This window comes from Salvia splendens, chromosome 20, assembly GCF_004379255.2.
Source record: "Salvia splendens isolate huo1 chromosome 20, SspV2, whole genome shotgun sequence".
NCBI lineage: Eukaryota > Viridiplantae > Streptophyta > Magnoliopsida > Lamiales > Lamiaceae > Salvia > Salvia splendens.
The window spans coordinates 1,090,218-1,217,343 of record NC_056051.1 but is presented as its reverse complement, the minus strand read 5'-3'; the positions used below and the strand labels follow the sequence as shown (position 1 = coordinate 1,217,343).

The 127,126-nt window shown below is 35.0% G+C and overlaps 12 protein-coding genes, 1 long non-coding RNA gene, 1 other non-coding gene and 2 pseudogenes across 31 annotated transcripts in view; 5 read left to right on the top strand and 11 right to left on the bottom strand.

Annotated features, from left to right (window-relative positions):
• The first annotated feature begins 6,344 nt into the window (after positions 1–6,344).
• LOC121780626 (ACT domain-containing protein ACR11-like) lies at positions 6,345–10,790 on the top strand. The gene is made up of 10 exons (XM_042178239.1): positions 6,345–6,853; positions 7,495–7,555; positions 7,647–7,772; positions 7,909–8,003; positions 8,439–8,523; positions 8,606–8,662; positions 10,003–10,058; positions 10,172–10,277; positions 10,376–10,444; positions 10,540–10,790. The coding sequence occupies exons 1-10, from the start codon at positions 6,714–6,716 to the stop codon at positions 10,600–10,602; spliced, it is 858 nt and encodes a 285-aa protein (XP_042034173.1). The 5' UTR covers positions 6,345–6,713; the 3' UTR covers positions 10,603–10,790.
• A 762-nt stretch (positions 10,791–11,552) lies between these two features.
• Positions 11,553–15,655, bottom strand: LOC121782710 (annotated as a pseudogene).
• Positions 15,656–17,481: 1,826 nt separating this feature from the next.
• LOC121781246 (serine/threonine-protein kinase BLUS1-like) lies at positions 17,482–24,961 on the bottom strand. Of its 3 annotated transcripts, XM_042178973.1 has the most exons (21): positions 24,832–24,961; positions 24,397–24,594; positions 23,569–23,823; positions 22,900–23,024; positions 22,615–22,659; positions 22,447–22,528; positions 22,295–22,363; positions 22,036–22,206; positions 21,877–21,942; positions 21,056–21,124; positions 20,823–20,966; positions 20,708–20,757; positions 20,199–20,375; positions 19,050–19,156; positions 18,871–18,965; positions 18,759–18,800; positions 18,326–18,451; positions 18,195–18,243; positions 18,059–18,105; positions 17,873–17,934; positions 17,482–17,786 (listed from the first exon to the last, which is right to left on the bottom strand). In XM_042178973.1, the coding sequence occupies exons 2-21, from the start codon at positions 24,559–24,561 to the stop codon at positions 17,732–17,734; spliced, it is 2,001 nt and encodes a 666-aa protein (XP_042034907.1). In that variant the 5' UTR covers positions 24,562–24,594; positions 24,832–24,961; the 3' UTR covers positions 17,482–17,731. The 3 variants fall into 3 exon arrangements, with proteins under 3 accessions (XP_042034907.1, XP_042034906.1, XP_042034908.1); XM_042178972.1 differs by lacking the exon at positions 24,832–24,961 and having other exon boundaries at positions 24,397–24,764; XM_042178974.1 differs by lacking the exon at positions 24,832–24,961 and having other exon boundaries at positions 20,199–20,345; positions 24,397–24,763.
• Positions 24,962–34,088: 9,127 nt separating this feature from the next.
• Positions 34,089–36,887, bottom strand: LOC121783025. Its single transcript, XM_042181060.1, has 4 exons — positions 36,507–36,887; positions 35,899–36,137; positions 35,520–35,668; positions 34,089–34,544 (listed from the first exon to the last, which is right to left on the bottom strand). Exons 1-4 carry the CDS (start codon positions 36,683–36,685, stop codon positions 34,266–34,268), a joined length of 846 nt encoding a protein of 281 aa, XP_042036994.1. The 5' UTR covers positions 36,686–36,887; the 3' UTR covers positions 34,089–34,265.
• A 2,967-nt stretch (positions 36,888–39,854) lies between these two features.
• Positions 39,855–40,380, bottom strand: LOC121782192 (zinc-finger homeodomain protein 9-like). The gene has a single exon (XM_042179929.1). The coding sequence runs from the start codon at positions 40,348–40,350 to the stop codon at positions 39,913–39,915; it is 438 nt and encodes a 145-aa protein (XP_042035863.1). The 5' UTR covers positions 40,351–40,380; the 3' UTR covers positions 39,855–39,912.
• A 4,681-nt stretch (positions 40,381–45,061) lies between these two features.
• On the bottom strand, positions 45,062–58,228 carry LOC121781903. 15 transcript variants are annotated; one of them, XM_042179608.1, is made up of 16 exons: positions 58,130–58,228; positions 57,353–57,493; positions 55,040–55,169; positions 54,589–54,792; positions 54,291–54,472; positions 54,041–54,176; positions 53,782–53,949; positions 51,577–52,324; positions 51,389–51,490; positions 51,184–51,287; positions 46,901–47,063; positions 46,088–46,239; positions 45,705–45,776; positions 45,575–45,619; positions 45,344–45,409; positions 45,062–45,250 (listed from the first exon to the last, which is right to left on the bottom strand). In XM_042179608.1, the coding sequence occupies exons 2-8, from the start codon at positions 57,379–57,381 to the stop codon at positions 51,956–51,958; spliced, it is 1,218 nt and encodes a 405-aa protein (XP_042035542.1). In that variant the 5' UTR covers positions 57,382–57,493; positions 58,130–58,228; the 3' UTR covers positions 45,062–45,250; positions 45,344–45,409; positions 45,575–45,619; positions 45,705–45,776; positions 46,088–46,239; positions 46,901–47,063; positions 51,184–51,287; positions 51,389–51,490; positions 51,577–51,955. The 15 variants fall into 15 exon arrangements, with proteins under 15 accessions (XP_042035542.1, XP_042035544.1, XP_042035540.1 ...); XM_042179610.1 differs by having other exon boundaries at positions 51,577–51,678; positions 52,011–52,324; positions 57,353–58,177; XM_042179606.1 differs by having other exon boundaries at positions 57,749–58,177.
• A 2,009-nt stretch (positions 58,229–60,237) lies between these two features.
• Positions 60,238–60,309, bottom strand: TRNAD-GUC. Its single transcript has one exon. It is a non-coding gene; the product is annotated as a tRNA-Asp (tRNA).
• Positions 60,310–66,157: 5,848 nt separating this feature from the next.
• On the top strand, positions 66,158–69,123 carry LOC121780568 (transcription factor ICE1-like). Its single transcript, XM_042178163.1, has 4 exons — positions 66,158–67,285; positions 68,223–68,459; positions 68,541–68,711; positions 68,873–69,123. The coding sequence occupies exons 1-4, from the start codon at positions 66,389–66,391 to the stop codon at positions 68,954–68,956; spliced, it is 1,389 nt and encodes a 462-aa protein (XP_042034097.1). The 5' UTR covers positions 66,158–66,388; the 3' UTR covers positions 68,957–69,123.
• A 1,164-nt stretch (positions 69,124–70,287) lies between these two features.
• Positions 70,288–74,270, top strand: LOC121780793 (ERAD-associated E3 ubiquitin-protein ligase component HRD3A-like). Its single transcript, XM_042178422.1, has 6 exons — positions 70,288–70,912; positions 71,202–71,693; positions 71,831–72,046; positions 72,298–72,621; positions 72,780–73,022; positions 73,714–74,270. The coding sequence occupies exons 1-6, from the start codon at positions 70,376–70,378 to the stop codon at positions 73,918–73,920; spliced, it is 2,019 nt and encodes a 672-aa protein (XP_042034356.1). The 5' UTR covers positions 70,288–70,375; the 3' UTR covers positions 73,921–74,270.
• A 2,885-nt stretch (positions 74,271–77,155) lies between these two features.
• LOC121780767 (calcium-binding allergen Ole e 8-like) lies at positions 77,156–77,805 on the top strand. The gene has a single exon (XM_042178393.1). The coding sequence runs from the start codon at positions 77,205–77,207 to the stop codon at positions 77,655–77,657; it is 453 nt and encodes a 150-aa protein (XP_042034327.1). The 5' UTR covers positions 77,156–77,204; the 3' UTR covers positions 77,658–77,805.
• A 278-nt stretch (positions 77,806–78,083) lies between these two features.
• Positions 78,084–80,985, bottom strand: LOC121780728 (transcription factor ICE1-like). The gene is made up of 4 exons (XM_042178358.1): positions 79,929–80,985; positions 78,767–79,003; positions 78,515–78,685; positions 78,084–78,331 (listed from the first exon to the last, which is right to left on the bottom strand). Exons 1-4 carry the CDS (start codon positions 80,829–80,831, stop codon positions 78,248–78,250), a joined length of 1,395 nt encoding a protein of 464 aa, XP_042034292.1. The 5' UTR covers positions 80,832–80,985; the 3' UTR covers positions 78,084–78,247.
• Positions 80,986–90,574: 9,589 nt separating this feature from the next.
• LOC121782156 lies at positions 90,575–91,604 on the bottom strand. The gene is made up of 3 exons (XR_006046257.1): positions 91,504–91,604; positions 91,244–91,306; positions 90,575–90,829 (listed from the first exon to the last, which is right to left on the bottom strand). It is a non-coding gene; the product is annotated as an uncharacterized LOC121782156 (long non-coding RNA).
• Positions 91,605–92,130: 526 nt separating this feature from the next.
• On the top strand, positions 92,131–93,840 carry LOC121781860 (peptidyl-prolyl cis-trans isomerase FKBP17-2, chloroplastic-like). The gene is made up of 3 exons (XM_042179562.1): positions 92,131–92,465; positions 92,952–92,996; positions 93,417–93,840. The coding sequence occupies exons 1-3, from the start codon at positions 92,155–92,157 to the stop codon at positions 93,763–93,765; spliced, it is 705 nt and encodes a 234-aa protein (XP_042035496.1). The 5' UTR covers positions 92,131–92,154; the 3' UTR covers positions 93,766–93,840.
• Positions 93,841–97,034: 3,194 nt separating this feature from the next.
• LOC121780585 lies at positions 97,035–100,641 on the bottom strand. 2 transcript variants are annotated; one of them, XM_042178189.1, is made up of 4 exons: positions 100,512–100,641; positions 99,002–99,372; positions 98,465–98,578; positions 97,035–98,363 (listed from the first exon to the last, which is right to left on the bottom strand). In XM_042178189.1, the coding sequence occupies exons 2-4, from the start codon at positions 99,344–99,346 to the stop codon at positions 97,272–97,274; spliced, it is 1,551 nt and encodes a 516-aa protein (XP_042034123.1). In that variant the 5' UTR covers positions 99,347–99,372; positions 100,512–100,641; the 3' UTR covers positions 97,035–97,271. The 2 variants fall into 2 exon arrangements, with proteins under 2 accessions (XP_042034123.1, XP_042034122.1); XM_042178188.1 differs by having other exon boundaries at positions 100,467–100,611.
• Positions 100,642–104,815: 4,174 nt separating this feature from the next.
• Positions 104,816–109,674, bottom strand: LOC121780556 (annotated as a pseudogene).
• Positions 109,675–126,885: 17,211 nt separating this feature from the next.
• The window catches only part of LOC121781822 (stemmadenine O-acetyltransferase-like), a 1,433-nt gene continuing 1,192 nt past the window's right edge, over positions 126,886–127,126 (bottom strand). Inside the window, exon 1 of the mRNA XM_042179524.1 lies at positions 126,886–127,126. This exon is cut by the window's right edge and continues 1,192 nt beyond it. Within this exon, the coding sequence (XP_042035458.1) occupies positions 127,006–127,126 (121 nt within the window). The 3' untranslated portion in view covers positions 126,886–127,005.

Genomic DNA, 127,126 nt, shown 5'->3' with positions numbered 1-127,126 from the left:
GAAAAAGAAAGACAAAACTATTCGACAAAATGGCTAGACAAAACCTGCAAAAAAGAGGAAAACTATCGGATAAAATAGTTGTCCAATACAAATACTGCAGTGAAAAAAGAGCAAAACTATTAGATGAAATGGTTGTCCAACACAACAATGGCTTCCCAGATCGTCGACAAGATGGCCATTTTTTATGCCGGCGATTCGATCTTCTTCCATCTCTTTCCTATATTCGGCGGCGACGTCAATGTCGAAGTCAATGTCGAACTCCCGTTTAGCCTGTTTCAGAAAGCTCCGTTTCAGGGCCTCAATCTCCGACAGTGAATGAAGGTCTGATTCGAGCACAACCGAAGGCCTGCCACTCCCCTCAGCTACAACACTCCCACCCTTCACCTCCGACTCTGAAACTGAAACCAAAGTTGTTGCTTCACTCCAAACAGATGTAGACTCCTCATCCATTCCATGAACCTGCTCCGAATCATTCTCTTCAAGATTCTGCGACCACGAACATGGCCTCGGCGGCGGGTCCGCCATTGGAGCGGACCTCTGAGTTTTTCTGACGACCGCCTAAACCCACCAGCGGAGCGTACAAACTCACAGAAACCTACCAGAAAACAAAAGCAACGACACAACCTACCTAGACACGACGAAAGGCGGCCAAAACCGCTGGAAAATCAAGGAAGAAGACGACCGGAAAAAGAAAAACGACGGACAGAAACAAGAAACGGCCAAAAACTGGCCAAAAACCGGCCAAAAACTTGAAATCGACGAAAACCCAATCGGACAAATTGGTGAAACAACGACGACGAACAGATTTGACGTAAAAAAAAACTAACAAAAAAAACGTAAAAAACGGTGAAATCAAATTTAGGAACTTTGAAAAGCTAGAGAGAGGGGGGGCGTGAGAGAGAGATATATAATGTGAGAGAGAGTGTGAGATACTAATGGTTGAGATTTGTTCTCTAGTTATCCACTTAATATTAGTTATACTTTGATCACCTCTCTACATGGTCCTCTTATATTATTTATAGCATCATAATCCAAAATCAAAACCAAATCTCCTCCCTTAGATTTTAAAATGAATGGATGAGATTAAATCTTACGAATTTCAACAAAAGGGTAAGATCGTCATTCTGTTATCATATCATAAATTTCGTATTTTTTTATATCAACATAGTGTATTACAAATATCAATACAATGACATGAGTATTTCAACACAAGTACACGAAAATATCAACACAGTTTTATTGAGCAAAAGGGTAAGATCGTCATTCTATTATCATATCATAAATTTCGTGTTTTTTATATCAACATAGTGTATTACAAATATCAACACAATGACATGAATATTTCAACACAAGTACACGAAAATATCAACACAGTTTTATTGAGATTTTACATGCATTATATTGAGATTTTTTTGATGTATTTGTTGATAAAAAAATCTGCTTATCAACATATACGAAAACTGGAATAAAAATCATCAAATTTCATCATTCGAACGTCGTCAGAACATATACAATTGAGATCTCATTAGAATCCTTATAAAATTACCTTTAATTTGATATATTTTTTGCGAAAAAATAATTTAAATCGATAGAGTTACGTAAATTTAAAGTTTTAGAATAATTTTAATAAGAGAGAATTGACATTAATACCATTTAATTTTATTTAATAATTATTTAAATTTAAAATATAATCCACTTTGCATTATATTAACCACTAGATCGCATAATCTAATGGTTAAAAATTGATCTTAATTTTGGATTGTTAGCTAGTTAGCAATTGATCACATCTCATACCCTATGGCCATATACCTATCTTTAATTTCTAATTTCTATATCAGTAATTATTTCTATCTTGTTACACATCTCCCCAGCATAGCAATAATGTCGCAACTTTCGGCTACGTCGACATTAAAAATATATCTTCAAATTGTTATAAGGAGATTGGACTCCCAGCATCCAAATCCTACTTCCGTCACTAATTGACAGTGCATCCAGTCAATGCTACCAAGCATCCAGGAAGTCATGGTATCTTTCATTATGATGAAGCAACTGTTCGGAATCGCAAGCGGTGGTCTTTCGAAGATATTCCACACCGAAGGCTTCGTGAATGCTTCTGCAAGCAACTTGTGGTTTTTGCAACGTGCAAGTACTCGTCCAACAGATCCGATCCGATGTTCACCTAGTAGCAAGCTGTCAGATGTCGGACGTACACTTTTGCAAAGTTGTAAGACTCTGCCGACTGGTCCAGTCGACTCGTTCTTGGAAGAAATCTCCACGAGTCGCCAAAGTATTTGTGATGCGCAAAAATAAGTGTCGCGCATGCGGAAATGATGGCCGAAGTAATCATTTGGATACCATGGTTGCTTGCAAAAATAATCCTGAACAAACCTTTGGACGGCTTCCTCAAGATCACGACGGATGTAGCGCCGAGGTTTGGATGGTACTTTGGCATAATACTTGATAATACTCTTGTTGTTCTCGCTCCACTTGCACAATCAACCGTGCAACTTCCTTCAAATCCATTTCTTGAATTGAGAATAAAAATGAATATTTTTAGAGAAGAATGAGAGTGTGGTTTGTTTGATGTGAAAAAAGAGTGATGAAAGAGGTATTTACTCCCCCCGTCTCATAAAAATATGGACATTTGAGATGACACGAAAATCAATACACAATTGGTAAAGTAAGTAGCAAAAAAAATAATTATAGTATTTTATAGTGGAGAATGAGATCCACCTTATTAAATAGAAAGAAGTTGCCAAAAATAGAAGATGATATTTTGTTGGGACATCCCAAAATGGAAAATGTTCTTATTTTTATGAGATGAATGGAGTAATAAATTTGTGGATGAATTGGAGGTTAAAAAAATGAAAAAATAAATAAATAAGGGAAAAACAATAATAAAACCACAATATTTGGGGAAGTGGTTTTTTTTTTGCCCTTGATTTTTCCACTTTTTTAAAGCCAAATTTTCCAATGAACAAAAGGACGCCCACTGGGGGGACTGGGCGTCACTACGCAGCTGAGAGCGCGCCACATCGTCATGCACTTTAAACATGTCAGATGGGGAGGAGCCCCTCAGCTCGGGCGGGCCCTTGGGATGAGACCACCCACCGCAACGACAACCTGTCGATGGTCCATTCCGGCGGGACAGGTTGGCATCCCAGTATGCTAACAGTTGCGAATGCTCTATTCTCTATTTGAGATTAATAAATTTCAATGGCAATTATCATTAAACCTAATCCCTCTATTCTCTATTTGAGATTAATAAATGTCAATGGCAATTATCATTAATCCCAAATTAAAAGTTTCTCTCTCAATATGCAGTATGCTATTAGAAGTCCCGATTTACCATTTTAGTCTATCCGTCAATAGGAGTACCAGTTCACTTTTACTATAAATGGTAGGTGGACCTCACTTTCCACTAACTCATTCCACTCATATTCTATTATAAAACTAATACTCATTCCGTTCCAACTAAGTTGAATCGTACTCCCTCCTTTCTATAGTAGTGAAGGCATTTCTTTCCGGCACGAAGATTAAGAAAAATTGTGTTAAGTGATTCATTTAAGTAAAAGAAGAATAAAGTAGGAAATGAAAAAGGTAGAGAGATGGAGAGAGAATAAAGTGAGAAGAAATAAGTTGACTTTTAGTAAAAAAGGAAATGACTCCACTATTATGAAACGTACCAAAATGTCAAAATGACAATACTATTATAGAACGGAGGGAGTAGTAATTAGCAAACCTAGAATCATTTTTACTATTGTTTTAAGTTTTATTTTGTTTTAATATGTATTTTGGTTTATCTCGTTGCCTCAATCCTCGTTCTATCAGAGTTTGTTTCCGAAAACTTTTTGGCCAAATTAGCTCAACGGGTTAGGGTTGAAATTTGATACGTATTTTCTAACTAATGAAACTGAAATTATGTCCCAACAAAACATTTCATCAATTTAAACTTGCAAGAAGCAAGGTTTAAGATTCAAATTTTATAATCCACAAAAAGGAAATTGCCACTTTATCTTTATCATACATTAATGAATCCAATAATCAACCTGCATGGCTGCATGTAGATTCTGCTGAAAAAAATACACCATGCTAAAGTACATAATGTGATGCATGCGGATTGAATACTAGTAAAATAAAGTAGTACACAAAATCTATGAAAGTAAAAAAAGTTGTTGCTAATGGAAACTTTAATGGTTGAACAAACTACAAAATCTTTAAATATACAAAAATATTCCTAAGGATAACGGAATGACTGAACATTGTAAAGCCCAAATGTTTTCAGCGAAAAAAAACTTGGGGTGTAAATAGTAATGCTAGGAAAATAATAAAAGATATTGTAAAAGAAAATAACGTAGCTACATAAACTTCAATGTTTTTGGAGTAGTCATAGAAGAACAAGTCGTCATTTGTCAAAATTTTGAGCTGAAAGATCTGTACCAGAGTGACACGTGATGGTGATTTGAAGGAATATTTCATTATCCAAGAATGCCAATAGCAACTATTAAAACATCGACTGAAAAATTAGTTGGAAATAACCATTTCCATAAGATAATAAAAACCTCTTTCAACCAAAAATCAAAGAAGAGATTGTCTAACTTATTTAAGACATGTAAAGCAGTATATACACACACAGAGTAATATACTAAACTAAAATCGCATTACTAATATTAGTCCCCCAGTTCCAGGTTAATTGAGTCATTATTCTATTTGAAACTCCAACATAATTCAATCAGTTCTAATTTTAGCAAAAAATAACTATCTCTCTTACTTTATTCTTGATCTCCGTGCCAAAAAGAAGTGTCGCAATGAACAAGGAACGAATGGAGTAATACATAGTAATATACTCTCCCCCGTCCCAAAAAATAACGATATTTGGGATGACACGAAAATTAATGCATAATTGGTAAAGTAAGAGATATTAGGAGAATGGTAGTTAAAATTATGTTAGTGGTAATGGAACCCATATTATTATTAATGTTTAATGATGGACCATAGTGGGAAGATGAATTCTTGTTTTGAGAAACCGAATGGAAAACTCTTATTGATCGATTAGTGAATGTATACAGCTGATTTTTACACACACTACAATGAGTAAACAAACTAACTACTTATACTAGAACTTAAGTGAAAGAGATCTTCACGAAAGTTTGTTGAGCTAGTTCATAACCGCCTCTAACGGCTATCTTCATGTCTCCTTGATCAAGCTGCAGCTCCATCGTATGCACACATGCACCCATGCTAATGCCTTGATCAGCCAATAATGTTAACAAAATCTTTACCAAGGTTGGGGCTAACAAATAAAGTTATTCATTTACATTTGAATGACTAAATTAGTTCTCCCTCCGTTCTATAGTAGTGAACGTGGAGGCATTTCCTTCTGATCGGAGATTAAGAAAAATATGTAATGTACTCCCTCCGTCCGCGAATAGGAGTCCATTTTTTTCATTTTAGTCCGTCCGCGAGTAAGAGTCCCGGTTCACTTTTACCATAACTGGTAATATGGTCCCACATTCCGCTAACTCATTCCACACACATTTCATTTTAAACTAATATACACAAGTGTCACCCATATTCCATTAACTTTTTTCCACCCATTTTTCTTAACCTTTCTTAAAACCCGTGCCGCCAAGAAATAGAACTCCTAATGACAGACGGATGGAGCATTAAATAAAAAGATAATAAGTATGAGAGGAGAAAAAGTAGAAAGAAGAAAGTAAGAGATGAAAAAATAAGTAAGAAGAAATGTGTTGACTTTTACTAAAAAGGGGAAATGACTCCGTTACAATGGAACGTACCAAAATGACAAAATGACTCTACTACTATGAAACGGATGGAGTATTACTTTTTGAGATATCCCAACTAAGTTGAGTCATTTCCTTTTTATCTTTCCTATTTTATTCATTTCTCCTATTTTTCAACATAATTTCAATCTTTGTGCCCAAAAACTTTGACTCAGCTTAGTTGGGACTGGTGGAGTATATAAAAATGAGTTTCATGTTCAACTGTGTTTTCCGACTATTTTGTTTTAAAATTTGTGTTGAACTCAAATTAGACGACGAGGAGGGTATTTCATGCGGACAACCTAAATTCTTATGTCTTATTTAATTTTTTTGTAATGATGCTATCTTGATATTTTTTGTCTTTAATTTCTTTCAAGATAAATAAGAACCGTGGATGGTATGGTATTATTCAATCATTAAAATAAATTATACTCCTACACACTACATACAAGCTTTCCTAACCACTGATGTCTATAAAATATCTGAGATTAAAAAAAAAGAAAAAAGATCATCTCCTCGTTTACCTTGTTTTATCCATCCTGCAATTTCACATACGAATGGACAAATTTATTTCCCACCCGATCCGAATGGATAGATTCATTTTCTGAGGCCAAGCTTTGAGCCAGAAAAGAAATGGAAATTGGAAAGCAAACAAAGACGCCCATAAATTCGTTATCTTTTGCAAAATTCAAAAAATAAAAAGAAAATTAAAGTATGACGCTGACAAAAATCGCTCTGTATAAAGACAGGTTGAGTGTTGGTTTGGTGAGTGATGGCGGATGCTACTAGAGAACTCCTACATTAGCCACACACCTGCTTTCTTCCCTCTCCAGAAATCCATCTTTTTTTTATCTTCAGCCTCTCACTCTAGCATTGGGAAGAGTTAGGATTCAATCAAGATTGAATCTTTTCTTTTGCTGGGCATTCAGAATGGCTGTATCTATGGCTTCTAGTTGCAGTAATTTTGGGCTCTACACCAATTTGAAGCAACCTAGTTCAAGGGCATCTTCATTTTTTTGCTCTTTTGGGTTGGATCCACTTCAGGTGCCATGCATTCATCCCAAGAAAAGGTATTTCCTTGTTTGCATTTGAAGTGTTTTTTCATGTGAATTTTTGGAAATATTTGAGTTTGCTTATCCCAAAAGAAATTGGTTTGACTATCTACATATAATGAGCTTATGCTGTTGAAATTATTAGCAACCTTTTTTTGTGTATTTTGTACTTGCTTTTAAGTCATTCTCAAGATTTTATGGTGTTTCTCTAGTGAACTAATCTAATTTTTATTGGAGTTCATCTTTATAGAAATGGTGACTATCAAAGAAATTGGTTTGACTGTCTTCAGTTATTACTACCAGCTGAAACTAATGAGCTTATAGCAGCTATGTTTGCCCTATAAAAATGATTTTGAGCAATAATTTGTTATATAGTACTCCCCCTAAAAGGCCTTATAAGAGGAGATGCAGGAGAATTATTCCGAATATTGGAGTTAAGATTTTTACCAAGTCTATGTGGTATAGAAATGTTAGCTTCAACATAGTTGGATCGTCTCAGGTTATGCTGCTCAGACCTGTTTTGCCTATTACTTTTTCTGTTTGGAAGAGAATGCTGGAGTCGTCTCATGTTATGCTGCTCAGATTTGTTAGGTGTATTTTAGTTTGAGTATTCAATGCTCGGCTGTATATGTTATTTTGCACTTGTGCTTTTGTGTCAGCCTATCGTCTTCCATGAGTAGTGCATTTATACCAAAAGCGTCACCACCTACTGCTGTGGAGGTATCGAATGTTGGCTGGTGCCGTTATACATAGTTCAAATCTGTTTCTTACTTATTTAAATGACAACTTGATGGTTGGATTTTGGAATCAGGGTGGAAGTTCTAAGGATACGGATGTAGTTCCCACCCCCATCGTAATAATAGATCAAGATTCTGACGAAGATGCTACTATTGTTGAAATCACCTTTGGGGATCGTCTTGGAGCTCTCCTCGATACAGTATGACATGTGCACCTTATATATTCGAATAATGAAGTTTTGAAACATTTTATAGTATTTGACAACCAAGATTAAACACAGTGATTTCTATTGAATTTTTGCCATTTATTAATTCTGGTAACTGCATACGTTTCAGATGAATTCTCTCACGAGTCTTGGACTGAACGTTGTCAAGGCTAATGTATACCTAGATGATACGGGCAAACACAACAAGTTTGCTATTACTAAAGCGTAAGTCACATAAAATTCATTGTCCTCTTCCTTTTCCAAGTAGTTGCTATTATTATAGGCTAAATAAATCAGAGTTTCAATTTATTAAACCTTTGAAAATGGTAGTCAATCTTTTGGGATGCACAAGTAAATAAATTTTGCATATTTTGGCTCTTTTGATGACTTTTACTTTGTTAAACGTAATCATAACTAGGCTGCAAAATTACGTGACATCATATTTGTTGATTTCTTTTTCTAAGCATTTTCTTGCATCTCATCTGAAGCACTATAATTTGTGAACTAATATTCATGTGGATCATTCTGTATATTTGTAAGACAAATAACTAATTTATAGTATATGTTTTAATGTTCAAACACGAGAGGGATTTTGATAGAACCATATCCTTACATTATTAGGCTGATTCTGTTATTCATATTTTATTTCATGTATTTCAGTTCGACTGGAAGAAAGGTTGACGATCCGGAGCTTCTTGAGGCAATCCGTTTGACAATTATCAACAATCTGCTTGAGTTTCACCCGGTATTGACTCGTAAAATTTTTTACAAGCCACCTTCTTCCGCAATTTTAATTTTGTCTTAAAGCACTTGAGCTAGTTTTCCAGGAGTCGAGTGTTCAGTTGGCGATGGGGGCTGCATTTGGCATCACTCCACCAAAATCGGTATTAACTCTCTCTCTCTCCCTCTCTCTCTCTCTCTCTTATGCATGTACGATTAAAGAGGCGTGGAATAGTGTGAATAAATTTATAATCTTAACATCTAAAGATCAGATTTAATCTAGATTATGTAGAAAACTGCCATAGTACTACTGAAGCTCTGAAGATACTATATGGGGATAAGGAGTTAATAGATCGTATGCTTCACATGAGTTTCTATGATGGAATTTGTCATTCTTTGAAACGATATAGTTTCATCTATTAGAACTATATCTCTCGGTTTCCAAGATTGTGACTTACTTGGAGTTCACATAAGTAAAAGACTGCTTCTGCTCATCTAGTGTGACTCAATAAAACAAAAGAACCAATCTCAAGTTAACTAACTCATAAAATGCAGATATAGATGAGAAGAAAATCACAAGTTTTAGCATATTGTACTGTTTACTTTTTGAGAATTTATATTAAATGACGGATATTTTAATGTAGTTACATTCATAAAGCTTGTTCAAGCATAATTATACTCAAATAAGATTGTAAACTCTAAATATATTCGTAATTTAGCTTGAACTCTAATTAGCTTGTAAGGAACAAGCATGCTGCCAAGTATTTAGCTCAGCTCAATTTGATTACACCTCTATATACACAATATGTAAAACTACTCTAAATGCATGAAAAAGCTAGAGATTATTACGAGAACTAGCATAATGTTATGTGCGATATGCAAAACATGTTAAAGTTATAAATTTTAGATAATGTATATAAATTTACTAAATATTATTACCTCCGCCCACAAAAATAGTCCTGTATTTTCACTTTGGACCGTTCACCAAAATAAGTCTATATTTATAGTAAGTTTTTTTTTTCCTCTCAGTCTCATTTTCTATTAACAAACCTTCAACTACCTTTTGTCTCTATTTCTCTCTACCAATTTTCATTAAAATCCGTGTGTCCACAACCAATACCATTTTTTGTGGACGGATGTAGTATTATAATTTCAAAGAATTTTAGATGGAAAAGGAATCATATCATCTTATAATTTTATACTTAGTACTTTATAGAGTACTACTTACTAAACTATCTTCAGAAATTATACTAAGGCCGTAAGTCATGAATTTTCAAGGTTCAATTGTTTGGAATTGGCTGCCATTGGCGAAGTTGAATCCTTTTTGATAGCTTTACGCAACATGTGCTATATTGCGTTCGCTGATGATTATCATGTCTTAAGAACTACAATGACCATTTTTTAAATTTTCATAAACAAGTTTATAAATGACGATGAGCCTGGAAAGATCAAAAGAACTCCCTATTTGTTATGTACTCATTCTTTATGAACACAATAAATGCAGGTCGATGTGAATATTGCAACGCATATCCATGTCTATGATGATGGTCCTGAGCAAAGGTAACACACGTTGCCCGGCTCTCTCCATTCTCACATGTTGCCATTGCTCACCCATTTGGAATGATAATGTGTTAGAAGTTCGAACCTTGAAACACCACTACACATGTTTGCAGCTTGCTCTCTATAGAAACAGCCGATCGTCCGGGATTGCTGGTGGATCTCGTAAAGATCATCACTGATATAAATATCACTGTTAAATCTGGAGAGTTCGACACTGAGGTAAAACATCTTACATGCTATTTCACAGGGGTTGTTCTAGTATTTACAGCTTCGTAGCTTGCATTGGTTTGCGCATAAACGTGACTTCCCCCTTGTAGGGCTTGCTGGCAAAGGCCAAATTTCATGTAAGCTACAATGGCAAAGCCCTTATTAAGCCTCTTCAGCAGGTATGTTAGCACAGAAGTGACAATGTGCATCGATGTTTTGTTGAGTCAGTCGAGTGTGATATTGATGTGTCGTTTTGATCCCAAAAATTGTGCAGGTTCTTGCAAACAGTCTGAGATATTACTTGAGGAGTCCGAGCACAGAGGAATCGAGTTTTTGATACGTGGGAGAAGATGCATTCCTTTAAAAATCATCACTAATTTTACAAAGCATCTGTTTTTACCCTATATTCATAATCTGTTAACACCAATAATTGTTGCTTTGTTGTATTCTACTGTTGCTATCATTTTAAACACAATTGGTTGCAATTCTTTCCAGAAATATAATTTTGATAGCAAATAGTGTTAATATTTTGTGACTGGATTTGATTGAGGCTATACTGGGAAATCATATAACCATGGAGATACTGTGAAGAGGGAAAATTATAACCAAAATGAAACCGGGCATGTTTTGTTTGTCCCTATTCCATTCATTTTATGGTGTAAATGTCTAAATTATTCTTTTACTATCAATTAAGTCAGAAAAACATTACTCACTCCGTCCGCAAAATGTTGTCCATGTTTGACTCGGTACGAGTTTTAGGAAATGTGAAGAAAAGTGAGTGGAAAAAGTTAAGAATGTGAAGGAAAGTGAGTGAAAAAAGTTAAGAAAGTGAAGAGAAGTTAGTGGAGTGTAGTCCTACATTTATATATTCGTTTTATAATAGAATGTGATTGTAATAGTTAGTGGAATGTGGGGAACATCTACCAAAACTGAAAAAAGCAAGGTGGATAACATTTTGCAGACGGACTGAAATAGAAAAATTGGATAACATTTCAGGACGGGGGAGTAGTATTTACATATGGTGCTGAAAATAAGAAGAAAACATGGGAAGAAAGAGAAGAAAACAAGACACAGTCACACAGTTGCAATTGTATATCTTGTCGTTAAACATTAAATCCCAACCAATATTGGTGGTGAAGAAGCTACATTTACTTGCCTATTGCATTACATAATCCCACCCTTTGTGTTGACAATAACTAAACAAATTATTCCTGCAAAACTGTTCTACTGTAAATTACAGGATAAAGGACAAAAAAAAAGTAAAAGAATATGCTAATCATACAACAGAGCTACCTAATTCAAGAAAGCCCATTATCTTGGAATTGAACTTTAAGATATCTATGCATCCCTTTCCATGACCAATTCACTCAAGCAACAACTTTATCATTCTTCAAATTCATGTGTACATATTTTCTCTAGTAACAATGGCCAGTCCTCGCCAAGTTGCCGCGGGTTCAGCTCCATAGCAACGAAAGGACTTTCTGTTTCGGGCGTGCGCTACTATTTGGCAAATGATATTCATGGTCTGGTTTGACACCATTAACTAGCTTCATGGGAGTGAGGCCACTGTTCTTTGTGGATTCATGCCCCGAGCTCGTTGCTCCCACAAGTTCGATACAAGACCTAAGCAAATGTAAGAATCTAAACCCTGGTTCAGTGCGTTGGCACACTCCACAGACACTCCTTTTAGAGCATCTCCAATGGTCGGCGTCACCACCGGAGCGCCGATTTTTCGCCCACGCCGGTTTGACGCCGAACCATTGGAACCGGCGTGGGCGAAATCGGCGTCAAAATCGGCGTCGCCATGCCGATTCCCGCGCTGACGCCGGTTCCCACGCCGATCCTCACGGGCGCCATTGTGGCTCCCGGATCGGCGCCAAACCGGCGTCGGATTTAAATATTTTTTTTTTTTTTCGCAAAACACAATATATACGCGCGTTGAACCTCATTTTCATTCGCACCACTTGTTTTAACGAGTACTCTCTCTCTACCTTACTTTCTGTACAAGATCAATAACGAGCAATGGAGAACAACTACGAAGGTACTCCAGTTAATCCCGGGGGATGGTCTCAGACTCCCCCGGCTCCCGGTGTAGGGTCTCAGACGCCCCCGACTCCCGGGGCAGGGTCCCATACTTCCCCAGCTCCTGGGGGAGGTGGTTGGCCTCCAATGAGCGGGTACTACAACGTGTACCCGTGGCAGCAGATGATTCCGGGGTGGGCACCCGGCATGCAGCCCCCTATGCAGATGATGCCGGGGTGGGCACCCGGCATGCAGCCACCGGCGCAGCAGATGATGCCACCGGCGCAACATATGATTCCACAGTCGCAGGCGACGCACGGGGGGGACAACGCCTATCGGCCGACTTTTGATTTTTCCACCGGTTCTTCGCACACATCGACCCCAACGGATGCACAGTATTCGGAGACCTTCTCCTTAGCGGACTTGGGTTTTGATATTAACGACGTTTCTGAAACTCTCATTCAAAGCCAGGGAGTAGGGCGGGGTAAGAAGAAGGGCAAGGCGAAGAAGGTCGGCGAGTCGTCGCAGCCCCGCGCCGAAATCCGGGGCCGGAGGAAGTGGACGGACGCGGAGAACGTTGCGGTTGCCAAGGCGTGGGTGAGTGTTTGCGACGATCCTCTCGTTTCAAACAACCAGAGGATCGTCAACTTGTGGGCGAAGATAGCTGCAGCCTACAGGGCATTTTGCCCTGAAGGGAGACCGTGCACCGGGGAGGAGGTCCGGAAGTGCTGGGACCGAATCAGGGCTGGCGTCTCTCGATTTTCGGGTTTGTACGCCAACGCCCTCCGCATGCAGACCAGTGGCCAAACAGAGGAAGACTGCAGGAGGATTGCGGAAAGAGCCTACCCCGATCCGGATAAGAAGTACTATGAGTTCACCTACTGGAACTGCTACGTTGTGCTCAACGAGTCGGAGAAATTCCGGGCAGGCGTCGACGCTGGCTGGCCGAAGAGGCAGAGACTGAACTATACCGGAGATTATAGCGGCAGCAGCGGTGGTTCGTCAGACCTCCCCGAGACGGCCCAGGAGGTCCCGACTCCTCGGTCGTTCGGTCGCCGACCTCGCCCGGTTGGGCAAAGGCGGGCGCAGCAGGTTGCGAGGGGGGGCACACCGAGTTCCCAGGATGTCCATTCGGCATCCCCCCTCGGCAGGTCTACCGAGGAGCTCAAATTCTTCGCGCGCCAACAAACGCGCGCTCAAATGGTGAAGACCTTAGCCGACTTCCAAGCGGCGGTGGACCCCGAGGTGAAGGATTTTCTTCGCGTATTGCTCCAGAGCCAGCGTGAAGAACTGGAGGCGATGAGGAGGGACACCGGCGGGAATAGCCGCGGCGTAGGTGGCGACGGAGGCGGCGGCGACGGCAGTGAAGAAGCGTTGGGCGACGACGGAGACGAGGACGGCGGCGATGAGTGATTTTGTTTTACTTTTTTAAATTAATGTACTTTTTACTTTTTGTAATTTTTTTAAATTGTTGTACTTTTTTTTAAAAGTAATGTACTTTTTAAATTTTAATATTATTATTCGAATTTTCCGTATTTGTCTCGTAAATTAAATTATGTATGTTGATACAATTGTAAATTAAATTATATAATTGTTATTAGTGATGTGGATAGGTAGTGTGAAGGCTATTTGATGGCTATTTGATGTCCAGTTGATGTGGCAAGCTGATGTGGCAGGAGAATTGTAGTGCTGATGATGTGGCAGTGTGAAGGCTATTTGACGGCTATTTGACGTCCGCCAGCATTGGAGATGCTCTTAGACCCTGCGTTAAAGCAATTTGCTCCACTCGGTCCCTTAATACGTGACTGTCCAGCAGAGTGCCATCATTAAACGATCTACAGCAACTTGCATCAGGCAGAGCTCTGCAAGCCCCACCGAAAGGAACCCCGAGGGGTGCTTGAAGTGTACTCCTGGAAGAAGCCTCTTCCCTGTCATGTCTACCTACCAATTCCATCCGCTCCTTGCTGTACACACCTGCCAAGTTCTCTCATTCATCCTCTGCTTGTTGCACCGGTATCCCACAGTCAGGTGGATTCAAGTCCCCATTCTCCACAATAGGAGACCCAAGAGGAGGAAAACTAGACTTTCCATTTGGTCTAAGGGCACTTAGTCGGTCCCCACCTCTCCTATCGCGGAAACCAGATCTAGTTTTCTTGGGTGAAACCGGTAGCATGCCAACCCCATTCGATAAACTAGAAGCCTGAGGCAAGCAATTGTGAGACCCTTTTGGTGGTAACCATCAAAACGGATCTCCTGACTACTGGCATGTTTCGAAGAATCATCCCTGTGACAAGCCGGAGGTGGGGACTTAGCACAAGAAGCATTTCTAAGTATTGAACGAATGAGCTGATTGTGGAGAGGAATGTTCTCCCGCTCTAAACCTCTCAGACATAGTTTGTTGAACTCAACCTTACCAGGTTTCAAATTCAAGAATCTATCTAAGCAATAAAAGTAGTGCTTGGAGTTTCTTTACTATCTGAGCCTTCAACTCATCGAGATTGATCATTGAATGCTGATGAGGCGGTTGCATCTCTATGTAGCTCTCCCCCTCTCCTCTTTCACCACACTAAAAATCCATAAACCCGAAAACACAAACTCCAAAAAAACCAGTGTATAAACACCAAACTCTCTAATGGCTCCAAAAATGTCAAACCCAAACCCATCTCCAAAACCTCAACATTTACATACATAGACAATTGGGGGGTGAGTTCATACCATGAGCTCTCAATTTTCAATTCAAACCGACTCTCCCTCCAAAACCCCCAAATTTTAGATATTTCAAATTCCTCAACGTCGACCCAAATTCTATGCTACTTTATTGACCTAAATCTCAAAATCAAAATTAAGATACCTCCCTGAATCTATAACTACACAACCACAATTCAACAATCACCAAAATGCCACTCTCTCAATTGAAGATTCAAGCTTGAATTTCCAACTTCAAGTTGAGAATTTTATGCTCAAAATTGGACTTAAAGAATAATGATGAATCAAAAGAACGTAAAGATTCAAACTTGAAAAATGAATGAGGTCACACAGACCAGAATATCAATGAGCTGACCTTATTGGAGCTCCCACAATTTAGATTCAAGGAAAATAAATTATCATCACAACAATAACACTCTCAGCTTTATTTTTTCTCTCTTCCTCTTCTTCAGTTTCTCCTGCCATGGCTTCTTATTCCTTCAAATATCTTTGCTTCACATTTATCTATAATTTACTATCTTTGATTTCCCAACCGAAAATTTCCTTAATCAAAAGTTTGAAGAGCCCTTTCTTCGTTTTCTCTCTGATCGCGCTCCGCTTCGGTGCTCGCCCTCTCTCTTTCTCGAATCCAATTTGATTGGAAAGTATAATCTTGTCTAATTTTCTTCAATTGTACAACACTTTATGCACATAGCACACTCTCTTCTACTATTATATTATCCTATAACCTATTTATTATTAAATTATTTATCCAGTTCACTATTTTAGTCCAATAAAATACGTCAATACTAATAAGATAAGTTGTCTATAATATGTAGACTCCACACGCTCTATCAGTATATTTACATAGATTACCAAGTGGTGAATTCATTTTAAATACGGTTTGCATTCTATGCTCTTTGATATTATTATCTCCATTACTTTACCATTTCTTCACTTCAACTATTTATTATCATTTTTATAAAACGAGTGCTCAAAAGCAACTGAGACTGCTAAAGCGGGACGGAGGGAGTACATGATTGACTTTCAAAACGAGTCAAATCTGAACTTTAAAAACATGCAAAATCCGTATTTATCAACTCTTTTGTTTTGAAAGGCTCCATCAGCTACGCTATCAAACATGCTCTTGATATGTTTGCCGCTTCCATTATAAAAGGTGCGGACTTGATTTGCAATGGTAAATAGTTTTGGCACCTCCTTAACATGTACTATTTGAATTTCTCCATGGCCTCATCGAGTGGTTCATCCTCTTTGTTTGAATTGAAATATTTTTACTGGAGCTTCAGAATATTATCTAGTAGAAAAAATTTAAATAAAAAGGCATTGCATACTTCACTTAATGAGGTGAGTGCGCAGCTGAAAATATCCAATAAAACATAGTTTAGAAATATCCTATAAACATAGTAAGTTAGTTTATGATAATATTCTCAAACTCCACTTTTATTATTTTAAATATTTTATGCTTTAAATAAAAATAGACTAATACGACATGATTCGAGATTTCAGGAGAGAGAAAAAGAGTTTGCATAGTGATAAGCAATGGTGAATCTGAGATTTTCAGTTTGGGGTATAATAAATAATTATAGCGATTTGAAATTTTATAATTTGATCGATCTTTTTTTCTCTTTAATTTGTTCTCTCAATCAATTTTTTTAATTAAGATGATTCATTGTATATAAATGTGAATTATTTTTAATTTAGTTTTACTACTTAAAAATGCTTTCATTATTCAAAATAAAGTTTAAATTTGTATATTATAGATAAATTGTTTTAGTATTTGTAGAGTGTGCTATCTTTACCAATGACTTATTTTTGTGTGTTATTTTTACTAATAAATCATCCTTTTTAGCTTATTTGATGAATGCTTCAATTTTTTTAAAAACTAGAAGATAACAAAGTAAAATATAATAGGAGAATTTAAACAAAAAATACTAAAATACAATAGAAAATAACTAAAATGCATAATGCTTTATAAGATAAGGAATTGTATTAAAACTAAAATGCATAAATATGAAATGAATTTGAAATAGAAATACACTAGTTTTTTTTTATGAATAAATAAATAGAATATCATCAGAACTTATCATTTACATCATACTCTCGGACATACCTGAGGAGAAACATGAAACATCAAAAGCTAGCCAACAAGTAGACTAGGCATACGAAAATATGGGCAAGCCCATGGAAGATACAAAAGATCAACAAAACGAAGCACCCAGAGCACCATCTTGAGGCACTCATCGTACCCCAACGTGGGTAGGCGTAGTTAAAACCCCTAATAAAATATACTAGTACTACAAAATAAGACGCTTAGAAAGTGAGTGGATGGAAATAGTATCTCACGATAAACCTAATCTATCCCATCAGAGTATTGTGTGGTACAAATAATATGAAATTACATAGGTAATTAATTAACAGTAGTCTGTAAAAATACTGTAGCATATAAATCCAACCAGACCCAGTAAAATGACAGTTTAGGAAAACGATATTTTAAAACTTACCACTACTCCACTATTTTGTTTCATATATATACCAACAAGAAAGAAATTAAACGGTTGGTACGAATGAAATAATTTCTGAATGTTTATCTAAACTTTACAACTTCAGATTTTCGAGCCTGCTAATAAAAAATAAGCAAGAGTAAAGGAAACCTGAATGTAGCTAAACCTTCCGTCACATTCAAATAAATGTATCAAACTTGGGTAATAATAATATCATCAAATGCATCTGTGGTCTTTTCACCCGTGATTCTCCGTTTTATGTTTTTGGATCTCTTCTTGACAACGTACGAGCCTACATAATATAGCTAAGTTTGTTACAAACTAGTTTAAGTTGATTATGGGTTGAAGATACATTGGTCATGGATGAGAAAACAATACCTCCACTGCAACTCGGTTATCTCGCGGATCAAGTCCTTTTCTCTCTCATGAGCAGCCTCCAGCTACAAAAGCAAAAGTGTGCAACAAATATTTTTAGTATGCATTAAATCTGGACAAGTAAACGTGTGAGTTGTAACTCGATCATCAATCACATTTACGTGCTTCGTGCCCCTAAGCTAATCATACCATGGATTTCTCTGCCAATTGTATGTTCATCGGCATGGTCCCTGCATCTGCATATATTTATTGATAGGCACCTCAAGTGAGAAGAAATTTATATGCTACGTTGGGTGTGTATCAATATTGCAGTAATGACTGATACCTGGAAAGTCGCCAACGGAGATTTGCTTCATTGCACTAAGTATATTATCCTGTTAGGAGAAAATGCAATATACACCAGACCTTAATCGAATAGTCGGAAGAGTAATAATGTAGTACTTCAAGAGATCATACCCTTTGAAGAGTGTTTGTAAGTAGAACATTCTGAAGATGAGCGAAAAGTGTATGACTATAAGGGTGTTGTGACGGACTAGCTTCAGAAGGCAATGGTGAAGAACTTGCTGGAAGCTGTGCAATCACCTAGAATATCCAAAATGCTAATTAAGGTAATCCTGATAGTAGCGAAATATGGGAGTGCTGGCATAGATGATACATAATTTATTTGTTGATAATTATATAGCATTTAGAGAGGTATCCATGCAAAAGAAAGGTCATGCTTGATTGGTTCATCCATCCATAGTGCATACAATCAGCGAATCAAAGATCATGAATAATTTTATAACAAGTCTCATACAATCATCCAACAAACTAACAATGCTTTAGTCAGTTTCAAGGAAAAGTTAAGCATGTGAACGGAATAAATTATGTTTCAAGTTTCAAAATAAACCTGCATGCTGTGGCTCTTCTGCAGTAAAGGGGCTGCAGCCACCTACATTTAGGAAAAATCAAATTGAATTAATAGTTAAGAAGATTAATCAAAATGATATCTGGATATAAACCTTATCCGTCTCAACACTTTCTGATGTAACTTTAAATCGTCCTTTTTGCTGAATAACAGGGTTTTTGGCTTTCTCATCCATATCATCTCCATTAACTGCATCAGAAAATTCACAAACATGTTAACACTCAAGAACACAGGTACGAAAATTGGAAGAACTTCCATTTCCAGATGAGTTACCTGCTGTTTTTGAACCTTTGGATAATGTGTCATGTTGTGCTTCTGAAGGTTGGAGATTGGTGTGTGCTCCACGTGACAAGTTCTGACATTGATTTTGGACTTTGTCGCTAAGAAACACAGATATTAGAAAAAATAATGTCAATCTGATTGGATTTGAACTGTTAAAAAATTTCTATAAGAAGAGCCCTGGATAGAGTAACTTATATCATTGCTAAACATTTACATTCTAGATGCATAAGGTTGGAACTTGGAATATAGAGTGTGGGCCATGTTCTAAAGAGATATCAGCTTAGTTCAAGGAGACAGTGAGTGTATAAGCAGCATAATTGGTATGAGATGAGGCAAATGCCTGTGATTTGCACAAGAGACTGATACATTGGAATTTCACTATGCCAAGGAGAATGAACTTTAAGCCTTTTCCTGATAAGCAGAAATGTTCTCATTCTCGACAGTCTAAAAGTAGAGTACTCCCTCTGTCAGTTCCTTCATAGTTGAGTCGTTTTTCTATTTCTGGAAGTTCCATTATAATTGAGTCATTTCCATATATGGTCATAATTAACTCACTTTTTCTTTCCTACTTCATTCTCTCATTTACTTTATTCCCTCTACTTTATTCATGTTTCTACTTTTTTCACCCTCTTACTTTATCTACTAACACACTAAACATCCATTTCTTAAACTCCATGCCAAAAAGAAGTGCCTCAACTATGAAGGAATGGAGGGAGTAATATCACTATCATACACCATCCTAGAGCAGAAGAAGCCTTTTACCTCTAAAGAAAAAAAGAAAAGAAAAGAAAAGAAGAATAAAAGAAACCAGATAAGACAATTTTCTTTGGATGACATCAACATACAATAGGAAGGTGTGTTGTAAGGGGATAAAAGTATTTTAGCCAGAAGGTGAGGGAAATATCACAACTTTGGAGAGGCTTTGTGTACATGACAGTCAGCAGTAACTTTCATACAACTTCATACAGTTATAACTTGATGTGAAGCATCATAAACTCTGTAATATATGAGATGCCCATTATGATGGCTGGCAGGTGAACCAGTATATTAATAGAGTTTACTACTCATTCAAAAGCAGCATACAGAACATCATTTGGCATGAAGAACTGAAAGAAGAGAGAACAAAGTATAGAGATATACCTTTGATTAGTACTTGCTGAGACCCCGTCTAATGGTCTTCTGTTCACATTTGTGACAAGTTTTTCTGTTAAGTTGCTTTCCGTGTGATTCTCATTGCTAGGGGAAGCATTCATTGTTGCCTGCTCCGGAGTTGAGCCAGGAGCACAACTATCATCATTGGATTTTTCACATTTAGCACTAAGAAGGGGATGTGATCAAACTTAGCCAGGGCATAGTACCGAAGATCAGAAAAATGGGCAGAATTAAAACTAACAAGCATAAGAGAACCAGTTGAAACAGAATAATATTTTTTGGTTGTGAAAGTGAGAAACTTAAGGTGTGTGATTATGTTTGTCAACCAAAAGAGATAGTAAGCAAATTTGCAATGTCTATAGATAAAATGGGGCAGGATTATGACATTAATTAAATGCATCAGCGAGAAAAGATACGAGCAGAGCCAAAAAATTATACAGGAAGTAGATGTTACAAGAACTAAAGAGCTAAGAGATTGTCAAGTCGTGATAGCGTACTTGTAAGTTGTAGAGTCCACGGATGAGAGGGAAGCAGGGGTACAATCATCCTGTGAAGAAATCAGATGTTAAAATGAACCAAAAGTTGCATCCTAGGAGAAAACATTAAACTTACAGAATCTGCAGCATCAGAATATTGACTAGCAAAGGAAGACTGGTGTTGAAGTACTAATGAACTTTTAGACGAGGATGGCTGGCACTGATTGTGTTTAACTTGTATTTCATCATCTTTGTCAGGAATAACATCGTCATCCTGTATCTATAACAAGCCAAAAAGGTATTATATACTTCACATGAATGTCCTGCAGTAAATAAATCAATCAAATGAGAATCAGGAAGCATAGATACCAGTGAAGCTTGAGCCTTCATATCGTCAAGGTTGAAGTTCCAACCACTAATGCCACGTTTGTATTCATTCTGTTCATAAACACAAAACATGTTACCTATTCCATGATCATAGCATTTCAGTCATGATCCTACTGGCTGCATATGACACATAATTACTATATGACTAGGATGCAAGGTTTTAAGGAGCTCTTAGGCTGTACCCTAATATATGAAAGTATGAAGTAAGTGTAGTATTTATTACAGTAAGTCTCTTCAACATCTAAAGTTTCATTTCAGATTACACATTACATACACATACAACCTAGAGTTTACAAATCTAATGTAATACCCCGTACAATACATAACCAAAAAACTGCCTCCTTCCATAAAAATATTGCATACCAAGAAAGTGGGTAATTTTACTCTGTTTACCTTTATTATTGCATGTGAAACTGAACACCTAAAGGATTTTCAATTGAGTTCAATTACATAAAAATATCATTGAGATTTAATCATATAACAAAATACTTAACTAAATGTGTTAATTACAAGACTACAAGTACCGTCTTAACATATGTCCCTATATTTTAGAATTACACATCTTGGAGGGGACATATATAACAGAGTTATCAATCCCACTGGGATATTTGTAGTACATGTCAAGGGCATATTTCTTTTAAATTTTGAGAAACCAAGGGCTAAAGAACATATTTCTAATTCACACATAATTTGGTTATTAATTTCAAATACAGTAGCCCCAGGAGTAATCTTGTAAGCAGCTAAGTGATATGAAAATAAAATTCATCTAAATATGTGTTTCTCCAGTGATGTAAAAATCAAACCTGGGATATCTCCTCCTTTTGTCCATCTGGCATTTTCTTTTGTGCAAGCATATCTTCCTCCTTTCTCTAAAGTGAGTGCATATATTTTAATTAGAACATAACCTAAAAGAAAGAAGACACTTCAGCTAGGCGATGCTTGTATCAACGCAGAGGACGAACCTTTAAAGCCTGAAGCCGAGCGCCAAGATCTGGGAGACCATCCAGAAGAGTTCTACAAATATAATCATTAGATCTTGCTTGCTTGAAAAAAGAATGCTTTAACAACTTCTTCGCAGAAGGCCTTTTTATTGGATCTTTCACCAAACAACTCGCAATCATCTGCTTAAAGGACTAGCAAACACACAGAAGATGTTTATTGATAGCATCTTAATTTAACAAGAAAGTTGTTATTGGGCTTTACATGCATGAGAAAGCAAACCTTAGAAAACTTTTTGTCTCTCTCATAATCTAGACCAGGTGGTGCATTTTGCAATGTCATGAGCAAAACCTACATAATATGAACATTTATAACATTTGAATTACTGTCCATATAAGAGGGGGATACAGGAAAGTCACTATATCTGAATAAACCTTCATTGGAGGATACTTTGAGAAAGGGGCATGACCGTGCGCAAGCTCCAAAGCAGTTATGCCAAAAGACCAAATATCAGCTCTGCAGAAATTGTCCAACAGGTAAGAAAGCAATAAGAAAATTCAGATTAAACAGAAACACGAAACTTGGAAAAAAGATGAACAGACTTGAAGTCATAACCATGTAATTGCTCCATAACCTCTGGTGCCATCCTACAAAACACAAACAACTCTCATCATAGAGAAGCCAAAAGAAATTTGGAAAAATTATCATAGCACCATCATATCAGAACAATTCACACTTGCATATCTGGGTATGTTACATGTCTACATCGTACACTCAGCAATCTTTTCCACGAACCTTTGTACAATATATTAACTTTTGAACATAAAGGAAATCAAAATTCTAAGCGATAATGCCATGCAAAAACCACACCAAATTTCAAAGCATACCAGCATGGAGTACCCACAAAAGTATTCCTCATGCGTTGTCTGTCACCAGCATCAAACAAGTAAGCAGAGACACCAAAATCTCCCAGTTTGATTCCACCACGAGAATCGATAAGAACATTGCCAGCCTGAAAGCCAAGCCCAAATTTAAATAACAGATGAGGAATATTGGCAAGCTAATTATGTTTAAAATTGAAATAACAAGCAATTGATATGAGTACTGGTGGTCCTTAAGAAGGATGACCATTCTTCTGTTAATTTAAGATTAAGGAACAGAAACATGAAGGCGAAAGGTTCATGATATTACTAGTGATAGTGTGGGTTACTTTCAATTAATTTTTCATCAATTTTCAGTAAAACATGGTTATTTTGATTTTTGATAGATAATGACTTTGTGCAATCTTTTCTCATTTTTTGCTGATTACTAAAAAAATGCAGACTTTATCATCCGTATCTGTATAGAGCATTCTGGGCGATGATTTTGATGTCTCCAAATTCTCATTTTAAGACATGTTAGTTTCAAAAGCTTGACAAGTAGATTTCTACTAAATCCCATATAAATAAGATGACAAAGATATTGATTTTTTTTGAGAAACCTGTTTGAATAGGCATGAGAAGCTTGAATTACAAAATTATTGGATATTACCCAGTTGCCTAACTGTTTCTACTCACTTTGACATCCCGATGAATGTGTCCATGTTGATGAAGATATTCCAAGCCTCTCAACACCTCTCGTAAAATTGTAGCAATGACAACCTCCTCCAAACCATCAGGGTGTACAGCCTTTAAGATGTGCAGGCAAGAGCCTCCAGCCATAAAAGGCATTATGACCCACAAATTGTGATCACTGACAAAGGAGCAGTGCGATTTTAAAACATTGGCATGGTCAACAAGGACCATTGTCTGTGCTTCGCGTGACACGTTGTTCTGGGTTAAAATGCAACAATAGAATCATAAAGTTAAGTTGACAAATCTATCATGAAAAGAGACAAATAAAAGAAAACAAAAAGCAACTGATAAACAGAAACGCAAGCTTCTAGGATCAATATATAGTTGTAGCTAAATAAGATTATAAGGCACCATATGAAACATATATAAGAAATCCAATATAATCAAATTAGTTGATAACCGCAGGATCTAAGCTAAACTAACGATACCTGACAGGATGATGCTCGAGCAATTTTGAGCAAATACGTACTAATATCAAATTATCACTACAGTCATATTTTATTAAGATACTATCAATCTAATCCGTCCATTCAGACTAATAATATACCAATATCCAGAAATAGAGCAGAGAAGAGCATCAAGACTCTCTTACTTTACCAGTGAATCAGTGATATACTAGCTCACTCTTTCAAATGTAGTCCAAATGTATCAAAATCCAAAAAACAAATATGAACAAGTTTATTAAAAGAGATGTGCTTTAATGCAGATTCTAAACTTATAAGCTGGGGCTTTCTAAGCGACTCAATCAAAAAAATCAAGCAGAGAGATTACCAGATCGCAATTAGTACGCTCAAAGTCGAGAATTTTGATGGCGACAACCTGATCGAGCGATTTACACCGAGCGCGATGAACCGAAGCACTTACTCCCGTCCCTACCTCCTCAATCAGTTCGTAATGCTCCGCTCCAATCGGATACTTAATCCTCTCCTTCTCCATCGCACTAACGCCTAAATCTACTCCAAAACACCACTGAATACAGACGCAGAAATCTCAGCAAAGGCGCTTACACACAGAAATTCAACAGATCATCCATAAATATCAGCGGAAAAAGTAAGAGAATAGATAATTCGGAAACTGGAGAGGCATCGCTGCATGTGATGTCAATGGTGTGAACAAAAAGGGAACTCACGGGAAACGAGCTTGCGTCAATTGAAATTAAAAATATATATACGAAAAGGAAACGTGGAAACAGTAAATAGAAGCAACCTGAAATCAAGGCGGGTAAATGTAGATTCAGATTGAATGAAAAAAGCTTCTGACGATGACAGAGGGTTTGAGAGAGAGTATGGTATGGAGAGAGAAGAGAGGGAGAAAGCGCGGTAGAAACGGATCGCCGCTTTAGATTGGAAGGGAACCATAATTTGTACGAAAATCCCGCCACCTGTTTATATGTGAGCCAATCAGCTTTCTACACGTCTCTTCTTTTATTTGGGGTTTATGCTGATAAATATCTTTACCAAATAAGCACCGAAATTTACTGTATTCACTTAAATACTGTTATAAAAGGTTTTGATTTTAATCAAAACTATATTTAAATACAAAAATCAGAATAAAGCATTTTTAGGTTATTGTTAGTGTACTTTAGGTTATTTTAATAAAGAATGACCCAAAATAATCTAAAAATGAAATCAAACCGAAATTTTATAATATGACCTAAAACGACCTTTCGTGTTTTTGGTCAATTATTGACCATTAGATCATCTAATCTAGGGGTGGGTCGATACGGGATATCGTATCGAAAACGTTGTATCGTATATCGTATAGAAAATATCGATACGAAAGAATTTCATATCGTTATCGTATCGAAAGTTCCGATATATCGAATTTCGATATATCGGAACTTTCGATATGGATAATATCAATATCGTTATCGTATCGATATTTCGATATATCGTACCGAAATTTGATATATCGATATATCGAATTTCGGTACGATATATCAAAATATCGATATCGTATCGAATACCGTATATCAAAAAATATAATTTCAAAACTTAAAATTCATACAAAAATTAATAAAACATCAACACAATAAAATTAATAGTGTTCTTATCTCCATAATCAAAATACAACACAACCAAGTACAATTAAATGGATTTATATATATTTATAATTTTAAATTTTAATATGTATTGAATTTCTATATCTTTCGATATATACGATATATATCGTATATTCGATATAAAACGATATATCGAAAATATCGATATATATCGTATATTCGATATAAAACGATATAAGGAAATTCATATCGTTATCGTATCGAAAACTTACGATACGGTATCGTATCGTATCGAAAATTACGATATATCAAAAATTCGATAATTTTTCGATATTTTTCAATACGATACGAGCGATATATCATTTTTTCGATATTTTTCCCCAGCCCTAATCTAATCATAGGGCCAAGATTTGGGTTGTCTTTCTAGATTTAAACACATACTTGTTTGGATCATCTCCCCTATTTGAAATAGGTAAGTACATCGTACATTCGATTAAAAATAAATAATACTCTATTAATCAGTTAAAAGTGTGAACTATTTTCTTATTCATTTACCCCTGAAAAGTACGAACTTTCGAATTCTAGAATAGTTAAACAACACATTATTTTTACACGTTATTTCTTTTACAACTTATATCATTATCCTCAAATTTTTTTAATATTAATACTATATTCAGTGTACATTCACATAATCGTTAGGTTGTACAGTGGAAATTCACTTCTATATTATGTATGTTACGCCTGGTTTGATTCTCATGGGGTGCATATTATTGAATTTTGGCTCTCTTTTTTAATGTTTTTAGTATTGCACTCATATATATTTACTCTCCTTTTTAATTGTTTTATTATGTTTGAACTCTTTTTTCAGTTATTAAGTAATATATGCCCTCTTATTTTCTATTTCTGCACTCATATTTTAGTTTTATGCAATTAGTTTATTTAGTTATGTAATTATTTGTTTTCCTATTTTCTTTTCTAGATATAAGATTGTGTACTATGCTTTAATTTGCTCTATTATTTTTTTAATTGCTTTGATTTTTATAGTATACTCTATTATATTTTTTTATCATTTTTTAATATTTCATTCGTCCCATTATATGTGACACATTTCTTTTGAGCACAAATTTTTAGGTAATAATGTTCAGTGATTAAATAAAGAGAACAAAGTAGGAGTGGAAAAAAATTAGAGAGAAAAAGTAATACAGAGGATAACGTAAGAGAGATATAATGTTGTATTTTTTCCATAAAAGAAAATATGTCACTTATAATAGGATGGCCCAAAGGATTACGCATCACTTATAGTGGGATAGTGAGAGTATTATTTGCAGTAAAACTAGTAAAAATTCTAGATCTTCCATTGTGTGCAGTCCATTCTCCACTAACACTACTTATATTACTCTTTTCGTTCTATGTTAATAGAGTCATTTTTCTATTTTGGGAAGTTTCAAGTTAATTGAAGTAGTGGAGTAGTGGAGAAAAGGTTATGTAGTAGTGGAAAAGCTTTTCCAATGATATAACATCAATGTCAAAGCTGTATGGAGATATTTTTAAAGAACAAGGGTTGTGTTTGATAGTAGTGCATAGTTCATGTGGTTGTGGAGTACTAAATTTACATTTCTCTCAATTGCAAAAGTATAAAAACACCTTATGGATAAAAAAATTACCAAAAGGGACAAAAAAAGATGTAGAAAATGACTTCTTTAGAGCTATCTGAGGTTAATTTTAAAGAATGAAAGCCGGATTTGATATCACCGCATAATTGAATGACTAAATTGCTTTCACTTTTACAAATAGCCCATTAATAATTTTCTTAAAATGATCATACGCTTAGAAAAAAAAAAATTAGTCTTTCTTCTAATGCAATCTTGGTTTCTCTCAATGTCTCATAGTTGCACTATATCCTTGATAATGTGGTATTTCCTTTATAGGAAGTGGACTACATATTCTACTAAATAAAATTAATATTCATTACTAAATTTTTTCCATTTTTCTATGTCCGTCAATAAAAGTAATATTCATATTTCAATAACTTTTTTTACTCACTTTTATTTACAAAGAAACAATTTCTTAAAACTCGAGCATGTAAAAGTTAGATATTAGCAGACGAGGAAGTATTAGAAATGAGTCATTCTTCCCTTAAAAGACCTCATAAATAAGAGGGTTATTTACATTTACATTTACATACATGGGGCATGATCATTATCAAATCGACGTGTGACAATATTCAAGAGATAATTAACAAGAATCAAGGTGGATCGATCAGTTTGATAAGTTCTCGCAACTCTTAAATTGATAATGTTTTACTAATTTTAAAATTTGAGCAAAATAACAAATTTGACCCTAAATTCATGATTTTTTCGACAAATGTCCCCATCATATACTCCGTCCGTTTCATAGTCATTCATTTTTTACTAAAAGTTAACATATTTCTTTTATCTTACTTTACTTATCTTACTTTATTTTCTCTTTATCTCTCTATATTTTCATTTCTACTTTATTCTTCATTTACTTAACTCACTAAACACATTATTTCTTAAATCACATGCCGAAAAGAAACACTTCCACTATTGCGGAACGAAGGGAATGTATCTATTTAGTCTAATTTGTTATAGTGTTATACTATGACTAAAAAAATTTGCATTTTCAAAAATAGCGTGTAAAAAATAATGGTATTGTGTTACGGACTCAATTCTCACATTGGTTCAGATAACAACTAGTATGAGGTATATAGATTAAATGTGCTCTCTCTCCTAACAGGCTAGTCTTTTGGGATGAATTATCATGTTTGGTCTGTATCAATTGGTGATTTCATTGAGAGTCCAAATGGCTCAGAGTGGTGGCCGGGCAACGAGTACGTTTGGGGCCAACTCGCAGTGGTGAGCCACGGAGTGGTGGCCGGGCAAAGAATCTGTCGTGAGTCCGTGACTAACATGGCTGTGACCAACGAGAACTCGGAGTGGTGGCCTGGCAAAGAACTAGCCGTAACCAACGTGACCGTGACCGATGAGGACGTTGACCCTTAAAGGAGGGTGGGATGTTACAGACTCAATTTCCAAATCGATTGTGAGAACAACTGGTGTGGGATATATAGACTAAATGAGCTCTCTATCCTAACAGGCTAGTCTTTTGGGACAGACTAGTCTTTTGAGATGAGTTTTCGTGTTTGATATGTATCATATTGAGTGTATTAGATTTTCATAAAACTTCAAGGGATGTTTTCGCCCTTCGTTATAAACATGTTTGGAGCATAAATGACCTCAAAAGTTAATTACCACAACACATTTTCCCACAGTTTTATAAATCATAAATACACAAGCCGATTACGTTTCTTATTTTAGAATGATATAATTCCAAAATTAAACCATAACACTAGTCGAATCCATGCACATGATCATCCACAATATATATTTAATTTTTTTAAATAAAACTCCCAGCCATTTGCATATAATTAAGAAAATGAAGTACTATTCTTTTCTTCCACAACAAAATGAAGTACAATTCTTTTCCACTAGCATTGGACATTTCAATAAAAACTTTGGTATCCACATTCCTCTTATGCAATTCATTCAATTTATTGCCCAACGCAGTCTCACATTGAGTCACATACCTTTTAATGTCACCTATTTCAGACAACATTGACTTGTAATCCCCCTTTGCAAATTTAAAAGCTGCATTTTCAAATTGAGTCAAGCAAAAAGTACATATCGAATTGTGATCCATTCATACTTATACTATTCTCAAGTGTCTCATCGAAGTTAATAAGTGACTTTGGATCAAACCTAGCAACCTTTCGCTTTATATTATCCACATCTCTCTAACAATGTAACAACTGAAAGATCTTCAGTAACCATGAGTCCACCGATCAGTCTATAATATAGAAGTAGGCTTGTTTGCTCCATCGTAATTTTTTTTCAATAAATTTAATCAACAAATAATCTAAAATTACATACCGTATGATAAATAAATTTCTTTTCATAAACTTGGAAATTTAGGTTTTCCAATATAAACCAAGTTTTCCATTATATATGTTTACAATAAAAGCTTCCCAATTGCATGACGAGAAAAGCATAAAAGGAAAATGAATTGAACTATCTTCTCATACTAAAAACATCACTCAAATCTATAAGAATGAGAAGTTTATCAAATATAGGAGCCAATAAGGTTGCCACTAGCATTGGACATTTGAATAAGAACTTTTGTATGCATATTCTTCTCATGCAATTCATCCAACATGCTGCCCAACACCTTCTCACAATCATTCACAAATCTCTCTGATTTTTCTATGTCAAACAACATAGACTTGTAATCTTCCTTTCCAAATTCAAAAGTGGCATCTGTAAATTGATTCAACAATATTCCATACCCAGAGTCACAAATCTGGAAAAGATCTCTTTGAGTTTTGCTCTTCTCCTCTCTCTCTGATTTTTTTATGAATTTAATGGTGTCTGTTGTGTATATAATTGTTTGAGCAAGGCATATTTGGGTTAGAAGTTTGAAATCTGCAATAGGTGTGTATAAGTTTTTGTTGAGAATGATTTGGCAGAGATTGTAATCACTGGTTTTTGAGCAAATATGGTTGATTCTCACTTGAGTGGTGGGATCCTTCCTATCAACAACCTTGCATGACACTGAAACAAACATGACTAATATTGTTGCCAAGAAACATTGTCTAAATCCCATCTTTCTTAACAAATTAATTTTAAACTTGAATTAAATTAAACGAAAAGAGGCTAAAATTTATAGATGCATGTTTGGTTTGTCATTTAAGAGTATTAAATGGTTTGTCATTTATCGTTTCTGCATGGCCTGCCTAATTAATGGTCATAACTTTATCGGTCTGTTACAAATCTGGAGTCTATAGTTTAAAAAATGATAACTAAAAGCCAAGCAACAACTGTTACGTATCATGAATGCCATGAAAAGAGAAACCTTAACACCAGTAATTACTATTCTAAAGAAACCATAAAATCCTAACCAAACACCTCGTTATCTTTTTAGTTTTGTTAGAAAAATGGTTAACCAATTTTCAGATATTATGCGATAAATTTTATGCATGTGTGCCATTATACTATAATAATAATTATTATTTTACTATAAATTTTCAGATTATATGTGATACATTTCATGCATGGGTGATATCTCTTTTGCATGCTATAAAGTTTCAGATTTTATGTGATAGTAAATTTTATGCATGCTTGATATCAGATTTTAGGTGATAAATAAAGGATGTGAATTAGTACATTTATATTCTTTGCTATATGAGTTTAATTTCTCCTAAAATAATTCAGAATTTTAAATTGTACATATTTATTTTTAATTTAAATCATTTTTCAAATATATATTAAATATAATTTAATTTTGTGAAGATCTAACGGTATACAAATTGTATAGTTTTATATGAATAAATTTGCATGATCGTCGCAAGATCATTTTCATTAACATAATATCATCGAACTTCTAGCACAATATCATCAAACAATGAATAATATTGTTTATTATGTTGATTAATTGCAATGGTGCGTTGATGATAGTATATGTTGATGATACTGCAATGATGTGTTAACATTTTGGTTATATTTTTATGATATTATCAAATAAGGTAGAGAGAATTGCATTTTTGTGTTGATGATTTTGTGTTGCCGTGTTGGCATTTATAGATCAACATTCAATATATGATCTTTTTTGGATAATTTGAACTATAATATTCATCTTCGTCCCTGAAACATATGCAACAATTGTTATATTTGACATCCACAAACAGTATATTGTTATGACTTATGATATTATCACATAAGTTAGAGAGTATTTCAATTTTGTGTTGATGATATTGTGTTTTTCTATTGGCATTTAGTGTTCAACGTTCAATATATGATTATTTTGGATAATTTGAACTTTAATATCTTCTCTTTTTTACCACATGTCTTGTGATTTACTTTCACAAATATTATTTGTTTTAACAAAAAAATATATTCATCCTGCACCATTTTAACTCTTGATTTGTTCTTTGATGTGAAACTTTCTCCACTAACCAAATATCTACCTAAGAGCACCCGCAATAATGGATGATAGAAGAATCGCCGATTGATCGGCGGTTCTATGTCCATTGTTGCGGGCCAGCCACCGATCTCACAGTCCTCGCCAACAACCCAATAATAGGGGCGCTCGATTGGCTAGGGCGTGCCGATCGGCGCCCTATTGGTGTTGTTGCACTCCCACAACCCATAAATCTGCCGGCTTCCGATTTAAAAAAAATTCCACTTTTTTTAATCCTATTTCTTCTTCCAGTTTATACTATAAATACCCTCATATTTTACATTTATTCTACTAGATTTTTTTAAAATTTTCTATATTGTTTTGGCGTTGTAACTTAATTTTTTAAATTAAGTATATTTTGTTTTGCCTTTCATTTATGTTATGTTGGTATTTTGTTTTAATTGATAACACAATAATCAAAAAACATAAAATTAGTGTTGATGTGGAAAACTTGGAGGGAGGATTTATAGAGCAGAAGTTAGGGCGCCATTGCAAGTGTTGGGATTGGAAGATATAATGCTTACATGACAGAAGGAAAATGGAGATAAGCGAATTTATAAGGCGGATTGATAGTCCAATATTATGAATGCTCTAATACTTTATTAACTTTACCTAACATTTTATTAAAATATGTATCTTCGCCAAAATCGTGCACCTTTGATGGACTAGTACATGGTTTACGAATTAATTTTTTACGAAATATTTATTAATCCTTAGAATTAAGGATTAGAAATAATATAATTGTCATGGGTTGGTTAGTATAAACATTGAACAAAGATGAGTTTAATTCTACGAAAGAGAAAATATCACAGCTTGAGAAGTTTGGAACTCTTCGATGAATGTGTTGTTGGATTTTTTTCAACGGTTGATGCTGTGTTGAAATTGTGTTGACACTGTATTGACTTTTTTCTACTATTATTTGGTAATCTGTTAACATTTTCTAACGGTCCAAATCATAGTTTCGAGTTTGTACAATATATAGAGTTTGTATTTTATCATTACCCTTACCATTCATATATATAATTAAGTAATTCATCAATATTTATTTATTTAATAATTAATTAAAATAAATTTATTATATTTATTACTCCATTGGTGTAATGTGATAAAAAAAACGCACCAAAAATAATAATTCAATAATAATATGAAATAAATTTATTTTTACAAATATCAAAAACTTATTAGAATTTTTTCAAATAAAGTTATCTTAATAAAGTATGTTTTAGCTTTATAAATTATTCTTAATTAGTAGTATGTTTGTCGTTTCTTTCTATTCATTTATTTACTGCTATATTTTTTTTAGATTTTGGATTTTGTACATTTCCCATGTACTATTTTATTTAAAATTTTGCATGAAGTAGTATTATTTATCTCACATTTCAAAGCGGAGTATTTATATAACTAGTAATTCAAACAACTTTAAGACTTAAATTATCAATAAGTTATAGTATGAGTAGTATGCAAAACCTTCACACTATGGTGAGTTATATAGTGATAACTAAGCTTTTCATATGAAACAATATTTATATTTATTATTATCGTATTATTTTTTGTTAATATTTAAACTTATATATTGCCTGGTTCATCATTTTTTTATTGTTCACAACTTTAACATTTTGAACATTATAAAGTTTGAGACTAATTATTTCGTATGTATGGTATTTTAGTATTGAACGATAGATATTGTTAAGGTATGGTGGCTCCCTTTAATAAATCCAATAATAATCTAATTAATATATGTGCTTTTATTATTTTTATTGTAAACTCATTTAATTTTATTTTTTTAGTGTTATAAAATATTTTTTTATTTTTAAAGTTCATATAACTATATCGTTTCTTATATTTGTTGATTAATAAAAAATATAACATTAACTCTATCCAATAAAAATAAAATGGATCGTGCAACACACGGGTGTGATACTAGTTGGAATAAATCCCAACTAGCTAGTTTATGCACAACATAAACTTGATCAGAACATCACACTGGGGACAACATGTACTCCGAAAAAGCCAAGACACGATTATATATTAACAATACTAGGTTGATGTTCTCGTTGACTAATCACCAATGCCCAAGATGACATGGTACTAGGTTGCAAAAACCCGCACATATTTATAACTAAATAGTATATGACCAACACCATGATTAATATTACTTTAAGTGATTAAGATATAAATAACTACCGAGATCTCATACTTTGAATAATCAAGCAAAAAGTACATATCAAAATGTGATCCATTCATAATTTCGAACTTATACCACTCTGAAGTGTCTCATCGAAGTTAGTAAGTGACTTTGGATCAACACTAGTACCTTTCGCTTTAGATTATCCACATCTCACTATGTTGAGAATATCATTTACTTTTTTCTACAATTAACAACTAAAAGATTTTCAGTAACCATGAGTCCACCTATAAGTCTATAATATAGAAGTAGGCTTGTTTGCTCCATTGTATTTTATTTTCTATAAATTTAATCAACAATAACTTTAAATGATTTTCTACACTACCAAACATGCGCTTAGAGTCTAATATATTTGTTTGCCAATACAAAACACCTATCTATTTAGCATAATAAAAGATAGATGATATTTGAGTAATAGACCTAGGCAATATTGCTTGTTGGACAAGTGGAAGATATGGCTGCCATGTATGAGATCTGAGACACAGTACCTAAGAGCTCCATAGAGGATTCTTCTCCAAGTTCCTGCCTAGTCAATATCCGACTGGACGGCTCAAATTGAGAGGACGAATTCTGGATATCGTCTGCATCGGGTGATCTCAATGCAAAATAGGAAGCAACTGCATCCATGGTTCCATCAATGAAATCTGACCTTGACATATATTCCTTCAAGCGGCATATAAACTCCGAGTGATTCCTAGCCTTTACACAAAGAACAATACAAATTTACTCAAAATTTTCTTTACAGCAAAGCATTTGTAGATAAGTTGCAAACTAAGACAGCGGCAGAATTACACTATTCCTACATCAGTGTAGTTAGCAAATGATATAGAAACAGAGGCAAAAAGGAAAACTGCATAATCAATCTTTCATTCAACATCATTAATAACTTCACAGTTATTGGAAAAATGCCTCAACTTAATAGATTGGGTGTGGCCCCAAACATTGATCTCGTAGATATGCCCAAAAACACATTTTGGTCCTTTACATTAAGTTTGTTAGCTTTTGGTCCCAAACACAATGTTTCTGTCCACATTAACGGTTCGCCAATACTTAACAGTTAACTAAATTTTGACTTGATTGATGAGTTAAAATATGGACCAAAACATATTGTCGATGACCAAAAGCTAACCCACTTAAAATGTGTAGGACCAAATAGGTTTCTTGTGCAATGTACGTGACCAATTTTGGACTTTACGGAACCGTTAAATATGGACTAAATATTGTTTACGACCAAAAGCTAACACACTTACTATGTCGGACCAAAAAGTTTTTTTGGAGCAATTTTGAACTTTAGGTTTTAAAAGTATATGCAACCACCTTTACTCTTAGATCCCTTAGCAAAAGACAATGCATAGCTAGAAGCCTAGTGGTGGGTCAATGTAACCTCCTTTACTCTTGTAGCCTGCTAGAACTACTAACCAGTAACCACTAAATAAAGTCATAAATTTCTAAGGGACAATACATAAACTACAGTTGTTTCTGAAAATCTAACAGGAAACATACTCATTTCTACAGTTCTACATAGTATGCAAAAATAGCCAAGGGAATTATGAGTGGCATAAATCATTAAAAAAGATCTACAGAGATTACAGTGATTCGAAGATTCCAAGAAAGTCTAAAATGGATCAGCTTTGTTAGGGGATAAATGGAAAATGTTGTAAAGTATAACCCCACCTGTCGATATTCAGGAACTCGCGTTGGCATTTTGAGATAACCCATGTTACTGACTTCATAATCCCATAAAAAAGAAGTATGGTGAACCCACCTATTTTTGGTAATAGACTGAGCATTTCCACCAAACTTGTGGTTGCCAATCACGTAATCTGTTCAAAAGGAGCATATCAAATTCATATCTAAGTTAACGCTGCTAAGAGATATATTGATGTAAACAAAAAGACCACCAGCTTGAACCCGTCTAATATTAAAATATAATGTACAGTTTATAAATCGAACTGAATAAATCCACCTAGTAACTCATTCGAGATAAATAACATCTAGTTATAGAGGACTGCAGGGACAATGATACGATAGAGGCAGTATACACTATACATACCGTTCTCTCGAAGGCTAAACTCCCCAATTCCTTGAAACATGTTCTTATATATTAGGCTGCTCCATGACATGATCGGTCGAGGATATGATTGTAAACCTGAAATAGCATCCTTGTTGCATATAAACGTTACGAAAATAGTGCCCTGATCAACAATAACAGTACCGCCTCCTGTAAACCTTCGGATGACTGGAATTTCATCTCTTAGAACAGCATCAGTTTCAAGAAGTTCCTTAGCTTTCCTATCAAAATATTTTTTCCACACATCAATTTGATTGCACAGATTCTTACTCCACCATGATTTGACAAAACTTAAAACTTCAACACCCCAATACACAATCAAGCCACAGAGGAGCTCAATAATGAAAGACAATCATCAGCAGTTAGCTATTATCATAATTTTTAAAATCCTCTCCCTAAATAAATACAAGCCCTAAGAACTATCATACAAAAGGCAATTATAATTAAATGAAATCGAGACGGAATTAATTGGGGGATATACAGTTCTGATTGAGCTCAAACCTAAAATTTCAACAATCTATTTGAGATTTGAGTCGATCTAAAAAGTAAGAAAAAAGTGAATTGAAGCATAAGGTTTTGTGATTTCTGACCCTGAAACACCCATGACGATGGTGGGGCGGGTGGTTCCGTCGTTGATGATGCACCAGTTTTGAGAGGAAGTCCGAAGCAGCCTCTCTTCCAAGTGTAGCTGCTGCAAAATCGGCATTCCTTTTACCCGGAGAAGATTGATTATCGGCAGCCCAGCGTTTCTTGCCTGAGATGCAGCCATCGCTAAAATTAAACAGTGTTTGCGCTCGGAAAAGCCGACGCCGGGGTCAAATTCAAAGGCGTGACATTGTTGGGGGTGGGAGTGTCACTAGGTGGGGCATAGGGCGGCGCCGTCGAGCAGGAATCGGCGGTGAAATTGGACGGAGGAAGATCTCGAATCAATAGGCAGTAGTGGAATATGTTAATGTGACTGAGAAGCAGGATTCTATTGGGCCCGGTTCTGGACCATATCCCTTATTTTCATTGGATCAATAAAATGACATGTAATTTTAGAAATTTTAAATTAATAATTAAGTTATTTTTTACAAATTAAAAAAATTACAAGATATATGAAAATAGAAAATTGGATAGTATGATAATTTAAAACGATTTAAAATAAAAAAGTATTATGATTTTGGATATGGATTGTATCATTGTATGTGTTGTATTATGATTTGAGCTTTGAGTGAAATGCTAACGTGATAGACTGTCACCAAAAAGTGAACTTGGTACTGTACGATGTATTCTTTTTGTTTCACTTAAGATGTACATATTCTTAAGTGACATGAAATTTTAAGAGGAATTGTTAGTTAGAATAAGTAGAGGTGAGAGAGATTTATTTCAAAATATAGAAAGTGGATATTTTGAGTGGGACAAACTATAAACGAAAGGTGAATATATTGACGAGGGGAGTATATGGGTTAGAAATAGAGCTGTATTGTGGATGACATATGATTCGTCATGAATTTGGATCCAAATAATGTATTTTCAAATTCAAAAATAAATTTTAAATAAACTATAAATTCAGTCCAATGAGTCCAATTTTATAAATATTTTTACGAAACTCGAGAGAACTATTATTAGCGCTAATAAAAGATGCATTAATATTCATACATAGAATTTATTTTTTGTGGGTTATTCATAGTATCTTTGAGAGTTGGGGATACTCTTCAATGTGTAGATGAAAAAGTAGTCTCCATCCTTCTCATACTACTATACATCACGTGTTGAAATAATTAGTCAATTCACACACCAACAACATGCGGATCATATGGATGTAGCTTTGAGGATCATACAATATCTAAGGGCACAATTAAATATGGAATGTTATTTAAGGAGTATAAACATTTCGAAGTTCACGCATATACCGATGAATATTGAGCAAATAAGCCACCTTAATGCTATTTTGACTTCAAGTTTTAATTTTTAGAAGAATTTTTACAGATCATTTGCATATACTATTAGCCAGTTTGAGCAGTGTACATCTTGTTATTCACATTATTGTGGAGTGTAAAAAAACAGGAAAATGAAATATATAAGCGGTGGAGATCAGACAATATGTGTAAACTATAAACAAAAAGAAATTAAGTGACTTTCCTAAATTTGATGCATTACAAACTTCATACTAAGAGCATTCACAATGAGAGCTTATCTTCGGAGCTCATCTCAGAGTCTATCTCCATTTTTTCCTGTCACGTCAGCATGCCCATCCCAGAGTCTATCTCCCTGCAATGAGAGTCCACCCAGAGTCTATCTCAGAGTCCATCTCATTTCCACATCATCACTATTTTTATATATTTCACTTTAATTGTTGATGTAAATTAAAGACAACATAATATGCGGCAAAAAACAAATTTTATTAAAAATAAAATAAAACATCCTACGTTAAAAAACAAAAAAAAAACAAGATAAAGATAGATAAAATGTGAATTGATGTAAAATTGTTGAAGTTCATATCACCGTGGAGAGAAGTAAAATTGAAATAGATAATGGAAATGGATGAATGTGAGAATTGATTGGAAATAAGGTATATATAGTGGATTAAAAATTGAATTAAATTTTAAAAAGAAAAAGAAAAAGAAAAAAGGGTTATCAGTTGGGCCGATCTATCGGCGCAGGGGCGGAGGCGGTGGGGGTGGAGATGGCCTACGAGAGCCGATGGGGAGGCCGATCGCTCGGCCCTTGCGATCGGCCCCCATTGTGGGTGCCCTAAAGAAAAGTATAAAAACACTAAATCAATATTAGGTCTGGAAAATTGTGTGGATTGGGTTGTTATTGGGTCAACTCGACATCGACCCAATCCAATAAGGTCAAACTCTAACTCAATTCGAAATCATTGGATTCTTGTTGGGTCCCAATTCGAAATCATTGTGCTCCGTGCCATGTTAAAAATTGTAAGCCCTGCCATTAATGTTAGTAAGTTACTCCCTCCGTTCCATAGTAATAGAGTCATTTTGTCATTTTGGCACGTTCCATAATAATAGAGTCATTTCTTTTTTTAGTAAAAATCAACACATTTTTTGACACCTACTTTACTCTCTCTTACTTTTTTCTCTCTTCATCTCTCTACCTTTTTCATTTTCAACTTTATTCTCCATTTACTTAACTCACCTAACACAATTTTTCTTAATCTCCGTGCCGAAAAGAAACGTCTCCATTACTATGGAACGAAGGGAGTATAATTTAGCTTGACACAACTTGATAATGACCTGAACATGATATTACACTATAAATTCTGATATCACACAATTAAAACATTGATTATAACATGATTAAAACTTTATTATTATTTAAATCTACATAATAAAATTATCACATAATAAATTTTTAAATAATTAAAATATACTCCCTTCTTCCCAAGGAAGATGATCCCTTTCTTGGGCGACACGAGATTTTTATGCAGCTTTATTATCTGGAGAGAGTAAAGTAAGAAAGTGAAATAAAGTAGAGATAAATGTTATTCCATTTTAAGTAATGAGTTATCTTGATTAGGATAAACCAAAAAGAAAAGTGGATCATCTTCAGTGAGATGGAGGGAGTACTACTTTGATTTCTTAACAAGTAATCCCAAGCCAACCCAAAATCATTGGATTCTTATAGGGTCTCCCGGAAAGGATCCAAATCTATTAAGACGTGATTCAAATTCATGTCAGGTTTTTGTGTCATTAAAAATTGAACGTCCTAATCAATATGCAAATGATTCTCCCAAATCTCTTCTACTGGCCTCTTTACTATTCAATGCTAAGTGCATTCATGGTTCATTTTGAAGGTTCTATAATTGGGTTTTCGGTTGATGAGCTAGAATGCCAACACATAAATGGAAATTGACATTGTTTCCCATTACAAATGTATACATCTAGAACATTACATTCCCATGATACATACACAAAAGAAAGAAAAAGGGTTTTGTTTTAAAAAAAATGTTATTACAAGAGAAGAATTAGAAAAGAAGGTTATTATTATATATGTCTAGTGATGATGATCATCACTGAGAGAAGAAGCATTTCCAGTTGAAGCAGAAAGAGTGGGAGAGTTTTTATGATTGTGCATCCAAACTTTGAAGACTTTCCTCGTAATCCCAATTCCTCTGCAAAACCTCTCGATCTCGTCTTCTTCCTCTTTCCTCTGCAGTTTCCATCCCAACTTGTCTGCGAAGCTCATCATCTTCTCCTTCTGCTCCTCCGTGAACTTGGTCCGGAACCGCTTCTTCCCCGCAGATCCGCCGCAGTCTATCATCTCCGCGGAGACTTTGCGGTGGAAGTTGCGGTGGCAGCCGCACGCGCCGCAGTTGAGGGAAGTGTGTTGTGATGTGAACTCGCCGCAGCCGTCGGTGGCGTAGCTGCCGAGGCTGGCTGCATGGTTCCTCAGGCATTCTTTGTACATGTCGTTGCTGTTTTCGCCTTCCATCTCTAACTCTTTCTTGGTTGAGATATATGATTTGGAAGAGTGAATGGAGAACAACGTGGTAGCAATGAATTATACTGTGCTTTGTTGACCTTAGTATTTACCAAGATAGATTGGTGAGGGGATGTTTGTGTTTCATTTTCTATTTTAATAGCCATAGATGTTGTTCGGTTTGAAAGATTGTATCTCGAAATTAAATATGTAGTGTGTTTGGTTCATGAGATTGAATCTCATAATTCAATCCTAGATGGATAATCATAAGATAATTAGTCATAGCCAACTCCTCTAACTAAAATTGTTTCACAACTCAATCCTAGATTATATCTCGGTACTACTACCTCCGTCTCACAATAAGAGTCACATTTTGCTATTTCGGTTTGTCCCACAATAAGAGTCACATTTCATTTTAACCATAAATGGTAAATAAGCCACGCATTCCACCAACTTATTTCACTCACATTTTATTATAAAACTAATATATATAAGTGGATCCATAGTTTACTAACTTATTCAACTCACGTTTCTTTACATTTCTTAAAACCCGTGCCCACACCAAATATGACTCCTAATGTAAGAAGGGGGTAGTATTTTAGATCGTTTTATGTTACTTCTGTATTTTTAAAATTCAAATTTCTAAAATAAATTGAAAACAATATATCCGTGTTATCTGAAAACAATTTTCATATATTTAATTCTGTATAAAGATTGAGTTTTGCATATATCACAATGTTATAGTAGAATTTTCCAGTAAAATTATTAATTGTCTCCTAAAACAGAAATACCAAGTATTTAAATGCGGTTAATTTATATTAATCTGAAATAAAAATAAATACAAAAATTATATAAACTTAAATGAATTGTAAAAGGCCATAACTGAGAAATTATTCATATGTTTTGCAAAGCAAAGTGTCTTCCTCATCTCACTGTTAATATCCGTTTCTGTAAACACTTTACATTAATTAACCACTTTTTTCAATGAGTTTATATGTAGTATATGATATCATTTAAAATACATGTATGTGAAGGATAATAGAATCCAAACAGATGTTATTTATATCCTTTTTTCCCTCTTGTTTTGTTATTTCAGTAAACTTTAGATTGACCCCTATGTAAAATGAACACTTCTCATGTGGTAAATTATTTATTACTACACCTGCCACGACAAACGGACGATTGACAGCAAGCTTTTGCATTTCCTATTTTATTGAAAATTTATGTTTTTAAATATAATATCTTATTTATTATCAATATGTGAATGTACACAAGAGGAGGGTACATTACAGCCAGCATTTTCATACCTGTCTCTATTGAAAGTTTCAATGTCATTTTTAGTTACTACTGATATGGAAACATTAATTAAAAAACAAACTAGCCAGTTTTCTTCTTTAATTCAACTTGTTAAAAAATTGTGACGGTTTCCTCATATAGAACAACAATAATTTTCCTTTGAACCGAGATAGATTTAATCGAATGTAGAATAAAACTTCTCTTTAGTTACAAAACAGAATGTTGAACCATTCTTCAATGTTTTTTGAGCATGAGTAAACGGCGTTGTTTTGTGTGCAGATATGATAATTGAGAAAAACTAAAAATTAATAATTTAATATTTTATTTTAAAACTTAACGGGACATACCAAAATTTGACCATATTTCATAAATTAAATGACTGTTAGTAATACACATATATGCAACATTATTTAAATCAAGACATGTGTGTGCCATGTCATTAAAATTTGTACACATAGGCCAAATATGGACCCAATCATAATTGCAAAGTTTTTAAACCTGGTGATTTATTATTCTGCTTTTATAAAATATGGTACATAGAATTTGATCAAATTTTATAATTTATTTACAATTTGTCCTATTTGTTTGGCTTCCGAAGATAAAATTATTATTTTATAAAATTTTACACCCAGATTATTATAACTTCCTATAATTGATGTTGGAGGTACAAATGGTATTACTAAATCACAATTATAGCCGTAATATGCAACCAATCTATTTACATTGTGAGTCTAAGTTCATAAGTTGAGTTTAGATATATTAAACAAATAACTATCAAACTCTACTTGAAACCATATGCATTGCTGTAAGTTAATATAAAATCATCGATGTACATTTCAGAAAAACTAAGTCCTTCCTAAGAAAATTTTGTCGCAAGGTACCAATTATAAAATGGCAATTATAATAATAATTTCTCCCTCTCTTTTGGACATGACACATGAACAGATGATTGAGAATTGGTTCAAAACCAATGTATCTATGGTAATTGCCATTAATTATTAGTAGGAATCACATTAATTGTCCCAGTTCATGAACACAAATATTCTCCACTATTTAATTTTACTTCTCTGCCTCATTACATATGGATTAGGATTACCATGCACACATAAATTAATAAATCACATTCAAAACGAAAATAGACATGATTAATTTATGCATCATTCAAATTATGGTATGATAATCATGCACAGATACGATGGCCCATAAACAGTATGGGCATAACTAATGATGAAATTAGATCACATGCAAAAACTATTATACAATAATATCCACACCCACTCTTCCTTGTCTTAGATCAAATGTGTCTGTTAAAATTGGTTACAATCCTCAAACAAAGAGAAGGGTTTCTATAATGTGTTTCACACATTAATTATTGACAAATGGAGTAATTGATAATGGTGTGGTATAGTGGAGATGTCGCTGTATTGGAGAATTGTTGTAAGAACATTTTTTGTCTCCTTTTGTTGGCTCATTTACTATTTCAGTGCACTACAATAAAAAAATATTGTTAAGGACACTTTTTAACGTAAATAAGGATGCTAATTTGAGTTTCTAAATATACCACCAACACTCCAAAAAGCATCATTATTATTGGCGTCCCTACTAAAATTAAAGGACGCTAATGGAAGCATCATAAAAAATAAAAAGATTAAGTTAATTTATTCTTAATTTAGGAACACTTTCTATTGCGTGCTAAATGTTGTTATTTTTAAAAAATTTCCACTAATTAAATCTCATTTTCTACGTCCTTAAAAGATAAGTTTTTTAATCTGCAGTGGTGAACAGATAATTCATAAGGTCTTAGATTCAAGTATTAATGATTACCATAAAGCCTCCAGGTTGAACTAGATTGATTGAAACGTAGGCGGATGTATACTTGAATTCATAGTGTTTATAAATTTCAAAGTGAAGTGTATAGTCTTACAAGGTGCCGGTTCGGTTGTCATAACTAATTATTATATTATAATCCATCTAAGATTGAGTTGTGAGATTCTTCTAGTTGGAGGGGTGGTTATGACTAATTATCACATGATTATCTATCTAGGATTAAATTGTGAAATTGAATATCATGAACTAAACACAACACATATTTGATCCTGATCTGGCAAACCGAGCAGCCCCCAAGTGTTCTGATATCTAAGTATGCAACACTTCTATTGCCCATGCTTGTATATGCATAGGCTTTGTGATCGGAAACCTTGAGTTCTCTGTATAGTTTTCATTTTTACAACCCATTTGAAGTCAGGAGTGCCATTCACTATGCAACAATAGCAACTGCTTTCACCTAAAATTTCTTTGGCATGCTTCAACGTAACAATAAGAGCAGATCTTCACTAAAACTAAAATGATTATTTAAATTTAAAATAATTTTCGCTAGATATGAATATAAAATGAATCAATACAGGTAAGGTTTAATTATTAAGCATCAAACCATTGTTTGTTTGCAAAACAAATAAAAAAGCATTTGTATCATTACATGATGGATACATAAAAGCATATTTTTTTAAGCCGTTGAAACACTCTAAAGATATATACATATGCTTTAAACGCCTTAAAAAATTTATTTGGTAAATTGGAATTGGATTCTTCAATTCCAACACCAATATTTGGTACCGCAAAATACTTTGAGTTACAGTACTACCAATTCCGCAACATGAATTCCATTCCATATCAAAAGTAGATAATTGGATATCTAAATAGTTACTATAAAATTTGGCACCTTCACAAACTACACACTGCTCACCCACTGCATTGTACACACACTACACCGATGGCACTACACACACTGCACAATGCACTGTACACACACTACACACCGATTGCAATGCACACACTGCACAGCCACTGTACCTGAACACCGATTGCACTACACACACTGCACAGCCACTGTACCTGAACACCGATTGCACTACACGGTACACACACTGAACACCGATTGCACTGCACACTGCACAGTACACACACTACACACCACACCGATTGCACTACACTGTACACACACTACACATCGATTGCACTACACACACTGCACTTGTACACACACTGAACACCGATTGCACTACACGGTACACACACTGAACACCGATTGCACTACACACACTGCACTGCACTTGTGCACACACACTGAACACCGATTGCACTACACGGTACACACACTGCACACCGATTGCACTACACTGTACACACACTACACATCGATTGCACTACACACACTGCACTGCACTTGTGCGCACACACTGAACACCGATTGCACTACACGGTACACACACTGCACACCGATTGCACTGCACACACTGCATAATTTCTTCAAACTCAACTTAACCCTATTTTCTAAAAACAACTTTTTCAATAATCAAGTTTAGCCTGAAATGAAAAGGATATTGGAGTCTATGGAATTTCTAATCAGACTAGTTGGCTTCATAAGAAGTAGGGAATGAAAAATGGACAGGTTTATGATTAATTGTACATCAGATGCGATCACTCCAATACTAATTAGATAATTAGATCCAGCTAGTTTAGTGTTCAGAAAACATAGCAAAGTAATAAGGTGCAGAATCATAAAAAAAGAAGCTTATTTCGCTTTACAAGAACTGGGATCTGCACCCATCTCTGGCTCCTGTTAAATGTGTAAAGGCACATCACATATAGAAACATGTAGAAACCACAACAAAATGAACACAAAACTAACACCAGCAGACAAATTACTTACATGTAGAAGCTCCCACCGTTCTGTTGCCAAATTTAATATTTCGATTTTACCATCATCATAATCAACCTAATTAAAGTCATGAAATAGCCAGAATAAGAATATAGAGATATTAATCACAATGCAGGACCCAATTTAATTATGCATATCTGGATCAAGAAATCAACACTGCACACCGATTGCACTGCACACACATTGGAGAATCCCCATGTACGTCGAAATAAGAAATCTTACCTGGTGGAAAAGTCGTCAAAAGCCATAATTTTGCCTTTGTAAAACCTACAAACAGGAACAAATCTTGAAGGTGTAAGGACGCGTCAGAATGAGAAGTTTAGCGCTCCTAGCTATAACTATTAGTACTTACGTCTGATCAAGAGGCCACCAAACCTTTATCCTGCATCCGACCATCTCTTCACCAACAGATTCGCTTGCAGCTCTTAATATGGAAATGAAACAACAGTTGAAGCTGAATTCAATATGATATATACCAAAAATTGAAAGTGTATAAACATATATTAAATGCACACATCTATCTGTATGGGCCCTTACTCGTGTATTGCAAATAGAACAGAAGCATGCACCAATAATAAAGGTAAGTTATGAGTTCGAGAAAACAAAATAATTTCGTGCAGATTCGTGCCGGATTATCGTGTCGTATCGAAAGACATTCTACACATCGTGCTTCTCTAAAATCATAGGGTTTAAGAAGCTCAGCCCCGTACTCTGACAAAGGGAAAGTAAGCTTACATCAAGTCTTTTAATAAGCTCTTCTGTACAATCATAGGGTTTATGAAGCTCAACCCCGTACTTCATTAGAAATTTCTTCAACTTCTCAACAAGTGATGAATCTGGGGCACCAGCATCACTCATGTTTCTGCTGAGAGAATGAAGTCCTATCTCTAAGCAGTGCAAAAAATTTTTTTAAAAAAAGAGAAAGAAATGCACAAAATGTGTAGAGGGGTTGTTTTATAAGTGACAGATAAACATGCAGCAACAACATAGAGAGAATCTTTTACATTTCATTGTCTAGCAAACAAAAGTAGTAGCAATTTTAGGAAAAACGCCATTAATAAGAGAGAGTAACTCAAAACCGTTTTTTTAATTGATATATTTCTGTGATTGCAGTAACCATGTATTACATTAAACTAGTAAATTAATTGCTCTTACTCCTTTGTGGTTGCAGTAATTTTCAAATAGGATAATTCGTCAGCATTTTCTGTTTTTACTAGCTCTCATTTCCTTTTTCTTAAAAGATTCTATTCATATTATCAACCGAACACAGTGTAAACTGAAAGGCACATTCAAACGAAACAAGAGACTATCTCTTACAAGAAAGTGAAATGCAACAAACATTTAGGTGCAATCTCAATATCCCCTGCACAAACTGGCACTCTCAATATTTTAGCGTTTGCGCATGGTTATGTATAATTTAGACAAGAAGTGGACCGGAATGATTACATTTCTCTATTAACTTCCAGTTTATTTAATACTTTCGATTTCGCTTTTCAGTTGTATATTTAACAATATTACCAGAGAAATAGAAATTCCGCAGAGCGATACCATTGTAGCCAGGAGAGGAGAAAATGCATGAACAAACAGTATTCTCAAGCATATAACACAAGTCCCTTCTGGTTCTTTTTTCTGAGTTTATTTTCCGTACCACAACATAGGACAATCATCTTCAGCTGATCCACAGGATCGCGGGTCGACGGCAGATTATTATCTGTGAGAAAGCAAAAATTAACATTATTAGATTTTAATAAATAGTGGGATATACAAGACAGACTCTATAATTAGATTGAACAATAATACAAACTGTAAGCAGAGCAACCTCACAATAAAGCAGGGCAGAAATGTCACTATGCATAACATATAATTAAAATCTCTCAAGATGGAAAATTCTGCTCATCTCTGGAGTTTAGAAATTCTGAAAAATTAAAAATAATAATACTATTTCTTAATGGGTTATTCATATCCAACCCGAACCCAAACCGAAATTATAGGGTTCTTAACGGGTCAACCTGATAAGGACACGGACACAGGAAAGCTTGACCAAAACCCAATAATTTCGTGTCGGATTGTGCGGATTCATGCCGGACTATCGTGTCGTGTCAAAAATTGTCAGCCCTAGTAATAGAAAAGGAAGTAGTAGGTTCTTCAGGCACACAAGCAGAGAAAGAAAGAGAGAGGATAGGAGCCATGTTTAAGTAGTTCTGAAGTTATGCATCGGAAATATCAAGGACAGTTCTAAAAGGAGGTAAGCTTTCAAATATAACAACTTTGTGCAAACATGTCGGCCCAAAACCAACAATTTCATGCGAATTCGTGTCGGATGATCGTGTTGTGTCAAAAATTGTTAGCCCTATTAATAGAGAAGGAAGTAGTAAGTTCTTCATGCACACAAGCAGAGAAAGAAAGAGAGAGGATAGGAGCCATGTTTAAGTAGTTCTGAAGTAATGCATCGGAAATATCAAGGACAGTTCTAAAAGGACGTAAGCTTTCAAATATAACAACTCTGTGCACACATGTCAGTCGACATATATGCTTGAAAATATGCATGATTTTCAGGAAGATAACCGCAATATAACAACTCTGTGCATACATGTCAGTCGACAATTTTATTACTTGGTGAGAAGATGTTCGGTCTCAAATTTCAGAGTTCATGAGGATCCTAGATCAGTTGTCTTCATGAGCTATTGTTTTGAGTAGATTTGAACGAATTAATTAAAATCACCCATATTGAAACTGAGCTCAGCATACCAATCGAAGACATGTTGTCATTGGAATCCTTAAATCAGTGGGTGGAAAGTTATACTTCAACATTTTACATGTCATTGGGATAAAGAGACAATCTCTTTCGATTTCTTGTTATCATTCATATTCGGTCATAATTCCATTTGAACTACTAGTATTTGGTTTAGTTCTTCTTTATTCCGACAGGCCAAGCATAATAAAATATAAAATGGAAATTGCGTCACTTGTCTTATTAGGAAACAAAGTACTCCCTTCGTCCCAAGGAAGTTGACCCCTTCCTGTGCGGCAAAAGATTTTATGCAATATACTTGTGCTCCAACTTATTGCTATAACTCCCTACTCCTAAACACACGTGGAAAATGCGAGCATGGATTTTAAAGTGCTTATTTTGTTAAAATCGTGGTCATAAATTTTTTCTAGATATGGTCATCTCATTGGCCTAAAACACATTTATTGTTTGGCAGTGTTGTTAGGCGTACAAGGCGGACCGAGAAGATTTGTTCGGTGCGATAAGGGGGCGCCACATGAACCGGGGTGCACAAATTTTTCAACTATTGCAAAACACATGAACACTTCATGAAGAGAGATATATTTAGTATGTAGGATTGAATGCAGTCATGGAGCGTAAGATTTTTTGATATTGAGACACTTAACTGGAGGTGAAAATGATATATTAAATAATCTTTAGTTCCAAAAGGTAAGGTATTAATTAGTGGAATGAGGCTATAAATTAGGTTTCTTTATAATATTAAAAGGAACATTACTTAGGCATAATAACAATAAATATGAACTTATCTTCTTTCTTTCCTAGCACACTAGCGCCCCAACCGCCTCCCCCGGTGTCCTAGCCTCGCCCCAACTGCCCCCAACACACCCTGCTCGCCCCGGTCACCTTGTGGCGACGAAAACCGCGCTTTGTGCGCCCAGACACACCCCTAACACTGTTGTTTGGTTAGATGGCATTGTTTGCTCGCAATTTTTTCCCACTTAATGAGAATTCTAGGTCACTTGTCTCAAAGCACAACCCTAGTATTTTTTTTAGTATATTTGTGGATTTCCGGTCTAGTCGATGACGCTACATACGTTGATGGTGTGGATTTTCAGGAACAATTTCCTCACTTCAATGGTTCAGCCCTTGAGGACAAGGCTAGGGACTCTTTTTGGGTGGGGGTGGGCATTATCTATAAGGAAGGTTCAGGTGTATTCACATATGAGGGAAAGAAAAGGCAACAAACATACAGGATCCAACAGAAATATTTTATTTCACTGTTTTAGTTTATTGAGAGAAGTTTAAGTTAGGAGGAAATAAAACATAATTATGGATTGGGATGTCTTAGTTGGTCACTGAGATCAGTTCTAACTATAAAGGCTTGGACATGAGACTTATGTCTGTAAGTGTAGTAGTGTACTTTGCAAAAGAAGAGCTGCCTTAGATTTTCTCAAATATTCCTGTTACCAGGAAATATGTGTCATTAGCAAGACGAACAGACGAAGAGAGGTTGGAGAAAAAGATGTCAAAAAGGATTTTGTACCAATAATATGGGTAGAGGCACCTAAATCCCACATTCAAGAGTTAACCCTAATTTTTGGTTTTTTTTTCGAGACTAAACTAGCAACTTTTTTCGAGAGTAAACTAGTGACTGGATTCGAATTCGCTCCAGTACCATGTAGAACATTAATATAGAGATATGTGAAAAAGTATAAAAACATAGTAGAGAAAAGTAGTAGGTGTATCTCATGACCGATGTACGATACTTATATTCTATAACATAGCCAAATCAAACTTGTTTCTAGTCTAAATTAACTTATCCAAAAAAAACTCAATTTATTTAACTAATATTTAAATACATACATATATATATAGGCGAAAGTTATTATCAGTCCCCTTCTTATTGTTAGTACGTTAGTCCACTGCATTTACTGGACGTATAAAATTACTAAATTTGTTGTGCCAACTCGTACTGAACCCCAGTAGATTTCATTGTTTTGTGAACTATGAGTGCTGTAAATTACACAACAGATTCAGTAATCTTACACAATGGATTCAGTACACAGATGGACTAACAATAAAAATGACACTAATTTGAACCTCTCGTTATATATAATACTGTACTACATATAACATGGATTCATATTGTGGCCCAACTAGCTTACCTCAAATATAAAACTGAAACAGCTACGAAGTAAAAGTTGAACAGGTGCAATCTATTTCAACCTTTATGTAAGTAGTTCCAGCAGAGATAAGTACGTCAGTAATAAAACCTCAAAAATCAGATATGCATCTCCAATCTCATATCCTCCATATGTAAGCCCCTAGGTACGCACGATGATCTCATATTTTTCTCTGAAGTCTATACAATATGCATCGTCCCCGAGGTCCAACATCTAGCTACCGCCTACGCTCATACTTCAGATATTGACTTAATGGGTCCGCTCTAAAAAATTTTTTCCCTTTTTCTCAAATTCTGGTGGATCAATAAATTAAACCAAAAAATTTGCTTTATCTGTTTAGTTGGGCTAACGTATTTAATACTCCCTCTGTCCCCAAAGAATATGCACTTTGAGTTCGGCACAGGTTTTAATGTAAAATTGGTAAAGTAAGAGAGGGATAGGGAGAAAAAGTAATTAAAGTATTGTTAATGGAGAATGGGTCCAACCTCATTAGAGTGAAAAGACTTTTCAAAATTAGAAAGTGTATATTTTTGTGGGACGGACTAAAAAGGAAAGAGTGCATATTCTTGTGGGAAGGAGGGAGTAATGTAAGGCTGCAAATGATCTAGAAGCAGCCACCATGAAAGAGTGTGTAATTGCAAGCACTTGGTGCACAACAATTCACTGATAGGGGAGCACTTGGTGGGTAGTAATTCACTGATCGAGTCCTCTCAATTTTTTTCAATCTTTTAGGCTCAGTCCAGTTTTGCACTGAACCAACAGAAAACTCACACTCCTACAATCGCCTTAAACATATAACTAAAAGATTATTTTTTACAAGGGGAAAATACCTTTATGGATATTGAAAAAGACATGTCGAGATAACTTTAACTCTGAGTTCCAAAATATCAAATGAAAAAAGGATAACAAGGTCAGACCTCTTCCTTGGACGTGGCGCACTTCCTTTTTGGTTTTGCTTAGATACTTCAACAGATCGGGTTTCATCTTGTGAAGACACATGCCTACATTTAGAAGCCAGTATCTGCTAAGACCATAAAGTTAGGGGTTAAATACTTGAATACAGAGAATAACACCATAACCATTGAGTAAAGTGCTTAGGATATATAAAAGGTTGGTGATTACCATGATATCTTCTTTTAGGTATTCAGAAATGACAGTCTTTCTCCTGCTTTTCTTCACAAGAGATACCTTCGTGAAAGACCCTTGCCCTTTTTCAGAGTGGTTCTGAATTCCATTAGGATGCTATCATGTTAGTTGGTTGGCCAAAATCAATGTAAAGTTCTTAGAATCTATAAAGGGTTGGTGATTACCATGGTATCTTCGTTTAAGTCTTCAGCATCAACAGCCTTTCTCCTGCTTTTCTTCACAGGAGATCCCTTCATCAAAGGCCTTTTCCCTTTTCCAGAGCGTCTCTGTATTCCATCAAGATGCAATCATATCATGTTAGCTGGTTGGTTTTTGATTTAGAGATAGTGGCAAAATCATCAATCACGGCTAACAAGAAAAGGACCATAATTGATTCGCAAGGGTATCAGAGAGAATTGTAACTACCACATGAATAAAAATGATTTCATCTTATCGGACAGTGGTTCCCTAGGTATAGTAAGAGCACTATCTCATTGCATTATTATTTATTAAATTTACTACACAAATATTAAATTTACTACACAAATATCGGACAGTGGTTCCCTAGGTTTTGGTTTTTGCTGGAAAATTAATGTTCTTATTCTTTTTATGAACAGACTTCATCGACTTCCAATCAATCAACATCCAGAAAGGATCATAGCCCTCCTCTGCTTTCTGTAGAGAACTTGGTCTTCGAATTCTTTTTCTCCCAATATGCAATTCTTCGGGTTTTTGTTCCTGTTGCCCGTGCATTGCTTTGCCTGCTTCATCAGGATCATCAAAACAATGAGATGTCACCCCTTGATTTTCATAGTACAGTTTGTTTTTTGAATTTTGTGTTCCATTGCCCTCACTTAAGTTACATAAATCAGCTTCTGTTTCTAATCCAGATTTGCCCGGATATGAAACATTTTCAACAGTATCGTTTGAGCCCTGTAAAATAAAAAATTGGTGGCAAAAGCAGGTCATCACATTTGCTCTGATAAACATTTTCAACAGTACTTAATTAATTATGTTCTACTACAAGGAATATCATATTTAGTTAACAGATGAAAGCATTCAGCAGTGAAAGATAACAATACCAAAAATTACAAAAGATATCAGGAAATTCTACTAATATTAACCATATAGGGTGCATAGCCTCAAACCCTGAAAGTCTAAAACTACAGGTGAGTTAGAAATAGATCTATATATATGGAATATCTTGTAGGGGTAGTTAGTGCTTTCCTAGTTCTGTTAGGATAATTGTGCATGAATAGGTGCTATGATCAGTTGCTGAATAGTAAATATAGACAATTTACCCAAATTATGTTTCTACCTTTCATTTGACAGAAATACTTGATTGCTAAATTCAGTGTGATAGTTAAATATATCCCAGGCATAAAACTAAACCATGCGTTTCATGGAGATCGTTAATTTAAGCTATGTATGTTGGTTGTATAGCAGGTCCAGAAAACCAGGATAAGGCACCATCAATGACATAACTGGAGTGCCCCTCATACTAGGAATAGTCTACAAAAACTGAGTTAAAGAACCTTTTATGGAAATCAAGATAACAAAAGGCACCAACTTTCTAGTTGAGTGATATTGTCAGGGAACAGAATCATGCAAAAGCATTAGTCATCACTTTCTAGTTGGGTTGTAGAGGTAATGCAGTAGCATGATAATAAAATCAGTAAAAGGCTATTGCATATGATAGTACTAAATGCAAAATCCTGCCAACAGGAATAGAGATCCCATAACTACCTATACCCAACTTCCTATCTTTTAAAATTCTTATCGGCATTCCTTACGGCCTTTCCTTATAAAAATCAATATTTTACTCAAGATTGTATCTGCTTGCTGGACACTGGTCCAAAACATGTTATGTTGTTAAAAGCTTTTGCACTTTCTGAAAACATTTGATAATTATAATTTAAAAGGAGAAACAAACTCTCTTTTTCATGAAGTCCCAAGCTATAAAAGGCATCATCCTAGAGCAAGACACTAGACATGATAATGAGATTAAACTCTTGGATGAGGGCAGGTAAACACAAGAAAATTATGTGTCTTCTGCTGTTTCAGATTTCCAGGAATCTAGTGTTAGACTGTTAGTTACATACTGATGACCTATTGACTGGCTATAAAAGAAAAGAGACAGAATATCTTCTCCAGACTAAATTGACAGGGACAAAGATACATGCTGCAAATAGGCAAATTGCAACATAAAGACTCTAGTTTGTCTTTGACCTCAGAAAGCTTCAGTGTAAGTCAACAAGGTAAAGCATGGAATCTTATGTACCACACATAAATGACAGAAACAGCTAAGCTTTGGCATTGTCTACTAATTTGCTTCAATTTAAACCACAGGAAAAAAAAATGTAAATCTGGTAAGGACTAAGGTGACAAACCATTATGTGCTTTTGGGTTACATCCTGAAAAAGTGATACAACTGCTTCAGCATAATCCTCAATTGGAACATCTAAACATCTTACTGCTTCTGGAAGATATGTTTTGAGGTCAGAAGAGCAATTCTTCAATGTGTTCTCTGCCAGCTTGAAAGAAACTGGTGCAACATTCTGAACAAAAAGAACAATTCATTTCAATAAGACCAGGAGACAGTAATATGGCATGAAAATCGTAGAAACTTACAAGATAAGATAGAATTACCTGATTCTCCCTTCTCAAATTATTAAGAAGGATCTTAACAAGCACCAATGAGAACTTATCATTGTCCACATTATTGTGAATGATCGTCATCATAATTTTCTCCATACTTATGAAAACTTCATGAGGATGTTCAGTTCTAAAGTAAGCAAACAATATATATCAGTGGTAGACATAGTAACTAATGAATATAATACCATGACAGTGACTATCAAGCAACTATATGACAATAACTATAACAGATGGCTCTTACCTAATTCCATTTAAGAATAGGTGAAACATGTGATCAATAGTGTTATACAACTCGAGGTCCAGCATCATCACGCATGACTGACTAAGTGACATAGATTTAAGGATAGACACGACTTTTGAATATACTCGCCCATGCATGAAAGGCAACCTCTCAAAAGCACTATTAGCAATATAGAAAAACTCCTGTAATTAATTTAAAGGTTCGTCGATTAGGCATCAAAACTGGGGAAAGAGAAAAGTGAAGAAGAAGAAGAAGAGAAGATGATAATGATGAGTACTTCATGACATATACAAATTACCTTCATACTGTCGTCCCCAAATGATTCATCAGGTGCTAATATCTTTATGATCAGACTGATACAAGAGGCCACTGAAACTATTATATCTAATTTATTGTGCTTTATAAGATCCTCTGTAATTAGAGCTTCTTTAGACGGTTGAAGAAAAGCCTCCACCAGTTTCTTGTGCTCTAGAGGTGTTTTTAATAAAAGATACTCCAAATTCTGACAGGCAATAAAATCAAAAATCAAAACATAGCAGATCCAGGAAGGGATCATCAGGCTAGAAGTAACAATGATATCGAGTTTTTAACCAAAATGAACAAACAGATTTAAATGCAGAATTGAGCATACACATTCTTATAAGGAAAATTGCCATTTCTCAAAAAACATTCGTACCTACTGACTTAGCTTGCTTCAATTTGAAAAAAAAATCGAGAAAAAGACTCTGAGAAAGGGAAAGTAAGCTTACATCAAGTCTTTTAATAAGCTCTTCTGTAAAATGATAGGGTTTGAGAAGCTCAGCACCGTACTTCTTCAGAAATTTCTTCAAGTTCTCAACAAAGGATGAATCTGGGGCACCAGCATCACTCATGTTTCTGCTGAGAGAATGAAGTCTCTAAGCAGTTCAAAATTCAAAAAAAAAAAAGAAAGAGAGAACGAAATGCAGAAATGTGAACAGGGATTTCTTTATAAGTGTGACAGATAAGCATGCAGAAACAACACAAAGAGAATCTATTACTCCCTCCATCCCCAAAGAGTATGAACATTTTTAATGCATAACTGGAAAAGTAAGAGAGATAGAAAGAAAAAGCTTTTAATGTATTGTTAATGGAGAATGGGTCTCACAGAGAATGCGGTTTCTAAAATTAAAAAGTTCATACTTTTCATGGACAGACTAAAATAGTTCATTCTTTTATGAGACGGAGGGATTACATATCATTGTCTAGCAAACAAAAGTTGTTGCAATTTTAGGAAAAACGCCATTAATAAGAGAGAGAAACTCAAAAACATTTTTTTTAATTGATATATTTACTTTGGTAAGTGAAATCCAGTGAGAATATAAAGTGCTCAGAGTGCTGTTAATACTTAATCATCTGTTGCAGTAATCTATTCAGTACTAGGTAACAATCAGAATTTGACAGTACACGGAATTCTCAATATATTAATGTGATTGCAGTGACCAGGTATTACATTAAACTAGTAAATTCATTGCTGTTACTCCTTTGTGATTGCAGTAATTTCCAACCTGGATAATTCGTCAGCATTTTCTGTTTTTACTAGCTCTCATTAATACCTTCATATTACTTTCCAAACTACTCCATAAGGTCAAACTTGTTTCTCATTAATTCAATAAAATGATAAACACAGATATTGTGTTTAATACAACCTCCCTATTCTGTGCCTTCATTTGTTTTCCTTCTTTTTTTTCCTTTTATGTCTAATTTAAACTTCACTTATATTAAGCTGCTCCAGGTTTACCCTTCTGTGCTATTTTTCTCTCTCTTTTTCATGCACGTGTTGGAAACCTGCCTCATCTAGAACCTAACAGTGTAAACTGAAATGCACATTCAAACGAAACAAGAGACTATCTCTTATAAGAAAGTGAAATGCAACAAACATTTAAGTGCAATCTCAATATCCCCTGCCCCAACTGGCAGTTTATATCCCCCAGCAGTACTGTAACTTATTAAAGCCTTACACCATGAAAACAGGTATGAATAGGCTGCTTCTTCATCAGCGCAAATCTATAACTGTATATTTTAAGCAAAAATTTAAGAGTCCAAATCTACTCAGTAACATTCCAAACTGGAATTTCCAATATCTTATTCCATCTTTCTTAAATCCATAGAGACAACAGAGCCAGTGCCTCATCCAAACATGCCAGTTTGTGGATGAACCCGGTCACTCACATACATATAGGTTATGTATACCTATGAGCTACAAGGATCGTGGTAGATGAAGGTACACTTGACCCTACCTAGCTTTACGAGTTGAATTGCGGTCTCTCCTTCTTAAGCAATACTTACATGTATTGATTAGTAAATAGCAATTGGTAAACAGTAAAAAATATTTAAAAACAATATGAGTACCAATAATTTTTTAAATAAGAACAAACCATTTTGTGCCACCATCTAAACCATGCAATGTCTTTAAAAGGGACATGATTTTCATGATTTTGGGGAAAAGAATGAACAAAAGGGGGGGAAAACAGACCAAAAAATGAATAGACATGTGAAAATGGAAAGTAATATAAGAAGTATCAATAATCTCTCCTTTCCTAAGGTACGTGTTTCTCATGAAAACCAATTTTATTCCCTAACCAACTTGAATATTACATGGCCACCTTTAAGAAATGATTTCAACAACAAAAAGAAATGAAATGATTTCCATTGGAACCTTGCTCAGACCAACTAAAATTGTGCCTAATTTTTATTAAATTCATGCAGTGAGTATAAGTCCAGAATCAAAACTGAGTCTTGCAGACCAGTGAAAAAGATTATTTGCCTGGAGAAGCTTAAATTCACTGGATCTGCTAAATGTGCTGTGAAGTATAGAGAAGCTGCTTATCAAGAATCTCTCTTGTATGCATCTTTCTAATGCATCACTTTTGCTGTGATCCAGCAATATTTTAGCTTTCAAGCATGGCTAATATAGAGAAGAAGTGCACCGGAATGATTGCATTTCTCTATTAACTTCCAGCTTATTTAATACCTTCGATTTCGCTTTTCAGTTGTATATTTAACAATATTACCAGAGAAATATGAATTCCGCAGAGCGATACCATTGTAGCCAGAAGAGGAGAAAATGCATGACCAAACAGTAGTCTCAAGCATATAACACAAGTGCCTTCTGGTTCTTTTTTCTGAGTTTATTTTCGGTATCACAACATAGGAGAATCATCTTCAGCTGATCCATAGGATCCCTGAGAAAGCAAAAATTAACATTATTGGATTTTAATTAAACAGTGGGATAAACAAGACAGACTCTAGAAAGCAGGGCAGAAATGTGAGTATGCATAACATATAACGAAAATATGGAAAGTTCTGCTCATCTCTGGGGAGTCAGTATCTAGAGTTTAGAAATTCTGAAATATTAAAACTAGAAGGAGAAAAGGAAATCAGCAGTTTCATGCCATATTTACAGAATTTCACATGCTATCAAACACTAAAAACCTTACTCTGAAATTATACTGCTTAAAATCTATTGTCAGTCAGACTATTGATGATTCAAAACCATTCTGCGAGCAATTACATTATTTTGCTAATTATTATTGGCTAGACTACAATTGTCTGTTTTTCTGCTTTGTAGAAACGGACATCTTCTCGATCATAAAATTGAAACAGAAACAATACAAATGGACAATCTTCACTAGGTTTCGCCTGAAATGAATTCACAGTGGACGCTAAGGAGCAGCGAAAAATAAGAGGGGGAAGGGGGAATAGGCGGCGAAATACGCCGCCTTGACTGGTCTCAGGGGTGAGGTGGCGGCGGCATGTGAACTAGTTTGAGCCATGAGCAATGAAATATGATGAGGAAGGGGTGCGGCGGCGGGATTCACCAGTTATGGTGGCGCTACGCTTCTTTTTCTGCAACAGTTCCCGTCGTCCTTTTATGTTTAAAATGTAATTAGCGCAATCCATTTACAACGCCAACTAAGGTAATTTGCATTGTAAATTTGTACTCTCTCCGTGCCATAGAAATTACTGGTACTCTGGCCGTCCCATAGAAATTACTTTTAATGTGAACACAAGTTTAGTTTTAAGAAATGTAAAAATATTAGATTGAAAAAGTTGACGGGGTATGAGACCCACTTTTTTATATTAATTTTATAATAAAATGTGAGTGAAGTGAGTTAGTAGAATGTGAAACCTACTATTTATAGTAAAAATGAAATGTGACTCTTATTGTGAGACAGAGCAAATAACAAATTGTGACTCTTTTTATGGAACATAGAGAGTAGCATTTACTCCCTCCGTCGGTGAATAGAAGTCTCATTTCTTTCCGGCACGAGTTTTAAGAAATATAGGTGGAAGAAAGTTAGTGGGATATGGGTCTCACTTGTATATATTAGTTTAAAATTATATGTGAGTAGCATGAGTTAGTGGAATGTGAGGTCTCTTTACCATTTATAGTAATTATGAACCGGAACTCCTATTCACGAAATGACCAAAAGGGAAAAACGGGACTCCTAACAAGAGGGAGTATAATTTTATATGTTACATAGGCCTGACAAAATAGATATTGGATATTGGATACCCAAATCCAAATATGAAAAAGTCGGGTAATTGGATACCTGAAACCTGATTTTTCGGGTATCGGATCGGGATCGGGTAGTGAGAATTTTGGATGATCCGATATCGGGTTACCCGATACCCAATCGGGTATACTCGAATTATCCGATTTGTTTTTTTAAAATTAATAAATTATGTATTTTTATTATAATTAAATATAATTTAATTTTTTAATTACATGTGGATGGATGAAAGATGTCAATATGTCAATTTCTTATTGTGGATGGATGAAATATGTAATTTAATTTAGTTTCTTATGGTTGATGGATGAGAGATGAAAAATGTAATTTAATTTCTTTATTACATGTGGATGGATGAAAGATGTTACTATGTAATTTAATTTCTTAATGTAGTAATTTATTTTCTTATTGTGGATGGATGAAAGTTGTTAACATGTTACTATAACCTATGAATTTTGTATTTCTTAAAGTTTTGCAGTTATTTTTCTCTTAAATTCAAACTACTACAAGAATTTCGTATATATAAAAATTTGTAGTTATTTTCTCTTGAATACTACTTCAACTTTGTATTCAATTTGAACTAAATAATGTTAAATAAATTGTAAAACTTTGTGTTAATTTAAAAAAAAAATCAAAATTACAATTGGGACTGGATACCCGAGTCGGGTATCTGGGTACCCGAAATCAAATTCGGATCGGGTATCGGGTATTGGATTTTGGGAACTTCGGGATCGGGTAACCGAAAATTTCGGATCGAGTATCCACAGGTATCCAATTTGACATGCCTAATGCTACATGTCACGTGACAGCATGAGGTTGGTGGTAGATTATTACTTTTATTAGTTGTCACCCTAATATACTCATCTATATATAAAGATATTTTAGAGATATTTACACAAATAGAGTATCTATTTTAGTTGAAATTAATAATTTAATTGAAATTATTTTTTATTAATTAAAATTCAATCAGATATAATTGTCTCACGGCAGTTTCTTCAAGCAATCTTAAACTCCTTGTATAATCCTCGACATCTCTATGTTCGGTTTATTTTATTTTGCGGTATCATAGTTTACACCCTTAATTAGATTCTTAATTTTTTATGCTTCTATATAACTCTCTCTCCTCCTCGTATGATGCACTTTTCAAACAAGTAAAGAATTTTTCGTAAATGGGACAAATATCTTTTACATAGGAAGTAATACTAATGTTGATCCACGAACCACCATTACTAGATGGTTGATCAATCAAACTCAATCATTACATACTAATACCAAACATTATGTAGAATCTTTCATATGATTCCTCCTTTTCTATTTTAATCAATGATTTTTGTTACTATTCTCATAAGGTGAATGACATTTATATACTATAGCTTCATATGCAAAAAGTGAAAAAGCAAAATATAAAAAGAATACGCCGTTGCCGGGGATCGAACCCGGGTCACCCGCGTGACAGGCGGGAATACTTACCACTATACTACAACGACTTGGTTGCTAAGATAAGTTATCAGTATTTCTATATACATTTCTTTTTGATCTGGGGGAGTGGAATTCTAGTGTTGGCCGAAAGTTGTGAATAAGAAAATACTCCATGAATTACTATTATCATATATGTAAATTATACAACTATAAGACTTTTCGAAATAGAAAAACGACCCAGCTACGAAGGAATAGGGGAATATTATATATTAGTAGACCATATAAAGAAATTAAGAATAATCGATCACGAAACTGAGTTTGTGTTCAAACAGTTTTGATGAAGACGTAGAAGAAAACTTAAATTTGAGATAGAATTTTGACCTAAACTGAGTGAGGAATGTAATGAAAACAAAAGTATAAAGATCATCTTCCAAAACCTTTTCACTTCCTCTTCTTCCAAAATCTATTTACTTCTTCCAATTAATATAACAATTATTAAAAAAAATTACTTCTATTTTATGAAGATGATTGTCAATTTATTTTAGAGTAAAGTGCATGAAATATCCCTAACTTTGCACTTGTTACATCCGTGACCTCTAACAAAAAAAATATCACCAAAAGGGCCTAATAAAATATACAATCACAAACCAGGTGTTTTTAGCCATTTTTCGGATAAAAAATGCCCAAATGGCTTGAAGGGCAATTTTTTTGATGACCGCCAAACCTGCACAGCCCTGCACACCTACTCTGTTTGGTGCATCTTTCCTATGATGAGTGTTTGCGAATTAATATTTGGTGCATTTTACAAAACACGGCATGAGGTGTTGTGTTTAAAACGCAGCTCAAACTTAATGGAATGCAGGATATGAAAAAGTGGGCCATCCTTTTCTTACTTTTTACAGTTCTTTACTCGTTGTATAGATTTAATTACGTATTATTAAATAAATGCATAGATAACTATTTTAGGCTGTATGAAATTTCAATTAAGATTAAAAAACAGCTAATGTAGTTCGCAACACCGCAAATTTTTAACTAAAAGTTCAATTTCCCTACAAATTTGCTAGTATATCCATTTTACTTTCAAAGAATAGTATAAATTTCAAATAATTATGTAAATTAATATACTTATAAATTGTAGTTATGATATCAAATATTAGTTATAGAATAGAATAATTAGCTTTGAGTATTTAAAGGAAAAAAGTTTTTTAGAAAATAAAAATATTAAACAAAAGTTAAAAAGTGTAAAACAAAAAAGAAAACATATACTAGTACTATACTAGTATAATTAGTATTTGATAGTATTATGAATTTATAAGTATTTTAGCTTATTATCATATTGAATTTTAAAATATATTTGAGTATTTAAATCAGAAAAGGTTTCCATAATGGGAATTATTCGACCATATAAAATATACCGCATGGTATGAAAATTACTATCATTACAAATTACTATCATTACTAAAATGGAAAGTGGATAATTTTGAGGGTTATCATTTTATAAGATGAATATAATAGGAGTATTATTCTTGTCTTCACAAGCTTGCTAATATTTTATTGCGGACCTATCTATTTAAACCCGCTCGGCCAAGCCCAACTTATATCAAAGCATCCAACAAAGAGTTTGGGCCAATCAAAATCTACTTGCAAGCCTCTTTTATTTTATACACAATAATTAATTTGGACCAAATTATTCTTGAACAAGTCGAAACGATCATTTGCTTTCTCAAATCTAAGACTCAATCAATAGGAATTTGAATATTTGAATTAAGAAAAATTGATATTCCATCTGTCCTATAAAAATAAGGATATTTGGGACACATAAGAATTAATGCATACTTGATAAAGTAAGATAAATAGGAATAAAAGTAGTTAAAATAGTGTTAATAGATAGTGAGACTAATATTATTATTAGTATTTAATGATAGACCCCAGTGGTATAAGTTGATAGTGATGTATATAAATAAGGAATTGCGGAGAAATTTCCATAAATATAAATGAGCTATTTTTATGGGACGACGGAAAAGGAAAGTGTCCCTATTTTTATGGAACAAACGGAATATAGTGTGTTTTTAATATTTAATATGAAAATTAATGTATTTACTCTAAAGATTTCATGGAAATTGCAAAGAATTACATAAAATGGACCCACTAACAATAATTTAGTCACTCTTTTGTTCTATTTTTTCCACTACACCAAATATATCATATAAGGACGCAAAATTAGGGACGCAGTCATTTGCGTTGGAAAATTTTTAAAAATAGCCAAAATTTGAGACGCAAAATAAAAACATCCGAGGAGCTAATCAGGAGTATCTTATTTTTCATATTCTCTCAATGCTTGTTCGAGCTTATGATGATATGGATGCTCGCTTGCAAGAGGAAGTTCTCATAAAGACAGATAAGCTTGCAAAACAACTGGATGTTCAGGGAATTGCTTGTGTTCATGGTATGACATATTGTTGTCGTGGTATGACATATTCACTCTCGTGTTAATCGTATGACATGCTGAATAAGAAGCTCAAGTAGTAAAGCTACTGGAATTTGCTTGAGAAATGAGAGAGTTTTAAGATGGGATGTTTTAGTTATAAAGAGACTGATCGTAGCTAGACTTAGTTGTAGTTTGTAAATATTTACTATGTGTAGTTGGGTTATATCTTATTAATCTCAGTAGTGTTTTTTTTCTTTTATTGGCAAATTCCTCAAATTATTTGGAATTCATTTTTTTAGTGGATTTGTTGGAATTGATATTTGCTTTAATATGATATGCAATGTTTGAAAATCGAGACGTTTTTAGTAGCGTCTTTAAGTTGCATTCAGAGACGCTTTTTCAATGTGTCTCTAAGTTGCACTTGGAGACGTTTTTTAATTGTGTCTCAGAGTTGAACTCTGAGACACTTTTTAATTGTGTCTCTAAGTTGCAATTTAGGACGCTTTTTAATAGTGTCTCTAAGTTGCATATATGGACGCTTTTTAAAAAGCATCAGAGGATTAAATAGGGACGCTTTTAAAAAGCGTCACAAGATTAATTCACCGACGCTCCCTCTTTGCGTCCTTATTTTAATTTGGCACGCTACGAATAAGGACGCTTTTTAAAGTGTAGGTGATATATTAGCAATATTAAATAGCGTCCTTAACGAAATAAAAAAAAGCGTCCTTATCCGTTATTTTTTTTGTAGTGTTCCTTATTTTATCATTTTGGTATTAAAAATTCATGTTATCTTCAAAGTATGTGACGAAGGGAGTACAAATTTGAAAAAGTGCGAGGTGTATTTTTTACGACTTATTATCAATATATATATATATGTACTAATGTACATATTATTTTATAAATTTAAAATTTGAAAAATAGTACTATAAACGTTAAATGTTAAATTTGAATTGAAAAAATATTAATGAATTTAGACTAATTATATTTTCTGGGGGGAAAATGGAAATGACTTGTGATATAGTTCAATAACCTAAATATAAAAATCTACTAATGAATTAGACTAAATATGTTTTCAGAGAAAATGTGGAAAAGGCTTGTGATATACTCCCTCCGTTTCATAGTAATGAAAGCGTTTATTTTCGGCACGAAGATTAAGAAAAATTGTGTTAGGTGAGTTAAGTAAATGGAGAATAAAGTGGAAAATGAAAAAGGTAGAGAGATGAAGAGAGAATAAAGTAAGATAAAGTAAAGTAGGTGTGGGGAAATGTATTGACTTCTACTAAAAAGAAAAATGACTCTATTAGTGTGGAACGCACAAAAAATGGTAAAATGAATCTATTACTATGGAAAGGAGGGAGTAGTAGTTCAATAACCTAGATATACAAATCTATTTTCTAGAAGCCTAATTTGAATAACCTAGATGTACAAATCTATTTTCTAGAAGCCTAATTTGAAGTTCACTCTTATTGGTTGGAGGGGCAAGTTTAATATTTTTGGATAAAGTGAAGGAAGGAAGTGAAATTCACACTAATTCTCAAATTGAGCATATTTTCAGCAAGGTTTAAATGGCAAAGATCTAATCCCTTTGTCTTCTTCTCACAAAATTAGCTGTACTGCAAATTGTAATCATTTGCTTTTATCCTATTTTTAGACAAAACACAACAGAATAATAAATCAGGCTACGTTGCTTAACAACCTATATTAGTTAACATACGAAAAGCCTTAAATACCTTGCAAATGAAACCAACTGTAAAATCACTGAACCCAGACACATATTATAAAATACCTATAACAAACATATTTCCATCCTTTTTCCTATCTTTTACAAGTAATTTTTCATCCACAACTTTTTTTGCATTGATATATCTATAAAGATTAATTTATTTAGTATTTTTTTATAACATGACCCATCACTTTTTATCTCTATCTTACTTATTACTCCCTCCTCGCTAATAATTTAATTGTGTAGATTTGCTCATATCATTTAATTGTGAAGATTTACTAAAATATGAGTTAACCAATAATCCAATTGAAATTTATATTTCATAATTAAGGTCTAATCTAAGGAGATTAGTCCATAAAACATTGATAAATGAATTGATTTCGATGAAATCGCATTAAATGTACTATTTTATTATTAATATTTTATTTTTTGACGTTATTTATCTCCATGTCAAATTCTCACATTAGAGCAAAGAATTATAAAGCTACTTTTCTCTTTCGTCTGCTACTCTCTTTCTCTATGCAATTATTAATTAATATTGATTGTAAGATTAAGTTGAGGAAGGAATGTGATTAGCTGTATTGCAAATTGTAATAATTTGCTCTGCATTCTATTTTTAGATAAAATACAACAGAATCATAAATCAGATGTACGTTCCTTAACAACATATGTGAGATTATATTGTTGGATAAAGCCTGAAATACCTTGTAAATTATTCCAACTTTGAAATCGCTGAACTCAGACATATTTTAACATACATGAGAAAGAAATATTTATATATCAAAAAAATTATGTTGCTGCTCTTCAATTGAAAATAATATAAATATATTTCCCTCCTTTTCCAGTCTTTTAACAGTAAAAGTAGATAACTTTTCTGAATTCTCGTATAATATAGGCTTTTTCTTATATAGCCTAATTTTCAGGATATTATAACTAATATTCTTTTCATCCACAACAATAATGTTTTTTTTTTTCATTTTGTTTTATCTATAATGATTAGTCTTATTTAATTTTTAATAACGTGACCCATCACTTTTTATCTTTGTGCATTAAATTTTTACTATATCTCAATCATTTTTCTATTTTTAATTTATTAATTTTACATTAAAATATACTCCCTTCTGCGAAATGTTGTCCAGTTTGCCATTTTGGTTCGTCCGTGAAAAGTTATCTACTTTGTTTTTTTTCTATTTTTGGTAAATGGACCCTCACTATCCCCTAACTCTTTACACTCACATTCTATTGTAAAACTAATATATAAATATGAGGCGTTTATTCCACTAACTTTTTCAACTCACTTTTCTTCACATTTCTTAAAACTCGAGCCGAGTCAAACTTGAACCATATTTTATGGACGGAGGGAGTATACAGTTAAAATTATTAAGTGTGGGCAAATGGAATAATATTTTTCTCAATTTTTTCGAGTATGTTTTTTTTACAAGAAAACATATGAAATGGAGTAAAAAATAGAAACCAAATACACAGAAAATTTCATTTATTTTCTTGAATAATTTGAGAGATATACTCGTATTCTTCCGCTCGCCGCAGCGACAGGCTCGACCATTTGTTGTTTCATAAAAGAAAAAGATACAATTGCCAAGTGTATTAAATTGGAGAAAAAAATACAATTGAATGGTAGTACTATTTTAATATAGTACTTACTATAGAAGGAAAATGTTTTATACTACAAGTAATGTTTTATACTTACTATAGAAGAAAAATGTTTTATACTCTCTCGGTAAAATAGAGAGAGTAAAAATTAGTGCAAAATGTAGAAATCCTATATATTATATACACTATCACTATGCAGATGAAAGATACAGCTGCAGATAGTGCTTAATGCTTGAAATCTATTAGTATTGACTCATTCATTTCTTCCTCTTTCTCATAAATTAGCTACTTTTCTTTCTCTCTTTGAATTAAGTAGAAGTTTCATTCCCTTTCCTTTCCCCAAACGATCAATCGAGAAATTAATTGAAGACAAAATAAAAGGAGGATGCTGAATGGGATGCTCTGGATGGACGGCTCCAAAGGCGGAGACGGCGACGACGAGCAGGCATCTTCTTGGCCCCCGCCTGATCCGCCCCAAAACAACAACAACAACAACGACAAGGAGAACAACGAGGATATGAGCTTGGCGAATAATACTAGTAATGAAGAGATGGAAATGTCGAGCTTCAAATCGATGCTGGAAGCCGAGAACGAAGACTGGTACATCGCCAACGGCTCCTTCTCGCCAAGCTTCAACAACCCCATGGCGGTGGATTCGTCGGCCTCATGCTCTCCGACATCCGCCTCCGTTTTCAGCCACCAACTCAACTACTTTTCACAGCCGAAGCCACTGTTGATCCAAAACAACAACAACAACAACAACACGGCCTTCGAGAGTGGATATCTGGAGACCGCATTGAATAATAATAATAACAATAGTACTATTCATCACCGGATTCCCAACTGCGGCGACGCCATGTTGGATGGCAATTCGTTTCTCTTCAACAACAGATCCAAGGTTTTGAAGCCGCTCGGATCATCGATGGGGCCTCAGCCGACGCTATTCCAGAAGAGGGCTGCTCTCAGGAAGAATCTTGGGAGTAATTTGGGGTGTTTGAGCTTAGATAATAGAAATAATAATAATAATCAGATATTAGTATTTAATGAGAGGAAATTAGGAATGAGCAGTGGGGATGATTTGAGCATTGATGGATCTAATTTCAACTGTGATTCTGATGATGATAACTTGTTAGAGAGTAGTGTTAGGAACGTCGTCGTCGACGGAAAGGGGAAGAAGAAGAAGGGCCTTCCGGCCAAGAATTTGATGGCGGAGCGGCGCCGCCGGAAGAAGCTCAATGATAGACTCTACACGCTCAGGTCTGTCGTGCCCAAGATTAGTAAGGTACATAACATATGCTCCTAATCACTCATTCTTCTTTCCAATTATTCAGTTTTTGCTTCTTTACCCATTCACGTTCTTCATTTCATTCTTGTTTCCAATTATTATTCAGTTTTTGTTTCTTTACCCATTCACGTTCTTCATTTCATTCTTGTTTCCAATTATTATGTTTTTTATATCTTTTTCTTTCTCTCGTGATGTTTCGATTTGATTCAATATTTTGGTGTGTGATTATTTATGAGTTGTGGATTTTTATTGGCATATTCTACCACTGATTGAGAGAGGAGGCATGCACATTAAAGTAGTGTGTGTGATAGACTGATAGCATTTAATTCAGTCACATGGAATCTATGAAGAACTTATTTTTCTGAAATACATGTTGCATTTAGGACCACACACCAGATATTCAAATACTAGTATGCTTTTATTATTTATTCAATTAACACATTTTATAGTAGTATTTTCTTCAGCTGACATTTGAATTTCAGCTGAAAATTTTCACTTATTATTTGCCATTAATAGTAGTATTATTGTTATCACCACTTCCTCATTCTGTTTTTAAACAAACCGATTCAAGGTCATAAGTAACTATTGAAACAGTTACTGTATTTATTCATTCCCTGAAGAGAACTTCAACATTCCTTTAACACAAAATGACACAAAATAAAATTCAATTTTCAATCAATGATTCTGACACTAGATACTTGCTCAGATTATAACTATACTTGAAAAAACTGAAAGGAAAAAAAAATCAATCAAAGATGGAAATCCTAATTTTGAAGTATCTTATGCGTTTATTTAAGTAATTGAATGAATAGATAAAAATAATTCAAGCCCTTGTATCATTTATAAACTTGGATGAATTGATTAGTTTTGAATTTGTTAGACCATCAATTTATCTTATCTCTCAACATATACAAATCCCATGATATGGAAACAGATGGATAGGGCATCAATACTAGGGGATGCCATTGATTACTTGAAGGAGCTCCTGCAGAAGATCAACGACCTCCACAACGAACTCGAGGCCATCCCGGGTGCATCTACCCCGACCACAAACATGAGTTTCTACCCCATGACGCCTACAACGCCTGGGATTCCTGCCCGCATCAAGGAGGAGCTCTGCCCGAGCGCCTTTGCAAGCCCATTGAGCAGCCCAACCGGACAACCGGCTAGGGTAACTTACTCAATTTGATAATCCACATATACACTTGAATGATATATCAAATTTGCAATTTATTAGAGTATGTCATGATAGGTTGAGGTGAGACTAAGGGAAGGAAATGCAGTAAACATCCACATGTTTTGTGGGCGTAAACCCGGGATTCTACTCTCCACTCTGACTGCAATCGACAATCTTGGACTAGACATCCAACAAGCTGTCATCAGTTGCTTCAATGGCTTTGCACTCGATATTTTCCGAGCTGAGGTATTTTTATTATACAGCTCTAGCATTTACTATTAGTAGGGTTTGTTAGCTGAAGATGATTGAATTAAATGTATATTTTTATTTCAATAATTTGTTTTCATCTGTTTATAACGTAAATACTGATTGTTTGTAACTTAACTATGTGTGGAATGTGTGATCAGCAATGGGGAGAAGGGAAAGAGCTAAACCCTGACCAGATAAAGGCAGTGCTCCTCGATTCAGCTGGCTTCCATGGAATGCACTGACTTTCAACTCTAAACAAGTGATCTCTTCCTATTTCGATCATCATTTTTCTTTGTTTTGTCGTTTAGATTTGTTTTCTGTCTTTGAATTCCCAGATGTTGTGAATCCATTTTGATATGTTGTCGTTTATGAATAAGCCTGCTTATGGATGAGTCGCTTATAATTTTAATCCATGGTGTTTTGCTTTTGTTAAGAGCTTTTTATGAGTGATCTTTACTTTCTTTCAATATATTTTCAAAAATATGTCAACCAATTAAATTTTGTTTTGAAAATAAGTCGTAGAGCTTTGAATCATTTAATGATTTATTACTAATTTACTATAAAAGTCTAGTAATTACTATTTGTTATATACAGTATGATTTTATGTTTTGTCTATAAACTTATAATAGCCCTTTTTGGAGATTAAACTCTGAAGTGTACAATTAATTAGGCAACGACCTACCTTTAAGAATGTGCGACACAACAAAACCATAAAATAGAAAGAAAAAAACACCAAGGTTTTTACATCACAAAATCCAAAATGAAAAAAAAATTACAGGAGCACAAAGCAACGAAAATAAACATAAGAGAACTCTTTGAAGAGAGAATACAAAAAGGATGGTGATAGATGATCACCTCAATTCTGGCAATATGGATTAATAGATATCCTAATTGGGCTTCAAGGCCCAACATAAAATCTAAATGGCCCGGTCTGTTGACAAGAGGAAAATGATCACAAAGTAACCGAAATTTCGTCTTTAGGCAAAATATGCATTACAAAACTGTTCGAATAGGCATTACAAAAGGAATTAGTGAGACTAACAAAAATTTGGAATATATAGTATCAGGATCAACTTAATAATTAACGCTAATCAAGTTCGAAATTTTGGAATATATAGTATTTTATTATAAACAATAGAGTAAAGTTCAAAACTGGTCATGAACATATGCACATTTTACGATTTTAGTCGTATATTTTATTTTTGAATTTTTTCATCCTGAACATTTCAACTCTGATCACAATTGGTCATACACTAACAATTCCGTCAATTTTTAAACGGTTTTAACCCGATTTGACCGATTTTGATGGTTTTAACAGTCCCATTCGGGTTAAAACCGTTTAACAATCGGTCAAAATCGGGTTAAACCCGTTAAAAAATTGACGAATTGTTAGTGTAGGATCAATTATGATCCGAGTTGAAATGTTCAATATGCAAAAATTCAAAAAATAAAGTATAATACCAAAATCATAAAATGGGCATATGTTCAAGGCCAGTTTTGGCATTTATTCTAAACAATATTCAAGGATTTTGAGCTGGAGCGACTGTACGTGATAACGGAAAAAAACATTGACGCAGAGCACGAGCACGAGCACCTCAACATCCCATTAATTAGGAACAATTCGTAAAGCCCAAAGTACTACTCGGTGACGGTGTTCGGAAATGTTCTGCCGAAAAACCCAGCACCTGAGCTGCGCTCTTCTGCTTCTCATCCTGCCCGCCGCCGCTTCTCTCGCCCGCCCATTCGTTCTCGTCCTCTCCCAGGACGATCTCTCCGACGCCGCGGCCCTCAATCTGCCCGACGACGTTTCCGATTTCGACGACTTCCCCGATTCCGTGTCCAAACCCGACTGGCTCCTCGATCCCGGCTCCTGGTCCCCGCTTTTCGAGCCCGATCCCAACTCCAAAATCCCCAGCCCTAATCACGGCGACGACGCAATTTACTACAATGGGGTGAGCAAATTGGTGGATGCGGCGACCGGAGGGGAATTTAGAGTTATTGATGAGGCGGTGGCGGATATCGCTGCCGCTTCTTCCCTGGGGCATCCGCATGGCCAGTCGGTTATGGGGTTTTTGCATAGCATGGGGATTGGGAGGGAAAGGAACGACGCCAAAGCATTCCTGCATCACTATTTTGCTGCGCAGGGCGGAAATTTGCAGTCTAAGATGGCCTTGGCATACACTTACTATTGCCAGGAAGTAAGGTTTCTATTTTTGTTCTTGATTTTTTCATCTATTAATGGAAGTCATGGTTTGAAGTTTAAACCATTTGGTGGTGTTTGGTTTCCTAGATAAAATAGAAATAAGGATTGAGTTGTTAGATTATTTTAGTTGGAGGGGGTTAGCTATGACTAATTATTCCATGATTATTGAGTTAAGGATTGAATCTCATGAACCAAACACACTACCTATATAATCCCGGAGATACAATCTTGCAAACCGAACACCCCCATCGTTGTTGCTTTAATCCATGTTTATTTCGTTGCAGATGCATGAAAAGGCAGTTAAGTTGTATGCTGAACTGGCAGAGGTAGCAGTGAATAGTTTTCTTATTTCAAAGGATTCGCCTGTAATTGAGCCAGTCAGAATCCATACTGGTGCTGAGGAAAATAAAGAAGCTCTCAGGAAGTCTAGAGGAGAGGATGATGAAGATTTCCAGATTTTGGAATATCAGGCTCAAAAAGGCAATGCAGGTGCTATGTACAAAATTGGTATATTTTACTACTTTGGGTTGAGAGGAGTGAGGCGCAATCATGCTAAGGCATCACGGTGGTTCTCAAAGGCCGCGGAGAAGGGAGAGCCTAGATCAATGGAACTTCTTGGGGAGATATATGCTAGAGGTGCTGGGGTTGAACGTAACTATACTAAGGCTTTAGAATGGCTTACCCTGGCATCAAGACAACAACTTTATTCAGCTTACAATGGCATGGGATATTTATATGTAAAGGGTTATGGAGTGGAGAATAAGAATTACACGAAGGTATAATCTAATTATAGTTCATTGTTTTCTCCTGTTTGCCCTCCATTAATCATTTGGCTGTTCTTCCAATCTTTCCTTCTTACCACGCTGTTCACAGAGAGCTTTGACTGTATTTATGCTCCAAACTTCTTTTGCAGGCGAAAGAATACTTCGATAAAGCTGCTGAGAACGAAGAACCTTGTGGGTTCTACAGCCTTGGTGTGATGTATTTAAAGGGACTTGGGACTAAGCGGGACTTGAAGATAGCCACCAAGTACTTTGCACTGGCTGCTAATGCAGGTCAGCCAAAAGCATTCTACCAATTAGCGAAGATGTTTCATACCGGTGTCGGTCTCAAGAAGAATCTTCATATGGTAAGAATCAAGTCTTTAGACTCATACTAAAAAAATTATGGCATCTTCCTTTTACTTTCTGACAAGATCGAAGAATGTTTTAGTGCCTGATTAGTGATTCCCGCTAGTGCTTCAATTTCGTTTCCTCTTTTTCATTATCTCTGCTGGCATAGTACATCTCCCTTTCTCTTCTTGAGTGCATCTTTACTCTTTTGCAAATACCAAGTTAGGGTTTATGTAGTAATTCTATTCTGCACATCATTTCATTGCAGGCAATAGCACTATACAAACTTGTTGCAGAGCGTGGACCATGGAGTTCGTTGTCTAGATGGGCACTGGAGTCTTATCTGAAAGGTGATATTGGCAAAGCATTCCTTTTGTATTCAAGAATGGCAGAAATAGGGTATGAGGTCGCACAAAGTAATGCTGCTTGGATTTTGGACAAGTATGGGGAACACAGTATGTGCATGGGGGTGTCTGGCCACTGCACTGATGCTGAAAGGCATCAACGAGCTCATGTGCTATGGTGGCGAGCTTCTGAGCAGGGAAATGAACATGCTGCTTTGCTGATTGGGGATGCATATTACTATGGCCGAGTATGTAACGACATTGAACGTTCTTTATATGTCATCAATAAGGATGTCTTGTTTAATGATGTGATACTCCTTATACATCTTCTTTCATAAGATAAATGCATCTACAGGGCTATCGAGAGTATATGTACACTTATTTTCCTCACTCTTGTATTCTGTAGGGTACAGAACGGGATTTTGATCGTGCTGCTGAAGCCTATATGCACGCTAAATCTCAGTCCAATGCCCAGGCCATGTTCAACCTGGGATACATGCATGAGCATGGGTTGGGACTACCGTTGGATCTTCACCTTGCCAAGCGTTACTATGATCAAGCCTTAGAAGTTGATCCTGCTTCAAAGTTACCTGTAGCACTAGCCCTTGTCGGTCTGTGGATTAGAAGAAATCATGCCAACAGTTTCCTCGTGAGTCTTATTTTCTTTCCACCATATGTTGACTTTTTATTTCTCCTTGTTTTCACGTGGGCCTGTGATATGGAGCTGAACAATTTAATTACCTCCTCATTTCCTAATTATTCTTTTTTGGTTTGACATGGATGATGGATGTCCAAGTTTTGATTTTGGCAAAATGTATTTTTTCCTGCATGAATATATGTGCTGCCTATAATGCAAGGTGATTGTGGACCTTCAGTCTCAGAAAAAAAATTTATCTTTTCGGTTTATCCTTGATATCTAAGTTTTCATTCTGGCAAAGGTATTTTATGATATGATTAATCAGTAAGCAGCAGCACCAGCTATGGTTATATATGAGTAGTAAACTTTCCTTTTCTCACATAGTGCTTTTTCTACTTTTATTGGACTTAACTCTTTACTGCCTGCATTTATTTTGTACACTTAATTTGTAGTTCTGTGACCCATTGATGCTTACGAGTCGAGTTAACTTATGAGCTACACTTTACAAAATGACAAAATAACTCAGCCTTCTTCCTTTGGTTTGATTATATTCTGGAGTCATTTAGCTCTTCTGTAACATATCTTTTCCTCTCTTGAATTTGATTATTTGTGATCAAGGCTTTTGGTTTTGTTATGGAAAGAAATGGAGTAGATGAATGCTGGTATGTGGCTAATTTGTTGTACGATGACCGTGGTTATTCAGGTTGGTATGATTGATTCCCTCCCAGAAGTTTATCCAAAAGTGGAGGGATGGGTGGAGAACGTGATCATGGAAGAAGGCAATGCAACAATTCTGACGCTCTTTGTCTGCCTCCTCACAGTTCTTTACCTAAGGGAGCGTCGAAGGAGACATGCTGCTGTTGGAGACGTACCCCCTCATCAGCAGCCCGTTGCACCTCAACTTAATTGAATTTTACCCTAGAGATCTTGTTGTCTTGACCATATAAAACAAGGAAGGGAGGAAGGGAGGGATGTAGGTTTTCTGGCGCCTGATTCTATTGCAGGAAAATGTATAGGGGTTTGACTGTGCCTGAGCTTGGTCACAAAGTAAATTTTTTTTTCTAATGCTTTGTTGTAAAATAGGTGGTTCCATCTTGATGGGAACGAACGTAGAATTTATCTTTAGACGAAATATAGCCCAATAGATAGATATTCTTATTTAAAGTCTCTATGACTAAGGAACTAACAAAAAGGAAAGAATTCATATGCTACCCTTTAGTATGAACTCAATGAAGGGTTATTGTTTATGCTTTTCTCTGATTCGGATGTGCGGATGTGCCTTATAAATTATACTCCCTCCGTTTTTTAAAAATAGCAACTATTTCTATTTTTTGCCGTTCCTTAAAAATAGAAACTTTAGAATCTTTCTATTTTAGGACATGGACCTCATAATCCACTAACTCTATTTTCACTACTTTTTCTCTTCCTCTCTTACTTTACCGATTTTTCTCACTTATTTTACCAATTGTGTATTAATACTCGTGTCGTTTCAAATGTTTTTATTTTTTTAATAGGGAGAGAGTAATCGTTTAATATTCATATTGTTGGTTGCTTGCTGAATTATACGCCGTTATTGATCTTCCGGCTGAAGTTTTTCAGTGACCGTTGGATGAGGTGGAGTTTAGATGTCTTAATCTCAGCCGTTGATCTATGTAGCCGTAGATTAGAGTTTAAGAGCTTTCTTCTTGGTTTGCGGTGAGGATCACCTACAACAAATCCTACAACATTTCCTACTTCCACCCCTCACAAACATAATATATGTTGTTTAGTTTCCAGATTTCCAGCTTGATTCTTAGTTTATATTCTTCGCAATTACATTTTTGAATCATTCTCAGATTGAATACACCGACTTCAATACACATTCTTTATGAGTTCTTCATTTTATTATTGATTGTTTACGGTGGAATTTTTTACAATTGGTGCCGTGGGAATTGTGAATCGAATTCACAACAACAATAGCTTCCAGGTTTGAAGCGCAGAAGTTGGTGAGCATGCATATTTGCTCAAACGTATGCTTTGTCGATTATTGATTAAGATATTTGAATTGAATATCAACGAACGGAAGAATCAATGCATTTTCATAGAATTCCCTATCTCGTCTGATTCATCTTTATTATTACTTGTTTTTTTAATTGTTTTCATTAATTAAAAACTCAAAAATTGAGATCCTCCAAAATAGTGTATGAAATTTTATAGCAGTACTCAGATTGACTATTAGGGCATTAGCAGTGGGGCGCCTTAAGGCGCGCCACGTCATCAGTTTTATCCTCCTTCCCCCCACCTGCAGTGGGGCGCCCTAAGGTGCGCCCTATGACGCGCCACATCATCATTTTATTGTTTTGTTTAATTAATTTAAATGTTTTCAAATAACAAGTAACGAGTAAATAAAAAAACGTCTAAATAACACGTTTGCGCTTGTACGCGGTCGGTCGAGGATGAGGTCGCGGCCGCCTTCCCCTTGGCCTTCGCAGCCTTGATGCCGGGAGGACGCCGGGAGGACACCGGTGTGCCGGAACTCCCTTCATCCACGTACGTCCGGTTGAGGTCAACCGGGTGATTGCCGCTGCCGCTGCTCGTGTAATTACCAGCTTCAGTGGTCTTCGTCCTCTTCGGCGCACCAGTGTGCAGAATTCCACCTTGGAACTTCTGCTTGTCCCTCAAGAGCGCCCAGATGACCTCGTGCTTGAAGTCGCCGTACATCGACCGGTACGACAACAGCGCTTTAGCGCGCACGTCGCTCAAGCTCTCGTCGCTCCCCTGTGCCCGCGTGAACTTCTCGAACTCCGCCGCGTACAAGTTCACTTGCTTCTTCACTTGATCCCAGTGCTTGCGAAGTTGCTCACGTTTGTGCTTGTACGCGGTCGGCGGCTTGGCCTCATTGTAGAGGCCGGCGATGCGCTCCCAGTACGCGCCCTGCCTCTGGTTGTTCGTGAAAATTGGGTCTTCCGATATATCTACCCAACACCGGGCCAAAATGAGGGTTTCGTCGTCGGTGTAGTTCGTACGGCCGGGAGGCGGCAACTTCTGCGCCCGCTGCCGGTTCTGCTTCTTTTTGGTTGGGGCGGAAGCGGTCGCGGCGGGTTCGGGATCGGGATCGGGATCGGAAGACGGCTCCATGTCAGACAACCCGTACGATTCCGTACTGAAATCGGGATCGTACTGGGTGTCGGCGTCGAACGAACGATATTCGCCGGGTTCTGTACCCGGCCAACGCGCCTCTCCGCTAAACATAGGACTATTGGGAATTGAATCCATTTCGTAGTAATTATGTAAATGTATAAGTTTCGAAAGTGAAATCATGAAATGAAATTACAAATAAACTCTATTTATAAAAAAACGAAACCGCGAGACATCGTTCGCGTCGATCGTCCGCGTAGCCCACAGTGGGCCGGACGATGGCGCAGACGATGGCCTATCGTCCGCGGCCATCGTCCGCGTAGGCCGCAATGGGGCAGACGATGGCGCGGACGATGGACATCGTCCGCCCTATACTCCACGCCCTTAGTATAAGGCACAACGATCGTCCGCGGCCTATGTCACGCACCCGCAATGGGGCGAACGATGGCGGGCGCGGATGATGCGCGCCATCGGGCGTGCCATCGTCCGCCCCATTGCGGATGGCCTTAGTCTTCGTGTTCGATATCTTCTGCCAACTATATACTTACAGTTGGTTTTAGTGGTAATAAATTGTGCATCAGTATGCTATGTAGAGATTGAGCCTTATGTCCTTGCGTAGCACAACGTCATGATCGCCAATCTCCATTATTGCATTTGACAATTCATCCATTTGCTTAGAAATTACAACTTCCGCATGGTACAATTCTCTTTTTGTCACGGTGTTTAATTTCCTTTTGGGGTGGATTCTCACAAGATCAACATCTCTAAGGATCATTTGCAATGCTGAAATTAACGACATGTGTATGATACGTTTATATATAAATTTTAATGAAGATATTAAAATGCTAGTATTAAAACAAAATATTTAATGAAGATATCTCAAAATGATTGTTAACGTGAATGCGTGTCATCGGAATGATGCGGAGGTTTCACCATTTCCGCGCCACGAATCAAATTTCATTTTCGCAGTCACCATCTTTGATAAGTGTATCAAACGCGTTGCACCGCCTATAAAATACACCATTCCCTACTGCACAACTCATCTCTCTCTCTCTTCCTTATCCATTAACAACAGAAATGTCGACCAATAATCAACCCCCAAATCCCAAGCCCGACACGAACCACATCGGCAAAGTCTTCGCGCGCTTCGATTCCAACAGCGACGGCAAGATCTCCGCCGCGGAGCTCTCCGGCGTCCTCGAAGCCCTCGGATCCGCGGCCTCCCCCGACGAGGTGGACCGGATGATGCAGGAGATCGACACCGACCGAGACGGCCACATCAGCCTCGACGAATTCGCCGCCTTCTTTCCTAGCAACAAGTCGGAGCTGATGGAGGCCTTCAACCTCTACGACCAGGACCACGACGGCAAGATCTCCGCGACGGAGCTCCACCAGATCCTGTCTCGCCTCGGGGAGCGCTGCTCCGAGCTCGATTGCGCCGGGATGATCAAGTCCGTCGATTCCGATGGGGACGGCTTCGTCAATTTTGACGAGTTTAGGAAGATGATGACTGCCGCTAAGTCTAACTAACGATGCCCCTTAGATTTGCTACTCAAATTAGGTCTTATACTAATTTTCTCTTTCTCTTTCTCTTTCTCTTTCTTTCTTTCTCTTAATCATTAGTGGTGTATATATTATATGCGATTTACACAAGTCATACGCTACTTGTCTCATTGAATACGTATTTTTCATTTCTACTTCTACACATTTGTATGCGATGACAAATCAGAGTTGATTAACAGTACCAATCGTTGAAGAGGTCAAGATTTGTCATGGAAAATAGAAATATAGTCGTTGTCATTTAAATGGCGTATTTAAAAAGAAAATCCAAGTGTTTAGTTAACGTGATTAAAATTAAATTAAAAAACAGAAGTACATAAGTAAATGTCAATCTTGGTCTTAAATATATGGTTAGAATATGAAAATGTCAAAAAAATGTAAGTCGAATTAACCCCATGAAAATGATAAGCGACTCATCCACAACCCGGCTTATTCATAAACGCCAATATAAAAATGGATTAGCAACATCTGGGAATTCAAAGACACGAAACAAATCTAAATGACCAAACAAGAAAGATAATGATTGAAATTGAGAAGGACTTGTTTAGAGTTGAAGGTGGTCAGTGCATGCCATGGAAGCCAGCAGAATCGAGGAGCACTGCCTTTATCTGGTCAGGGTTTAGCTCTTGCCCTTCTTCCCATTGCTGATCACACATTCCACACATAGTTAAGCTATAAACAATCACTATTTACTAGTCTATATATTGAAGATGGCTTAGTTATAAATAGATGAATACAAATTATTGAAATAAACATATAAATTTTCAATCATCTTCAGCTAACAAACCCTACTAATAGTAAATGCTAGAGCTGTATAATAAAAATACCTCAGCTCGGAAAATATCGAGTGCAAAGCCATTGAAGCAGCTGATGACAGCTTGTTGGATGTCTAGGCCAAGATTGTCGATTGCAGTCAGAGTGGAGAGTAGAATCCCGGGTTTACGCCCACAAAACATGTGGATGTTTACTGCATTTCCTTCCCTTAGTCTCACCTCAACCTATCATGACATACTCTAATAAATTGCAAATTTGATATATCATTCAAGTGTATATGTGGATTATCAAATTGAGTAATTTACCCTAGCCGGTTGTCCGGTTGGGCTGCTCAATGGGCTTGCAAAGGCGCTCGGGCAGAGCTCCTCCTTGATGCGGGCAGGAATCCCAGGCGTTGTAGGCGTCATGGGGTAGAAGCTCATGTTTGTGGTCGGGGTAGATGCACCCGGGATGGCCTCGAGTTCGTTGTGGAGGTCGTTGATCTTCTGCAGGAGCTCCTTCAAGTAATCAATGGCATCCCCTAGTATTGATGCCCTATCCATCTGTTTCCATAACATGGGATTTATGTGTTAATGCATGAAATGGTCTAACAAATTCAAAACCAATCAATAATAATTCATCAAACTAAATGGTAATTGGCTTGAATTGTTTTTATCTATTCATTCAGTTACTCAAATAAACGTGGCATAAGAAACTTCAAAATTAGAATTTTTCATCTTTGATTGGTTTTATTTTTTTTAGTGTTTTTTCAATTATAGTTAAAATCAGAGCAAGTATCTAGCTAGTGTCAGAATCAGTGATTGAAAATTGAATTTCCATTTTGTGTCAAGGAATGTTGAAGGTCTCTCCAGGGAATGAATAAATACATGTAACTACACATTATAACTTATGACCTTGAATCGGTTTGTTTAAAAAGAGAATGAGGAAGTGGTGATAACAATAATGCTACTATTAATGGCAAATAATAAGTGAAAATTTTCAGCTGAAATTCAAATGTCAGCTGAAGAAAATACTACTATAAAATGTGTTAATTGAATAAATAATAAAAGCATACTAGTATTTGAATATCTGGTGTGTGGTCCTAAATGCAACATGTATTTCAGAAAAATAAGTTCTTCATAGATTCCATGTGACTGAATTAAATGCTATCAGTCTATCACACACACTACTTTAATGTGCATGCCTCCTCTCTCAATCAGTGGTAGAATATGCCAATAAAAATCCACAACTCATAAATAATCACACACCAAAATATTGAATCAAATCGAAACATCACGAGAGAAAGAAAAAGATATAAAAAACATAATAATTGGAAACAAGAATGAAATGAAGAACGTGAATGGGTAAAGAAACAAAAACTGAATAATAATTGGAAACAAGAATGAAATGAAGAACGTGAATGGGTAAAGAAGCAAAAACTGAATAATTGGAAAGAAGAATGAGTGATTAGGAGCATATGTTATGTACCTTACTAATCTTGGGCACGACAGACCTGAGCGTGTAGAGTCTATCATTGAGCTTCTTCCGGCGGCGCCGCTCCGCCATCAAATTCTTGGCCGGAAGGCCCTTCTTCTTCTTCCCCTTTCCGTCGACGACGACGTTCCTAACACTACTCTCTAACAAGTTATCATCATCAGAATCACAGTTGAAATTAGATCCATCAATGCTCAAATCATCCCCACTGCTCATTCCTAATTTCCTCTCATTAAATACTAATATCTGATTATTATTATTATTATTTCTATTATCTAAGCTCAAACACCCCAAATTACTCCCAAGATTCTTCCTGAGAGCAGCCCTCTTCTGGAACAGCGTCGGCTGAGGCCCCATCGATGACCCGAGCGGCTTCAAAACCTTGGATCTGTTGTTGAAGAGAAACGAATTGCCATCCAACATGGCGTCGCCGCAGTTGGGAATCCGGTGATGAATAGTACTACTATTATTATTCAATGCGGTCTCCAGATATCCACTCTCGAAGGCCGCGTTGTTGTTGTTGTTGTTGTTGTTGTTGTTTTGGATCAACAGTGGCTTGGGCTGTGAAAAGTAGTTGAGTTGGTGGCTGAAAACGGAGGCGGATGTTGGAGAGCATGACGCCGACGAATCCACCGCCATGGGGTTGTTGAATCTTGGTGAGAAGGAGCCGTTGGCGATGTACCAGTCTTCGTTCTCGGCTTCCAGCATCGATTTGAAGCTCGACATTTCCATCTCTTCGTTAGTAGTATTATTCGCCAAGCTCATATCCTCGTTGTTCTCCTTGTCGTTGTTGTTGTTGTTGTTTTGGGGCGGATCAGGCGCGGGCCAAGAAGACGCCTGCTCGTCGTCGCCGTCTCCGCCTTTGGAGCCGTCCATCCAGAGCATCCCATTCAGCATCCTCCTTTTATTTTGTCTTCAATTAATTTCTCGATTGAACGTTTGGGGAAAGGAAAGGGAATGAAACTTCTACTTAATTCAAAGAGAGAAAGAGGAAGAAATGAATGTGTCAATACTAATAGATTTCAAGCATTAAGCACTATCTCCAGCTGTATCTTTCATCTTCATAGTGATAGTGTATATATATAGGATTTCTGCATTTGCACTAATTTATACTCTCTATTTTTTACCTTTCAAATTTAAATGTTACTTAGTATTTACTTTTTTGTAATAAAACATTTCTCTTCTCTTTTCTTGTTCAGTTATTTTTTTTCTCAACTTTAATACGCTTGACAACTATATCTAAAATCTCATACAGTATTATTCAATAATGTTGTCATCTTGAATTATGAATTATGAGACGCAAAATATTAGAAAAAAGAGAATATAATAATCGAAAATAAAGTATTATACTAAGAAGTTTTCTATGTATTTAAGTGGTTTCCATTTTTTATTTCATGTTTTCTTGTACGAAAAATATAGGAAAATTGAGAAAATATTACTCCATTCACCCACAATCAATAATTTTAAAACTGAAAGATACATATTTTACTGTGAAATTAATAAAGTAGGACAAAAAAGAGGTTATTCAAGAAAAAATTACTTTTATCTTATCTCGTGTTATTTAAGAATATAATTATTCTGAATGAGACGTAAATAATATTAAAAAAAGAGAACATAATAAAGATAAGGAAATACTTGAAACTTTCTATTGTTTTAGTGGTTCCTATTTTTTATTTCTGATTTTCTTCTATTAAAATATCAGAAAATTGAAAAAAATATTACTCCATTCAACCAGAATCAATAATTTTAAAATTGAAAAATACGTGTTTTAATGTGAAATTAACAAAGTAGTAGAAAAAAAATAGGTTGATGTTTTATTAGTGAAAATTGAAAATGTGAAATCAATCAAGTAGTAGAAGAAAATAGGTTGATGATTTAATAGTGATAATTGAAAAGTTAGAGATGAAATAAATGGTGGATCATGTTATAATAAATGAAATAAAACCAATCTTTGTGGATGTATCAAAATTTAAAAAAAATATATGTTTATTGATTGTGATGAATAAAATACTTATCATATTATCCAAATTTATTCAAGAAAAAACTAGCACTTTATGTACGAGATAAGTTATCTAATTTTGCTGTTAAAAGACTGGAAAAGGAGAGAATATTTTTATTGATAGTATATAATTTTCATTTAAGGGCAGACACTCATATAAATATTTCTGTCTCATGTATGTCTGAATTCAGTGGTTTCATAGTTGGAATCATTTTCAAGGTATTTCAGGCTTTTCGTTTGTGATCTCATATAGATTGTTAAGGAAAGTACACCTGATTTATAATTCTGTTGTGTTTTATCTAAAAATAGGATGCCAGCAAATTATTACAGCTAATATTGTGAGAAGGGGACAAATGGATTCAGATATTTGTCATTTAAACCGGCTGAAATAAAGCTCTATTTGAAGTTTGAACTATAGTGTGAACAACTGAATAGCTGATATTTTACTTAAGGATGGAGTCATTGAGCTAAGACGTCACACAAATTAAATATTAATTACTCCCTATCGGTCTATATTAATTGTCCTCTAATAGTCTGTCCCCATAAATTATCCAATTTTACTTTTGCCATGATAATTTACTTTTACCATAAATGATAAGTTCTACTATTCTATTAAAGAATAGACACCCATATTATATATATATATATATATATATATATATATATATAGGGATGTATTCATTTCCTTTTTGCATATTTTCTCCTTTTTTCCTTCTTGATCTCAGCCCCACGATTTTGTCATCCGACGGTTAGATTAGTGCCACGTGTCATTTAATAATGCAGATTTTCTGTTGAATAATGCACACCGACTAATAATGTACCATTATAATGTAATAATGCAGATTTTCAGTTGAATAATGCACACCGGCTAATAATGCACCATTATAGTGTAATAATGCAGATCATCTGGACCGTTGATGAATGAGATCTAACGGCTCATATTAAGAAGAATAAAGGATCTAAGGGATGAATAGGAGAATAACGCTCCCCTATATATATATATATATATATATATATATATATATATATATATAGGGTTTTGATCCATACAAAACCATTCTTAATACAAAAATGCAGAACCAAGCATACAAAAGTCATTTTTAGGTCATTGTAAGCTTATTTTTATGTCATTATAGTAAGGATGACATGAAATGATCTTAGCATGACCTCAAACCCAAAGGTTATAATACGACCTAAAACTGCTTTACAATGACCCTCCGTGTTTTTGTTTATTTATTGACCATTGGATTGTCAAATCTCATGGTCAGGATTTGGTCTGGATTTTGTATTGAGATCAAGTTTTGTATTGATCATTTTCATATATATATATATATATATATATATATATATATATATATATATATATATATATATATAGTTTTGATCTATGCAAAACTAGATTTAAATACAGAAACGCAGAACAATATCATAATTAGGTCACTTTTAGGTCATAATTAGGTAATTTTTAGGTCATGCTAACAAAGCATGACCTAAAACGATCTTAGCATGACCTAAAACGATCTTAGCATGACATTAAACCCAAATATTATAATATGACCTAAAATTGCTTAATTATGACCTTCCGTGTTTTTGGTTAATTATTGACCATTAGATCATCTAATCCTAGGGCCAAGATTTGGTCTGCATTTCTGGATTTAAACACATACTTATTTTGATCATCTCCATATATATATATATATATATATTAATATGTATGTTTTATATGTGTTATAATTGTGTATATGTATTATGTATTATGTATTGTGCAATGATATCTTAGATCATCTCCAATCACGCATTAAAATTTAAATATCATTTTTTATTGAAAACTTCTCCAATTATATTGCCAATCTAAATCGATTTTTGCATTTTTCTATGTACTTCCTCCGTCCCGCATTAATTGTCACACTTACGTTTTTGCACTCATTTTGTAAAAATAATAATAAATAGTTAAAGTCGAGAAATATTAAAATAAGAGAGATAATAAGGTAGAGAAGAGTCTTATTTATATTATTCTCTCTCTTACTTTACTACTTTTCTACTTTAACTATTTATTATCATTTTTACAAAATGAGTGCAGAAATGCAAGTGTAACAGTTAATGCGGGACGGAGGAGTAATATACTAGATGTGGGTGTATATTGTAACTACTGCAAAACGTATACTAAAAAACGTATATAGTGTAAATTTTAAGTTTAAAATAGATGGTAGTAAAATTATTTTTTTGTGTGACACATACTAAAAAAATAAGTTTAAATTTGTGTAAATAGTTGTAGGTGACAACGATTAATCGGTAGCTTTTGTATATATTTGAGGCTTTATGGGTTATTTTAGTTAGGTTGTTAAGTAATGGTCACCAGATTTATGATTTTGTTGTGTTTTTGTCTAAAAATAGGTTGTAAGCAAATGATTGCAATACAATACAACTAATTAATTTTAGAGAAATGATTTATACACATAATGACATTGTCATAATAGGGCTAAAATAGTAATTTTATATTATATTGTGTATTATTAAATTAATGTGTTACATGTATACTATTTTACCCTTAATGGTATAAAATGTATGTATGTCTTCAATTAAGGAAGGTGGTGTCTTAATGAGATTTGTGCCTAGCATTTTATTACATTTCAAAGATTTTTAATTCATATTTTTTTATTAAGTTCACTCTCCTCTTCTCTAATTATATGTCTATCAATAAATTTTCCCTTTTTCTCGAATTATAATTCTCCATCAATAAATTCTCATTTTTCTTTTTCTCCAGTTATAGTTTTCCATCAATAAATTATCTCTTTTCTAATTTGCTCATTTCTACTTTTCTATAACAATAAAAAAATATTTATATTATTTTATCACATACGGATTACAATACGCATTTGATTAATTCCCTTTGCTTTTTTCTTCACAAAATTAATACTACTAACTTTTCATTCTCAAAACAAAATTATTTATTTATGAGAATAATAACTTTATTTCCAAAATAGTAGTAGTAACTTTTATTTGCAATAATAGTAACTTTTATTTGCAATAATAGTAACTTTTATTCCCAAAACATTAACTTTTATTTACAAGGATTATAAATTTTATTCATAAGAATAATAACTTTTATTTATTGGAACAATAATTTTATTTAACTAGAACTATAACTATTATTTGTTACAATAATGCTTTTATTGATTATATTAATTAAAATGATTAATTTTTTTCACAATTATAATAACTCTTGTAAAATAGCAAAAATAAATACTCTCTCCGTCCCTGAAAATTTGTCACATTTCATTTTCTTCACTCGTTTTGGAAAAATGATAATAAATAGTATAAGTGGAGAGAGGATAAAGTAAGAGAGAGAATAATGTAGAGAAGACTCTCATCTACGTTATTATCTCTCTTACTTTACCCTCCACTTTAGCTATTTATTTATCAGTTTTCTAAAACGAGTGCAGAAAATTAAATATGACAAATTTTCAGGGACGGAGGGAGTAACTTTTTTCGCAATAAATAACTTTTATTTGCAACTAACTATATTAGAGCAATAAATTTATATATTAAACACTATGGTTTTGCATAATAAATGTAAATTTTATTCCCAATAACAATACTCTTTATTCAATGATGAAGGACAGTTAAGTAAATAACAAGCTCTCTATCTATCCATAGACCAAAGAATTTGAGTCATAGAAACCTATTATTGATCCTTTTAAAATAATAAATTTTATTCAAAAGACAATAACTTTTCTTGAAAATAACAATATATTTCATTTATTAGATAATGAATTTTATTAATAAAAAGAATAAATTTTAGTAATTAAAATAATAGTATTAATAAATTAAATTCTCAAGATTATAATTTTATTAATAAACTGATAAATTTTATTTGTAAGAACAATCATTTTTAGTTTTATATTTTTTAAAAAATCAAATGAGTATTTTCTCATAAAATTAAATGGTATGTACAAAAAATACTCTAATTAAAATTACGAATACTCTAATTAAGACTTTAAGTACTTTAATTAAAACCATGAATACTTGAAGTTGATTTCTTCAATTTTTTAAATTCTGAAACATTACCGTCAAACTTCGATATAATCACATGTTTCTTAGTTCATCTACTTAACATTTTAAAGGTATATGAATAATATGTTACTATCTTTTTCTTACAATATTAGAGTCCTCTAAATTCGAAATAACATGCAATAAATTTAAATTTGATATATGGTGTAGTAAAAATTAGTATTGATTGAGTTAACGGTTTTTATTTTAATTATTTCATAATTTCAATTTTGATTCTTTACTTTTCAAATTATAATTTCTTTAATAAAATTTTGAAACATTATGTTGAACCTTGATAAAAAAATAATTTCATTATCTTAATTCATCTATCTAATATTTGATAGATATACAATAAATATTTTATATTTTTCTTTATAGAATATTAGAGTTTTTAGCTCAAAAAAATGTTAATATGCAATAAAGTATAATTTGATATAATATATTATATGAAGTACTAATTAAGTTTAAGGTTTTGATTTTAAGAGTTCCATAATTTCAATTTTAACTCTTTAGTTTCTATAATGTTTATTTCTTTTACCCCCTCCGTCCGCCATTAGAAGTCTCATTTCTTGTCGACACGGGTTTTAAGAAATGTTAAGAAATAGAAAAAGTTAGTGGAATAGGGGTCCCACTTGTGTATATTAGTTTTAAATGAAATGTGAGTGGAATGAGTTAGTGGAAGGTGAGACCCTATTACCATTTATGGTAAAAGTGAACCAGGACTCCTATTCGCGGACGGACTAAAATGGAAAAATGGGACTCCTATTCGCGGGCGGAGGGAGTAATTCCTAACTTTTGGAACATTACGTTGAAGCTCGATAAAAAATCACATGTCACTTTTTATTAGCACTATAAATACCTACAAGTATACAAAGTAGGAATAGTATAGCTAAAGGTCAGTACTTAATATCGATCACGGGGAAAACAATCACAGACTGTCTACCTTCTACTAAAACTCAATTACTATTAGGAAAACCGAAAGTTTTGGAGAATTTTTGAAAACAAAACAATTTTAAAGCAAGTAAACAACTAATTGCAAGTAAATTACGGAGATAAAAGTATATATATAAAGATAAGGGAATTCCAGGGATGCGCGTTCACAGTTATGGTTATATAAATTCCAACTACAACACGCTAGCACAGTTTTTACTTTGATAGAACGATTCACCCAGCTTATGCTCATGCGATGCAAACGTTGATTACAAACATTAGGATTGTGAGTTTTGTTTTTTTGTTAAAAAAAGAAATGATTCAACTTAGTTGGGACATCCCAAAAATGTATGCGACTCAACTTAATTGAGATGGAAGGAGTAATATATATTTGGAGGAACGGTTGTACCCATGTTCGACACTGAATTCTCCGATGTATCTCAGAACGTGGAAAAATAAAAATGAAATTGTTTTAATTAACATGAAAAATACGAAGAAGAAAGAACAAGCTTATATTATACTGCTTTCGTTCATGAACATGAGTCCTGTTTTTCCATTTTAGTCCGCCCACGAATAGATTAATTTTTGCATCTGAAAATTAAGTGTTGTTGGAACTATAAACTCTTAAACGGACGAAGGAAGTGTTTCATGAACTAACTTTTGCATCTGAAAATTAAGTGTTGTTGGAAAATCTTGCTGATGAACTAACTCTGGTGCGCTATAGTTCATACATCTATTAATCAAAGCAAGGCTAACAAAGTCACGTATTTACTCCCCCCGTCTTTGCTAGGAAGTTCTAATTTTCTATTTTTGATTGATCTTCATTATAAATATCATTTCATTTTTACTATTTCTTAAAAAGCGAACCCCACATTTTCTAAATCATTTCATTGAAATTTTATGCTCCACTAATCATTTCTAAATATAAAATTTACATTCCACTAATTTATTCTATCAATTTTATTTACAAAGAAATAGTAATTATTCCATCCGTCTCAACTAAGTTGAGTCATATTTCTTTAAGGATGATCCAACTAAGTAGAGTCATTTTCTTTTTTTAACAAAATACAAAACATCACATCACTCTTACTTTATTCCATCATCTTCTTTACTCTCTCTTCATCTTTCCTACTTTATTCATATCTTTTACTCCATCCGTCCCACAATAATTGTCATTCTTTTCCATTTCGGTCCGTCCAACAATAATTGTCATACTTCATTGTTACCATAAATAATAAGTAGGTTCTACATTCCACTAACTCATTTCACTCATATTTTATTATAAAACCAATATAAAAAAGTGGTCCCACATTCCACTAACTTTCCCAACCAACTTCCTTAAAACTCGTGCCCATAATAAAAGTGACAATTATTGATGGGACCGAAGTAGTACTTTTCAACTCAATTTCTTAATTTACATAACTAAAAGTTTTGACTCAAATTAATTGACACAGAGAGACGGAGTAAGTAAATTTTTAGAAGTGACACCGATAAAAAAATGAGTAAATAAGGTCCCAAGGACGCACATACTTTTAAAATATAGTACACCAATCAATCAATATCAATTACAAGGGGTACAATGGCTCATCCGTGATGAAAAATTTATTTGTGCATAATAAAAGTGTTTCACACTGTACATTTAGTAATTAGAGTAAATGTCAATTTTGGTCCTAAACATATGATCAATATATGAATTTAACTAGAACATTTACTTTTTGAAAAACGGGTCCATAACAAATGAAATTCGTATCGATCCGGTCCTTTTTTTATGGTTCCATCAATTTCCGACGGTCGACCGTTAATTAGTGTTTTGTTAACCGGATTAGCCATTTTTTTTTATCACTGTAGCTAATTTTTTTTTATTATTTTTAAAAAATTTCTAAAATATTTATACAATAAAAACCTTTAGATAAAAACATGAAAAATATGAATTAAAATCATTTTTTTTATTCTCCCTTTCTTTCATTTCTTCTTCCCGTCGGACTTGTCGGAAACCCGTCAGACTTGTCGGATATAGAGGGGTCGTACTGTTGCAGGAGTTCCGGCCACAGCGGCGGCCCATCGATGAGACGAAGTCGTCACTGTCAACCTCAGTTGCCGTTTTCGACAAAGTAATTGAATTTCGATTTTGAATTTAGACTTTTGAATTTCGAATTTTGAATTTTGAATTTTGAATTTTGAATGTAAGCCCCTGAATCTATGTTCCTGAATTCCGACAATGTTGAAATGCATATTAAGGTTTTGAAACTGGATTTGAAACATCCACCTAACATTATGGACTACAATGTCGTCGAAGATGAAACAAAAAAATAGAACAAAATACCGTCAAACTAGTCCAACATATTCATTATCAATATCAAATACGTCATGTTTTTCAAAAAGTGAATGTTTTAGACCAAATTCGTATATCGATCATATTATGACACATTTTAGTTTAAGATAGTTGATGAGTTGTATGCCGCGATTTCATCCTATTATGACATATTATCATTCTACATCCAGTAGATGGAAGCTTGTCTTTAATTATCAACTTTTTTTGGTGTTTTCTGATTATGATTTATTACAGATGTAAATACACCAGAATGCCCTATAGAACTTAAAACCATTTGTTGGTCGTATCTATGTGGTTAGTTCGTGAAGCAAACAACAGATTTTTGCCGATGGCGTAGTAATGTCTACAGCACAAAAGAAGAAACTAATAGAGAACTTTTATTGGGTAGAGGCACCCCAAGAAGTAGATGTTCACCCACCAGAAGTCGTCATCACGAAGGGATAGGGTAGTAGAGTTCCCACAAGAATGGAGAAGGCTTTGAAGCTTAAGAGCAAGCCTTTGCGTCAATGCAAGAAATGTCTGGAGTGGGGTCACTGCGATTCAAGGAATTGCGACAAATTCAAAGAGAAAGAAAAGTGACGGTCTAGAATAAATACTGAAGTTTGATACTATGTATTCTCTTTTTTAAAGTAACGTCAGTTTAAGTTTTTTATTGGACTCCATTTTATTTGCATTGTCAGGTTGTTTGAAATTACTCAGTTCGTTCAGATTTGTATGAGTCATCTTAGTACTCGGTAGTTTTATGTAATGACTCAAATATTGGATTATTATGACCCAATTTACTCATAAGTTGACATGACCAAAATATTCATTTAGTATGACCCAAATAATGGTTGATGCTTGAGTTATTGTTTGTGTATTCTTCGCCCGTATTAATATTGAGTTTTTTTAATATGTCAAAAACATGAGAATAATCGTGTATTTTACTTCAGTTTGTTTGATATGAACATTTCGATCAGATTTGTATGACGCATTCTGGTACTCCTTAGTGTTATATAATGACCCAAATGTTGTTTTATTATGACACAAATTAACCATACGATGCTATGACCCAAATATTCATTTACTATGACCCAATGTATGAATTCTCAGATACTATTATTTTTTTGCCTAATTATGCTCATAACGACTCTTACATGCATATATTATGAGATTATGGAGTAATTCACACAAAAATGGCATGTTTGACTATTTTTACGGTTCTCTCTTTTTTTGCTAACATGACCATAACACGCATAGAGTATGACATAAAAAAGGAGCTTGTTTGACACTAAAAAAAATGACCCGTATTCATATATAAATTGAAGAAACAATAACATTAAATGCCATTTCTAAAACACCATCCAAATATGTAAAGCTGAACTGTTCAAACATCCTTAATTTAAAACAGTGGTAAACTATAAAAAATGAAACAAAGTTTCAGTCTTTTGATTTATGACATAACAATTGCTTAAGATATGTAGTTTGCTATCATTTTTTCAATGTCGACCTTCACGTTCTTGTAATTTAGCTGCATCAACATTCACTACCACAGTACCTGTACATCCGTAATTTTCAAATCTAGACTTTTAAATTACATACGGCCTGTTTAGACAACACAAAGGTCATTCTTAATATGTTTTTTAATGTTATGATATTAAGCATGCCCTAAAATTATGTAAACAGAAACTAACAATGACTTAAAAAAAGTAAAAATGTTGTGGAATAACCTGAAACAATCCATAACACTAAGCTCTGTTCATTCCAATTTTTAAAAAATAAAATTGCAACAATCAATGTTTCTGAACTATGACACAAAACAGTCAAAGCCATGACCTCATTCATTATTTGTGTAGCTTAGCACATTAACTTTTAACAACCTATGAAACATCCACTACGACAGTCCGAGTATGTGATCCTAAGTTGAACTCATTTTGTAGACAAAATTCATTGTTTCAGTGTAGAAAACCATAATAACCTAGTACTACATAATAATAACCTAAAAAATAACACATTAACCTTGTTTTGGCTCATCGTTTCCAGTCGCCTTTTCATCTGACGCGTGTGGAATAGTTGCATTCGCTGTTTAGGAAGACAAACACCAACATGAAAGATTTGTCAAATGAAAATTCAAATATGATCCGAACAGAAATGACCCAAATATTTTAGACAACATACAATTTTTCGTTGTTAATTTTGGCGGTACCAACACAAAAGAACACTGCGTCAGTTCAGATTGCACATTCTCGAAAACTAGGGATTTAGAAACCATTGCTAACCTTTTCCGTCATCCTTCGCTGCTCCGGCCGAGCGTGTATCCACCATTGCTGAAGAATCGTCGACGAGGAGAGTTTTGGTTGATTGGAGAAGCGAGAGATAGAGTTGATTAGGTTTTGGGTTTCTGATTTTGGATTTAAGCCATTTGATTTGGGTGATTTCAATAAATGAGTGATTTTAGCATGTGCAATAAACACTACCATTAAATCCGCCAACTAAAAACGGTAATGACGGTTCCTAATTCTTTTATTCCTAATTTACCCTCACATGACATAAATCGGTCTTATTATGACCCAACAAAAACGAGGAGTCATTCCAAATCGTGGTCATTCATCTCCAGATCTTACTGTCCATTTTTTGTCTGTATTTCTATACTTAGGGGATTCTTTTGGAATATTAAAACCCGTAGTACTATTTCGTAAAAATTGTACATTAATAGTAGTATATGAAATTACGTATATAAAATCCTAGAATCACTTTATTCAAAGATAAAAAAGCAACACTAATAAAATTTCTAAAATTATATAATTAAAAAGAAAACATATATATACAACAAATTACTATCATATTAAAGATAAGGTAGGGCCATATACTAAAGTCACATAAATACTCATCATTCATCTGATATCCAAAATCTTAAGAGTGCTACAAAAATGGCGTCTCTGTTTTCGCATCCTCCATTTGTATCACTCCCAAAAAGAAGAGGCAATTACTATACAACTAATTGTGTGTCACCGCAATCTGAGCCACCTCCTCCATCTGATCAAAATCTAAGTTCAAACTCTGTCGAAAAGCAAATCAAGCCGAGAACTGCTGCAGAATCAACTGATTGGATTGCTTCCACCTTGACGAGGCGGTTCGGCATCGGCGCCGGCCTAGCGTGGGTTGGCTTTCTCGCCGTTGGAGTCGTTTCGGAACAAATCAAGACGCGCTTGGAAGTTTCTAGAGAAGAAGCAACCACAAGGTATATTGTAGTGTATGTTTGTGTTGATTTTCGCTTACAAATGAGATGGAAACTAATTAATAACATTTGCTGATTAATAGTTCCAAACCGATATGCTAAATAAATAAAATCAAGAAGATATGTTGAGATCTTGCGCGAGATATGATTGACGAGATTCACAAGATCGAGGACCCTATCAGTAACTCTTCTATGACTAAGTAGATAACTCTCCCCTTTATAGCTCTTTTTAAGAGGTGAGTGACTCATTTATAACATGTAATTAAAGTCGATAATTAGTGTCTTTGTTACAAGTGTTGTTAAATTTGTAAATGTTGTCCCACGCTGACTTGGTGAAGACCGCATATAATCTATATAAGTGTGGATGACTCTCCTTATGAGGCCTTTTTAGAGGGCGAGGGACCCATTTCTAAATAAGTGTGAAAGTTTGCATTTCAAAAGGATGAATGACCCATTCCTAACACATGTTTTGCATGGATTATTATGCAGAGATGTCGACAAGGAAGTAGAGGTCGTATTGCCAAACGGCATAAGGTACACAAACTTGTCTTGATCAATCACTCTAGGTAGGATTAGTGATGCCCAACAGTAGACACCGACAACGTTGAATATGTTTTCTAAGTCAAAATGACATGAAATTTGCATGGTGCTTGCAAATCAAGTTGATGGGATGAAAACACAATTTACTGTTTTTCCAAGTTTATATTTTATTTACTTAGTTTTATTTCATTTTAGGTCCCTAGTGTTCCCAATGTACTTATAAATAATGAATGTCTTTATATTTTCAAAAAAGCTAATATTTCTCTGATTACTCACTCGCTCAGTCATTCTTTACACGTTTTGCATTAGTTAATTCCCAAAATTGAAAATTTTTAAAAAATTCATATTTCTCCCTATCTATCAATGTATCTCCCCTCTTTGAACTATTTTACATCTACTTGTTCCTTGTTTTAGGTACTATGAATTGAGAGTTGGAGGCGGGTCATCGCCGCAAACGGGCGACTTGGTAGTGATGAATGTAAAGGGAAGGGTGCAAGGAAGCGGAGAGGTGTTTGTGGACACATTTGAGAATAGGGCTATAGCCCTTGTGTTGGGTTCAAAGCCATATGGTAGAGGAATATGTCAAGGTTTGGAATATGCATTGAGAGACATGAAAGGTGGAGGGAAAAGAAGAGTGATTGTTCCACCAAATCTGGGATTTGGAGAAGAAGGTGCTGATTTGGGGGGAGGTGTTCAAATTCCGCCATCAGCCACCCTTGAATATGTTGTAGAGCTTCAGAAAGTTTCAATTGCACCTGCCTGATAGTTTCAATTGCACCACTCTGATGCATATTTTATCATTTACAACTCATAAATGTACATTTTGTTTGCATTATTATCTTAGCGGCTAATATCAAACATACAATGAACCAAGACGAAGATGACTCTTTAGAAGAGTATCTTGTGAGTAAATCTTGGAAGCATATAAAGAGCAATCAGAGAGTGAGGAAAAGGGATAAGGAAATTCTTGTGGGACGGATTAAAAAGGATGGGGTGGAGGGAGTAACTTTTAACATGCCCATAACTCTTTTTTACTTGCTTGTCTGCTGAATGATTGAATCTGCTCATAATTTAGTAACGAGTAGTAGTACTATATGACTTGCATAATAGATCACCCGAAATATCTTATCTCTCTTCTGTCCCAAAGTCGAGCCCACTGCCACATCACTCGCATCACACATAATCTCGAATGGTTAAGACCAATCTGAGGAGATGAGGATGGGTGCTCCCTTTAGCTTCTCAAATGCCTGCACACAATTAGGGAAAAAAAATTAAATTTCACATATTTGGCCAATAAATTACAAAGAGACTTAGCAATTAAAAATCTCTAATACATGCCCCAAGAAGCTCCTCGCTGCCCTCTCATTGGATGGTGGAGGCAGTTGCTCAATAGCAATGTTCTTCGACCTATCGACCCTGCCTTGTTGGCCGACGGAGCAGCTCCAGAGCCGGTATCATTGTTGCTGCCCCGAGCTGGACCAGCTTCTTGGCTGTCTTCGGAGGTAGCGTCTCCGGCAGCCGCGGAAGCATGTCCTCCACGGTTCCAGGAAGTCCGAGGTGGTGGTGGCTTCCCATGTTTCTCTTCCCACCAATCAGGGTAACCTATTTGCTCGAAGCATGATTCCTTTGTAGCATGATTCCTTTGTATGTTTCTTGCGCTTGCAATAGGAGCACACAAGCTTTAATTTGTCCTCGTCGTCCCCTTGGCTCTTATTTCGCCGATTTCAGTTCCCGCCGCCACGGTTGCTGCTCCGAGAGCCGCTGGAGTTGCACTGCTACCCGCGGACTACGAGCCCTGCCCCGATTCCCTCCGAGGACGGCCCGCTGGTGTTGTTTCCAGGTTGCAGTACTTGGCTCCTCGTCTCTTCTCGCATGACCATGTTGTAAGCATAGTCTATAAAGGGAGGTGGTTCCATCTACAGAATCTCTTTCTTGATTGATTCGTACTTATTATCAATTGCATATAGGAATTGACATACTCTGTGGTCTTATATGAACTTTTCATGGATTTCCACATCTTCAGGATATATCATTTTTTCTGATCAATTGAGATTCATATTTCCTGTAGCATGCTCCAAGTTTCTTCTAATGAACTGCTCCCCTGTCTTGCATTGCTTGCTTTGAAGTTAAGGTCATAGACCTGGATCTTATCTCCTCCACTCCCGTACGTGACAACCAACGCATCCCAAATGTGCTTGGCTGTCTTATGCTGTGAAACTCGGCTGACTAGTCGAGATTCGATGTTCTGAGTCTAACATGTAAACACGCAGTGATCGGCCTGTTGTCACTGCGTGAAGGCTGGATCGGTTCGCGGTGGGGGAGGAGGCACTTCGGTCACGTGAGAGACCATTCCCAGACCGCTTATCGTCGTCCTCATAAGCACGGACAGATAGAGTAATTCTCACCGTTTAATTTGCTCTTGGTGATGTGGAGGGGTCGTGTGTCAATTTTTTATGACACGGTAGTGGTTTCTAGTGATTAGTTTGTGGTTGGTTTATCGCAAAACTATTGCGCATGAAATTGGCAAATTGGCAGGCAAACTCGCCCGCCATGGACTGATTTGAGTTTCTGGTTAATTGGTGGTCGTCTGACATTCTTGCTTATTGATACAAGTACAAGAACCGAAGAACAGAAAGACAAAAAATGGGAAAGGGCCGAGAAAGGTATCAAGGACGATGATGGTACATGCGATGCAACATATTTAGGAGAGAAAGTACTTTTTGTACATGCGACAAAACACTACATAAAATCTCGTGTCAGAAATTTAATGTTTCATATTTATTGGGACGAGGGAGTACTTTTCGTTCCACATTGATTTACCTATAGATGTGAAGATTTTGGGATGTGTACCGTTGCTTGATCTCTTCCAACGTTCCTGCCAAGCCGATATAAATTATAAGTTGAAAGGCTTGATTTCCGAGATCCTCTTGTTCCTCTAATATCTTTATCGCTGACATGTAGCCGGAAAAAACTCTTGCGATCTAAAATCCAAATAATATTGCTGATGAAAGCAATGGTCCAAGAAAATGTACTCAATAATGGACCACAAGTAAGTTGAACAATCACATTATCTGCATGACTGCACTCATCATGAAACAGACATAACATCGGACCAAATCAATATATACTTGCTACTGCTTTTTGGAATTTTCGATAACGTGCTAGTTAATAAAAGTAAGCACTTTGTCTCATTAAATTTGAATATATCAAAATATTTAAAAATATGCACATAAATTTTATCATGCGAAACTTCAAAACATAAATATATCAAAGTAAATATTGTGGCATTCAATCTGATTTCTCAATTCGCGCCACTTCACACGCTCAAAATGTTTGCTTACAATACATGGGTATAAGGAAAAGTTTACAGAAAATACCAATATTGCCTAAAGTTAGATCGATTTTGTGAGCTTCATTTCTCGATTGCCAGAAATTTGTCACAACTTTCCCGTGCATGCTTTTCCAAGAATTCCCTACTAATGTTCTTCTTGTCACTATTTTATACTTTTATGTAGTAGTAAATGCTTAATATTGCTTGATTACTATAAAAATAAGATACTTTTTCTGTTTTATAAATATAAAAACTTGGGAAACAACATGTGTTTTAATGCAAAAATTGATAAAATAAGAGCGAGGAAGAGAAAAAATGGGTAAAATAGGATAAATGAAGAGAAAAATAATGAAATTAGTGTTAGTTGATTGTGTGATTCATTTCCTAATATGGAGAGTTTTCATTTTTAAGAAACAGACTAAAAAGAAAAGAATTTTTATTTTTAGGAAACAAAGAGTAAATTTTTAAAGTCACAATAATGCCATTCTATAACATAATTTCGAGTACCAAACATCTCACTTTCTTTAATCTTGAAGATGAAGTTAATTTGATCCTTCCTGTGACGGTTTTTTAATCTCGTCTTGGATACGGATATGAAAAGTTGTGATGTTCTACATTTTATCATAATATCTACTTAAGTAAATCTAGATACTCGTTCAGGAGTTTAAAAGTTTGAAATAAGACACTGGTGTTCGGTTTCATAGATTAAATATTAGTAAGATATAATTTGTGAGATTATTTAATAAAAAGAGGTTAGTTATGACTAATCATCATAATACTATCCATCTGAACCAAACATAACACTAATTTAATCATGGAATATAATCTTGCAAACTGAACACCTCTGACGGTATCATATCATAGACTAAATTTATAATAGAAAAACTGGGGTGGTGGCTTGCTGCAGCGGAAGGGATAAACCTGGTTTAATCAGTTTCTTATGATGATGCATAATTACTGAAATAAAATCGGCTTAATGGCTGCTGCTCTTGATGGGCAACATTTTCAGCAAACGGTGGTTGTTGTGGTTGAGGATGGGCAGCATAATGGCCAACATTTTCGGCATACAACGGTTGTTGAGATTGAGGATAGGCAGCATAACTACCGGCTGCCAGAAAACTCTGATGGTCCAAAGTTGGCTGTACAGTTTCCACATAAGCTGCTTGGGCATACAATGATTGTTGAGGTTGAGGATACGCAGCATAACTACTGGCAGCCGGAAAATTTTGATGCTCCAAAGTTGGCTGTACTGTTTCCACATAAGCTGATGGTTGTTGAGGTTGAGGATGGGCAGCATAACTACTGGCTGCCAGAAAATTTTGATGCTCCAAAGTTGGCTGTACTGTTTCCACATAAGCTGATGGTTGTTGAGGTTGAGGATACGCAGCATAACTACTGGCTGCCGGAAAACTTTGATGGTCCATAGTTGGCTGTACAGTTTCCGCATAAGCTGCTTCAGCATACAATGGTCGTTGAGGTTGAGGATACGCAGCATAACTACTGGCTGCCGGAAAACTTTGATGGTCCAAAGTTGGCTGTACAGTCTCCACATAAGCTGCTTCGGAAAACAATGGTTGTTGAGGTTGAGGATACGCAGCATAACTACTGGCTGCCGGAAAATTTTGACGGTCCAAAGTTGGCTGTACAGTTTCCACATAAGCTGTTTCGGCAAACAATGGTCGTTTTGGTTGAAGTTGAGGTTGGGAGGCATAACTACTGGCTGCCGGAAAACTTTGATGCTCCAAAGTTGGCTGTACGGTTGCCCCATAAGCTGCTCTTCTATGAAACCCGTACTCTGGATAAGTGACGTTAAGAGCAGGTTGAGCCTCCACTGGCGTGCGGATATTGTTATACTGCACCACAGGTGTGTAAGGAACTTCCATGTTAGGCATTCTCCCAGTAAGGTTATGCTGATATTCTAATCGAGAAGGAGGATCGGCCCCTGGTTGGGGTACATGGGCCAGAGCTTGTGGTGCAGGCTGGCATACCGATGAAGCCAAAGGACGAAAATTTGATATCAATTTCGCCACCTGATCCCAATGATAAGTTCTTCTTTAGATAGAGTACACAATACAAAATTAGAGGATAATGAGATACACTGAACTCTGCGGATATGGACACGATAACTTACTTGCTCTCCATCGAGTTCTTGCTTAAATTTTGCGCCTGTATAGTTCTCCTTTATAATATACCTGAGGGAACTCTCAGGAATTGGAAGACATTCCTTGAAGATTTTGAATTTCACCTGAAAAGCGGAGATAATAGCAGCTCATCATAAAAAAGTTTCTGAACAGGTCGCGTTACCTTCCCGGTTTCACCAAATCAGAAACATGGTTTAAGAGTCTAGCCATGCCAAGATTTGCAGTAATACTAACTAAAGAAAATCAATAATTTAGGTTTACATTTTCAACCCAAAAGCTGTTTCTAGCATGATAAAGCTAAATGGAAAGATATAGAAAATGATAGATATATAATATCTCAAATCTTAGAACAACAGACAAAACATAATGTCATAAATCATTACATAATATGTCTAATACTATTTGAAGTTTTAGCATGATAATAAAAATGTAAAGTCATGAAAAACGCAGCAAGACATCAGAAAATTGAGGGGATAATAACTTATTCTACTCTCGTTTTTGGTGAGTATCAATTATTGAAGCTATACCTGAGCAGGGAATTGCCCTCCAAAAGCTGCAGGTTCCAAGTTAAGGTTTCCATCGCAAGTTGCTTCATATACACCATACAGAAGCTTTGACTTGAAATCAAACAAAAATAGCTTTGAGCCGATCTTTATCTTCTCCACCACTTTCATTCTGCTAAAGGGAAGTCCAAACACACGGTATTGGTAACATTGCAGCTTTGTGCTCATATTACATAGGAATATAAAACCAGGAAGACATTTCGTTTTTTCCCATCCATTGTCCTCAGCTGAACTTCCATCTAAGTGGCTTCCAGGGCCAGAAACATTAGCCTCAGTTGAGTAAGAACGAGTAGCAGGATTAAGAATCATAGCTTTTGCCGGACTGAGCACAAGAACTGCAAAGTGAAGAGGAACACATAGTAAGTACTAGCAGATAGGAATGATTGCGTGAACCACCAAAATACCAAAACAAGGCCAACAAAGTTCGAATATGCTGTTTCCGGAAAATAAGTCCATATAATGAATTCTGACATATTCTGCAAGAGGGTTATAAATTGAGTGATTGTGGAGCTTGAACTTAAATACGTGAATCAAGAATAATTCATGTTCGTTCGTTATAAGATTGCACAGCAAGGAAAACAAAGTTATTTTGTTTCTAATGCAACAGTGGATAAAAAACAAATGAAGGAAGATGTGGATTAACATAGTCTCAAAAGAACATTAAGGACCTGGCCTAAATGAACATTTTTGCAGTAAAATCTTGATGTTACTTCGATGTTTTAAATAAAGTAGAAGAACCATCCTACTCTCTCTGTCTCGCAAAATTTGTCTCATTTTACCATTTTCGTCCTTCCCACAGAGTTTATCCCACTCAGAATCTACCCAAAAATAGACATTAAATACACCCATTAATCTCGTCAACGTGGGACACTTATTCCACTACACATTCCATTTAATACAAAGTCAAACAATTTATTAAAACCCGCGAGGGTCAAACTGGGACAAACTTTGTGGGACGAAGGGAGTATCACACTTCCTATTCCCAAATATTCCCAAAGGTCTCATGATTTCAAATTTGTGCCACAAACATCATAAACAACTAATCAATCCATGAACTAGGTTGATTACAAGATTACTTCATCAACTCTTTATAAACAACAAACAAGAGTGAAAATTTAACCCATTAATTGATTAATCCACCCACCGCAGTCAACATTGATCGAAATCCAACGGCATTGATCGAAAGTGGAGCCAACATTGAAATGTTGAAAAAAAAAATTGTTCAAACCCTTCTCAATTAACCAAATTTACTAAGTTCCATTTTACAAAAAGAGAATTTCACGTAAGAGAAAAGCCCAAGCATCAACACGAAGTACAATCAGAGAACTTTACGCACAGGATTGAGAAATTATAATTCTGGAAAGCGAAACAGTAAAGAAAATAAAATATGTGCGAAGAAATTTAGACACACACATTCACAACTACTTACATACACCAAATGGCGGATTACTGAGAAACGTGATGGAGTTCAAACCTTGTAGTGAGAAGATTTGTTTCTGCTGCGGATTTCTCTCTGTTTGCTGCGTGTATTTACCCTCAGTCGACACAAGTACTCAACAAGCATTTACCCTTTTGTGGTCATATATTCTATTTTTGATATTTTTTTCATTTTCTACTGATAATAGTTTAATGGAACTTTTGTGGTCATATATTTGAATATAATGAAGGCTCGTAATTAAGTTGTCATAATAAGATGCTTGGAAGATATATTGACATAGTAAGAATATTAATGTATGAATTTTATTATGAATGAATCAACTCGTTAGAACTCGACTTACAACAGGTTAGACTCTACTCTAGATTATAAAGAATACTTATGTGATTTTTTAGAAGTTGGCACCATGCTCTTGCGGATTAGCTTTTCATACTTTTGTCGGATCCAAAGCACGAATCTATTTAGACTATTATTAATAATCTGAGAAATTACCTCTAATTAAGAATCAAGAATCAAGAATCAAGAATAAAATAGTAATAATATTTAAATATAAAAAATGTTTTCTAGAAATTCATTATAATATATTTAAATTTAAATACATATATAAATGCCTTTATAATATATTTAAATTAAAATTCATATATTACTTTTGGGCACAATTTTACAACTTTAATTTTTATAAGGTAGTTTCATTTCTTCTTCAAATATAACATGGTATGGGCTGCACATAAAAATTTATTGTTCCCGGAAGTTCTCATGACATTTTTTTGTACTATATAAGTTCCACATTAATTTATATGGAATAATAGGCAGATAGAAGAAAGAACTTCCTAGGTATAGCTTTCATGATCTTGATTGAATATGTGAAATGAGAATGTCACAGTGCTAAACTTTAATTACACTTAATTTTTAACCTGCATTATATTTGTCACTTTTCCTTGACTGGGTCTTTTCAATAATTGGGAACATAAACTTCAGTCATGTTGAAAATACTCCCATATTTTACTTTAAAATTATGTTATCATGAAGACGTTTATTAAGAAAAAGCAGAGGTAACTGTCAGAGGTTATCAGAAGCATGTGAAGGATTACTTTGTAATTTGTTATCCTATTATTGCCTTAATTTAATTTTTTTTCATTGTCGAAGAAGAAGAAGCATTCACTTGGTAACTTGTCGTAATAATGCCCAATGTATCAAACCAACGTACATTTTTTCAGATTCAAAATTCAAATTGGAACAAAAAATTAGAGTTTTTGAACGCTCCATCAAATTAGTTGAACATAAAAAAAGTGTTACAACAATAACAAAACAAAGACTAAACCTCATAACATTCACTAATTTCTAAATTTTGTCCTTAATTTATGATAAATTCAATGCTAAACCCTCAAAATCGGAACCACCCATGGAGGTTGACGAAGAACATGCACGTGCTTTGACTTCATGAATTGCTCGCACCACTTGAAGAAACTGCATTCCCTCCTCTCACATACAAAGTAAAGCTTCCCCCTTGACGGTTTTATATTACTCATTTTCAGTATTTTATTTAACATTTACATGTAATATCCAAAAACTAAAAAATAAAAAATCAACTTTAGCTACAGTGATGAAAATCAACTAATCGGGTCAAAATTGGGCTAATTGACAGTTGACCATCAGGAATTGATGGAACTGTAAAAAAGGACGTAAACGACAGCGTTTTCGTATGATTTAGATTTGATTTTTCAAAAAGTGAATGTTCTAGACCAAAATTATAAATCGGCCATATGTTTAGGATCGAATAGTACTCTACTCAATTAAGTAATATCTATATGCCATAAACATAATAGAAATAGATACAACAACAATTTATTTAGCCTTGGCCTTGTACAAATAATGAATAATTAAGTATCACGCCCGCCTTTCTAAGAATTGAAATAACGGTTAATCGCGACTTGAGAAGGATATAAGAAGCGGGGAAGAAAGGGGAATTAAAGCAAAACCATACTTGGACAGAAATAGGCATAATATTAATTTATTTAATCATCAGAAAGATGTATAAGAGTAACTAGTTTAATGTATCTCAGCGTAAAACACATTATTCAAAATAGTAAAATGTCTTAGCGGAAACAGTCAAGAGTAAAAGAATGACATCATGTGTGAAGACACGACTCATTCGGTACTAGATATCGAGCAGACTTTAGAGGCTCCACTTAACACCCACCACGACTCGTCATAGCTCAACCTGCACATAGGGGAAATACATGCAAGGCGGAGTACTCAGTGAACAATTGCCGAAAATAATACTACCTTCGTCCCACATTAAGTGTCAAGTGTGGGCGCGGGTTTTAAAATATGTAAAGAAAAGTGAGTTGAATAAGTTAGTGGACTATAAGTCTCACTTATATATATTAGTTTTATACTCCCTCCGTCCCAAGGTAGTTGAGGCATTTCTTTTGGGCACGAGATTTAAGAAATTGATTTGTTAAAGGTTAAAGTGGAGAGAGGAAAGTAAGAGAAGGAATAAAAATTTTACCAAAAAAGGAAATGACTCAACTACCTTGGGACAAACTAAAAAGGAATACGACTCAATTACCTTGGGACGGAGGGAGTAATAAAATGTAAGTAGAATTGGTTGGTGGAATGTGGGATCTACTTATCATTTATGGTAAAAGTGAAATGTAATACTTATTGTGGGACGAACCGAAATGACAAAATGTGACTCTTATCCCATTTGCTTAAAAACTGCAATTGATTGTTCATGCTACCATGATTGCACAGGTATTTAGGACTACTCAACTCTACAACAATAGGTCAATATAATTCCATGTAATCTATCAATTTCTTATACTGTCATTGTATATTATAATAAAGTTGGGAAAGTAAAAAAAAAATATTTTTCACTTTTCTATTAATGATCATTTATTTTATTGATATACTCACTTTTTATGTTTTAAGTGAATGTTATTTTATCATACTTTATTTATATACTTTAATTTAATTTAAGATTTATTATCACAATTCACAAACAATATTACTAGAGTGTATAAATTACTAGTGAATTTACTAAATTTATAATTATTTTGTACAAAGATAAATTGTTGTTGTGTATATATTTATTTATATTATTTGTATTTCAGGTAGATATTGTTTAATCTTTAAATTTTAAATTAAAATAAAGATAATTAATGGTTTGTGCATCACACAGGTAATATACTAGTATATCATAAATTAACATGTAGTTTGCATTGAGTCCAATGTTGTGGTTTATGTGCTCTTGATGCAAAATCTTTCAGCATTTTATTTTTTAAAAAAATAATTAATAATAATTTCTTAGTATTTTGTAGTCATGATGATTCAAACACTCCATCAATTATTGAGAGGGTCCGTCTTGCAAATTAAATTGTACTTCATCGTTGTTAAGTTAATTGGGAGTGATCACAACGAGAGCAATGAATGAATAAGTCCATGCCATGTTGAAATCGCATTGGAACTAGGGCTGGCACATCATGCGGATTGGGTAGGTATCGGGTCAACCCGATATTGACCCACCCTATAAGGTCAAACTCTAACTCAACACAAAATTATCGGGTTCTTACCCGGCCTCAATCCAATAACTTCGTGCATGTTCGTGCGCATTATCATGTTATGAAAAAAAATTCAGCCCTACCGTTAACAATAGTAAGTTACTATACAATTTAGCTTGACACGGCACGATAACGACCAAAACATGATCTTAACGATTAAAATCTGATATTGCACGATAAATACTTTGGTGTTCATTTTGGATTCATTGTTCTTCTTTCTGATCTTCGATGTAAATTACAGTTTCTGGCCCTTCTTCAAAAAATGGTTGATTTTCCAATGTTAAAGTTTCAAGTGTTATGAAAGAGGGAGATGATCTACTTGTTCAAGTGTGTAATAGAGCTCCATGGGATGAGGGACTATGTAAAGTTTGTGGAAGGGACAAGGATGGTGACAATGTTCTGTTGTGTGATAAATGTGATTCCGAGTATCATAGATATTGCTTCGATCCTCTACTTCTACGAACTCCAGAAGGAAACCGGTATTGCCCCTCCTGCGTTAGTGGCCAGTCTCTTCCTTGCATTAGAACCTACGGGTCAATCTCGAATCAACACGACAGAAAAAGAAATCTTGGAGAATTCTCATGCAAATGTTTGGAAGAACTGTCCAGATTAGCAAAACTGATGGAGATGAAAGAACATTGGGAATTCACAGTTGAGGATGTCTGTTGTCAAGATTTTTCTCAGTTCAAATTCTGTGAAAAACCCTTGCTGTTCATATTTGTTTCTCTACCATTTCCCACTTCTCATATCTTCAAGACTTTACATTGGACACTAAAAAAATTGTGGTTTCTCAAAATATGTGGTGCTCTAAAAAAATGTGGTCCATGTTACAACAATGCAGCTAGAGTATAAACAGATGGAAAGTGAATCTTTCCATATCTCACTTTTCGAATTCTGTATTTTCATGGCTATCACCAGCATCCACTTTGCTTCTCTTGGCTATCTCTGAATTCTCTTCTTCATCTGAGAGGCTAGGCGAACTGCTCTTTCTCTTAAGGGGATTTTCAGGCTGGCTCTCTGCTTCTTCATTTGATCGGTCCACAGTATCGTCCTGCCCCTTCCGAGAACTATTTTCCTCTGAGCCCTTAGCATCACCGTTTGCATACGCATCAATTACAGACTGCAATTTCTCTATAACCTCCATGATTTCCCGGTTTACCTAAAATATGAGGAACGTTGGACATTTTTTAGTTTATAGGACAACATTCAAGCTTCAAGAAATGGTTACAAGGTTTCGTTCGGTATCATAAAATAGGTCCTGCGGAATTGGAATTGAATCCTTCAATTTCAAATCCAATTTTTTGTACCGCAAAATATTTAGAATTCAATTCCAATTCTACAAACTCCACAATTGGGATTCCAAATAGTTATTAAATTGAGCAATGCACACACTTTGCGCACACTCTGCACACAACTTTGCGCACACTCTGCACACACACTACACATATTGCACACACACTGCACTTCATATCAATTATATTATACGTATTTAGGTATTTACCAAACAAAGGATTTGGAATTGAATTATACAAATTCTAATTTCAATTCCGTGTCCAGAACGGACCCTAATAGTATTGTACAGCACATAGGTAGCATACCTGAGGATTGCGAAGGAACTCAGAAATATCAGTTGGGCATGCAGGGCATGTCAGTACATTTTTCTTCGAGCGAAGCCTTCGTCCATTCTGACAGACCCACTCTTGTGCAAATGATTGGCCTTCAAATGCATTTTCAAGACACGACTTGCATAAGTTATGTGCACAGGGAGTCGTCAAGGGCTGATTCATCACTTTTTTACATGAGGCAGCAAAATCCTGTAACAAACCAAAGAAATATAAAGAAATTGTTGATCTCAACTTCTATATTGATATAGAACTGTTTCCTTGCGGGTTGCAATTAATAACAGATATATGGGAGTAAAAATGTTAACAACGCCATAAGTGAAACAATCACGTCTACAGGAACCATTATGACAATATTAATAAGCAGAAGTTGGTCACATGGTTTGAATTAAGTGCTATAAACTGTGGAATATCATACCTTGTAGAAGCTTTTCGCTCATTGAAATTGTTTGAGCTTTCTTAATCACCAACTTTATCTTCGCCCTGTCATCAGGATTTACATCGACCACTTTTTCTTCACTACGAGGTGGTGGCTTAATCCATTTCCAACAACATTCTACCGCCTAAGATTAAAATCGAAGGGTGGTGGTTGGATAACAATCAGACTCCATTCGGTATCATGGAATTGTGCAAGCAGAATTGTAACTGGAGCCTCAATTCCAAATCCAATGTTTGGTATAGCAAAATATTTGGATTTGTAATTGAATTACAATTACAATTCAAATTCCTCCCAATTCCACAATTTAAATCAAAAGTAGATTATTGGAATTTCAAATAGTTATAAAATTGGGCACTTTTCACACTGCACACACTCTTCATATCAATTATAGTATCATTTTTATTGAACAATGGATTTGGAATTGAATTATAATTCCACTTCAAATTCAATTCTGTAAAATTGTAATCCCAATTCAATTCCAATTCCGTGTACCGACCGGACAATGTAAAATGATTGGAATTCTATTAAATTAAGCGATAAGTTTGAATACTAAAATCAGTAAAAAGTGAAAGTGAACAAAAAGAACGCATAGCGCGATCATAAAAAGGTGTAAGAAGGAGATTATACTTTAACTGGATTTAAAATAACTACTTGACTGCTTTGCAACTTAAATCATTCATTATAAGCTCGATTGCTTTTAATAGTTTATTCTATGTATTCTTCACTTTGTCATATGATCCAAATTCCAAACACTCACAAAGCATAAAATCTGGAAAGATCGATGGCATCAATATAAAATGACAACTACTTACGTCATAATCCCATGAAGGACTATCTTTCCTTTCATAAACATCGAGAACTTCATCAAGCTCGGCAATGACTGGCATATCCCGAGGGCGATCTCCATGCTCATCACTGAATAAGTGACGAAAATAATTGAAACAACAGTATACTCAGATGAAATCATAAATAAAGACCAGGTATTATCAAGAACCTTGTCCATGGAGCAGGCTCATTATCACATCTTACAAATAGATATCTGCAAACAAGGAACTTCTGAGAGAAAAAAAAGTAAACTAATCAGCAAACGCACAGACAGAATGATAACATGGAAAGTCTGGTTTACGACAAAATGCCATACTTGTATTCCTGCTTTTCTCCAACACTTTTCCACTCGATAAACCCCATCATACCGGTAACCTTTCTCTGGGGCATAAGGAGAACGCTTATCTTTCTCTGATCTATTAAATTAAGAAACATGGGGAGAAACTTATTATAGTGAGTTTGAAGGGTTAAGTTATAGCGTTCAAGTGCAACAAAATAATCAACAAATGCACAAACCACAAAATAAGTTATTGGAGAAGTACTATGCTAATACAATGTAAATAAATAAACAAAGACTAAGCATGAAGTATTCTTCACTTTAAATATTTCTAGCTGGTTTTACAAATTTGGACTCATTAGGATATCAATTATAATAACCGAATCATCAGCAAGCCGATCATACAAGATTTGACAAAGCATTCAAAATGGAAGCAAGACCAAGAATGATCAGTAAAACTCCATAAGTACATTTCTCGATGTTTCATCAAGACATCATGGCATACCTTTAATTTTATATTTAACATATGTATCGATTAGTATGGCTTGACATATGTATCGATTAGTATGGCTTAGAATAAATAGATAAAAAGTTGAAAATTGAGCTTTAAAGTCAATATATATACAAATATAAGGTAGGGACTGTATTTGATTTGATATAAAAAAACTACTAAATATATTAGAAACATAATTTGTCCAGGAGGGTGGAATAAAAGTTTGTTTCTTAAAACTTGTCGACTTTGGCATGTTCAATTATTTCCTTATTTGCCAAAACTTAAAGATGTTCTAGCTCTAAATCGTCATAAAATTAATCATGTACTCCCCTTTGGAGTAAATAGTTGTTCTTTCAAGATATAAGCATATAGTAATTTTATAGAGAATTGATTTGGAACTTCACTTTAAAGATAGAAAAAAGAGACGTACACAACTCATATGGTGCTGAGTTGTCTTGTGGATAGGCAATAAATGCACATCTAATAAAGGTGTAAAAAGCATAAAATTATCACCTAATAACTGTTATCCGGTTCGTGTTATCATGCAACTACAATAGAAAGAAAGACAAAAAATAAAGAAGATTAGTAATGAAGATTAGGCAGTTAGTGATGGAAATCAACGTAAACATTAAGGAAAAGATAATAAAATATAGTAACAAGTAACATACATGAAAAACGGTAGATTAGTGAACTTTCTTATCCATAAAATGTTATGGGCGTATAAAGGAAACATGGCATATTTCATCAAATATAAGATGGGAACACGGTCCATTTTCCATATTACACTCTTGACAAACATAAGATATATAGTTGCAAATGTGAATAACTTCCAAATGTGAACATAAACATAAGATAAAAACAGAGAGCACAGCACAAAAACAGAAAACAGTTGAAATATCGAGATAGTTGCAAATGCAAATAACCTTCCAGTGTAGATAAACCATTCACCATGGTCTTCATCGTCCTCATAACCTCCGGAAATGACAACTGATTGTGAGCCATAATGTGCCTTCCCACTAATGCCAGCTATAGGAGGATAGTGCACACCCCACTGCCTGACTTCCATACGCATTTTCCACGTTTCCCCAACTAAAACCCCAAGATTCCTCTCAGGATCATTTTCTGCCGGAATAGGTCCAAAGTGGTCTTTCGGAAGAGTCACAAAAATCCTCCCACTTGCAGCATTGGCCATTCCAGCTCTCTGCGCCCTTTCAGTAGTGAATGCCGCATCAGGACGATCTTGGTCATGTACATAGCAATAAACAGTTTGGGGGGCAACAGAACCAGAGGTGATTGTTCTCATCAGCTTCGCCATTCTCATAGCAGCCACAAGTGCAGAGTTGATGTGCGGCCTGCTGGCCATTTTGTCAGGCAAGTTGCTACGACACTTTACACAGGTACGCTTTCCCTGCTTGATCCACTTCTGAAAGCATTTCAAGCAAAAATTGTGCCCACATGGCGTCTGGTTTTTCAAACAAAACAATTCAATTAAATTTCAATCTTCAACTAACATAAAATGAATGGAACCCTAGCTTTCTAATCTCAATTGAATTCGATCGAAATGCCTAAATAAGTAAAGAGTAAAGCAAAATCAATACCGTAACTTCAAAGTCTCGCCCATCACAGCCAGAATATCACACGATTGTCCTCTTTTTCCTCCGAAATTTCTCCAGCATCGGTTTCGGTGTTCCCGCACGGCAATTGCTGCCTTTTCCTAGCCTTTTCGGCCTCCGACAAGGAATCATCAGCCTCGGTCTTACGGATCTTAGCAAAGAGATCCTTGCTATCCGCATCTGCAGGCGCGGGAGCTCCGGTGAGGGCGTCGCCGGAGCAGTCAGGGCACGCAAACCCAAGGGCGGAATTTTTAATCTGAGAGAGGCAGGACACGTGCCAAGGCGTGGCGCACGTGGCGCAGCAGAGAGTGGACTCCTCGGAAGGCTTCTCGTAAGGCCATCCACAACGCTGTTCCCCGCCGTTCCTAAACCGTTCCTTAAACTACTATTTGCGGGCCTCACTGTACTTTTTTACTACATTCCTTAACTAAGGAACGAAACCTGCAACCCTCCGTTTCTTATCCGTTCCTTAACCGTTCCTTAAATTACTATTAATTCAATTTCATTTTTTATTTTTATTTCCAACCCAATTCAATTGAAACAAACACACTTCATTAAAATTAAAATAACATTACAACTTAAAATTCAAAAAAATAGAAAAAGACATAATTAAAATCCTAAAAAAATAAAAAATGACATAATTTAAAATACAATTTTATAGAGACAACCAAGAATGAGTTTGTCCCACATCGAAAGTGGAACATAAAACATTCAAGGATGTCTCTATAAAATAGAGATAACCAAGAATGAGTTTGTCCCACATCGAAAGTGGAACATAAAACATTCAAGGATGTCTCTATAAAATAGATATAACCAAAAATGAGTTTGTCCCACATCGAAAGTGGAACATAAAACATTCAAGGATGTCTCTATAAAATAGAGATAACCAAGAATGAGTTTGTCACACATCGAAAGTGGAACATAAAACATTCAAGGATGTCTCTATAAAATAGAGACAACCAAGAATGAGTTTGTCCCACTCGCGGGCAGGCGAGCGGGCGTCACGCACGACGCAGGGCAAGCCACGTCGCCGAAGCGCGTGGCGGCACGGACCGTGCCGCGGGTCGTGCTGTCGGCACCCGGCACGGCTTGGGAACGACACGGAGACGGAACGCACCTCCGCAACGCGTCGCGCGCCGATTTCTTTCCGCCGGCACGGAACGCAGAACGCGGGCGGCCCGCGTTGCGGGTGCTCTTACAGAGCATGCATATGCCGTCGCTGTCGAGAGGGAGTTGAGAGCTCGTTTGCGCCTTTTTGCGGCGATACAATTCAATAGTGACGGAGACAACTCGGTTTATATAGGTGTGGCCAACAAGGAATCGGGCGGGATTAAAGGAATATACTTCTATTTGAATTCAGTGTACGTTGAGTTTAAATTCCTACTTGGAACTTCTTTTACTTAACATACGAGGAATACAAATGGAATAAATTTGTGTAGCGTGAGTATTTGTAGAGTGTGTGTAGTGTATGAAGTGTATGTGTGGAGTATCTATAGTGAGTGCCATGTGTGTGTAGTGGATTTTTTTTAATAATTAAATCTTCTAAAATTTTAATTTTATTATAAAATTTAGAAATTATTAAATTGAGTGATATTGAATTTAAATATAATATAATATATTATATAATATGTAGTAAAATTTTGTTAAAATTTAAATTAAGAGAAAAAAGAGAATGGGAATGGAATGGCCATTCCTTAGAGTATCCACAATAGGAAGGACTTCCCCACGGACTAGCACCAGGACTTCTCAGAAACATCTTCTGCCACATCACTAGGACATCTCACTACACAATAAGGGACAAGCACTAGGACATCACGGCGGACAAGCACAATAATAAAAATTCACAAATACGCAATTACGAAATTAAATTTTTGACACGAATACGGGCGGAGAAAGTGCAATAATAATTTTATTAAATGAAAAAAAATTAAAATAATACAATGCAATAAAAAAACAATTTAAACAAAGTTTAGTATGTCTTGAATCTTTATAGTTTGCCGCTATGAAGTGCAAATGAAATGAACTGCAACGAGCCGGATATATAGAGTTGAAATTAAAAAAAAAAGTTAAAAAAAAATCAAAAAATTCCTATCATCCATCGAGGACCCACAATAGCGGACGAGCGGACGGACGACTGAGAAATCCGACGGACGAGAGGTCGTCCGTTTGGCTCATCCGCTCGCCGGTCGCCGATCGCAATAGTGGACGAGCGGCTCGTCGGTCGATCGTCCGTCGGCTCGCCCACTATTGTAGATGCTCTTAGCTAATAAATGGATGGAATGACTATTCTCATGTGGAATGGAACGATGATTCCTAAGAAAAAGAATGGAATGGAAGTAGAAATGTCATTCCATTTTTCCGTTCCATTCTACCATACAAAGTTGTGTTAGGTTTAGTATACTGAAAAACATGTTTCAAGCAAGTTCGCGCGAATATAATCTTGCTTGTATACGGAAAACTCTACAATCCACTTTTAACCCAATTCAATATTATTCGAGCAGTTTGCACGAATAGAATCAGTATATTATTACATTGTGTTTGCTTGTGCGTTTATAAGATGTTTATAAACATTTAAATGCATAAGAAGTAAACAAAGCCTAAGTCTTTTGCTTAGTAGACTGGTTGTGGTCATCGTCCACTTTAAGGTAACTACTGTCGGTTCTATGCAATGATTTGTAAAAGAAAAAGAAGAATTTCACAACCTAGATAGGCTTTGACTACCTATCGCGAAAGGTTGCAATGTCAGTCCGATTATTTCTAATCCTTATTGAAATAAGATGACGTTGGTGTGGTATAGCACTGAATGAATCTAACATTAAGACGTGTCTTTATACTATCTACTGAAAGACTAGGTCTTGATAAAATACTATTTCTTAATCTACATACGTTAGCATTGAGCATACGGTATTGATTATGCACTACTTCGACTTATCAAAAGGTGCGGGTTTTTTCGCAACCCAATAATCCTGATATATTGGGTAGTGGTGATTAATATCTAGCGGTGCTAGGATTGCTATTATGTTGAATCGTGCCCGAGGTGAGTCTCGTTTGATAATGTCCTCAAGAGGAGCTTGAACAAGGTTTTATTATTCGGAAACTGGCCAGTTGAAATTTAATTATTTCATGAATAATAAATAAATGTTTCTTGTTAAGTCCACTCTTGGAATTGATAAGTAGGACTTAGAATTTTTGTCAATGGAATCTAATTACAGTATTAAATTTTAGGTTAATCAAAATTTAGGCAATTAGTATAGAATTACTTTCCAAAAAAAATTATACATCAATCAATTAGACATTTGATACCGTTATTCAAAATCAACATATGTAATAGTTGTTGGAAGATTTTCAACCCGGTCTATGTATTTTGATTTAATATCAAAACCTTGGACTATGAATCTTACAATAGGTAGTTACATCAATCTAAGTTGACAATTATTCAATTAAGAAGTTGATCATGAAGCTGAGTCAACCATTTCAAAGCTATATACATACACAACTACTACGTTATAGGCAGTCCGTTCATAGGCAAATGACATCCACACATCAAACACAAAAGTAATTACTACTCCGTCTCTAAAAAATATGAACTATCTCCTTATTACTCTATCTCCAAAAAAAAATATAAACTTTCTAAGTTTGGAATAATTAAATAACAGATTATTCATACACATCATTTTATTTACTTATACTAGTACTAATAATGTGGAGCTTAATCTCCACTAACACTACTTACACTATCCTTTATCTCTCTCTCTCTTACTACCAATTACTATATACTCCATTCGTCTTGAAGGGGTTGTCAGCGGAAGCATGCGTTCTAACGGATCACATAATACGGATCTATTTAGCAGATTATTTAGACAAAATCTATTCGCTCAATTATCACATGTGTCATGCTCATAACTTGAATTACATACATGCTTTAGAACAAATAAATCCTAAAACATGCTTGCTACGGAGTTAGCCAATTTACCTCGTTGATTCTCCAAAGAATCGTCGATTGCTTGCGCCTTCTCCACGATGATCTTCAATACTAGACCACAGATCTTCTGACTGGTGTCCCGAACTGTATTCCGAAATCAGTGTGGGCTGATCTTATCGAAACACTAGGACTCGAATAAAGAAGACAGAACTTTCTCACGGAGGAGGAGCTGAAGATCTCACGGAGGAGAAATTCCATTGAAATTTTCGTCCCCTACTATAGAGAGGAGGGGAACGAAATTTCTCTCTCAAAAATTGTATTTTCTGTCTCCTTTATTCTCCTATTTATAATAGTTACATATTGGGCCCAGTCAGGGATCTATGGAAGGTTTTGGATATGGGCTCCCCCAATTAGCCTTTTACTAATTAAATTGAACCCACAATTTAATACAAGCTTATATTGGAATATTACGAGCAGCCACTACAGACGTAATATTGAACTCCCCATCCAAATCCGAAATTATAAGTAATCCAGGTTTCCATTTTATTTATTATTTATTTCCCGCGCTTAAGATATAAATGTCCATTAATTAATTAAAGTCTGCTATGGACTTAATTAATTAACATCTTATTAATTCCAAGAGTAGACTTAGCAAGAAACACTTATTTATTATTCATAGAGTAATAAAACTCCAACTGGCCAGTTTCCGAATAATAAAACCTTGTTCAAGCTCCTCTTGAGGACATTATCAAACGAGACTCACCTCGTGCACGATTCAACATAATAGCAATCCTAGCACCACTAGATAATGATCACCACTACCCAATATACCTGGATCGTTGGGTGACGAAAAACCCGCACCTTTGGTAAGTCAAAGTAGCAGATACTCAATATCGTATGCTCAATGCTAACGTACATTGATTAAGAACTAAATATTTATCAAGACACCGTCTTTCAGTAGATAGCATAAAGACGCGTCTTGCTGTTAGATCCATTCAGTGATATACCACACCAACGTCATCTTATTTCAATAAGGCTTGGAAATAATCGGACTGACATTGCAACCTTTCACGATAGGTAGCCAAAGCCTATCTAGGTTATGAAATTCTTCTTTTTCTTTTGCAAAGCATTGCATAAAACCGACTGTAGTTACCTTAAAGTGGACGACGCCCACAACCAGTCTACTAAGCAAAAGACTTAGGCTTTGTTTACTTCTTATGCATTTAAATGTTTATAAAACATCTTATAAACGCACAAATAAACACAATGTAATAATATACTGATTCTATTCGTGCGAAATGCTTGAATAATACTGAATCGGGTCAAAAGTGGATTGTAGAGTTTTTCCGTACACAAGCAAGATTCTATTCGTGCGAACTCGCTCGAAACATGCTTTTCAGTATTCTAAACCTAACAATCTCCCACTTATACTCAAAACATGCTTTCGAGTATACCCACTGCCAAAAACTCTCCCACTTATACACAAAGCAGGTCTTGGAGCTAGTTATATCGAACTACCATTCATTTCACATCATGTTTGAAACATGTTGCCACAAAGGCATTTTTCTGTGAAAAATCTGCTTGGTTGTTCTCTGATAATATCTTTTGCGTCACTATGTCTTTGCTGCGTACTTGATCTTTAATTAATTTCATCTCTCTATGTGATTGTTTAGCTTATGATCTCGTGTTCCTCTTGAGTTAGCCTTTGCTAGAGTAAAAATATTCATAGGTATACTCAAACTTACGATCAAAGCTACTAGGAGTATACTCCTAATGTAAACACATAAACTGAGGATGACTTACTTGATCACTGATTAGTCATAAGACTTAGTCAATGTAACCCTAAGGACATTACATGAATGACTGGTAAACTAGAATATAGCGATTAGTCTTTCTCAAGTACTATGGTATATTCATTACCTCAATCAAAGTCCTTTGCCATGGTTAATATGATATATACTTGCTATGCAAAAGCACAACTAATATCAAACTTAGTACACATCATAGCATACATGAGACATCTATCTGCAGAACTAGTCTCATAATTCTTGTTCTCACTAAGCGTCAAACGACACTTGACTAGAGACAAGACAATTCCATCTTGAAAGGTAGAAACCTTTGCATGGAAATTCTAATGCTAAAATGTTCCAAGCTATGTGTAGATATAAGATTCCTAAGAGAATCTCAACATTCTTTCTAGCAATCTTAAAGACTTTAGATGCTTAGAATGTAATTAGTTTCTCTATAATCTTTTATCTTAAACTGGGTAGATAACCAGTTTCCTACGCTAGATGCCAATCTTAGTTGTTTGCAACTTTTGTAGATTTCATCATCGTAGAGTACCAATAATACCATATTTAATGCACTTTCAACTTCCTTGTGCTTACTACACGCTTAAAGAGCACATGTCAAATTCCAAACATTTGACAATCTCGATAAAACACTTATCTCTGATTTAGATGCTTGCCTAAGACCACAAAGGTCTTCATAAGCTTCTAATCATGTGTTTCTTGCCCTGTATTACATACCTATTAGGATGTTCCATGTAGATGATTTCTTCAAGACTTCTATTAATAGAAAGCTGTCTTGACAATCATGATACATACATTCTAATTATGTAAGTGCTGATAGACAATAGGATCGAACAAATCTTGGCACAATGACAGCGAGAAGATGATATTTCTCTTTGGGCATAGCCCATTGTCATTGTCTAGCTATTTGAGATCCACATTTACACTTGCAAATGTACTAGCTCCCACTGACTGACACAGCCTGTAGGTAGTATTGCAAGTCTTGTAAAACATGTTGTCTATCTAAGATTGTAGTTTGGAATCTATCACCTTTCAAAGGATGAATATCCAAATGAATCAGTTATACATTGTAGTTAAAGGGATTATGTTCAAGTTAATCTAAGACCGAGTCTTTCGACACTCTTAGACCCATGAACTTGTCATGTTCCTGGGAACGCTCCCACTACGACATGGTTCTAACAATCTTAGGTGTTGAAGTTGATTTTATTAGTGCAAAAGTTTCTAATGGTATGACTCTTTGGTAATATGGAAAATCCGATATCTCTCTATGTCCTGAGAGTTATCACGCTGTTAGGCTTTTAGTTCCATTCTTGATCTTCATACAAGAATCATATCTTTGAAGATTACAGAACTTATAATCTTACATTATTTGGGACAACCTTAAAACATACCTCAGTACTCAACTCCAATTACTTGGATACCTTTCCAACATGCGTTGGAACAACATTACACCTTGAGATGTGCTAGACTAGAGTCACTCTAGTCCACAACTCGTGTTTTGTAGAAAGTACTGATGATGATAGTTTCTTTAAGGTGTATCTCGTTATATCTAACGCTTATCCCATCAATGATAAGATTTTCATGAGTACAACTCATCACTTGATCAAACTTGTCTTAGAAAGACTTCGATTCCTTCTTACATAACTATCCCATTCTTGAAAGAATGCTTGGATTCGTTAATGGAGATTAGACTCCCACTACTGATCATAAAGCTTTGCTCGTCTTCTCATTGGTGTAAACCATTGAGACTTGCTAGTCTTTCTACGTTGCACTTCTATAATTATTCTGAATCAAATGATTCTAACTCATAGTGCATCGAATAGACATTTTCGACTTTCAAGCTATTTAACAAATTGTTAAAATCTTGATAGTCTTAGATAGTTTGAACAATAACTAAGTATTTTCTTGGCCTTAAGACTAAGAGCCATAAATACTTTATCATTCATTGTTTAAGAAGTTGATGTGTTGTTTAATACTCAATCTTGTTGCATCTATATTGTTTCAATACTATGATGCCTTGAACATCAACCATAAAACAATAATTGAGCATTAACAGCTCTCACTGCAACAAAGAGCCTAACTGGATCAAGATCTCTTACTTAGAAGTGCATTTTCAAGTAAGTCATTGTCCTTCTTATGAAGAGGTCAATCTAACTTACAAAGCATCTTCACTCGCTTTAAACAAACTTTGATGACAATTGAGGCTCTCCCATTTCCATATCTAGTCTTTTGTTCAAATGAACTAGGACATAGGAAAAATATAGCCTATACGAATTCGTCATCTATCATGTTACTTTCCTCCAACAGTAATATAATGACTAATATTCTGAAGGTTTTCTACTTTTCGGTTAAACCTTCTTTTAGTCATTTCTTATTACTCAAGGCGATGACTTGAGTCAGAAACTATTTGAGTGATCAAAAGATTCCTCAAAATATTCTGTCCATCTAGGATATTCCAATCGAATCATCTTGACAGATTCTATTGATATCCATCTTTCATCGTCACTAACCAAGACTTGTCATGCTAATTAAAAGAAAATAGCTTGACCTTAATCCTTAAAGAACTCGTCAAGTACATGCAAAATGCATTCTCGAGCAATCTTCGTGGATTTACGTCGAGGAAATAGAGGACATGAATCATTGAGTATAAACTCCAAGTTTTAGCGATGAGAATCTTATCCAATTACATTTCCAGTCTACATAATTTTGGCATTCGAGTTTATTTCTTTAAAGATCGCAGACAAAATATGAATGACATAATGAACATTTGGCATATAAACTTATTATCACATACTTATGCTCAACACATAATCGCAAATAACCACAAAACAATTATGTATCTTGCAACTGTAAAATTAAAATTTTGTACCCTCCAGAGGAAGTCAATACGCATTAAAATTTTACAATTTTACTGGTCACAACACCGACGAATAGTCCAGAGACCGCAGCACGGCATGGCCGCCCAATGTTGCCTAAGCACGACCATCGAATTTAGCATTACAGAGTCTCATTTCTACAACACACTCCCATAACAATGCTCATATGCTGCTAACAAGATCAAGCTATCTCATAAATTCTGTGTGAACTTCTGAATCTCGCAGTTTCTTAGGATTATTGTCCCCACAGAGCAGGTGGCGATAATATTGGAAACCACATTCTAGTTCATACTATTTATCTTCGAGAAATCCGCCCTCATGAACTCGCTATTTCTTAGGATTATTGTCCCCACAGAGCAGGTGGCGATAATATTAGAAAAAAGCTTCATAAATTGCAGACCAATTGATGGAGACCATATACAACGCACTTGTTGTAATTATCGCTTAGATATTTTATATGGTTTTTGCATAATTATCACATAAGCAGATAAGACAGATAATCCACTTAAAATGATAAACACCAAATAAACAGATAAATCCATTTAATGCATGGCATTTAAACACACTGGATAATTAACGACATTATTTAATCTATTCAAGGGATATTCAATTAGGATTTATCAAGATAGTGTTGACTATCTAAATCCACTTAGGATTATTCTAGATTTTATTTTGATAAAATCTAATCCTACAACTCAAGATAATGTTGATCTATGATTATCATTATTTAAATCGTTCTAGGATATTACTAGATAGAAACGATTCCATCATAATCCATACGATGAATAAAATCCAATCAACCTAGATTTATACAAATCTTTAATTCTATTTAGAATAGATGTCTAGAATATATCAAACATTACTTAGGATTTCTTAGATAAATAAGTTTATCTAAATCCAATTAAATAAGGATTTTCTCATATATTATCTTTATCCCAATCTATCTAGGATATAATCAATAAGATAAGGATAACTTGGATTAATGTTTATTTTAATCCATCTAAGATTTGTCTTAATAGAATTAAATCTATTCAAATCTATAGGATAAAATAAATTAATATAAATATTAATCCTAATCCATCTAGGATTTATTCTTGGAGTTAATCCATATAAATCCAAAGAATTAGATAATATTATATTATAATTATTCATATCTATCTTAGATTTATCTAGGAACAAATCCATACAAATCTATAAGATAAGAATAAAATATTATATTATCACTATCCAAATCCAACTAGAATTTATCTATGAGTAAATTCATATAAATTCACAGGATAAGAATAAAATAATATTATCATTATCTAAATCCATATAGGAAATATCTAGGAATAAATACATATTAATCCATAGGATATAGATAAATGATCAGATTATTATTTTCCAAATATAACTAAGATTTAATCCAGGAATAAAATCCATATAAATCAATAAATAAGGAAAGAATCTAATTAATCCATGATTTGATATTAAATCAAATCTCATATAATATATAAAATCCACAAAAGATATATTCAAATCTTATCACCATATTTATCTTGAATCTAGATGAATATTAGGAAACTATTAAATTATTCTCATCCATATCATCTAGGAATAAAATAATATTATTTATTTCCATAGATATAGATAATAATATAAATATTCCTAAAATCTAGGCAAATCTTCCAAAAGATTTTATTTCCCTTAAATAATAATATTTTAATGATATCTTTTAATAAAATAATTAAATAATCATTAAAATAATCCTTCATCGTTATCTCATCATACGAGGTTCGCACGAACGATGAACGACGAAAGTCCGACGAGTTCGTCGTCGGATCACGACGCACCCAGCGTCTCGGCACCAACGCGCAGGGGGCGCGCCAGCGTCTCGGCCAGGTGACGCATCGGGTGGCTCGGTTCCTCGGCCAGCCCGTCGCCTCCGTCTGCGGCCAGCGTCGCGCACAAGGCGCTCGCTCTCGGCCGACTGACTCGACGGGTGCCACGCTCTCTCGGTGTCCTGGTACGTCGGGTGGCTCAAGCTCTCGGCCAGCGGCGCGCTCGAAGACGCGCCGGCTCTCGGCCAGCCCGACCGCCCGTCTCGGCCCTCCCGAGCCCCGATTCTCCCACTGCCTCGGCCAGCCCTGCGCACGACGGCGCACAGCTCTCGGCCAGTGGCTCGAGAGTCGGGTCCTTCCGCCTAAGGTTCAGCTTGGCATCCCGGTGTCTCGGCCAGTTCTCGGTTGAACCGACGCACCGTGCCAGCCTCCGTGTCGATCTCGACGCGGGTTCGTCTGGGGTGCGGTCTCGGCCGGCGGCGCGCACGAGCCCTCACTCGTCTGCGCGTCGCCCCGTGATCGTAGCTCCCCTACTCCCACTGTCTCGACATCCCTACTTCGATCACGCGTGGTGCGATCCGCCTCGGCGCGAACGCCGACAGATCGCACGTCTCGTACGATCGAAAAATTCAAGTTCCTTGATTCGATAGTTCTTGAGTTCATCATGCATAAAAAATAAACAAAACACCAAGAACATGCTTCGCAATCAATTAACGCATGCATACATGAATTTCGCGAAATTTAAATCCAAATAATCAGAGCAAAAAACTGGCTCTGATACCAATTGAAGGGGTTGTCAGCGGAAGCATGCGTTCTAACGGATCACATAATACGGATCTATTTAGCAGATTATTTAGACAAAATCTATTCGCGGAATTATCACATGTATCATGCTCATAACTTGAATTACAGACATGCTTTAGAACAAATAAATCCTAAAACATGCTTGCTACGGAGTTAGCCAATTTACCTCGTTGATTCTCCAAAGAATCGTCGATTGCTTGCGCCTTCTCCACGATGATCTTCAATACTAGACCACAGATCTTTTGACTGGTGTCCCGAACTGTATTCCGAAATCAGTGTGGGCTGATCTTATCGAAACACTAGGACTCGAATAAAGAAGACAGAACTTTCTCACGGAGGAGGAGCTGAAGATCTCACGGAGGAGAAATTCCATTGAAATTTTCGTCCCCTACTGTAGAGAGGAGGGGAACGAAATTTCTCTCTCAAAAATTGTATTTTCTGTCTCCTTTATTCTCCTATTTATAATAGTTACATATTGGGCCCAGTTAGGGATCTATGGAAAGTTTTGGATATGGGCTCCCCCAATTAGCCTTTTACTAATTAAATTGAACCCACAATTTAATACAAGCTTATATTGGAATATTACGAGCAGCCACTACAGACGTAATATTGAACTCCCCATCCAAATCCGAAATTATAAGTAATCCAGGTTTCCATTTTATTTATTATTTATTTCCCGCGCTTAAGATATAAATGTCCATTAATTAATTAAAGTCTCCTATGTACTTAATTAATTAACATCTTATTAATTCCAAGAGTAGACTTAGCAAGAAACACTTATTTATTATTCATAGAGTAATAAAACTCCAACTGGCCAGTTTCCGAATAATAAAACCTTGTTCAAGCTCCTCTTGAGGACATTATCAAACGAGACTCACCTCGTGCACGATTCAACATAATAGCAATCCTAGCACCACTAGATAATGATCACCACTACCCAATATACCTGGATCGTTGGGTGACGAAAAACCCGCACCTTTGGTAAGTCAAAGTAGCAGATACTCAATATCGTATGCTCAATGCTAACGTACATTGATTAAGAACTAAATATTTATCAAGACACCGTCTTTCAGTAGATAGCATAAAGACACGTCTTGCTGTTAGATCCATTCAGTGATATACCACACCAACGTCATCTTATTTCAATAAGGCTTGGAAATAATCGGACTGACATTGCAACCTTTCACGATAGGTAGCCAAAGCCTATCTAGGTTGTGAAATTCTTCTTTTTCTTTTGCAAAGCATTGCATAGAACCGACTGTAGTTACCTTAAAGTGGACGACGCCCACAACCAGTCTACTAAGCAAAAGACTTAGGCTTTGTTTACTTCTTATGCATTTAAATGTTTATAAAACATCTTATAAACGCACAAATAAACACAATGTAATAATATACTGATTCTATTCGTGCGAAATGCTCGAATAATACTGAATCGGGTCAAAAGTGGATTGTAGAGTTTTTCCGTACACAAGCAAGATTCTATTCGTGCGAACTCGCTCGAAACATGATTTTCAGTATACTAAACCTAACACGTCTCACTCTAAGTGGAGCATTTCTACTCTGACATGAGATTTTATGTAGTTTTGTTTAGTAAGTTAAGTAGATTGAATAAAGTAGGAGAGAAGGAAAAAGTAGAGAGAGTGATGTTTCTATTTTTAGAACTGTGTCATTTAGAATGGGACATCCCAAAATGAAAAATGGTTCACTTAGAGTAGGATGAAGAGAGTATTAACACTCGTACAGAACCAAGTGTTCATAGTTTTTCAGGGACGAATGGAATATTAATTTTACTCTCCTTGCTAAATGTTTGTTGGGAAATGATTGAAGTTCTTACACTCTCAAGATAACATATAGGATGTTCTCGAAATCACATGTATTTATATTAGAAAATAAAACTTCTCTAGAATACATGCATCTCACTTTAGCAGTTCCGATTTACGATTTTTAGGTGTCCATTTTAGGAGTCTCAGTTGAAATATTCCATAAATATTCTACTAATCGTTTTCCATTCACATTTTATTACTCTCTCCGTCCACGAATAGAAGTCTCGGTTCACTTTAACCATAAATGATAATAGGGTCTCACATTCAACTAACTCATTCCACTCATATTTCATTTAAAACTAATATATTCAAGTGAGACCCCTATTTCGATAACTTTTCCCTCTCTTTTTTCTTAACATTTCTTAAAATCTGTATTGCCAAGAAATGAGACTCCTAATGACGGACGGATGGAGTATAAATACTTATATATAAAAGTAGAACTTACATTTTATTACGTTCACCAACCTTCTTTTACATTTTTTAAAATTCATGCCAAACTCAAATGAAATGCACTCCTAAAGTGGAACGGGGAGAGAGTATACCATTTGGCAAGCTGCGTATATAAATTAAAGGAAGCTATCTTCGTAACATACACATAAGGTGTCAAATTTACATTTATTTTACTCTCACCGCTCCACCAAAAGAATCTACCTGAGATTATTCGAGGGTTAGTTATTGCATAAGGAGAAGAAAATCAATTACCAACAAAACGTGTGAGTATGCGTATTTCTGTGTGTTTATACTGTATTCCATGTTATTTAATTCTACATTTCCATACTTAATACTGATGGGATTGGGTTAGGGATTCAAACAAATTTGACCTCTGCCTAATGGATTTCTATATAATTAAAAATCATTAGAATATTAATCAATGTTATTATTATCGTGATTAATAATGATTCACCCGATCAAGTCTAAATTACGAATAATCTGAAATCATGTTCATTAAATTTGTTTTTTATATTTCAGACATATATTATACTCCAAATATTATTTACTTTAAGCTTGCTGAATGAATCGGGTAATTCTTTTGCAACACTGATTTACTAGAATATAGTAATATTTTAGTATCATTTATATAATTCTCTCCGGCAGACCTCCAACTTATTGAAGGGGAAATGGAAGAGAATCATTACTCTTTTTCTACTCCAATTTTCAAAATTAGGGTAGAAAATTGGTAGTATTGGTTGTGTGACAAATTTCTCTACCCAAGATAAGGTCAAATATTTTTAAGGATAAAAAGAGCAATAAAGTATAAATCTATGCAGCCTCTTTATGATTATCCATAAAATGGTTCTTTTTTTTAAAAAAAAAATTATATGTTATGGATATGAATGGTTTAAATATCTCACTTAGTGCTCCAAACTTTACACTATTACCCTTTCAATTTAATTATTCTATTTATTTTTAAATTTTCAGTTCTTAAATTTGTTTTTTACATTTCTTTTTTAGATTCATTCATTTTATAAATTTTTCTTTTCATTAATACACTAGATTTTATTTTAGGATTAAGATTTTATATTCTATTATACACCGTACTAAAGTTAAAACCAATAATAATTTTTAAATTTATATATTATGATACTGTCATATAGTCTAAAAAATCACCATCTTGTCATATTTTAATATTATCAATTATATTAAAAAAATATAGAGTATATTAATATAGCTTCATTAAATAAAATAAAATAAAATACTACTCCCTTCGTTTCCTAAAATAGAAACTGTTTCTTTTTTGGCACGTTTCCTAAAATTCAAAACACTCTATTTTAGAAAAGTTCACTCTCTGTGAGATATGACCCATTTTCCACTAACACACTTTTTTTTCCTCTTATTTTATCAATTTTGCATTAAAAAAAATTTCGTTCCAAAAATTCATATTTTTAGGAAATGGAAGGAGTGGTAAATATTATTTTATATACTACTCTCCCCGTTTTTTTAAAATAGCAACTATTTCCATTTTGGCCGTTCCTTTTAAAAAGAAACTTCAGAATCTTTCTATTTTAAAACATGAACCCCACAATCCACTAACTCTACTTTCTCTACTTTATCTCTTCCTCTCTCTTAATTTACTCATTTTTCTTTTCCTCTCTCTTACTTACCAATTTTTCTCACTTACTTTACCAATTGTGCATTAAAACTCGTGCCGTTTCAAATATTTCTATTTTTTGAATACGGAGGGAGTTTTACATGATTATATTTTTCTCTTTATATCAATGGAGCCAAATTAAATTTTAGGTTAATCTAAATTTGGCCGACTAGGATTAGTAATTACTTTTTGAATTTAATTGATTATTTTTGAATTTTATGGAGGAAACCCAAAAATGCTACTCCCTTATAGTAGAGGCGTTTCATATTGAGCACTCGTTTTAGAAAAATAATAAAAAAAAGTATAGTAAGAAAGAGAATAATATAGATAAGAGTCTTCTCAATAGTATTTTCTCTCTTACTTTACTTTCTATCTACTTTAATTATTATCATTTTTCTAAAACGAAGGCTGAAAATGGTATGTCTCTACTATATAGGGACAGAGGGAATATAAACTCCTCTATTACATAAGAACAGGAGGGAATGTAAACGACTATTATCCTAGAAGTATTTATTCACTTTATTAACACACAAGGTATATTTATTGACTTAACAAACAAAGAAGATAAAAATTGGATCAAAGAAAAACATCTAAATTATATTTTTTTTGCTAATGCACATGTCACATCAAAGTAAAACTTATTGCAAACAACCTCATGCATTTCTAATCACACTTGGGGGTATAGAAAAACATGTATATTTGTCACGCCCGCATTTTCTAAGGATAGAAAACACGGTTGATCGCGACAAGGGGAGGATTAAAGAAGCGGGGGAGAAAGGGAAAAACAACATTAATCGATCATAGCTCGAATAAAATCAGAGTATCTCAACAATCAACAACTCCAAAAATGAATATTATCTCAGGGATACATGAACTCAAAAGAAGGACAACTACTCAGCGGAAGCATTTGAGAGAAGGAATATGCCACGTGTGAAGACATGACACATTCTAGACACTTAAATTTCTTCAACTGTCTTGCTCAACACCCACTGCGCCCGTCACCACGAGAACAAATAAAAAGGGTAGAAAAAGTCGGGATGTTACAATCTACCCATCTTAACAAAAATTTCATCCTGAAATTTGCTTACGTCCTTCGAATATAGAATTTCTCCATCATCTTGTCTTCAAATTTCCAAGCACCTTCTTCATATCGTTTAATTAACATTGTAGTTCAAAGTCACATCGCCGCTACTTTTAATAAATTACGCGAGGTTAGACTATATTACATTAAATCGCGCACTTCGCATCATCCCTCCTTGTCTTGCACCCTCTTTTGCGTTTGAACTTCATTTCGTCTTCGTTATCTTCCACTTCTTGAAATCTTCCTCGTATTCTTTTTGTTCTTGTCGTTCAGGGAAAACGTAGGAAATAGTAAAATAGTTCACCCATCAAGCTTGCTCCAAAGTTTCACGCAATTTTAAGAAAAAGTTTCATGGTCCATCGGCCTCCATTCGCACTTTCGATCTCCTTGCCTCGTCGTGCCTTGACAAATTAGGGGTTCACCCCAAACTTTCAGATTCTCGTTCGTTTCATTGCTCGGAAAAATAATAGTTAAGTTTTCAACTTAGAACTATGATTCACGCGGTCAACTAGGCTTATATTTTAGGTACTCTAAGTTCACAACTCATTTCATCATCTCATATCTCAATATCCATAGTATTTCACACCATTCATATTCATGATAATTAAGTATAAACTCATAACACATTTGCACTCCAAACAAAACACTCATGCACTTCACATATATGTTTGAAACAGACATTTTTAAATGACTCACTTTTTTTTCCTCAAAAATCTCAACATTCTCAAAACAACTCATCAATTTTCATCTTTCATTCAAAACACTCCATCATTCCTCTTCTCTTTCTCAAAATTTTTCTCATCTTCCTTTCTCCAAGACATTCTCATAAAAGTTTTCTCACAAAAATATATTACCTCTTTCTCGGTTGAGAGTGGCGAAGCTGGATGTTGAGCCTTCAATACACAATTATTATTTTATCTTCTTTTATTTTATTTATTATTTATTATTTTAGTCTAACAAAACAAGTCTAGACTAAGACTGAAAAAAGACTCTCGGGTCCAAAGCGGAAAGAAAAATTGCTCTGATACCACTTTGTCACGCCCGCATTTTCTTAGGATAGAAAACACGGTTGATCGCGACTAGGGGAAGATTAAAGAGGCGGGGGAGAAAGGGAAAAACAACACAAATCGACCATAGCTCGAAACAAATGGAAATAGCTCGAATAAAATCAGAGTATCTCAATAATCAATAACTCCAAAAATGAATATTATCTCAGGGATATAAGAACTCAAAAGAAGGACAACTACTCAGCGGAAGCATTTGAGAGAAGGAATATGCCACGTGTGAAAACATGACACATTCTAGACACTTAATTTCTTCAACAGTCTTGCTCAACACCCACCGCGCTCGTCATCATGAGAACAAATAAAAAAGGTAGAAAAAGTCGGGGTGTTATAATATTATTTTTCCCTATTGGAATTACACTCTCACAAATAACACAACTTATTCCACAGACTACACAAGGTATAAAGGTTTCAAATCACACTAGGATTAAAACGAGCATATTTACTAATAATATGATTTTTCTCAAACCCTACGACATATTTTTGATTAAGAATCACCAACGCTTCTATTCCTCCGGATTTCGAATCAAAT

Coding starts and splice junctions, on each gene's coding strand:
- LOC121780626 (XM_042178239.1), top strand. CDS start 6,714: ATGGCTGTATCTATGGCTTCTAGTTGCAGTAATTTTGGGCTCTACACC. Junction 7,773..7,908: donor TTGGAGCTCTCCTCGATACA/GTATGACATGTG, acceptor CATACGTTTCAG/ATGAATTCTCTCACGAGTCT. Junction 10,059..10,171: donor GATGATGGTCCTGAGCAAAG/GTAACACACGTT, acceptor ACATGTTTGCAG/CTTGCTCTCTATAGAAACAG.
- LOC121780568 (XM_042178163.1), top strand. CDS start 66,389: ATGCTGAATGGGATGCTCTGGATGGACGGCTCCAAAGGCGGAGACGGC. Junction 68,460..68,540: donor CAACCGGACAACCGGCTAGG/GTAACTTACTCA, acceptor ATGTCATGATAG/GTTGAGGTGAGACTAAGGGA. Junction 68,712..68,872: donor TCGATATTTTCCGAGCTGAG/GTATTTTTATTA, acceptor ATGTGTGATCAG/CAATGGGGAGAAGGGAAAGA.
- LOC121780728 (XM_042178358.1), bottom strand. CDS start 80,831: ATGCTGAATGGGATGCTCTGGATGGACGGCTCCAAAGGCGGAGACGGC. Junction 78,686..78,766: donor CAACCGGACAACCGGCTAGG/GTAAATTACTCA, acceptor ATGTCATGATAG/GTTGAGGTGAGACTAAGGGA. Junction 78,332..78,514: donor TCGATATTTTCCGAGCTGAG/GTATTTTTATTA, acceptor ATGTGTGATCAG/CAATGGGAAGAAGGGCAAGA.
- LOC121781860 (XM_042179562.1), top strand. CDS start 92,155: ATGGCGTCTCTGTTTTCGCATCCTCCATTTGTATCACTCCCAAAAAGA. Junction 92,466..92,951: donor AGAGAAGAAGCAACCACAAG/GTATATTGTAGT, acceptor ATTATTATGCAG/AGATGTCGACAAGGAAGTAG. Junction 92,997..93,416: donor GTATTGCCAAACGGCATAAG/GTACACAAACTT, acceptor TCCTTGTTTTAG/GTACTATGAATTGAGAGTTG.
- LOC121780793 (XM_042178422.1), top strand. CDS start 70,376: ATGTTCTGCCGAAAAACCCAGCACCTGAGCTGCGCTCTTCTGCTTCTC. Junction 71,694..71,830: donor AGAATAAGAATTACACGAAG/GTATAATCTAAT, acceptor CTTCTTTTGCAG/GCGAAAGAATACTTCGATAA. Junction 72,047..72,297: donor TCAAGAAGAATCTTCATATG/GTAAGAATCAAG, acceptor ATTTCATTGCAG/GCAATAGCACTATACAAACT.
- LOC121782192 (XM_042179929.1), bottom strand. CDS start 40,350: ATGGAAGGCGAAAACAGCAACGACATGTACAAAGAATGCCTGAGGAAC.
- LOC121780585 (XM_042178189.1), bottom strand. CDS start 99,346: ATGATTCTTAATCCTGCTACTCGTTCTTACTCAACTGAGGCTAATGTT. Junction 98,579..99,001: donor GAGGGCAATTCCCTGCTCAG/GTATAGCTTCAA, acceptor TCCGCTTTTCAG/GTGAAATTCAAAATCTTCAA. Junction 98,364..98,464: donor AAGAACTCGATGGAGAGCAA/GTAAGTTATCGT, acceptor CATTGGGATCAG/GTGGCGAAATTGATATCAAA.
- LOC121783025 (XM_042181060.1), bottom strand. CDS start 36,685: ATGGCTGCATCTCAGGCAAGAAACGCTGGGCTGCCGATAATCAATCTT. Junction 35,669..35,898: donor GTTTAGCCTTCGAGAGAACG/GTATGTATAGTG, acceptor CCTTTTGAACAG/ATTACGTGATTGGCAACCAC. Junction 34,545..35,519: donor GAGTTCCTGAATATCGACAG/GTGGGGTTATAC, acceptor CTTTGTGTAAAG/GCTAGGAATCACTCGGAGTT.
- LOC121781246 (XM_042178973.1), bottom strand. CDS start 24,561: ATGGAGAAGGAGAGGATTAAGTATCCGATTGGAGCGGAGCATTACGAA. Junction 21,943..22,035: donor CTCGGCTTCAGGCTTTAAAG/GTTCGTCCTCTG, acceptor CACTCACTTTAG/AGAAAGGAGGAAGATATGCT. Junction 20,758..20,822: donor ATTCTGATGCTGCAGATTCT/GTAAGTTTAATG, acceptor ATTTCTTCACAG/GATGATTGTACCCCTGCTTC.
- LOC121781903 (XM_042179608.1), bottom strand. CDS start 57,381: ATGCATTTTCTCCTCTTCTGGCTACAATG. Junction 54,793..55,039: donor AGCTTATTAAAAGACTTGAT/GTAAGCTTACTT, acceptor ATTGCCTGTCAG/AATTTGGAGTATCTTTTATT. Junction 52,325..53,781: donor TAACCCAAAAGCACATAATG/GTTTGTCACCTT, acceptor TTTATTTTACAG/GGCTCAAACGATACTGTTGA.
- LOC121780767 (XM_042178393.1), top strand. CDS start 77,205: ATGTCGACCAATAATCAACCCCCAAATCCCAAGCCCGACACGAACCAC.